At 36.4% G+C, this 121,896-nt stretch overlaps 2 protein-coding genes across 2 annotated transcripts; one reads left to right on the top strand and one right to left on the bottom strand.

Annotated features, from left to right (window-relative positions):
* Positions 1–12,480: 12,480 nt before the first annotated feature.
* VPS13A (vacuolar protein sorting 13 homolog A) lies at positions 12,481–113,576 on the top strand. The gene is made up of 72 exons (XM_065745550.1): positions 12,481–12,623; positions 19,135–19,178; positions 20,120–20,162; positions 20,995–21,090; positions 21,338–21,439; positions 21,980–22,089; positions 22,374–22,433; positions 23,565–23,624; positions 23,847–23,927; positions 24,377–24,434; positions 32,367–32,494; positions 32,711–32,817; positions 33,538–33,709; positions 34,055–34,117; positions 37,277–37,412; positions 38,135–38,229; positions 39,036–39,178; positions 41,585–41,786; positions 41,876–41,990; positions 43,601–43,737; positions 44,243–44,375; positions 45,174–45,291; positions 48,247–48,385; positions 49,185–49,263; positions 50,404–50,576; positions 51,710–51,866; positions 52,122–52,201; positions 52,429–52,488; positions 52,568–52,724; positions 54,501–54,617; positions 54,721–54,824; positions 55,218–55,385; positions 55,957–56,264; positions 56,978–57,125; positions 57,934–58,084; positions 59,292–59,416; positions 60,252–60,421; positions 61,386–61,606; positions 62,724–62,956; positions 64,856–64,948; positions 65,088–65,444; positions 66,216–66,317; positions 66,763–66,921; positions 67,174–67,435; positions 68,345–68,505; positions 68,917–69,020; positions 70,226–70,523; positions 71,623–72,018; positions 72,640–72,744; positions 72,843–72,989; positions 76,860–76,988; positions 77,633–77,766; positions 79,765–79,894; positions 83,136–83,371; positions 85,183–85,336; positions 86,136–86,282; positions 86,807–86,888; positions 88,197–88,266; positions 88,742–88,847; positions 90,463–90,576; positions 91,589–91,734; positions 91,856–91,937; positions 92,542–92,655; positions 93,037–93,112; positions 93,214–93,377; positions 93,705–93,750; positions 93,955–94,078; positions 96,975–97,089; positions 105,588–105,673; positions 106,215–106,338; positions 107,402–107,476; positions 113,317–113,576. Exons 1-72 carry the CDS (start codon positions 12,524–12,526, stop codon positions 113,365–113,367), a joined length of 9,582 nt encoding a protein of 3,193 aa, XP_065601622.1. The 5' UTR covers positions 12,481–12,523; the 3' UTR covers positions 113,368–113,576.
* Positions 113,577–117,737: 4,161 nt separating this feature from the next.
* LOC136054282 (guanine nucleotide-binding protein subunit alpha-14-like) lies at positions 117,738–120,550 on the bottom strand. Its single transcript, XM_065745472.1, is given in 4 exon segments — positions 117,738–117,786; positions 117,788–117,915; positions 118,631–118,788; positions 120,385–120,550. Coding segments are annotated over 4 exon segments (501 nt in total).
* Positions 120,551–121,896: the final 1,346 nt, after the last annotated feature.

Raw genomic sequence — 121,896 nt, forward strand, 5'->3', positions numbered from 1 at the left:
AAGTTTAAGAAAGTTCTGGATCTAAGTCTTGATGATATGGGGCGCACTTGATTTTAGAAACTGAAAGTCAAACTTAATGTAGTATTAGGAGAAGTAGGAGGTGGAATCAGAAGAATTCTAAACCACCTTCTGAGACGCAAACAATCAGAAATTCAGCAAAGGTACAGAATTCAGCACAAGACCCTAGAGGTTTAAAACATCAAAACACATATAAGCTAATTCTGAAAGTGAACAAGGACTTTCTAAACATTTCTAAAAGAGGTCAACTATAGACATATGATCATGCTAATGCTTCAATAATCCAAACTGCACGCATGATGCCATACCACAATTTATGAGACTATAATTTCTTCAGCATGGTGGTAACTGCAGACTTGCCCTGCTCAGTTTGAAAATATCATTTTCCATAAATCATTTATTTTTTCTGGTTTTGGTTGAGACAGATTTAAGTTTTCTTCATTGTAGCTGCTATTGTGCTATGTTTTGTACTCAGGATGAAAATAAGGCTGACAACACACCAGTGTTTTAGTTGTTACTGAGCTATCCTTACATAGCACCATGGACTTTTCAGCTTCTTGTGCTGACTTGTTGACAAGGAGGCCAAGGATACTCAGGGAGCTGAAAAGGAATTAGAACCAGGATAGCTGACTTAAATGTACCAGAGGCATATCATATACTGAAACTGGGGAATGTTGGCCAAAGGAGATGCCTCTTCTGGGGGACTGGCTGGGCATGAGTCAGCATCAGAGCTATGAGCAATTGCATTGTTCTTCCCTGCCCTCTCCTCTCTAGTTCTTAATTGCATTTCAACTCCCTCTAAAATTTTACTTACACATTGATTTCATTAAAAATATGATACTCAGGAGTAGTCTGGCACACCAACTGCTTTGAACTAAATGAAATTTCAAATCTAGTATAGAAGGTAGAAGTAGGAACAAGTGAAAAACCACAAAATGTTTTTGCATTTCTTTTGAATTTTTCTCCTTCCAAGATACAGTCTACGACATAATGAACTTCAGGAACATGATCCTTAGTGCATTTCAGCTAAAATTTAGATGAGTTTCAAGTCTCCTTATCGTGATGCTTTACCAAAGCAAAAATACACATTAAATGACAGACACTTTCAGGATTTCTGGAGGTATAAAAAGGCCAAAACTGAGTTTTCCTTCAGAAAGGGCGTATTGCGAGGGTAGTGAACTGTTTTTGGAAAATGACTTTAGTAAAGAAACAAATGATAACAAAAAATAGAGAAACAAATGCACGCTTTGTTTATTTTCATTCAAGCTGCAAATCTGAGTTGAGACTCGTGTTTCTCTAAAATCTGCTTATTCAGAAGAGAACACACTATAACCTAGGATCCAATATAAATCGTTTTGTCTACAGTTTTCATAACTAAATAAAAAGCTAAATGCTGCATTTCTGGAGAGATAAATCAGATCTTAAGAGAAAGAATAGTGATTTATGCTAGCAAAAGCTTCACTTTTCAGGCAGTGAGTGGTTTCAGCTCATTATCAAGCAGTGAGGAACAAAGGTCAGACAATATGCACATGTAGACTTTGCACTCGGAAGGTGGGCGGATATCGATGTTTTCATTTTTCACTGTATTTCCCATATAACCCTTCTATTTCTTATCAGTGATGATTGGCTTCAGCCCTCCCAGAGCATTGCTGGGAACAAGTTTTCAGCTGACTCTGAATAAGAATTTGCTCCAGTGTGTTTCCCATATATAAACGTATACACGCATAAAAATGTAACATAAATAAAAAATAACAAAATAAAAAAGTGCTGCATTCTGCACCTATAATGAGGCAACCCTGGCTATAGGGAAAGAGCAGGAGATGAGATGCTAGAGAACAAACCACAAAAAAAGGAAGTTCTGGATAACAGCAAGTTGAAAATGAGTCAGTAATGTGCCCTGACAGCCAAAAGGGACACCACATCCTAATGTTCATCAGGCTCAGGATCTGAAGGAATGACATGGAGCTGTGTCAGGGGAGGGTCAGGTGAGGGTTAGGAAAAGGTTCTTCAGCAGAGGACAGTGGTCATGGCCTCAAGCTGACAGAGTTCAATGAGCACTTGGACCATACACTCAGATATAGGTTCTGATTTTTGATTTGTTCTGTGTGGAGCCAGGAGTCAGGCTTGATGATCCATGAGGGCCTCTTCCTATTTGGGATATTCTATGAATCTGTAATACTGTGACAATGATGAAAGTAATCATTTCATTAGACTACACAAAGTAGGTGTTTTAAAATGAATTGAATGCCCGCATCACGTGGCTTTTAACTACAGGTATCTGTCACTTCCTTGAACTGGAATACAACTGCTGGTATGACCTTTTCCTATAAGGAAGCTCATACAGGAAACTATTGTATCCTAAACTGCCATTTGAGCCGCAGAGTCCAAGTATCTCCTTTTAGAATTGAAGAGTGGGTAACAGTGCACAAATACCATGGAAACAGAAGCTCTAGTCCTTCCCGTGGGTCTAAACTTCAGAACAGCAGGGGTAGCCATGTCTGAGCAATACTTTAAAGAACTGCTTTCCAGGGCTTCCCCACAGAACCTTTCCAAAGATTACAGTATCACTAAGTTTTTATAGGGGAGACAAATGTGGCATTAGTTGCTTGGATTTCCACAACTTATTCCCGGTTGTCAACATCAGCTTCCTTACACTGTGGACAGAGATAAACATAGTAAGAATGTCTTAGAGTTCATCAGCAAGTTCTGTTTTGCCTTCTATTGTATTTACAGATATTAGCTATATGAGGAGATCACACTGAGTTGCTTTACTTCAGTAAAGAACATATACACTTGTTACTAGAGGATTGCTGTGCTGCCAAGGATGCTTTCAAAAGGTCAGTTCTGCCTGAAATACAACTGCCTTTGTATTGTAAGAATTTATACTCACCCTTTGATTTTCATTTAAAATACTTAAAATACCTTCAAATCATTATAGTTAATTATTTGCTGAACATACTCTGCTAGAAAGTGCACGTTCCTGTAAATCGAAATGCAGAGAAATCTGCAAACATCCACCAGATGGTGCTGCCACCGTCATTTGACAGGGAATGCTGCTGAACTTTGCATGTCCTTTAAACTACTAGCTAAATTGATTCTTGCAGTCTTGTGAAGCGTCAAGTTACAAACTCAGAGGTTTCATTACAGTTAAGGCTTCTTAATTGTACCTGAGACTGCTGTAGTGTGGTTTGATGAATAAAGACTATTATAAGTATACATTCTGGCTTCAAAATATTTCTTTTGTTAACACAATCCTATCAGCTGTTAAGAGCCGCATGAGAACTGTAAAAAATAAAAATACTGTAAAACAATTCTAGCAATGCATTCTTTATGAGAAGAAGTCATATTTCCCTTCTGGCTAACTGATATTAATGAGAAAACACTCATTCACACAGGGACCTTCAGATCACATTCATTTCTCTCATTCCTCTTCCTACTTTCTCCTACACCAAAAACATATACAGACATGCATTTACCAGACTAGACCATCTTACAGGCTGAATCTGACTGCTACCACTACCACTAACCTTCTGCAGTGCATCAGTACAGTTGCAACAGTAAGACTATTTATTTTTATTTTTACCAAGGTTCAGAAGTGCAATTGAAATGTAAATCACAGAACTGTAGGGGTTGGAAGGGACCTCTAGAGATCATGGAGTCCAACCCCCTGCCAAAGCAGCTCCCTAGCCCAGGTTGCACAGGTAGGCGTCCAGGCGGGTCTGGAATGTCTCCAGAGAAGGAGACTCCACCGCCTCTCTGTGCAGCTGTGCCACTGCTCCGTCACTGCACTGGGAAGAAGTTCCCATGCACATTTGTGCAGAACTTCCTATGCATCAGTTTGTGGCCATTTCCCCTCATCCTATTGCCATACACTGCTGAGAAGAGTCCAGCCTTGTCCCTTTGCCTCCTGCTCCTTAGATATTTATAGAACTGTTGCTATTATTGAAAAGTATAAGGGTTTTGTCTGCCTGAAATTGCAATCCATAGACGTGGAGGGTTTTTGTTTGCTTGTCTTCTAAAAAATGAATGCCTATAGGACTTCTCCATATCATCTTACTGGCTTCTCAGATCTTTTTCTCTAAACTTGCTGTCAAAAGAGGATCCCATAATGTTGGACATAAGCAGGTGCTCATAACTAGCTAAGCATATAGCACAATTCTGTATCTAACCTATGTTTAGAGCTCATTTACTTTTTACGCAGCTAGAAATGCAAGTGATAAACTATGTGCTTATCAAAAAGCCTGTAATTGTAGGAAATATATCTGGGTTTAATTCTAACAAAGGATCTGAAATGAAGCAAACCTTGGTCAACTAGAAACAGCAGTGATCTACTTTGCTTCTCAGTCTCAAAGGCAAGATGGTACTCTCAGTCCACTGGCTTTAATTGAAAACTGAGCTTTATTTGTGATGCTTTGTGTTGTCTGACAAGAACTTCCATGAGTCTAGAGAAAGACAAGGAAGCAAAACAAAATATGTTCACTATATATATGCTACATTATAAATTGATCCTGCCAACAGTGCCACATTACTATTTCCAGCTGGTAAGACAAATCTGTACTACTTTGTAGATGCAAATATAGTATTTTCAATTCTATTTTTCCTTCTAAGTAATGCTGCTTTTCAGTGCTTATGAGTGATTTAGTGATGTTTAAATGAAAAGCAAACATTTGAAATCTGCTGTAAACTGCACTTATTTATATCAAAAGAGTACATGTAATTTTAAGTGTAGCACTTCACTATCTCTTTTAATCAACTATAAGATCTTCCAGTATGGCAAATACTTTAGAGAAACATCTCAACTATTCCTTTTTAGATTGCACTTTCATTTACTACATTTTCTGCTGATTTCGTAGTATTTGTGCTGCCTGCTTCAAATACATTCAGTGGAAATAAAACCAGAACTCTTAACAGTATTTCTCCTGATTTTTCACGACAATTTTCTGTACAACATTTCTAAACAGGTTTCTATCAACACTGATAATCCTTCAGAAAATTATGTAGAGCATTAAAATCAATCAAGCAAATACTGCAATAAGCCCATCTAATGAAATTAAAAAAAATTCAACAGTAGTGGAAATCCATAGGACAGAAGATCTAAATTGCAAAGGGATATCCTGAGTTCAGAGATGTCCCAAAGTCTTTAATCCTCCAAAACTATCAAGATCAGTGAATATTTTAAGAATCTGGCCAGCATCTCTAACACCTACAGAAATGTCCTCCATAACTTTGAAAAACATTCAAGTCTCACTTGCTGGTAACAAAAAAAAATGCATAATAAATAATAGTAATCAATAAAATAAAATATATAGCAACAATTATTAAAAATACCACTAACTTATTACACTGCCAAAATAAAACCAGGAAAACATCAGCTTAAGTAGAAAAACACTAATTCAATCACACGAGTTAAGTACACAGCAAAGCCCTAAACACAGTATTTCTGAATTCCCGGGACACTTGCAAAGGAATCTTCAGTTCCACACAGATTTTGCAACCGCCATTACAACTCAAAAAGAAGAAACTTCAAAGTAAATGCATAGAAAATCTGTTCTGAACAATGACGTGCATACATGTCATTAAGTTCACATGAAATAGGTAAGAACTATGACACATTCTCACATGAAAGTGCCGCCCATTATGGGAAGAATATGTCACACTGTTCTGCTTTTGATGAATTCAGCTTCAGATTTCTCACTGATTAAATTTATTAGCCAGCATAACTCCACAATGACATCCAAGACTACTTGGCAAAACAAATGTGTGTCTTCTACAGAAAAATGCTTATCTACCATCAGCAGCTGAATATCTATTAAAATATTGAGGTTCATGCCTTATGCTGTTTTCTACTCCAGATTTCATATAGTGTAAGAATGTACTGGAAAAAGAGAATTCGATGCAGTTTGACAAAAAGCATTTTAATGCCAGCTGCTGCATTGAGAGCAAAACACATTAATTTCATCATGCCTCTGATCCCATTTCCATAAGTCTCAGAGAAATTCCAAAAGCAGTGAAACGTGGCTACTAAAACCAGCAAAATTCTTATTTTTAATGAGATTTTTTTTAATCTCACGATCTAATGGTTTTGATACTTAAAGATCTTAATAAAGGAACTACAATGAAAATTGACATATGTTTGGGCAAATTCTTAGGCAAATTCCTCTCTTAGAATTAATCTACTGCTACAATTTTAAGTGATAAATCTACTACAGACTCTTCCCCGGGCAAAATTACAGGACATGGTTTGCAAAATAGTTATTGTAAGGTAATGCTATCAGTTAGTGAGACTAAGGACAAGTAAAGAACTTAAAAAGGACTTCAGACATTAGCATTTGAAAATAACATCTGAAATAGAAATATTTACATACATGAATTATTATTTCAAGTATTACAGTCTTAAATCTGATTAAGATAAATATTGTATGTTGTATGTAATGCACCTTCAGATTATGTTATCAGATATCTATATGATTCATAACTGACTTCAGAAATGTCTATAGGTGAAGCAGAAAGCTCAATGCTCTTGCTTTCTAATACAGGTATATGAGTTCTGTTAGTGCAAATAGTGAAGTATTGTCCTTACACTTTCATTTAGGATGACTTCACCTAAAAGCCTCCACATACGTACCTCTTATTCATACAGATCTACAGTAAAAGAGAGACAGATTGTGGGTAGAATATATTTCAGCTAAGCTAGCATCCTTGGCATTACAGACTAAATTCATACATTATACATTCATACATTCTCCACTTTGACATATATTTGCTCTTCAGTTAAGGCAGGAACCTCCTGCTTGTTGTTTTCTCTTCTGTTAACCATTCACATGAAGGGCCAGATCTTTATGGTTATTTAGACATCAGGAAAATAGATATTAGACTGTAGAGCTGTGAGCAAACAGTAATTTCTGCCAGCAAACATCAGCAAGAGGAAGCAGTTGCCATTTATCAGGGAGAAAGGGGCAGTTCACATTAGGGACCTGCTGAATAAAACCTCAAGGGTCACTCCAATTAGAAGAATGCGTTTAGAAGCCTACTGGAATTTGAAGGTTTCTGTTTCACCAAAGCACCAGAACATTTATTTGAAGGAAGAATGTATTTATTCCCTAGTCTGTTCATAAAACTGCAAGAACTAGGTTTAAAATTAAGATAAAATGTGTTACTGCCAAGCAGCCCCCAGAGATTTTACAGCATGCAATGCTTAGAAGGGAAATTCAGGAGTGATTTCAACTCTTGAGTTTCAAAGAATTTAAGCAATTTGTACATCTTCTTCAGTACTATGCATTTATTAATGTAAGATTACTACACTTTTCAGTATTCACTATATTGCTGCTTGCATAATTGAAGTAGGCTAGGATACATATACATTTCACCTTGTCCTGAGGGAAACAGTTGTGCAAACAGACTGTTGCTGCACCATGATTCAGCTGATTCTGAAGAGATTAAAATTACAGAGCTCTGAGAGATTCAGAAACAAGACATCTCTGCAGTGAGAGGCTGTACTGCAGTTATGTGTGTGTTCTAAAATAATTCATGAATTTTGACATTCCTGTACAATTAATGGAATTCTGGTTTGGGGATAGAGTGAAGTTCACAGTCCATCCTGTTTTACTCACTACCCTTCTTGTTTCTTTGAACGTAAGCCATTTACAAAGTGCTGACATCAATATGGAAGAGACAGCATTTAACATTTTGCCCTAATGAAGATGAAAATAAATGGAATGATGTCAGAATACTTGAATAACATGACTTCACTTGATCCTGGAAGATAGAAGTTTTTGATAAAGACAAAAACAAATATCTCCCACCATCTTCTGCCCAAAGATTTACTTGCCTGAACTGTGGCATGGGATTGAGAAGGCTGTCAGTAGCAGTTTTGTAGCAAAGCCAGCACAGTATCTTGCAAGTGACCTGTCATTCTGGCAGGCCCGTGGGATGTTGAGTCACTTCCGTAGAACCTTGAGTAGAGTTAATGCAGCACTCAACAGAAAGCTCTCCTCCTGTGGATAGCTGCATAAAGAGGCCGCACAAAGAAGGCTGCAACCTCCAGGCACAACTTGAACCAGGAACCTGGTTGATAAAACTCATCCAGTTTTGCTGAGGGAGATAAGTGCTATCACAGTATCAGCTATTTTAATCATTAATTTGGAAAACAAAACAAAACAAAAGATTGTTAATGGATTTAGATGGGCCTGAAGAAAGATAGATAACACTAGATCAAGTGAAAAAAAATTTTGTCCATTTTTCTGTGTTTGTGCCATGTACACAGATAGGGCACTGAGATGTCATGGAAACCATGAGAATTTTTGGTTCATTTGATGAAAGAAGTAGTCACTAGTTACTCAGATGTACATCTTCCACTAATCTTCATACTTGTTTCCCTGCACTTCAGTACCTGTTGGTGCTATGAGCTGTGGCTCATGAAGAAGGGTGAGAGGAAAATAGATCAAATCTCCTTGCCCTGGAAAATCTGCAATTGTTACTGATTTTGGATATATTAGAGTAACCACTCTGAATAATATATTTATCCATGGCCTTCTACATTAGACTTACCACTTCATCAATAGTAAGCAATTTTTTCAGTAGAGCTGACTGCTGCCAAGATTTGCCAGTATCTTGTGCAGGAGAAAGATCTGTCATACAAAAACAAAATAAAAAAAATACTGCAGTTACAAAATGAAAATTTTACCTTTAGGTCCCTTCCAATTCAACTATGCTGTGATTCTAAGAGTCGTGTTGGAGTTCATATTGGAGCATCTTATGGAGATGTTCTTCCCTCATGAACAGCTGATTGCAGTAGAGGGAAAAACATATAAAATTTTAAACTGGAAGAGAGGAGATTTAAGTTAGACATTAGGAATTAATTTTTTTACTCAGAAGGTGGTGAGGCACTGGCACCAGCTGCCCAAAGAAGCTGTGGGTACACCGTCCCTGGAGGCATTCAAGGCTAGGTTAGATGGGATCCTAAGCAGCACGAGCTGGTGGTTGGCAACCCTCTCTGTGGCAGGGGGATGGAAGTAGATGATCTTTAAGGTTTCCTCCAAAATAAACTGTCCTATGATATGTCCTATGAATACAAAATGCCACTCAACCTAAGACACCTCTGTTTTCCTAACTTAAAAATGTCCACAGCAGAATATTAAAAAAAAAAGAAAAGATGCTTTACCTGTACCTATGTAGCTGCAGATTGATGAAAGAAAATTAATTTGGAAAACTATCTGCCAGAAGGAAATAGGATACATGAGGATATGTGCTGCCAAAGCTCAGCTTTGGGAGAGTAAGTTGACAGGAGTAAAGTGTTTTTAACAGTCAGCTCTCCCACAGCTGAATATGAAAACATATGGATTAGTCATAAAATAGGAAGTGCCTACGTTCATGCTTTTTCAAGAGACCTCTTACAAAAAATTTTTGTGTTTTTATGTAATCTATCTACAGAAAGACTGCTGCATAAGTGTTCTTGGGTACAGTTACATTTAGTGTACCCACCTTCCTGATCACATTTTGGTTTTCCTACTGAAATGTTTGTTTTTGCTGTTGCTACCTCTCAAGGAAAGAAAGTGCTAACCTCAAGAACTGTAACTGCAGAGACTGCAATTTCTTCAAACAATACATAATGTATTTTGAAGGAAACTAAGTGCCAGTAGAACAGCATGATTTTTTAATTGCCTCTTTACTTCTTTCAATCTCCCTCTCATGCCTTGTGTTGATGAACAAATTAAAACAAAGAAGAAACAGCAATGTCCATAACAAAAGTGTGCTTCCTTAAATGAAGGTTCATAAAGAATTCCGCGTGTCAGTCAAACATGACATTACAAAGGCAGCAGTGGCTAAGCACCTAAACACACGCTACAGTCAAGAAATATGATATGTAGAACTCATGTTACTATATGAAGGAATGAAAGTGTATCATTTCTGGCAGTCTTTTGGTATTTTAAACAGAAGTTTCAGTGACACTGACACAAACACAGTTTCCTTCATAACATCTATCTGAAAAAAATTAAAAGGAATTTGTTTTCAGAACTAAAGAAAAAATGTTATTTAGTGCTAGTACACACTAAAACAGATAACTGAACTTCAAAGAATAACAGACTGCAACTAAATCAAGATATTAAAATTAAATTTTATTGAAATGTTTGGGTCTAGTTTAAAAGCAGCAAATAACATCACTGAATTCTTATGAAGTTCCTATTAAATATTTGAACATATGATATTTATGGCCTGTCTACCATTTTGCCATGACTCCTTGCTTTATTGCTTGTCGATCAATGTTCTATAAGTCTTTCTTTCTACAAATCTACCTACAATTTGCATCAAATTACTTTTTTTTTTTAAGTTTTAAATATTTATTACAAGTTTCTTATCACAAAAGCTTCATAGGCACATGGAAAAATGAATCTTTAACTCACTGCTTATTCTTTGTTCTGCAAAAAGTAAATCACAGGATCGCAGGAAGGCTAAGGCTGGAAGGGACTTTTCAGGTCATCTAGTTAAATGAAATAGTGTTCATTTTGAACATAACAAAACTTCTGAAATATATGTATAGCAATATTTAATTCACTTTTGGTAGGCAAAGAGAAAGCACAGCAACATTCTCTTTCTTCCTTGCACGTCACATGAGAATTAGAGACCAGCAACTGCTGCCTAAAGACAATGGCAAGAAAACAGATCACACTGAACAAACATGCCACAGCTGACACTGTTTCAGAACATTTTATCTTTCAAAAATATTAGTAAGCATGTTTCACAGTTGCTTACATTGTTGCATTTCACTTTAACCAATTGCTGATGAGTGTCATTATTGACATAGGTCAGGGAGAAAAACATTTCTGAATTTTCTTTGTCACCATGGTATTTTCAGTAAGCTGACCTTGGCTGGCTGTAAGATGCTCACCCTGCTACTCTCTCTTTACCTTTCCTCAACCAGACAGGTGGAGAAAATAAGGTGAAAGAGCTCCAAGATTGAGTTAAAGGCCGGGACATGAACCACCAATTAGCCTCATAGGCAAAACAGATTCAACTTGGAGAAGCTTAATTAAAAAATAAAATAGGACACTGAGAAACCAAGCTATGACCTTTCCTCACTCCTCCCTTCTTCCAGCCTCAACCTCAACTGTCTGCTTCGTGCTCTGACTCTCCCATTGCAAGAAGTATGGGTACTTAAAGCTGTGGTTGGTCCATTAATATTTCATCTCTGCCACACCTTCCTCACACTCTTCCTCCACTCAAGTACATGGCTCTTCAATAAACCCGTCCAGCATGAGTCCTTTCCATGGGCTACCATTCATGACAGCAGGCTGCTCCATCAAAGGTCTCCACAGGCTGCCTGGGGGGCTCCTGCAGGACCCTCCATGGACTGTACCTCCTTTATGCCTCACCCACTGCCGCCAAGAGGCCCCTTTTATATCTGCATGTGGAGATTAGCTTAGTGTGCCACCCATAGGCTGCAGGGTACAGCCTCTCCTGGGCTGCAGGCAGCTGCTGCTCTGTGCCTGGAGCTCCTCCTTCTACACTGATCTTCTGGGCTGTGTGGCTGTTCACTCACATTTATGTACTTACCATTCTCTTTTTTAAACATATCACAGAGGTACTACCAGAGTTGCTGATGGGTTCGACCTCAGCCAGCAGCAGGTCTGACTGTTGCCCAGAGATGGCTTTGCCTCATACAGGAGCACCTGGTCCCTTCTCACAAAGGATCCCCTGCTGCCAAAACCCAATACAACATGCTACAAAAAACTCAAGGGTTTATCTCACTCATAAATCATGATTATTTAATTTTAAGCTTAATTATTGCAACTCCATGAGAAAGCTGGAGAAAAACTATATCCTTCCATTCAATAAATGCACAGAGGTAGGTTGGCACAGCAGAACTCGTGCTGAAGGCCTCGGGAGGCATTCTCTGAGGGTGGCTGTGACCCAGTTTCCGAGCGCCATTGAGCAGATCCCAGCCCAGCAGGCTGCAAAGAGCCAGATTCTGGAGATGCATCTGAAATTCAACCAGGTTTAGTCACGCTGCTAATAATAGCCCAGCCACCGCAAAGGGCAGAGAGGTGCAGTAACTTCAATCCCTGCCTCGCCTGAAGAAAAATGGAGCTCATTACAGAAGCAAGTATGTGCCTACGTACTAAAAATTCTGACAGCTACAACGTTTGAGCTCATAGGACAACGTACTTAGCTTCTTAAAGAACACGACAGCTAGCCAACTTGACACCTCTACATTTCCGCTAGAAATCCCACACACGCTTCCCGAGAGCCGAAGGGCCCCACTACCCCACAATGAACCTTGAAAAACAGCCCGCCCAAACCCACCTGGGCAGAGCGCCGGAGAGAGACCCCGTCCCCTCCCCCCCCAGCCCAGTGCGCCTGCGCGCGGCTCGGAGGCGTACGGAACGCGAGCAGCAGGTGGGCGTGGCGAGAGGGAACCGCCCCTCGGGTGGTGGCGCGGGGCGGGGCGGGGCCGGGCCGTGACTGGGCCGCGCCCGGGCGGAGGGCGAGGAAGCGGCGGGGGTTCAGGATGGTGTTTGAATCGCTGGTGGTGGACGTCCTGAACCGCTTCCTCGGCGACTACGTGGTGAACCTAGACAGCTCCCAGCTCAAGCTGGGCATCTGGGGAGGTACGGGCCGCCGCGCTGCGCTCCGCCGGCCCTTCACGTGCTCGGGCTTCAGCGGCGTGGAATGATCGCCGAGGAGCCGGGGGTGGTTGGGTAGGGAGGCGGTGGCGGCGGGGACGCGCCGCGCGGGCGGGAGCGAGAGGCGCCCGGCGGGGAGCGGCTCCGGCGGTGTGCGCCGCCGCCGCCGCATCGTGTCCGTGCGCGGCCAGAGCCGGGCGCGGAGCGGGGGCCCGGAGCAGCGGCCGTGCTCCATTGCTGGCGCTGAGGCGGCGGAGCAGCGGCGTGCCCCGCGCGGTGCTCCGCCTGCCGCGCTGCGAGAAGGCGGCGGCCTCTGTGCGCTGGGGTAAGTACGCACGGAAGAAGGAAGACGCCCACAAATGACAGGTGCGTGTGCGGGCACCCCTGAGTCAGCTGTGAATGTGCGTTCCAGGTTCCTGCAGCACCCGCAAAAGCAAGCGGAGCTGAAGAGTTTTGTACGTTTGCTGGTATGAAGCACCCCTAGTTTTTTCCTTTCACATAATTCCATTGTAAGGCCTTTACATACATGTTTCAGATTCTGGAGGCTTCTCTTGGAGCTTTTTGCCTCTTGGCCGTTTTTATTTTACTCTTCTGTTATCTGCAATGTTTTTATTATTTGGTTTCCATGCCATCAGGTACTCAAGGCTCTGTAAACTTCAGACTCGGTGTGGAGCCTTAAAATTGCACCAGCACACATAACTGTTGCAGAGCAAGGACTGTCCTCAGTCTGTGTCATTAAGGCTGAATGTAGCATACTTGTTGATAGTGCTTTCTTGGAAAGGACTGACTTATTGCATATTTTGGCAGAAATGTGGCACACTGACTGTTGAACTGAAGTTTTTCAGTTATCGTACATGCTATTCACAGAAGGCAGGAACAGTGCCTATTGTAAAATACAGATCATTCTGTAAAAGTTTTGCACTATGGTTATACGTCACAAATAAAACTTGTTTTTCTAGCTCTGTACATGAGTGGTGGTTTGTCCTGACAGCTCATGCTTCTATGGGGCAGCTCTTAGTAGGCTGGGTGCATAATTACCTATGGTTTATATATTGGCTGTGTGTGAGAACAGATATGTGATACCTCCTGTTCTGAGATGCCTAGAGAACTGCTGTGTAACATCTTAGATGAATCATCTGAAGAATGTTGTTTTGTAGTCTGCCAAGGATGAATGCATGTGCAACTTCCCCCGTGCTGTGTGGCTTGTTCTTCTGCATTTTTTTTTTTTTTTTTAACTCCTGGGAGCTTGGAGGACCTAGAAGGTACATTCATGCGACTAAAATGCAGCAGCTATTAGTAACGGTAGCAGATTTTTTTTTATGGCTGTCTTTGACTAATAGATTCTTAAATACATAGATCCTTATGAAGTTTGCTGTTAATTTTATTGTGTTTCTTATAATTGAAGTTGTGGAACTAGATTTTACTTTTTCTTTAATAGAAAAAACAGCATTTTTTCTCTTCAGATTTTGTATAAAGCTAGTACATTTGCAGGCTTTTCTGCTTGCTATGAAAGTGCTTTAGTTCCCTCTTGCTGGGAGTATATGCCATGTGCCTTTTGGATGCTGTGGCACTGCATGTATTAATTTATTAAATCTTAAAAGCTCTGTATTTTCTGGACTGAGAGATGAAATACCCACAGTGTAAGTACCTTCCCCTTAAGGTGCTGTGGTGAAAGAGTTATGTCACTGTGTATGTTATAGCTAGCTTTTTACATTAAGATTGGTAATGTTCTGTTGGTAGACTCTGAACATGTACATGCACTTCCCTCTGCTGTGAATTTGAAAGCTTTATTAGTGATCTTAAGGAACACACTTAACATTCATTTTCATTTTGCATAATGAGAGAAGTGAGGATGTCATTGAAATTCAATTTGTGTCACAAAGTTGGATGATGATGCTGCTTCTACCAATGCACAAGTACATGGTAGTAACTAGAAATGCTTTAAAATGTTTTCCTTTGCTCAGCAAAAAAATCTCATATTGAAGGGAAAAAATCCCAAGTATCTTGAAATCTAAGGTGAGATGCACAAAAGCAGACTCATGGCTGAAAGAATTGCAAGAATTCAGTGTCTTGAAATATAAAAGGCAATTCTGGAAGGAGAGTGAAGGACAAGCTGTATAAATTGAACATGTAAGGGCAACTCTGGAAAGGCAAAGGCGTAGAAAAAGGTATAATAGGAAAAGCCAGTGGATCCCTTGAGAAAATAATTCCTTAAGAATGGTAGAATAAGGTGTTACGTGCTGTGCTTGGCTGCCACCAAGGAAAGTTATGTAATGGATGGTTCTGGGAAAACCAGCAGTATAAGCCTTGTCTTGTTTCTGGTCTGCACTTAGCAAAGTGTCACTTAGGCAAGCTCTTTTTTCAGCTTTCTTAGAAGAACAGGTTAGATGAATATCTCAGGTTATTTGAATATCTGGTGTTTCTTACTGGGACAGCTGTATCAGCCTACTGACAGAGGCAGATATTTGACACAAGTTTAAGAGCTCTCAAGTACATCTTATCCATTTTTTCTGTCAGTTATAGCAGGTGTGGTCTTTGCATATTGGTAAAGTCATCTGGACTCTCTGAGGGACACCTCAGTAGTTTCTTCTGCCTTTTGTGATCAGTTTTGCAATAGATGTCAGTATAGAAGGTGTCTGGCGGACACTCAAAGCCTCGAAGACTTCCAGGTTGTATCTGGAAGGTATGCTTAAATACAACTAATTAGCAGGACAAGTGAGAAATAACTGACAAGGCAGCTGTTAGTAATAAGTGATCAAAGTGTTTCATAAGCCATGCTCATATCAGTAATATGATAGTCTTGGTAAAAAGTAGAAATTCTGTTAAAGTATGAGCAGGACAGTCTGTAATGGATCAGATATCAGCAGAGATATTTTAAGTTCCTGATGTCTGCCATCTTTGATATCTCTTCCAGTCATCTGTCTCACCTCTGTCCCTTAATTACAAGAACAGTAGAGACGTTAGAGTTCATAGGTTAAATGAACAGGATTTTTATGAGGATCAATTTCCTTTTCCTGCTGTAGCTTTTATTGTGATAGATAACAAAATTTCAGTTATATCTCCTTGATTAAGTGGTTTACTAAATATTACACTAATATTATTAGCTTCTGAGATTAGAGCATGAATGTTCATAAAAATTCATTATTTTGGCAAATGTATGATTTTGTTGAATTAGTTTTGATGTCCAGAGATCACTGGAGCTAAGAATTTGCTTTTTAAATAGGCCTAGTAAATCGTAAACTATAGGTACTTGAATATTTTAGCTTCTACTATTGTTTTTTTTTTTTTTGTAATCCTGCATATTTAACCAGAGGTATTTTTACAATGCCAACTATTTGTATTTACAGTTTTAAAGATTGCTTAGGTAGAAAGTTTTTAACCTATCTTTTTGTCTAGATGTACTATTATGTTCAATATAATCAGCAGAGAAACATCCAACTGCTTCCCAATGGAAAACAAACCAAATCCAAGAACAGCAAAAGCAAACCCTGAATTTTGATGCATTTTGTAATCTTCTCAGTTAAAATCCATTGGCTGTTCTCCAAGGCAGTAAAATTCAGAAGCTGTGTTATGTCCACACTGAAGTTTTGTTCTTATTGTTCACAACTTACGTGTTTGAGAGTAGCTGTTTAAAAAAATTAGTACTGCAATGGCAGAATACAATACGGTTGCTCTTGCATTTGTGTTCATTCCCTCCCAAGTGAAACAGTGGGGTGTGATAGAGTCCAAATTTTGGCAATGAGAGAGTACCATTGTGGTTGATCACCCTGTTTCAAAACTTGAGTGTTGAAATTGGGTGCCAGCTGAGGTCTGGCACCTGGGAAATAGTTCAGGTTTACTTTGTATCTTCTTCACACTGTCTGTAAAGCAAGCAAAGGCGGTGACAGAGCCTTTATTTGAGGTAGAGGCTCTACAGAAAGAGGTATTAGAGATAAGGGGAATGAACTCACCCCTCCCGGCGGCCGTTTAGTTAAGGAACGCAGCCGCCCCTCGGTCGAACACTGGCGCACCGGAAGGAAGGAAGGGAGCCGGGGGGGAGGGGCAACCCGCGCGGGCTCTGAGCGTATCTGTGCTTCCGGAAGCACCACAGAGAGGGAGAGAGGGAGAGAGGGAGAGCGGGAGGGCGGGAGGGAGGGTGGACCTGGGCTTCTCCGGGCGGGTCACCCAGATGCTCATTCACTGCTTCAGGCTGTGACCAGGCAATCCCACTGCAACTGCCAAATACAGAAAAAGGAAATGTTTCCTAAGTGTATAAAACAGAGTGCTTTAGTAGCCTTCTATGTACTGCGGGAAGTCGTCGTCGTCTTCTTCTTCTTCTTCTTCTTCTTTTTTTTTTTTAAGTAGCGATATTTCAGTAAATGTTTTGGAAATTTACATTACAATTGAAATTTTCATAGTTTCACTAATTTATCCTAATTATTTCAATTAAAATGTTAGAACTTAAGAATCACAAAATTGTACATGTAGAGAAAAATAGTGAAGAATAATTTACTTGGCTTCCCCATCCCAACTCTTTGTTTAGAATTGTTAAAAATAAATTCCAAACAATATTGATGCTGTGTTTGTTCTCTGCCAGTATGATGGGCTCATGCAAAATGAGCTATAGCTTGCCTTGTGAAAAACTATTTTATAAGAACTTGGCATGATAATCATTGCGTGCTTTGCAGTGATTTGTTTTCAGAAGCATTAGGGCTTTCATGTTATTGCAGCTTAAGGTACTGTGTCTCAGCTGAAGATGCATAATGCACTCAAGCTGTTTCTAAAGACAACTTAATGTTTACTTAGCTCATAGTAAAAGTGAAAGAAACTAAACCCATTTAAATTATTTTATGTGTCATGTAGTCTTAGAGTTTGCTGATAGACATGCCTCAACTGGGAGGTAAAAATCTAGGCTACGGTAATTAGATCACAAACAAGAACCTTTACACTGTACACAACAGAATTACTTACCATGAATACAAACAGTGATGCCTTCTTGGAGAAGGAAAATGAATGTTTTGTTTTTGTTTTGTTTCCTCTTAGATAATGACATTTCCGTTACTGAGTGTTAAAACAATCTGTGCTGCATGAGTTTTGACAGGAAATAAATTTAGTGTATATTACTGACCCCAGAAGTAAATAAAGGCTGTTGTCTTGTCATTATCTGCAATGACTGTAAAAAGCTGTCATAGTTACTAGATGGGCTATGGAGTACTGCTGGAAATACTTCCTTACTGCCACTGGGTCTATATCGTAGTGTTAAAAAGCAGAGCCAACAGCTCAAAACCACCCTCCTGCATAAAGTATCTCTTTCGATAGGCTAATAGTGGCATGTATCAAATGTATGAAATTCTACCAGAAAATCCTATCTATTTATTCTGATTACTCTGATAACCACATTAAATAATAAAAAACTTAGTATTTTGTAAGTACCTCAGCATGGTTGCATTATTTCACCTGGAAATCTCTACAAGAGCAGTTCAGTGACTGGAATCAGTTCCAAGGAGTCCACTTTTCATATTAAGAATCTTGTTTCCCCAAATTGGTGGTACTTTGAGTAGTTGTCTAAAGCTATAATCACTGTGTAACTGCACAAATATTACAGTAGTTGAAGGTCCTATCTCCTGATATGTTTAGCCATTCTTAACTTGTGTGTCCAAAAGGAAAAATATTATTTGGTCAGTCAAATCTTATTTGCTGTCTCAAGCTGTATTCCCTTCAGGTTTGTAGTCTGCTTATTGTTTTCTGAATCTCATATATACTTCTGTTTGGTGATATCATCTGTTCCATGTGTATGTGTTAGGAATATACAACTGATCAGAAGGTAACAATTGCAGATATTCCATCTTTCTCATAGAATTTGCATCAAACTGTATCAAACAAGATTTTGCTTCAAACTGTACATGCTTTCAAAAGATGAATTTCCTGCATCTTTCTGATACTCCACTGTGATGTCAAGTTCCTGATGTTGAGTATGTTTAAAAACAGATTCTACAGTTAGAATTTTCTGTGTTTACAGGATACTGAAGTTATTCTTGTCTTATGACATTCAAAAATTGGATGTACTGCAGTGCTTCCTGTGAACTGTCATAAAACTGTAAAAGCAACTTGCAAATCTAAGATCTTTACAGGGAAAAGAAGATTCAGCATAAGGATAAAAGTGTAACATGGCTTTACACAAGCCTTGAAGCAGATGGTTGAGGAAAAAGAAGCAACTTTTTAATTTCAAATAGGTCCTTACAAAATGCAACAGTCATAGAATCATTAAGGCTGAAAAAAACCCTCTAAAATCCTCTCCATTGAGTTACTTTGAGAAATCTTGGGTGCTTTTCCATGGACATGGAAGATCCTTAAGCAGATTTCAGAGAGAGATTGCTTTGTAGTGGGAATGGACAGTGCATTCTTAATAATCTTCTGCGGATATTTGATTTATGGGTTGTGGATGTCTTCCACAGCTAAGACTTGTGTGCACTACTATGACTTTGTAGTTTTACCTATTGGCTCTTTTTGCTTTTAGGAGCTGTAGCGCTGAAGAATCTTGAAATAAAAGAAAATGCACTGGTAAGACAATGAAAGCAAAGGCAAAACTGTTGCAGAAAAATTATTATAGGACGCTTTTTGGTTGTTATTTTTCCTGATTCTTATTTTAGGATGTACAGCCATGTATACAAAAATTCTGGGTTTTTTTTGTTTGTTATTTTAGTACTGGTGTTATCTAAAGAGTTTGTGATTAACTAAGACGAATATATCAAAGAATCATAGAATGGCCTGGGTTGAAAAGAAACTTGAAGATCATCTAGTTTCAATCCCCCTGCTGTGCACGGGGTTGCCAGCCACTAGAGCAGGCTGCCCAGAGCCACATCCAGCCTTGTCTTGAATGCCTTCAGGGATGGGGCATCTACAACCTTCCTGGGCTGCCTGTTCCAGTGCGTCATTGCCCTCAGAGTGAATAACTTCCTTCTAACATCTAGCCTAAATCTCCTGTCTTATTTTAAAACCATTCTCCCTCATCCTATCACTGTCAACCCATATGAACAGTCGTTCCCCATATTATTTTTTACACTCCCTACAAGTATTGGAAGACTGCAGTGAGGTCTCCCCAGAGCCTTCTGTTCTCCAAGCTAAAATATATGCATAATATTGGCTTCAATTAGCATATTTTGCAAAAAAAAAATAAAAATCCCTCTCATACAGGAATGTGTTTAAATAAAAGAGAAAGCTGGAAGAGTTTTTTTTTCTGTAGGATATGGGGGTAGAAATTTACTCTGGGGAATGTGTTTAGCCTGGCTTGGTTTGACAGTCTAAATCAGCAACACATTGTTTGCACATTCAGTATATTCAAAAATCTTGCTTTTATTTATTTATTTATTTGGTGTGTGGGTTTTTTTTTTCCCCCAGTGGTTTAGTGGTATATTTGTTAATAAGCTTATCATTGTCTTCTCTTCATATTTGACAATAACATTTCACAAGTTGCTGAAATATTCTAAACCACTTTGTTTCAGAGTCAGCTGGATGTGCCATTTAAAGTTAAAGCAGGGCATATTGGTAAGTTACGTTTTGTAATGTATTCATGCAGGAATTACTAAACACTGTTTTTTTTTGCAAGGGGCTTTAGGCATTGTAAGCAAGTAGCTTTCTTGATTTTTTTTTTTTTTGTCTTTTGAATATTCTGGGTTTGTTTTTTGTTGTTGTTCTGATTTTTTTTTTTAAAGCAACTTGTTTCCTTGAAGTGAAATGTAACATTAAAATGTATGAAGCCTTGTTTAGTTATATCAGTATTAATGATAAAAGAACACACTGTAGCAAATATGAGTTGAGTAGAAAATGGATCTTGTCTGTTGTATCAGCAAGATTCATCTCTTATTTCACCACCTCCTTCCCTTAGTCTTTTCCCTGTTATGAAATATTTTCTCACTCCTAGTTGATTGCCTTTTAAAAGTTCATCATTTTTTAAAGTGAACTAGGTCAAAAGCCATACTGTTTCCCTTATACTTCCTCTGGAAATAATTTTTGTGTGTGTGACGAACTTCATATTTTATTCACTTATATGAGGAATGAGGGGCACTGTTACATCAGCATCATCAGCTTACAGACATGCATGCGCTATTGTTTTGAAGAGTGAATATAATTCAAAAGAATAAGGACAGGAACTTCAGACTTACATGTTTGCCTCATGCGGAAGACTTGAATGTTTGTTTGTGTGCTACTTAAAACAGACAACCCAAAGGAAGCCTGCCTCAGATGCACTGCTTTTTCTGTTCATTAATGTAATTATTTAGAGCTTCTGTGGTTAATGTCACTTATCTTTCTAATACTTTTTTTTTCTCTAATCATCTGTTTGACTGTATAGCTCACTATTTTTCTTTTGTGCTTGTAGGTCAACTTAACCTACAGATTCCATGGCAAAACCTTTACACTCAACCTGTTGAGGCAGTTCTTGATGGAGTTTATTTGCTTATTGTGCCCACAGCCAGTAAGTTATATAGAGGAAAAAGTGAGGGTGGATGGGATTTCAGAAGTCTCTGTAAGTGGTTGATGTTGCTTTTATGAGCTTTATTTCTAGTAGATACTCCTACCAAATCAAACTAGGTAAATGTCAGTGGAACGTTCTTCAGCAGTTTAGATTTAATCAACTAATTTTTTATTACTGTAGAATTATTAATAAAATATGAGAAAAAAACATGTTTTTTGTATCTCATATTTTAATATTGTGCATTTAGGCATAAAATATGATGCTGAAAAAGAGGCCAGGCAGCTCTTGGAAGCAAGGCAAAGGGAACTGCAAAGGATAGAGGAAGCAAAGCAGAAAATAGCTGATCAAGGTAAGAGTGGGAACAGCTAAATAAAGGATTGCTTTTTCATTTTTAATCCAAAAGCATGTTGAATTTCTCAGTATTATAGATTTTTTGTTTTGTCATGATATTTAAACTACAGGTATAGATCTTTATTTTCCTATAAAAATGTATGAGTTTGCAGGTTTGTCCTAATTAGTGTTTGACTTGGCTGTTGAGTATTTTGTATGAAATAGTGTTCATCTTTCGATATCAGATACTGTCTTGAAATTTGAGTGTGTAGGTAGCAAGGATGCTGCAAAATGTTCGTCCTGGAAATACGAGGTTGTTGTCGTTTTATACTTATATAGTTTTGAATCACTTGGATCCAATCACAGACTGAAACTTCGTAGGCTGAGGATATAAATGTTACAGTCATATTGAAAATGTTATTAAGAAATGAGAGTACAGCATAATAGAAAATTTAAGTATTGATCAAATGAATGTTGTGTTGTTTTTTATTCTGGTTTAGTTCTAAAAAATCTTAAATGTGAGCAGAATAGTATTATTTTTTTTTATATTTTTACTTAGATAAAGTAAAAGAAGAGAAACAAGACAGTTTTGTAGAAAAACTAGTCACTCAGGTCATCAAAAATCTTCAAGTGAAAATTTCTAACATCCATGTTCGCTATGAGGACGATGTAAGTGATTTTGTCTATTATAAGATATGGGGATGTGAACAACAATATTAAATTAGGACTTTGCCTGATATATATATTTTTTTCCCCCGTCATTTTGTATGTTGACAGAATCTTACAAAAGTTTTTAAAGTTTTATGGTCTTAAAGTAAAAAATGAAAACCTTGTACCAAGGCATGAAGATATAATATGTTTATGTGTATTTACTGTTATCAGTTTATTTCCAAGTCTAAATTTTAAGCATAAGATGATCTGACGATCTTTTGGCATTTTCCTCACTTTATTAGATCACAAATCGGAGTAACCCGTTGTCATTTGGGATTTCACTTCAGAACCTAAGTTTGCAGGTAATTTTATTTTTCATCTAAAAAGCATGTTGATATATAGATTAAGTTGGTGTATATGATATAGGTTATATTGATGTATTAGTTAAGTTTTTCTATCTGGTAACATATATTGTCTAATGGAAGGATTCCTGTAATTATAGCCTAAGCAAAAATGGTAACTTTGTTTTATCAAATCAAGCACAAATATTGGAGTGGGAATGTTGCTGTTAAAGATAAAATGCTGGCTTCTAAACGGAGCTCTGGGATGAAACTTCTATTCTGCCTTTTCAATTTGTGGTTGCAAAGAATCAGACTTATCTGAATTTGTGGTATTCGTAATCTATGAACTTTTTATTGAAATTGACATGAACCCCAAAGAAAGAAATGAAAAAACAAAAAATGACATCTTGTTTCAAATTGTAGTTGAGTTCTTTAATCCACAAGCTCCAGTTCATGGTATGATAGTAGCTATTTTGGACTGTATGTATTCATTCTGTAAGAGTAGCTAGGAGAAGCAGTATACTGAATAGCTCTGGCTTTGTACCTTTTGTTGCATAATTAAAAATTATAAAGAAGTGGTATTTAAGTAAATTCTGCTTTCTTGAATCAATTACTTGTCACATCAGTTCTTTTTCCTATCAGATTCAGAAACAGGAATAGCCCTTTTCTAACCTCTTCCCACAAACAATTTTTAATAATGAAGAAAAACCTGGTACTCTTACTACATTACTATTGAAGTACTTGTCACATTAGCCTTAAAAAATTAACACCAGCAGAAAGGACTTAAGTCAGGCTTGAACTAAGCTGCTACTTCCAGAACTACAGAATAAGTCCTAGTCCATTTTTGTTTCCTTTGAAAGTGCTTATCTTTAAATTATATTGATGTAAAGGAAAACAGTTGGAATGCTTTGGTTCCTATATGTAGCCTGCCAGTCACTGTTTGTATACATATGTGTTTTCTCAGTAAGGTACTCTGATGAAGTTTCTGATTAAGAAAGGCCTGGTAGTCCAAAATCAGAAGATGGTGTTGCTCTAATTTCAGTGGGTTTAATTATGATGATCATTCTGTTTGTTCTACTTGTTTATTTCAGTAGTGATAAAATGAGGGCATTTAGTAAACGAAAGAATAACTTTAATTAATTTTCATTTCAGACCTCAGATAAAAATTGGAATCCATGTCTACACGATGAATCTGCCAAGTTGTTCTATAAGGTACAGTATAATCTGTATACCAAAGAAAGAACTAGTATATTACAAACTTGGTATTTTCAATTCATTCTACAGTAAGAAGATATGACAGTGTAACTTAAAAGTACAAAAATATGCATGGTGCAGTGAACAGTCTGAATATTATTACTAATCCGGACTTTGTGAAGTCCAGATTCCATTTAAAATTTCTGAATTTATTAATATTTGTATTCTGTTTATTTTCAGCTTGTACGACTGGATAACCTTTTTGCTTACTGGAATGTAAAATCCGAGATGTTCTATCGTTATGGCTATAATGAATCATTGGTAAGTAAAGAAGGACTTCAGGTGTCTGCTATTCTAGTTCATACTGTGAAGCACTGAGCATGCTCCACTTTCAGTTCTGCACTCATTTGTGTCAGTATCGTCAGTAAATATCTTGTTAGTAGCTGACACATCAGGAAAAATACTAAGCATTAAGCTTTTTATGCGATGAAAATCCAACAGCTGTCTGAAAAACTTTGGGGGAAACAAAGTCATTTACTGATTAGGAAAATATTCACAATAGATGGTCATTTCACTGCTCAGTGATTTAGTAGCTAGAAACAGTAGTCCTCTAATATATCCATTTAGTTATGTTTTAAAAAAATATTATTTTAAATTGTATTGTGTTTCAGAGGCATTATCTCAAATATATCAAACTGTCAATCTTTTTTATTTTCAAAAGCTTTTAATGAAATAGAAGGGCAATATTTTTACTTTTTTCACCATTGCAGGTTAGCTTGAAACAGGGAGTTGCCTGCCACAATGTGATTCCAGTTGGTTATGATTTTGGTAAGTGTTATCTAAGTGTTAAATATTACAGATTGAAATAAAATCATATGTATAAATCATTTTTATTTTTAGCACTTTTCAGAGGTTGCTGCTTTTTTATACAGTGTATTGTTCTTTTGTAGGAATAGCTGTCTCTGTGATACTGCATGTTTTATGATATCTGTACCCTTAAAAAGATTTTGATTAAAGTCATGATTTTTTTCTAATCCAGTGTCATCAATACTTATTCACATATGTTGATTGTTCTTTATTCTAAGAACTAATAATGTGTGCATCTTGTAAATTATGTAAATCAGGTTGGTTTGAATTATCTGTGGTTTTGAGATTGTTTCACATACCACATGGGAAGTATACCTACTTTTTTTTGTTTTTTCTTAAGGTGAAAACAGTACTTACAAAACTGAAGCATCAGGGTTTTTTTTGTTTTTTGTTTTTAGTACTACCCAGTCATAAGTTGCACTGTTATCAGGGTTGCTTACTTTAGTCCAGACATCTCATTTGCTCCACTCTGACATGGTTTTATGATTTTTGGTACTGGTATTCCACATCATAACATCATGTAGTGCATTTAGAGTTAAAGAGTTAATGTTCCAGCTCTGTGGACCATCGATAGTTCCAGGTGCGCCTGTCTCAGAAGAGAAGAAGAACTCCATTCCCCAAAGGACTTTGCGATGCTTTGCGTTCTTACGTGTTTACGCTCAGAGGGAAAGATAAAAACTGTCTGCAGTCACGGGACTCTCTTCCCTTCGGGACCGAGCTCAGCAGTGGGTGTTTGTTGCAGCCGTCCACCTTCAGCGTTAGCGTAAGGCCTTTGGTTTATTGGACACTCTCTCTCTTGCTCATTTTATTTGATTCATTTGCCTCAATTCCAATTATATTATATTATATTGTGTTATTTTCCTTTCTGATATCTTATTTAGTAAATTAGCTTTCCTCCTCAGATCGTTGCCACTGTTTTGTTCCTGGGCCCATCTCCCTTCTCCTTTTTCCCTTTTCCCCCTTCCCCGGGGTGTGGGCCTGTGGGTCCCCTGCCTCAATTGTCACGGTACTGGGTCGAACTGTCCCGCAAACCGCTGACAATTTTGGCGCCCAATGTGGGGCACGACTAGCTGCCTTAGCCGGGCAGAGACATACTTTTAGAGTGAATCTCTGTCTTTTGTTAGGAAGCTTATCTGTACTGCAGCTCCTGTACGGCAAAACACGACCTTGAAGTCCAGGCGTACTGCCAGTTCTCCTGGAATATTTGTAAACTTTTCGGGTGCTGCCAGCTTGTTTGAGTAAAAGAAAAAAAAATGTTTTTACCGTTTCTGTTAAAACTGCCCTTACAGGGATTGTATTTCATTGCTTTTTCCCTTTTAATGCTCAAAATGTACTGGAACTTGGTTAAGCTTTCCAGTCTGATCTATGGAGCCTGGTCCCTATATGACAAACTAAAAGCAGTGATGGTGGCATCTACCAGATACCTGGGCACCCCGGCTAATGTAACAAACCATACCATGTTAACAAACCAAACAATATTTGAATGGGTGTCCAGTTTCTCCTCTCAGTTCCTTATGAATTTTCAAGATTACAGCTTAGGGACTATGTTAGCATTTGGGATATTAGTCCTCCTGAATGTACTCTCTTTAATAGGATTTTACATTGCATGGAGGAAGCTTTTCCCAGAAACAGAGAATGCTGAATGGCAGGGAAAGTGGAGAGTTTTAGGAAAGAAATTAGAAGCATGGGGACCTCCGGTGCCATGGGTTTTTACTCCTGAGCACTTGCAGGATCCTGAGGAGCTAGGCCTGTATCTGAGTAATGGGTGTTGCAGCTCAGAAAGATCTGAGGTGGAACAGCTTTTCTGGGGCTTGGCTTATGCTTACCGAGGCATATATACTGTGCTGGATTGAGAGTGTGTCCAAACTGAGGCTCAGACCAAAGAGGAAAACCTCCCGGGCACATCTGACCATCCAGAGAAAGCACTGGTATCAAAGTCAGTTGCCCCCTGGTGGAAGGCCAGAAATGGAAACATGTGTCCTCACGCCTAGAACGCAAAGAAGAGGTGGCGAAAGAAGAGGAAGATACAGGCGAGGGGGGGTCCTCAACACCACCACCACCAAGAAAGGCAACAAAGGAAAGTGAGAGGCATGGACATAGTGATGATGAGGATGATGAGAGAGTCAAAGTTACCACGTTTCGTCGACCCATGAAAATGTCTGAGATCCAAGGCTCAAGAAAGGAGTTTATTCGACGTCTGGATGAGAGTATTGTCACTTGGTTGCTTCGGTGTTGGGACAACGGGGCCAACAGTGTGTCCCTCGACAGTAATGAAGCTTGCCAACTAGGAAACATTGCCCGTGACCCAGCTGTCGACAGAGGGATCAGCAGGTATATGGATGGAATCGCCAGCCTCTGGCAATGAATGTTAGTAGCTGTGAGGGAAAGATATCCCTACAAGAGTGACCTGGCACCTAAAGTGAAAAGATGGAAAACTATTGAGGAAGGCATCCAGTATTTGAGAGAAACAGCTGTGGCGGAAATGCTGTATGATCCCACGTTTGATCCTGAAGATCGGGACCATGATCCAGAGAAAGTAAGGAGTACACCCAAAATATGTCAGAAGCTTTCAAAAACAGCACCAGAAAGGTACGCCGGTACACTAGTGACAACGTTCAACAGATATGAGGACCAAGACAGAAAACCCCCAGTTTTTGAACTGATTCTTACACTTCAAAACTTTGAACAAAAATTTCCGCCATCACACGCTTCCATTTCAGCCATATCAAGGTTAGAAGGACAGATGGAAGACGTGTTAGAGAAAGCATCCCGACTGATTGATGGGGTTGAAAAGATTGCAGCTTTCAGAAGCAAACGCCGTCCTGCTCGAGCAAATGACAGCACTAACTTCATGTCACGCGCGGCTCTGTGGAGTTACTTATGTGAAAATGGAGAAGATATGAAGGAATGGCATCAAAAACCCACCCCTGCACTGCGAGCACGGGTGAGAGAATTACAACACAGACCAACGACCAGTGAAGTTGTTCCTGTCACTACAGGTAACCAATAGAGGGGCCCTGCCCTCAGCCAGAGGAGGGAGAGGGATAATAGAGTGTATTGGACTGTGTGGATTCGGTGGCCTGGCACATCAGAACCACAAAAATATGAGGCACTGGTGGATACTGGTGCACAGTGTACTCTAATGCCTTCGAGTTATAAAGGGATAGAGCTGATCTATATCTCTGGAGTGACTGGGGGCTCTCAGGAATTGTCTGTGTTGGAGGCAGAAATAAGCCTCACTGGTAAAGACTGGCAGAAGCATCCTATAGTGACCGGACAGGGGGCTCCATGCATACTCGGTATAGACTATCTCAGAAGGGGGCACTTTAAGGATCCCAAGGGGTACCGATGGGCTTTTGGAATAGCTGCTGTGGACACAGACAACATTAAGCAGCTATCTGTTTTACCTGGCCTGTCAGAAGATCCGTCTGTTGTGGGGTTGTTACAAGTGGAGGAGCAGCAGGTACCAATTGCTACAAAAACGGTGCACAGACAGCAGTGCCGCACCAACAGGGATTCCTTGCTCCCCATTCATAACTTGATCCGTCAGCTAGAGAGCCAGGGAGTTATCAGCAAAACTCACTCACCTTTTAACAGCCCCATATGGCCGGTGCGTAAAGCCAGTGGAGAATGGAGGCTGACGGTAGATTACCGTGGCCTGAATGAAGTCACACCCCCACTGAGTGCTGCTGTACCGGACATGTTACAACTCCAGTACGAACTGGAGTCAAAAGCAGCCAAGTGGTATGCCACCATTGACATTGCTAATGCCTTCTTTTCAATTCCTCTGGCCATAGAATGCAGGCCACAGTTTGCCTTCACCTGGAGGGGCGTTCAGTACACTTGGAACCATTTGCCCCAGGGGTGGAAGCACAGCCCAACCATTTGCCATGGGTTGATCCAAACTGCATTGGAGCAGGGTGGTGCTCCTGAGCATCTGCAATACATTGATGACATTGTTGTATGGGGCAATACAGCAGAGGAAGTCTTTGAGAAAGGAGAGCAGATTATCCAAATTCTCCTACAAGCTGGCTTTGCTATCAAGCGAAGCAAAGTGAAAGGGCCTGCACAGGAAATTCAGTTCCTAGGTATAAAGTGGCAAGATGGACGTCGTCACATCCCAACAGATGTGATTGACAAAATTACTGCCATGTCTCCACCCACCAGTAAGACAGAAACCCAAGCTTTTCTGGGTGTAGTGGGCTTTTGGAGAATGCATGTTCCAAACTACAGTCTCATTGTGAGCCCTCTCTATTGGGTGACGCGGAAGAAGAATGATTTTGTGTGGGGCCCTGAGCAGCAGCAGGCTTTTGAACAAATTAAGCAGGAGATAGCCCGTGCCGTGGCCCTGGGGCCAGTGCGGACGGGACAGGATGTTCCAGCTGAGCTGGATGTTCAAAGGAACAGCTCCCTCTACCCATCATGCTACTGATGCCACTTGGAGTAAGTGGACTGCACTGATTACACAGCAAGCTCGGATGGGGAACCTCAACCGTCCAGGAATCCTGGAGGTGATCATGGACTGGCCTGAAGGTAAAACGTTTGGAACAACGCCAGCTGAGGAGGTGTCACATGCTAAAGAAGCCCCACCATATAATGAACTACCAGACAATGAAAAGAGATACGCCCTGTTCACAGATGGATCGTGTTGCATTGTGGGTAAGCACCGCAGATGGAAATCTGCTGTGTGGAGCCCCACACGACGAGTTACAGAGGCCACTGAAGGAGAAGGAGAATCAAGTCAATTTGCAGAGGTAAAGGCTGTCCAGCTGGCCTTAGATATTGCTGAACGAGAAAGGTGGCCAGTGCTTTATCTTTACACTGACTCATGGATAGTGGCAAATGCTTTATGGGGGTGGTTACAGCAGTGGGAACAAAATGGTTGGCAACAGAGAGGTAAACCTATTTGGGCTGCTGAACTGTGGAAAAACATTGCTGCCCGAATAAAGAATATGGTTGTAAAGGTGCGCCATGTAGATGCTCATGTTCCTAAGAGCCGGGCAACTGAAGAACAGCAAAATAACCATCAGGTAGATCGAGCTGCCACAGTTAAGGTGGCTCAAGTAGACTTGGACTGGCAACACAAAAGTGAATTATTTATAGCTCGGTGGTCCCATGAGACCTTGGGCCATCAAGGAAGAGATGCAACATATAAGTGGGCTAGAGACCAAGGGGTGGACTTAACTATGGATGCTATTGCACAGGTTATCCATGACTGTGACACATGCGCCACAATTAAACAGGCCAAGAGGATGAAACCTCTTTGGGAGGAAGGGCAATGGCAAAAGTATAAATATGGGGAGGCGTGGCAGGTTGATTATATCACCTTACCACGATCTCGCAGTGGTAAGCATTATGTGCTCACCATGGTAGAGGCAACTACTGGGTGGCTTGAAACATACGCAGTACCCCATGCTACCGCCCGGAACACCATCTTAGGGCTCGAGAAACAAGTCCTATGGCGACGCGGCATTCCAGAGAGAATTGAGTCAGATAATGGAACTCATTTCAAAAATTCTCTTGTAAATACTTGGGCCAAAGATCATGGCATCGAGTGGATTTATCATATCCCCTATCATGCACCAGCTTCTGGTAAAATTGAAAGGTACAATGGGTTGTTAAAAACAATGTTGAAAGCAATGGGTGGTGGAACATTTAAGCACTGGGAGAAGAATTTGTCAGAAGCCACCTGGTTGGTCAACACCAGAGAATCCATCAATCGCGATGGTCCTGCCCAATCCAGCTTTCTACCTACTGTAGAAGGAGATAAAGTTCCTGTAGTACATGTGAAGAACATGTTGGGAAAACCGGTTTGGGTTCTTCCAGCTTCTGGAGAGGGCAAACCTCTCCGTGGAACTGTTTTTGCTCAGGGACCTGGGTCTACCTGGTGGGTGATGCAGAAGAATGGGGATGTTCAATGTGTACCACAAGGGAATTTGATGTGGGGAGAGCGCCCTCAGTAATTCTATTACTATGTATATATGTATATAGCTATGTTGTATGTGTTTGTATTTAGTGCTTGTTAATCATTGTTTCTTTATGTATATATATATATTAAGCATGATGTAATGATGTTGAATAAGGGGTGGAATGTCATGGTTTTATGATTTTTGGTACTGGTATTCCACATCATAACATCATGTAGTGCATTTAGAGTTAAAGAGTTAATGTTCCAGCTCTGTGGACCATCGATAGTTCCAGGTGCGCCTGTCTCAGAAGAGAAGAAGAACTCCATTCCCCAAAGGACTTTGCGATGCTTTGCGTTCTTACGTGTTTACGCTCAGAGGGAAAGATAAAAACTGTCTGCAGTCACAGGACTCTCTTCCCTTCGGGACCGAGCTCGGCAGTGGGTGTTTGTTGCAGCTGTCCGCCTTCAGCGTTAGCGTAAGGCCTTCGGTTTATCGGACACTCTCTCTCTTGCTCATTTTATTTGATTCATTTGCCTCAATTCCAATTATATTATATTATATTATATTGTGTTATTTTCCTTTCTGATATCTTATTTAGTAAATTAGCTTTCCTCCTCAGATCGTTGCCGCTGTTTTGTTCCTGGGCCCATCTCCCTTCTCCTTTTCCCTTTTCCCCCTTCCCCTTCCCCGGGGTGTGGGCCCGTGGGTCCCCTGCCTCAATTGTCACGGTACCGGGTCGAACTGTCCCACAAACCGCTGACACACTCAAACGTGGAACAAGTATTTTTCACACTTTTTTATTTTTCACGTGCTTATATAATAAGTTTTCACAGAACAGAACAAGTTTTGAAATGTTTTACAGTTTATAGCTTTGACTTTCTTTATAAGGAAACGGGTGTAAATATCATTTGTTATCTAAGTCCTTACATAGAAGTTGAAAAGGATGCAAAATTCCGAGATTTGGGATTTGCACTCTTAAAATTCATCAGTACTGATAGAAACACAGATATTTTAAGTTGTGGCAAATGAAAGTTCTGACTGTTGGAGAGCAAGTCTAGACTGAGACCTTGATAGGAAGGTAATAAGTGAGAAGTCTGTCATTTGGACTGTGTAATACCAACAGATAGAAAGGAGGGAAAAAGAAATGTGTCAAACTGGACACAGGGAGAAAATGAATACAGAATTTACTGCAAATTATGTAGAATAAAGGTATAAACTTCACAAAGAATAATGAGCTTAAAATGAAACCAAGTTAAATAGTTGTAAACATTGCATCATCTCGCAAAAATATTTTCCACGTTTATGAACCTGTTAGTGAATTCAGAATATTTTTTATGTAGATGATGTATCAGAATTGCTATTAGTAAATGGAATTTCATTTTATAAGGATATGAACTATGTGATTTCAAGTAATATTGTTGGGATTGTTTTACTGAAATAGATGATAAAACTGAACCAAACATGGCTTCTGAAGGCTCTAGTGAATTCTTGATATTACCAAACTGAGAAATATCTGTTTTGTGAATTAATTTCAATGTATGACATGCTTTGCTTTATTTAGTATCCATGTTGATTTTTTGTCCATGATTATATGATTTAGAAATGTAGAATATTTATTTTTAGAAGTGAGTATAACTTATCAGAGTCTAATGCATCAGTAACAAAATACACACATTCAAAAAACCCATAACAAACAACATTGTTCTCTTTCCTATTACATTTTTGACAAGTCCGTGTTAATATATAGTCCTGAGACATGGAGGCAAAATGTTTTATGGGTCATATCATCAGAATGAAACTGTAAGACTGAATACACCTTTTACTGCATTTTAAGCTGCACTAATCAAGTTTGTGTTCTGAAGTCTAGCATTTTCCAAGGAATGACCTAGTGTAATTTGATAGGCATTATGTACTATTTATGGGAATCTTAGATATTAATGTCCTTTTTTTTTTTTTTTTCCTTATATCAAAATCTGTTTTTTAGTATTCCGCCCAATTTCTGCTGAGGCCAAACTTCTTATGAATCCTCGATCTGACATTGATTTCTCAACTCCAAAAATGGATTTAGATATAAATATAAAGGACATAGCTGTTGAATTCAATAAGCCACAGGTATCTTTTTTTTTTTTAATTATATACAGTAGTAAGAAGGTTGGTTTGCAAGCATAATAAGTAGTAGTCTGAAATTTTATAATAAATATAAAAATTGTTTCTTAGTGCTGCTTTTCTTTGCAAATTATTCTGTCTTTAAGGAAAGAGAAATGTTTTACACTGTTTGCAGAAAAACAGTTAACGCTCAAGTTGAACATTTTTTGTTTGTTCTTTTAGTACTTCAGTGTTATGGAGCTTCTTGAATCTATTGATATGATGACTCGAAATTTGCCATATAGGAAGTACAGACCTGATGTTCCGTTGCACAACAATGCCAAGATATGGTAGGCCTCCTCATACTTGAGAAACAACTTGTTAGTTATTCACTCATTTGAAATATCTATCCAGAAATCATATCTTATTTAAGAAAATTAGAACACACTTCCTTGTAAAACTAAGTCATGTGTTTTGATTTTTCTTTGCTTTAATTTTTCTTAAGATATTAGTATTTAAACAAACAAACAAACAAAACACAAGAGAAAAACTGATGTCCTTGTACTAAAGATGAGGATACAGTATTTGAAAGTTTGTATTTACTGTCTTGAAGGTTGTTATCAGAAACTTAAATTTGATAACGTTTTAGTATTTTAATTCTATTTTTATCAAAGAAATGCTGTTAGTGCTGTTATGTGTTAGGTACTATTATAAGAACATAGCTATTATCTGAAAAATAGGCTAATGTTGTATATACAGATGACTAAGATTTTATTTCTTTTCAGAAGTTTCCTCACAGTTGTTTGTTTGTGCCTTTGCATGCACAAATATGTTATTGGGCACTTCTTCCAGGCAACTGGTTAAGTTTAGGAAATAGCACCTATTAGCTATAGCACATATTACCTAATAGCTTTGGCTGGAAAAAATTGAAGTCCATTAAACCAAAGTGTAGTGTAAAATGAGATTTCATGCGTTCGCAGCTAGTTATATAATAAGTGGTAGTCTGCATAGCTGTAGGCATCTTTTCTATATGCCAATAGAAATGTCAGTTACACTTCATTTGTTCTTAGGTGGAAATACGTTATTTATGGCATCCTTGAAGTAAATGTTCAACGTAAGCTCCAAATGTGGTCATGGGAACATATTCGGCATCATAGGAATCAAGTGAAGAACTATAAGGAGTTGTACAGAACAAAGATAATATCAAAAAAACCTAATGAGGAAATCTTAAAGTCTTTGGAGGTCAGCCATTTTCTGCCAACATCTTAATCTTTTGTTGAACATAAATGCTTATGTGTTCGTAAGTACTAATTTGGAGTATAAATATTCAGCAGCCTGACTTGCAATTTCATCAGTACTGTGAGTAGTATGAATAAACATACTAGGTAATTTTAAATCAGTAATTGCAGTGAAATAAAATATAAACTGCAGTGCTTTTCTTCTCTAGGTTCATTTTGCTTTTTGAACTTGAGGAAATTACTTGAGCTCTTTGGAAGGAGTAGTTTGTTGTCACTTCCTTTAAGACTGTGAGCAGTGAAATCTTACCAAATGAAACTGACAAAAAATAATTTCTCTCTTCTGCTTTAGGAATTTGAAAAGGTCCTGGATATTTTTAACATCACACTTGCAAGACAGCAAGCAGAAGTTGAGGTAAAATTTCATCATTTAATTAAATCCAAGAACATCAGCAACATGAGTTTGTGCATAACTTGAGGCAGATGCATCTTAGTTCTGGTGTTTGAATTATTCTTCATACAGTTTTTATTCTACTTGTGTTTCACATTTGTTATTATAATACGCAGTTTCAACCTGCAATTAAGCAGAAATTAGTTTATGTATAGCTTCTTTAGGATGACTGATTGGGAGTAAATTTATTCCCACTATTCACAAGGAAGATCTACTGTGTGATTTGATTAATAAAGCAAGCGGCAAGTGGTTATGCCCATAGATTGAAATTTTTCAGGCTTTTTTTTTTTCCTCAAACAGTATAGGCTTGGTTAGTTTTGTTCCTTTCCTTCCTAGTACCCTATTAATGTAGTCTGGACACTAGTGTGTTTACATTTCATTACTATTTTCTAATATTATTTCAAATCTATCTAGTGAAAAAAAGAAAAATTAAAATAGGTGGTTACAATGAAGTAAAATAATGCGATTTCGTAAGTAAGAAGGACAATGTTAACAAACTGGTATAACTATGTTAGAATTCTCCTTAGTTCTCAGCATAATGTATGAGTGTTATTCCAGGAGACTAACGTGAAATCTGCATAGTTTTCGTGAAAACAATGGAAGGGTCTTTGGTCCATTAATATTCTTCTTCTAGTCACAATGATTATGAAGTTTAGAATGGTTGATAGTGAAACGTAACTAGCTGCAGTCAGTTGTTAACACATTGCCTGAGTTGAACATTTTGAAATGTTTGTTTTGTGGAGTACTTGAAGTGCAGTGTGAAAGCAATTGTAGCAGTAATAACGTATTGGTAAAACATACTCAGAAAAGGAACCTATGAGTGTGACTTTTAATTTTTTTTTCCTTACAGTCATCCGTGTATAAGTCCGTATTTAAGTGCATGTATAAACACTGTTCATACTTAAAGAGAAAAGGATGACATGCTCATGTTCCTCCTCTTCAGCTGAACTGGAGTGCAAATTTGTTTCATTTTAATTCTCATTTAATTTTTTCCTTTTTTTTTTTTTATTTTTTTTTAAATCTTGCGCCATGGAATCTTTCTTTCGTTTTTATTTCTTTCCTCCCAGCTCTGGTGAGATGAGGAGGATCCTGGTAAATTTTCACTCTTTGTTGTTCCGTTTTTCCCTTCTGACTTAATTTGCTACTTATTTTCTCTAGCATATATATATATAATCTTTACAAAATGTTATGTCATCCTACATTCCTATAATCATCATTATCTTCCAGTCCTGAGCTTTTAAGACAAGTTTCTGCAGTGCTTAGATGAAGGTTTCAAGCAAATTAATTTTTACTGATTGGAGAACCATCTTGAAAGACAGAATAGAATAGTTCAGTTGGAAGAAACTTTTGAAGATCATCCAGACTGATGCCTAACTAACTTTCTGGAGTAAATTCCAAATATTAAGTATCACGTTACAGTGATTCTAAGTTGTGTCTTATCTCTGTTGATCTGCCAGAAGCCTTCTGTATTTATTATTAGGTGATACCTCACTAAACAGTCTCAAAAAGGATATTGCAAGAGGGCAATCTACTACTAGATTTTTATTGGGGACAGGTAGCTTTAAGACTACCAGGAACTTACAGGAATATCCTTCAAATATCAGCTGAGTAAAATTAGATAAAAGAAAACCTATTATTTGTTAAGCTTTCATGTGTTTCTTTGTTTCTTTTTTCTTCTGTTGTGTAAGCACATCTCAATTGAATTTCAAGGCCTTGCTTTTTGTTTTCAGATCTTGAATTCAAGCTTCCAGGACACAATTTTTTGAACTATCTGATCTTCTTGGAACTTGGTAGCAATAACTTTTAATCCAAACCTTTACCTACTCCTTAATCTCCATCACTGTACATCTCAGTACCAAAACTCAATTTTAGTGAGCCAAGCATCAACTCCTGGTATCAGAATAGCTTGAGAAACTGTTATCCCTTAAATCTGGGGAAAATTTATAGATGATTCCTTGAACTCAGAATAGAGGCTGATGTTCCTTTTCTCTCCCTTTCTTTCAATCAGAAAATGTACCTTGCAAAGTAATCCTTCTGTAGACTCCACTGATTTCTAGGCCACTGTAAATGAGGCAGAGGGAAAATGGAGCAGGATTTCATCAGAAAGGGTGAACTTTCTATCATACAAAAATGTTTTTTAATCCTTGCACAACTAGTTTTCCTCAATTCTGTTTACAGTCTTTCTTACCTTGGTCTGCAGTGCCAGCTGCAGCTTCTGATACATCAAGAATGACAGTTGTCCTTCAACTCGTAATTCTTAAGTGTCTTAAAAACCCCTTATCTTGGAGGTTTAACAGCTCTATTTTAAAGCTTTGTCCATTTTTTTCACGAACCACTTGCTTTCTAACAACTGCTTGTTAATTGATATCTTTTATAAAAAGAACACTGGATGATTTTTTTCAAAGTCTTTGAAAACTTGTGTGCTTCAGATGACGTTTTGAATCATTTGTCTGAAGTAAATCAGTAATACCAGTTCAGAGGACTTTATGGATTTATGGTGAGACGTGCTCTCCACTGACATTTGATGGAAAGATGTGGCAAGCCCTGTTTGTCAGAGATATCTTGAGTTTTTTGAGCGCTGAGAAGAATTGCTGTCTCACTGACTGTCGATATCATATTCACTAACATCTTTCAAGTCAAGGGTCAAGTCTTGGATTTATGTTCTCTACATAATATCCATTATGTAAATACAGGAACTATTTCCTATATTTCTCAATGTAAATACCTTACTACTAAAATGACAAAATGATGTTGGACAAAAGTTTTACATCCGTTTTGGGAAAAAAACAAAAAACAAAAACCTGTATGATTTTAAAATTTAGCCTATGCTAAATTTACCCTGTGTGTGTATTTTTAAGGACTCTGTTAAGGGCATTGTTTTAATGCAGAGCAGTACATCAAGTTGTGGCATGGTATTTTTGTTTTTGTTTTTTGTTTTTTTGAGAAGGGAGTGGGGACGTGAGGGGTGAAAACTAGGTAGTAAGTCTACAAAGGAAACCTTTATTGTGTAAAAATTGGTTAACTTGTATCAACAAAGAGATCATGCAAAAGTAGTTGACCGTTATTTAAGAGAGAAGAAAGAAGCATGAGGATAATTAACTTCTATGTATTTGTTCATTTCAGGCAACTAAATCTGGATGCAAAATATACAAACCAGGAACAAAACAAGACAGTGAAAGTTCTGGTGGCTGGTTTAGTTGGATATGGGACTGGTCAAGTGGAGATAAAAATGAACAGAAACAAGAAGTAAAGGCTTCAAGTATGTTCATTTACTGGTGTTTTTTTCTACTATTGAGACCTAGTTGTTAGAATAAGAGGTCCTTAAAAACAGAATTTGAGATTTTTTTTAACCTTTGGGCTATTAGTTGTCTGGCATTTACAGTTTCCCTCAGACTTTTTTTTTTGCTGATGTAATTGTTAACTGCATGTTCTAGAGATATCTTACAGTTCTTTCTGTAGGACTTCCTGAACTGGCCTTTATTTCTGCTTTCTTCTTTCCCAGTTTTAGCAGTTGTCTGCACAGTGTACTGTGTATGGGGATTTGAAGAAAGTGCTAGAAAAACAGTGTCAGTTAATGGAATGTAAGCAATTTTACTTCCATTATTTTTGTAATTTTGCTATTTCATGCAGTGTCTTAGAGTATGACTGTCTTAAATATGAGGCATCTGGTAAACGTTCTAGAGCACAGAAATTGTGCCAAAAAACATGTTTTCATTGTTAGCAAGCTAGGAAATAAAGTAGTTCAGAATAAATATGTAACTTTGTTTTAAAGCACAATGTAGATGACTTAAGACTTTGCTATAAGCCTAATTTATCTGCTTTCAATGCTTTTTACTCAAAAGTGTATCTTAGAATGGCTTAGGTTGCAAGGGACCTTAAAAATCATCTAGTTCCACCCCCCTGCCATGGTCTGGGTAGTGTGTAACAGTATTTGCATTTTACTGATACTTATACTGTGTTTAACCTATTACAATGCAACAGGTCTTGAAGTTCTTATGACAAGTGAAGAGAAAGCTAAACTTTATGCAGCAATTGGATATAGTGAAACAGCTGTGGATCCAACACTTCCAAAATCAGTAAGTCATAAATTATTATGTTATAAAGCAATTTATAATCTTATACTGGAAGCCAGAATGTAAAGGTGATCGAGAATTGCTTTTAAAATTACATGAAACTTTGTCTCTATATTTGAGTAATGTCATGTTGCTTTTAAATTTTGTTACTCTTACCTTTGATTAGAACAGAATATCCTTGCATATAATATTAAGAGTAATGAAAATGCTTGCTTGGAATATTCTGGAAAAGTTCCAAATGAAATACTGTCTAATTAAGCTAGAATAAACTCACATAAGTAGCATACATATTGTTCAAATTACAAAATATTTCATATGTCCTCTTACAATATTCAGAAACTTTTAAGGAAAATGGGCTAAGTGCTTAAGTGGACTCTTAAACATTAGTGAGAGTAGATGGAGTAGATGAGTAGATAATGTTAGAGATCATAGAAGAAACATAGTGGGGAAAAGGAGCATCTTTAAACCATTCAAAGTAGTCAAGTCCTTCTTCATTTGAGGTACCTTGCATACAGTGGACTGCCTTACAGCTTCTTTAAAATTGCTTTTTCTCAAAATGCATCTGCACTGAAGTCAAAGATTTTTAAGCACAGTCTGTGTTTGTTCTATCCTTGCATTTCCATAGTGACTGTTTGGGAATTACTTTTGTACAGCAAGTGTACAAAAGGCTGTTTATAATACTAGAGAAATAGTTTAGAATTGTTATTTTTCACATTAATCTCTTCATAAACTGTATTGAAAATTGTATGCATATTTAATATATTTGCTATTATTTGCTATTATAATCATTGCTTTTTCTGCTCATTTAGTATGAAGCGATGAAATTGTCTGTAAATTTAAAAAGCATGTCAATATCAATAAGAGAAAACAACCAAACTCCTGAGTTGGTAAAATCTTCTTTAAATGAATTGAGTACAGTATTTACGCAACGACCAGGTGCACAAGCAATAAGGTAAACTTTCTGTTGTGCTGGTTTTACTTCTTGTATAGTGCTGATGATAGCTAGTAGGCATTTTGAAACTATAACTGTTTTTAATTTCTTTCTTGTTTTCAGTAGTGTAGTTTGAGGCCAGCATCATCCCACAAACAATGAACAAAGTGTGAACTTTTGTATCTTCAGTATTTGTGCCAACACACATTTTCCTCTTTTTTTTCCCTGCCTTTCATTGTTATATACAAACAATCCTATTACTTTTTCTTCTTTGATAAATGTCTCACGCATTTTGATATTTAATCTGAACAAAGTCAGAATTATTTATATGGAGATCCTTACTAATTTGATCTCCTGTATATTCTATTGTTTTCTGTGTTTTTTAGGATTTCATATATTCCTTTGATGTTGTCCCTCACAGCATTCTTCTTGACAGATTATCCAGTTGTAAGAAAATGTTCTTAACTGTGTGCTGAACTGTGTTATGGTAGAGCTCAGAGTTGTAGTAAATAGGGCTAGATCTGGCAGGTTTATGCTCACCAGTGGTGTTACGTAGTGCTCAGCTTAAGTCTTGATAAATGTTTTTAGCAGTGATCAAAATGGACAGGAGTGCATCCTTGGCAAGTCTGCTGATTATACTGATCTGAGAGGTGCTGTTGATTTCCTGAAGAGAGGCCTTACAGAGGGATCTAGTTATACTGGGGAATTTGGCAGTGGCATGAAGCTGAGTTCAGGAAAATGCCAGGTTACGTACCTGGGATGGTGTAATACCAGACATGGATGCAGACTAGAAGATGAGAGACTGGAAAACAGCCCTTCAGAAAAGGATATGGAAATTCCGTTGAGAGCAGGCTCAACAATGAGCCAGCATCATTCACTGTCAGCTAACAGAGCAAATTGTATGTTAGGATGCACTACGCACAGCATAGCCAATCAGTCAGAGGAGGTGATTCTCCTGCTACATTTAGTGCTGATGCAGACTCACCTTGAGTATTGCATCCTTGTCTCTTTAATACCATCACATAAAAATAATGTTAGTGACCCTGAATGCCTCTGGAGGAGGGCAGCAAAGCTGATGAAATGCATGTCTTACAAGAAGAGGCTGAAAACAGTTGAATTGTCTAGTCTGAAGGAAAGGAGTCTGAGTGTTGACCTCTTTGCACTCTGTAATTTCTTACAGAATCTGAATGGAAAGGGTGGTGCAAATTTCTTATCCCCACAACAGAGCATATAAAGCTGTTCAAGAGAAAGTTCAGACTGGATGTTAGGAAACATTTATTTACTGTGAGGTTAGTCGAACACTGGAACAGGTTTCCTAGCAGAGTGGTTGATGGCCCATAGCTGTCTGTGTTCAAGAGGCATTTAGGCAATGCCCTCAGTAATATGCTGTAACTTTTAGTAATTGTTTAAGTGGCCTGGCAGTTGGACTTGATAATCTCTGTAAGTCTTTTCCAAATTGAACTATTCTGTTTTAGCTGGCTGAAGAGTTATTGGATTTTTCAATATGTAGGTTCAATATCTAGGTTTGCGGAAGTAAACTGTAACTTAAGATTTTACCTTGTTTGTGTTCTCACAGTAGAGAATGAAAGGCCATGATAAATGAAGTATTTTAATTTCAGATATGTTAATTAAACAAAAAATCTAGGGAAGGATAGCATTCCCGTTTTAAACTTTGCCTACTTTGCTTTGGAGCTTATTAATAGGACCTACATAAGATACTAAGATACTCTTGATTTTGCTGAATTTTATGAAATTTTAAAACCTTTTTCTTGCAGCTTTTGTGTTTGATTTGTAAGAATGTTGTTATCTTGAAAAAAGGGAGGAAATATTACAATTCTACAGGGAAACATGTTTCTATAAGAGTTTGGAAATAGTCACCTTCATCAAATAGCTATAAAAAGGTGGAAGAGTGAGTGGAAAAAAACAAAATCCCAAATCTAGAAAGTACTTCTCCAGGTGATCTATGAGTAATGAAGCCATTAACTTCATTCTTTTTCTTTCATTTCTCTACACTAGAACCCTTCCCTCCTTCATCAGCATCTGTTTCTTAAGTGTAAACACGTGCCATCTAATTATCAATCCAACAGAATTTCCATTTACATCTTTCTTCCCTGACCTGACACTTGTCTTCATGAAAAATATGAGATGTATTTTTGGATCCCATTCCTTATTTACTCTTTGGTGTTTAACAGATACAAAAGCTAGTGAAATGAGAAACAGGTGTCAGATGGGTATGTATGTTATATCCTTAGACTAAGATATTTATATCTGAGCTATTTAAATCTGGCTTATTGGTTGTGGGTGTTTTTATTTTTTTTTTCCTTTTAGCTCATTCCTCCAACTGTTATCTAATTGGACATATATTGATGGATATTACAATATTACATGTGAAAATGCTGCTTACTTTTATTTTTTTATTTTTTTCAGATTTGAAACCAAAATAACCTCACTTGAAGTTACAGGCATGTCTCAAGAAAACTGTACACCCTGTCTACTGTCTTCTCGAACAGTCTATTCAGACAGTAGTACCTCACTCTTAAGCATAATGTTTGAGACTAATCCTTTGGATGAGGGGGCAGATCAAAGACTTAGAATAGAATCACAGCCACTGGAAATTATATATGATGCAGTAAGTAAATGCTTAAATAAGCTAATGTATCTTGAAAAATCTACCTAATAGACAATTTTCAATGTATTATTGTTGCTTTATTTTAACAGAGAACAATTAACAGCTTAGTGGATTTCTTCAGGCCCCCAAAGGATGTTCATTTAGAGCAACTGACATCTGCAACTCTGATGAAGCTTGAAGAGTTTCGTGAAAAAACATCAACAGGCAAGTACTGCATTCTGTTCTGATTTGATACTGACCAATGTTAGATTCTTTTAAGTGTAAATATATATATTTTTCCATATGAAGATGCCTTGACCCACATCATAGATTTCCAACAGAACACCTAAATAGGTGGAAAATTTTTATCTCATTGCAAAGAATTTGTTCTAAGAATTGAACAGTTTTACTTCTGTACAACTTTCTTTGTAAAATATGCTCCACACCCTGACATTATATTTAATATTTATATTACTGAACGACATGCAGAATTGAAAAAAAGTTTGTAATTTTCAGCTTCTCTCTTTTCTGTGAGTACATAAACACCCTTACTTGTGTCATATTCTTAAAAAGCCAATATGGAGGTACAGGTCCTTCTAGAGAAACTCTGAAGTTCTTTTCCAAGTTGTTACTTTTCCACACATTTTCTTCAGTCCTACATCAGTGTTGATTTTTATCTGGATTGGTTGAAATCATGTCAAGTAAACAATATTAATCTGTCTTTTAGTTACTCAGCATTAAAGCCCTTCCTGTAGTTTCATCTTTATTTTTGATTTCTGAAGGTCTTATTCACCGTTCTCATACCCATATTGAAATATGCTTTTGAAACTAACACTGAGATATGTGGAATAAACTTGTTTGAATAAAGGTATTTGAAGCTCTTTAGATCAGAGGCATGTACCACTCAGTGTCCGCCTCTTTCTGTGGATGGGAGAGGATGCACAGGGAAGTTTTCACATAAAAATTATCTTAAAGGAAAAATGCTTGAATTTTACATCACTTAAGTGTGTAATATATTAATATTAAATTGTAACCTTTTAAAATATGGATAATCAGTGATAATAAATTGTAAAAAAACAAAAACAAAAAACTCAAGCACATTATATTTTACAGGAGTCATTTTTGTAAATCTGGTGTCAGTAATGACACTGAGCATCAATTTTATCTATATTCATTATTTCTTTTATGACTGAATAGTATGTGGTAGCAGTTCTTAATTAACCAACTTACCGTTGGGAGAATCATTATGCTTGTCTTTCTTAAGAGAAACTTCTCCAGTAGTACTGAAGATACTGATGTCATAGGCCATTTCTGAGATTATTTGAATAAAAATTCACTTAGATGCAATATGCTTGGCTACTCATTACCACTGAACTCTTAATTCTGTTATGCTTCTGTTGTAAATTAGGCATAGCATAACTTCAGAAATGTGTCCCCATCAAAAACTCTTCACCAGAGTATTTTGTTGCTTATAGTAGTCCAAAAGCTTGCTCCACTCAAAAATGAAAAGCTTAATGAAAATCTCCAAAAACATGCTGCATGTAGCTTGTAAAGTCTAGGCTTGTGATCAGAAAACTACAAGAAAAAAGATTGATTTGCAGAATACTGTACTGTAAGGGACTATGCTAATCTCAGAGGTAGATAATTGATTCCTCTTTGGATGAGAAAACAATTTTATCACAAATATTCAGACAGTTGCATAATTTTGAACACAATTTTTGCAGGACCTTTTACTTGCCATTCTTCAGGTTGTGGAGATGTTGTCAGCAGAATTAGTGTAAACTTCAGTATTTGTATTTGTATTTACTAACTGTATTTTTTTCTTTTTTTTTTAGGTTTGTTGTATGTTATTGAGACCCAGAAAGTTCTTGATCTCAAAATTAACCTCATGGCTTCATACATCATTGTTCCACAGAAGGGATTCTATGATTGTACTTCTAATCTACTCCTTTTGGATCTTGGTAGTCTTAAGGTATGTATTTAGCTAATGAAGTAATTTACCAGATGTTTGATTTTTTTCTGTGACTTCAGTTTCTTGAATTTGTATTTTACTGTACTCACTAAGTAAATGTTCCTCTTTCAGTTACATATTTGATATTTATTTAAAACTGCTTTCTAGTCAAGGCAAATTATTGAACTCCTTGGAATATATTTTACATATTGAAAAGTCAGCAGTTATTCCACTGATCATAAAGTGTTTGACACCTAATACTCTGGGGTACAACTTACTTATTAATTATTCCTTCCATGCAAAATAGGATAGAAACTTCATAGAGGTTAATTTTCTTTCTTTCTTTCCTTCCGTCTTTGATGAGGAAATGATGTTAATACTTTTTTTTTCTTGTGCTATTTTTAGGACTCTGTGTTCATGTAAATAAGAACTTAAATTTAATCTTATATTGTGGTTGGATCAAGTATTTCTAGAAGTAGTGCTTTGAATATTTTGATAATGATTTTTTTTTGTGTCTATTTTTAAGATGGAAAGCAAAAGTCGTTCTGATATATCAGGACTTAAGGTTGGACAAAGCACTATTGAGGATATAATGTCAAGAGCTTATGACAGTTTTGATGTCCAACTCACGAGTATACAACTGCTCTACAGCAAACATGGCAAGTATTAGTAAAAGAAAATTTTCCTTAATAGTAGTTGATGTGCCTTTTATATTTTAAACTAAAGCAATTAAAAATCTTTGGGATATTCCTCTTTTAAACTTTAAACTTTTAAACCCATGTCCTAAGAAAATGTTGTGACTTCTAGGTCTTAGACTTCAACCTAATTAATGAACTTATACTAACCCCCCTAAGTTTTAAATACTCTAAGGTGACTTATTTGTTTTAGTGGATAGTAAATATGTACTTCTGCTCTTATTCCAAGTGTGTAATTAATTCATTTGTGGTATATTTCTTCAGTGCCTCATCCTTGCTTCCCTCTACATTATAAGAGGGATCTGTGAGTAGTTGTAGGTTTGATTATTGTGTAAGGGTAAAGAAAGTATCAGAGTCTTTTTCTGAGGGAAACTTCTATTAGTCATTTAGGAACTGACAGTATAGAATGAGTCAGAACTAGAGAAATCTAAAGCATTTAATTCTTAGCCCTCTGGATCCAGAAAGGAATCTAAAGCTTGAACTTTGAGTACAATGTATGTTAAGAATTAGGCCCTTAGAAGTCTGCACCATTGTTTGAGTAGGTGCTTTGATGTGAATAGTGGAAATCATTAAGTACTCTTGTGTGTCTGAAGTCATCATTCTTTGTAATATACATATATTGAAGAGATGTAAAAAAGACTATGTAACCTGATTTTTTTACAGTGTTTATTAAGTAATATTAGATCCTTTGATTCTATAAAATATGTAAGGAGAAGAAATTTATTTGAATACTTAAATTACAGAATTTCTTTGCTCTTCTAGATGAAAACTGGCAGGAGGCTCGTAAGCTGAAATACTCATCTCAACATATCTTGCAGCCTTTGGATGTAAAAGTGGAATTTGGTAGGGCTATGGTTGTCACTGATGCAAGAATGCCCAAGTATGTCTTTTTCCTATTTTCAAATTTTACAGTAAATTAAATTTTTTAGGAGGGAAAAAAGAAAATCAAGTGTATAGTTCTAAGTCTTGTGCTGTTTTACATGTGAATCTAATAAGTAAGATACATTTATTGAGAAAAGTAGAGAATAAATCCGCAAAGTTTCCAGATACAAATGAGGTAGAATGATAATATAACTATACAGCAAAAATTTTATTACACATACTAATACTTTTTCTAATAAAGTCTGTCTTTCTGATGGCCACATTTCAGTCCTCATTAAAAAAATACTTAGGGGGAAAAAACTTACAGTGACTTTCTTATAAATATCACAAAATAGTTTTAAAGTTAAAATGCTGTCATATACCTTTACTTTCATTTAGATTATTTAAGTTTATGTGCTGGAGAGCACTTCTCAAGAGAACTTTTCTTAAAGTATTGACTGTGTATTTAGCACACACACACACACACACACACAAAAAAAAGAAATTGCTTCCTGAAGATATACTCAAAATATGTAGGTTACAAACTTGATGTTTAAGACCAGTCAGTCAAAGGGGCAAATATTTACTTTTTCTTTTGGAATAAGTTTTTTCACTAATGTTAAAAATAATTTTTGACATGCTCATGCAGCAACACCGTAATGAATTTCAAGATAATTTATTATTTTTTCAGTCATTAATAAGAATTAATACCTTCTGCTACATCAAACTAGCTTATGCTCACTTCATTCTTATGCCTTTTAGAAATTCAGTTTTGGTTAGGCTCTAAATAGCATAAAAATAGTCATAGGCAATTGCAAATTTTTTTTAACAAAGTTAAGAAGTAAACTGTGAAAGAAAGGAAATGTGAAGGATGTAGGATTTGCTTACTCAGGAAAAAAAAACATACCTCAGAAGTGCTGTGTATTGTGAACACAGAGCATTGATTTTTATGGTACTATGGTGCCATCTCCTGGAAAGCTGAGGGACTAGTTTCTGAAATTTGATGCTGGACAAGATTAGATAACATATTCTTTCCCTCCTTACTTTTTTTCTGCTTGGTGGAGAAGGTGCAGTAAGGGAAACAAAAAGGATAGAAAACAAGCTTGAGATCTTATTTCTATGGTCATGTAATAAACTGTTGTTTTAATGTAAGTTTGTAATTGGGTTATAATGTTATAAAGTACATTAAAAAGCACCTGCTTAGTGAGAGTCATATTGTATTACCACCTGTGTAACTGTCACGACTAGCAGATGCTTCTTTTGGCTGCTTATCTCTGGTAAAGGTCATTCTGTAAAATTTTCCCTAATTATTTCTGTACTCTGTAATCTCCGTAATATGGTCACATGAAAATGTGGTTTCTATCCATGTCTAGAAATACGAAAATTTTGCTTTTGCTGTTGAAGGAATGCAATTTGGAGATCAGTTAGTGCTTCTTTCTGACTGCCTATTTTATCTACAACTGTTTGTCTGCAATAAGCTTATACCACAGTGAGCTACTTACCATAATTACCTTCTGAATCATCACCAAGATCAAAAAGTCAGTCTAGCATATTGGTACCATGAGTATCAATAATGACTGACTTTTCTTTTTTTTCATTTTGAGCTTAGTTCAGATTCCAGATGGATTCTGTAGATTGTTACAATCATCTAGGGTCACCTACCAGTCCTGGAATGACTGACACAGCAGCTTTTTACTCAACTGTGGAAATTTTCCCTTATTTAAGGGCTTGCTGATGCTGCTTGTTTCCTGAAGCTTTAGAAAAGCTCCTTTTAAAAACATAACAATGAACTCAAATTACTTTCTGTATATCCTATTATGGTTGCAAGATAAGCTTTTACAATTGGTTATACATTTCACAATCATTTAGAATTATAAATGTTTTATTTTTTGTTGATTTTAAACTCACTATTCAAACACATCAGTACTACATTACTTTCAGAGCAACCAATGCTTCCTGTTTCTTTCCATGGAAACTACAACAGATACGAAGAGCACAAAAATACTATCTGATAGAGCAAATTCTCAGGAATGTAACTATTTTTCAACATGACTATGTGTTTTCACCATCAATGAACAAGATCCTGCATGCTGCTGCTCTCACAAATGACTGCATCAGTGGAAGTGACCCACTGTTTCACAGCTGTTTTGACAGAGTTATTGCTCAGAAAATGTTGTTCATGTCCAATTTTCTCGTTGTTCACAACCACTATTTGGTCTCCATTAATATTCACGAAATACTGATGAATGTCAGTGGGTGCTATTCTTACATATGAAGGAATTCAAATGCACACCTTTGTTTCATACACACTTCCATGTCAGGTACCATTTTGTCAGGCTACCCCTCTGTAACTACCCTCTTGTTGTGTGGCAACAAAATGTTACAGAATATTGATCATTAAGTTCAACCTCTACTGCCGTTCCACCAGCCACTAGTGATAGGATGAGAGGTAATGGCCTCAAGTTGTGCCACAGAAGATGTAGATTAGACATTAGGAAAAATTTATTCTTGGAGTGGTAATGGATTGGAACGGTCTGCCTAAGGAGGTCATGCAGTCACTGTCCCTGGAGGTAGTTGTGGTGCATAGGGCTATAATTTAGTTGGCATGGTGGTGGTCATTGAACTAGATGATCTTAGTGGTAATTTTCAACATTAGTGATTCTATGATTCTATGAACTGTATGAATAAGCATAAACAGTAACTAGTGATAAAGATAACATTCATTTAGCTGGATGAATGAGCTGAACATTATTTGCAGCCCTCATCTGGGAGACATTGTATCAGGTGGAAATATAACTTCTAAATATTTGTTAATCAAGCATCTCCTGTGCGTGCAACAGAAGTTAAATATGTGTTGTTTTTTTTTACAGATAAGTGAAGTTTGATCAGGTCAGATAGCTTATATTTCAAAAGAAAATAAATATGAAATTTCAGTTAAATACTTCTAAGATATTAATGATGATTTGTCTAACAGGTTCAAGCTGTCTGGACAGCTGCCTTTACTTTCTGTCCAAATATCAGACCAAAAGCTGAAAAGTATCTTGGAGCTAGTTGATAGCATTCCTAAAGCAGAAAGTACTCCTGCTGCCAGCACTCCTCCAAAAATAACTGAGGTAAGGTTTTTAAAAATTATTTCATTGATATTAATTGGAAAGATAAATTCCTACAGTTATCAAACAAGCAGAATGCATTGTAGTATTGCAGACCTTGGGTTCAGATGTTTTGTTTAGGGAAAGAAATAGCTGTAACTTTGTAATTTTAAAAGGTTTACATATTATATGAACTGGACAGCAGTTTAATTTTAAAACAAAAATTAAGAAGTAACACCTACCAGTGGGTAACACCACTTAATGAATGTGCCTGCTTAATGAAACTCTCATCTCTCACTGCTTCAGTTTAGCTGACTTCACAGTTTCTCACAGCCTCTTTTTGTTTAGTTAACGCACTTGAGTTAGGGTCAGTTCTGTCTTGTTTTTTGTAAAGCTTAGAAACATGGAGTTAATTCTGTCCCTAGTTCCTCTTTCCCTTTGGAATCGATGTATGTATGTATGCATTTATTTATTTATTTTTGAGTCAAAGAACTGCCACGAGTGTCTCTTTCCTGACTTGTCATAGGTGTCTTGTTTTTGTTTATCTTATGATCTATGAGACTTGATGTTTGAATCTCTTCTCTTTGTTTTCAGATATAATTTTTCTGCAGCTATTCTAATGTGTAAAACCCACTGATTCTACCTTATTTAATCCTTATTCTTTCCCATCCTTTTAATTATTAATAACATTTTATTGCATTGTGTTGCATTTGAAGTAAGACTAATTTCTTTAAGTTGTAAAGTTTCTACACAGTAGCATATGTGCATGTAAAGCATAAGTAAAGAATTCAAGCAAAAACTGTTACAGTGTCTCTCACTTCAGGCTGCAATATCCCCTGTTCTCTCCGTGCCACATTTGTCCCAGCTTCCTGTTTTGGATCTTCATTCATTTGCAGAGTCAGGTAATAAAGTTTATTTTCAAGTCTGATTTAATGAACAGGTCAAATTAAGTTTTTAAGTTCATATACACTTCCATGTTACATAGCATTTTGTCAGTCTGCCCCTCTGCTGCCATCTGTTGCACAGCAACAGAATGTAATGGGATATTGGCAGGAAGATTCAACCTGCCAACATCCACTTCTGACATGTTCTAACAAGGTAGGATAGGAGGCATTACTTTTGGATCTGCCGTTGTAGTTTGCAAACACTGGTAAAATCATCAATTAAGCAAATTGTTTCTGCTGTGATGTAATTTCTTTAAATTCAAACACTGTACAGTATGTGTACAGATATGAAAGGTCTTGATATATTTCCTGTGGAAGTTTTTTTAAGTGTCCAAAAATAAAGTGCCTCAATTCTTAAAATCAGAATGTGATGAGAGTGAATACTACAACAGTTAATTTGATAAAGCAATAACCAGCTTTGAAATGAGTCAGGTTTGGTTTTAATGTTATGCTATGAGTACATCTTTATGATCATTTTTAATGAGTCATATTTTTACTGCCTTCTCCTCAGATTCCAGGGCATTTTTAAAGTGTAGAAGATATATCTACAAGTCCTCAGTTGATTTTTGTCAAAAGAAAGATACTTGTTCCTCAGGTGCCTTTAACTTCACTAATTATGGTTTCTAGGTGAAATGAAAAAGCTTTATGAGTCCATGATTGTAATTTGCCATTGTAATACTTCCCTCATGATGTCAAATGGATTAAAGGTTTAGTAGTTCTTATTTCTCTCAAACTGCATGAAACCAGTACTCATTTCAGGAGAGGGCATATTAATCTTCTTGTGCACACTGAAGACACTGTGCAACACTGCGCTCTTTCGCATATCCAGTACTGAGAGAATGGAGGCAAAAGTGTTAGCTGATGAGAGCTTGTTGGTGATTTATGATGATTACATAGTGGGAGCTGTAGATTTTGTAAAAAACTGTGGAGGCAGGAACTGATGCAATTATAGAAACAGACTTGTCTGGTTGCTTAGTGACAAGTAAGTGGTCTTCCCATACTTAAACACCTTAATATTTATAGAGACAGACATAAAAATCCTAGGTCATAGTGGTTATCTAAAAGACTTATGTAACACTGTTATCAATTAATCTTTAGAATCAGAAGAAGAATTTTTTGATGCTCTAAGCAGTCCTGTGGAAGATGTGCCATTTTTTGAAGCTCCGTCTGGTACTCTCAAACGAGCTAGCAGCACAAGACGAAAGAAACTAACTAAACAAGAATCTTTGAAAAATATGACAGAACTCCAGCTAAGGTTTGAAGTAGCTGAGGTAAAGTAATAATTTTCTCAAAAGCACACATGAACTGTATCTCTTCCCCTGTGCTGTATTCATGAATTCCTCTTTGCAGCAGTATTGAATCCTTGTTTCTTGCTGAAACTGTTCTGGAGCACTCAGTTTTGTTTTCTTTGTCTTTGTCTGCACTGTCTTGACTTATTAAATTGAGATTCCGATTAATTTTATCATTGAATTTCCTTTTCCTAACCATTGGTGGGAGGTGTGGAGAGATGCAGAATTATTCTCTATGCAGTTCTTTGGAGATACTTTGATGTCTCTTGACATCTCTTTTCTCAAAATACTGCTGTGGTCACTGGTATAACCTAATTAAAGTTTTGTCTCATACAAGCACCCTATTTTTACTCTCTAATTTTTCTTAGTTTATGTTGAACTCCTATCTAAACTAACAAATTCACTGTGATGTGCTGTGCTTTATGTATTCTCACAGTTCCAGTCTTGAAGAGAGTATTTTACCTAAATGACTATGTCAATTGGTCTAATAAAGAGATATGTCCTTACCACAAACATTGTTTCTTAGACTGTCTTGGCTATGACAGTGTTATTGCTGCTGTACAATTAAGCCATAAAGTCAGTTAATTTTACAAATTCTGTTTTAGACTAAGGTTTACAGAAAGGCTTCAGCATAACTAGCATGTTGTCTTACGCACTACGTTTATAAAAATAAAAAAAAAATTGAAGATTAGTATCTTTCTCATGACAATAAGATTTTCGTTAAGAGCTAGTCTAAAATAATGTATTTCATTCTTCACTGCCAGAAACTCTAGCATTTCATAATTTCTTAATACCAACAACAGTCTGTTAAGAATCACCTACCTCTCCTTTTGTTGGCTTTACTGTTTTAAATTGTCAGGTTTGGTTCCAATTCTATATGAGAATGTTATATGGAAAGGAAGACCATGTGTCTTTATATTATATGTATGCATGTTTGGAGATTATCTAAAAGTAGCAGCAAACTGTATCAGCAGTTTTATTTCTTGACCTCTATCTTTTTCAGCTTATTTGCTGTCTAAAGTTTAATGTTTGATATGCCTTAATCAGTAAAATGTATGTAAATGTATGATAGTAATTGGATAATTCCCTGACTTTTTTTTCCATATTTTTTGTAGGTCTTAATAAAATTATGCCGTCTTACTGACAATACTGAGACACCAGTACTGCAGCTTGAAGTTGTAGGGTTAGGCACTGAACTTAAATTAAGAACATTTGACATGACTGCAAGTGCTTTCCTGCATGAAGTTTGTCTACTGTGTCCAGAGTATATGGGTAAGTGTTTAGGTACTGATCAAAAAATGATTTCTACATAGCTGACACTGTGAATGTGTCTTTAGAAAGCCTGGGGGACATGATTTTGTCAGCTGAGTAAGATTCACTTCCTAAATTAAATATAAGAGGGGAAAAAAATGAAAAGAATAATTTCATTAATAATTTGGTATATTTGAGTGAGTAGAAGATTTCTAGAGAACTTACCAACCTCTTTTCTTTAGGAAAAAAGTAATACATGTTTTTCTCTTTTATAAGATGATAACGACAGACCAGTTTACTTAGTTACTACTTTGGATAATGTAGAAGATGATCTTTTGACTCTGGAGTACATAAAGGTGGGAAAACAGCAGTCTTCTCTTTTGAGTTATAAGTAAATTACAGACTACAGTATTTCTAATACATGTTTTTTTCTTACTTATTCACTTCTTAATATATTGAGTGTTCTGTGCATAAATCATTCTAGTCCCTAAGCAGATTAACTTACATGTCATAAGCTGCAAATTGAAATTTGAAAACCTCTCCCAGTTGTTTCATCTGTTTATCTATATGTTTGTCTGAACAGGCTGATATTAATGGACCAGAATTGAGGACTGCCTATCACAATGTTCTACAGAAAATAAAGGTATGATATCCTTTTTAGAATGTATTATTCCTGTTCTGTGGACAGGAGTATTTTGGATAAATGTAACTTATTCTTTCAGGTAAACTTTTCATCTCTTGATGTTCATTTGCATACTGAGACTCTCTTGAATGCTGTTAACTATCTGAACAGTCTTCTACCCAAACAAGAAACTAAAGCTACAGAAGAGCCGGTCCATGAAAAAACAGAGGATAAAAAGGATGTTCTTAAAAAATTAAGTAAGTTTATTTATTCTTCCTCAGGTCTTTTTGATGCTTTTTCTTCCCTCATTTAAGCAAGGAAGAAATCAGACATATTTTCTATTCTCTAAGCTTGTCAGTAACTTTGGAAATGGGAGATTTTGTTTTAAGATATGTATTCACAGCTTTTTCTAATTTTGATGGTGATAAGAAGCTATTAATATGTTACAGAGTAGAAAGAGTATAATGTTTCTTGGCTGAAAGAGTACAGTGGAGGGAAGATGTAAATTAATTCATCAGTGAGCCCAGATAGATTCTTTAGCTGTTTACATTTCCTGAGAAGGAGGCATTACTAAGTGTATTTCTTGAGTGTCTTCAAGTTCACTTTACTGTGAAAACCTGTACTGAATAGTAGTTAATTGATAATCATTATATTCCCAATTATCTTCTGACATATAATAAGAAAAGTATTTTTGCATTGCAACGTTGCACATAAAAGGTTCTTACAAAAAGGAAATAAACAACTCAGTGAGTTAGAAAAATATAGCATGAAAATGAAAACTTTTTCTCATTAATGTGTTAAGTGTATTCTAGACAACTTTATGCTTCTCAGTAATTTCCTATCATAAAAATATTTAAACTTACTTGCTGATTTAAAATTTTTGCTGTGAGTTGCTCTTAATATAATCCACTTATATCAGTTGCTGAGACTGAGATGGTACCCACATTTGGAAAATAAAAGGCAATCTTTTGGGTGCCCAGCGTTTCTTGGAATTTGCATAATTATTTCCCATATGCACTGAAATGAAATCATTTTTGTTGTTTAAGCATTATGGAAGGAGTGATAATTATGATCTCTGGCAAAACAAGATATTAGCATAACAAGGAAAATAAGGTTGGTAGTCTTTATTTTTTTGAGGGATGCAGGCAAAGATGAAAGAGACTACTTTCCTTAGGAGAGATGAAAGTTCAAGGAGTGGAAAGTGAGGAAAAACATTAAAAAAATAAATAGTATCTGTCAGGTGATGATATAGTGATAGTTTCACCAACTGGTGAAGACATTTAATTTTTCATGTAATTCTGTGATGGTGTTTTGTAGGACTTCATTGAACGATACAACAGGTATAAAAGATGGAAAATTGTTAGGTGTAAATAAAAAAAAAATTCTTCCATTTAGCTACATTTTTTATTAATTGTGTGAGATTAATTCATGATGTAATTTCAGTTATGCCAAGATATGCTTGGATACAAGGTACATTGTGTATACAAAGAGTTCTGTGAATTTAGAAAGTGCTGTTCTGTGACTTACTGAGCTGTGAACAGAAGATACAGCACTTTTCTACCTTAGAACAATACTGCTATACAAGCAAATACTGAATTGCTTGTAGTTTTATACCATTATTGGAGGCAAAAGATTAAATCATTTTCCATATAGAGATCTTTCTGTACAGGTCCTGTAGTTCAACTGCTTGGTCACTCCAGAACTGAACTAAAGTTAATGCATATTACTGAAGTCATTGTCTCTTGAACAGGCATGGGACACTAACCACCTCTCTAAGAAGTCCCTTCTGGTGTTTCCCCTTCCTTATGGTAAAGATGTTAGCAGACATTACTAAAATCTGAAAAAACTTGTAAGGAACAGCAACGAAGTAGTTTTTCATAGCTTTCTATTCTTTCTAGTGTGTGTGTTGTATGTTTTCCCAGCAATGCAGACTTCGTAGTCTTTGGAAAATGGATATTAAATTTTACATCTCTTCCTCTTCCTTGAAGAACTGCTTTCTTTCATTCATTCATTCATTTATTTATTTCTTACAGCATCAAAAAAATCTAAGCATGAAGATGTTATTGACCTCAATATTTGGGCGGATTTATCCTGTTTACGTGTCTTTATTAGAGAGAAAAAACACAGAATTGCTGAAATTCACATTGAAGGTAGGAACAAAATTTTAATCACAGACGTATAAAACTCCATAACTGCAAGAGTCTGTATATTTAATACAATGTTATTTATTCATTCATTCATTCATTCATTTAGGTCTGGATAGCCAAGTGATCATGAAAAAAACAGCAACAGAAATGACTGCAAAACTAAAAAACATTGTTATTGTGGATTCCGATGAGATGGCACTGTATAACAAGGTATACGTTGGCTTGTATCATTGATATCTGACTGTTTACAAATGCAGAATTGAAATTTGTGAAACTTTATTTAGTTTTAAATGTTCCCAATGAACATAAATAGTTTTGTTTTCTACGTGTAAGCTTATTAGTCTCACCAGCCAGTAAATTCTACACCAAAATTGATTTTTTGGAACTGATTAATCAGTATGTTCAATCAATAGAATTAATTCATAATCAGACTCTAAACTAATATTTTTAGGTATTTCAGAGTCTTTTTTGTTGTTTTTTTCCATTTATTATTAGAAAATTTAAATTAAAAATGTCTTGAATATGTGAGGAGCTATGATTTTATTAATTTGTGCTCTCTAGCATAAGTTTTTACACTGGAAATGCTCTATTTTTCTTCCTCAGGCTCTTTACATCACAGGAAAAGAAGTCTTTAACTTCAAAATGATATCGTACGTAAATGCTACAGATGGAATTGCTTACACAAATATGGACGTTGTTGACAGTCGTGTCTACCTAACTGTTGGTTGTATTCAAGTAGTTTTTGTCAACAAATTCTTTTCTTCGCTTTTGGTATGTTATATTTTCCATTTGCTATTTGTTAGCGTACAAATGCCATTGTCAAGCTAGAGAATGATAAAGCATGCCACATGGGAGCTATCTACTTCCCACTTTTGGGGAGTGTATGACTAAGCAACAATATTGCTAGTATTGTTAGGCTTCTATTTCATTAAGTGATATAGCAACTTCTAGATATACATACTGTTCAGTGTTGTATAATTTTGGAATATAAGTATTAAACCATGAAAAATAATTCCTGTTCCGTAAACTCTGTCAAGTAAATATATCTTTTTAACTCCAAAAAAGTAAATAAAATATTCACACAGGTCTAGTTGCAAGGTAATTGCTGTTGCCATCTGATTTACCAAATAATTAATATGGAAAATTATTTTGATATAGGCATATTTAATTGTATTTTTGAAGGATAATTTTGAAGTTATCCTAGAAAGGAATTCAGAAAAAACTGTAGTAAAAACGTATCTTAACAAGGTTTGCTATTTTAAATACTATGATTTTGTATTTGTTTAAAATACTGTGATTAAAATACTATTATAAAACTCCCAATTTCTGTATTTTTTTCCAGGCTTTCATAAATAACTTTCAAGCTGCCAAGGAAGCTCTTACTGAGGCAACAGTGCAAGCAGCAGAGAAAGCAGCTACAGGTGTGAAAGAGCTAGCAGAGCGTAGTTCTCGTTTGGCACTAGATATCAATATTAAAGCACCTGTTGTGATAGTTCCACAGTCAGCAGTTTCTGCAAATGTTTTGGTGGCTGATCTTGGTCTAATCACTGTAAAGAACCGATTCTTTATTGCTAAAACAAAGACTCGATATAATCTACCACCTGTTGTTGACTCTATGACGGTGAAGTTGAGTGAACTGAAGTTATACAGGTAATGTAGTGTAAAGATTTTTAAAATTAATGTAATTTTCAGTTGAATTTTCTGTTGAAGAGCTTTGAGAAGTTACTAAAATGATTAATGATAGGCTGTTGCTGAACACACTATTACCTTGAAATATAGCATCAAATAGTAAGGGTTTTGTAAAAAGTTAGAAATGATGATTTGGGAGAAATAGTGATCTACACATTGAATAATGGACTTATAAATTATTCACTGTGTGAGACAGGTTAAACCTTTTTGTAAATGACTGTTTTGATGCTGTTGGATTTTTTTAAGCTGTACTTATCAGGAAAGAAATTAGGTCAGATGGGTGTAATAAATAAATAAATAGAAAATGAGTCTTAACACAGATGATGAAGAGTAGGAAAGGAAGAGAAAGGAGATTTCCAAAAAGTAATACCAAGTAATTTCCAAAGTTTAAGAGAGAATGAACTTAAGTGCAGAGCTGTGAGGAGGTCATAACATGTAAGGAGTTAGTATGCTATGTACCTGGAGATATGCCTAAAGTCTCCCCTCTGCCAAGAAAGGATGTTTAATTGGTGACGTAAAGTTTTACCTAGAAATACTTGGAGTAGTGCACTCAACTATTTTAAGACCAGTTTGCAGTACTCCTAAATAAGATGAAGAAAAGGCAGAGATGTGTGTTTGCTGAAACGTGTAAATATAGTGTGTCAGTGCTGATAGAATTTTGTTTCTCTTCACAGGTCATGCTATGAGCAGAATTCTTTGCAAACTGAAGTACAGCTGCTGCAACCACTCAATCTGGAAGTATCTGTTGAAAGAAATTTAGCTGCTGCATGGTATAATGAAGTTCCTGATATTGAAATATCTGGACGGCTCAAACCTATGAATGTAAGCTGTTAGTTTTGTAAAACAGCTGCTGAAGTATCTATGGAAAATGATTTTTTTCCTGTCCAGTAAAGCCTATGTTCCTAGGTTATTATTTGGTGTAAAGGCACATAGGTAGAACGTGGATTTCATCATTTCGTATGGAGAAAGGAAGAGAATAGCTTTTTGTTCTAAGAAGTGTAACCTGTGATGCTTCAGGCAGAGTTTGTGCTATGGATTGCTATTGCCAGTTAAAAAATTGAATATGCTTTTATGGCCTCGATTTACATGTCTGTTTCCATCTTTAAAGGATGGAAAAACTTGGATTTATTAGTCTTTTTGTTAATCAAAGCTTAATTAAAGCTTAATCGGCAAGCTTAAATATGAGCTAGAGAACATGCTTATTCAGATTGAGCATCATAAGATATAAAACATGTCAGTTGTAGGAAGAAACCAATTTGCTCTATTTTAAAATAGAACTAGTAACTTACTGTAAAGTACCTTGTGACTGAATACATTTAACAGTTTGGAGCAACTGTAGTTCAAACTGTATTGCTGTCTTCTAATGTTTAATTTCTAAGTCATAGCTTTGCAAAAAAATTAGCAGAAATAAATGAATAATTTATGAACAACTTTCAATTTCTAGAATTTACATTAAGGAATTAAGTGGATTTGAGAAATATTTTACTTGGTTCTTTAGTCTCCAAAGCAGTGACTATTTAGATAAACTTGTTTTATTTATTTCTTTAAAATTTAGATTTGAGTTATCAAAAGCTTAATGAACAGAGATGTTCTGAGTTTAATACCTATATATATATGATTTCTTTTTAAGCTAATTCTCAGTCAAGAGGACATTACAACAATACTGAGGACACTAAATGAAAATATAGGTGAAAGCTCAGGTGCATCACCACCTTTACAAGAACTGAAAGATACAACTAGTCATTGTAGTGATATCCGCAGTACTTCAGAGCACTCTGCAGGTAATTTTTATACAATCAAGTGCTGCTTAGCATTTTTACTTATTTCTTTCAACTTATTATTTCTGTTGGATTTACCTTTATAAAAACGTGCTAGATTCAGTTGTTTTTAACAGAATGCCTTTATTATCTTGGCATTATATTTTTAAATATACCCTGCCTCTAGGATCAACGAGGCTACTTTAGTAAGTCTTGTAGGATAATGTACTGCGTAAGGACTGTCTTACTCTTCTGACAGTAATGCAGTGAGCACTTTAAATTTGGATTTGGTAGCATCTCAGCTTGGGGAAGTTGTTCTATTAGTCTTTTTCTCTGTATCCTAATTCTGTTGCCAGTAGTATTTTTAAACTGTATGTCTTTTCATAATTATAGAACAGAACAGCAATAGTTCAGTTAGAAGAGACCTATAAAGACTGTCTAGTCCAACTGCCTGGCTACTTCAGGGATAATCAAAAGTTAAAGCATATTATTCAGTGTGTTGTCCAAAAGCCTCTTGAACACTGACAGCCATGGGGCCATCAACCACCTTGCTAGGAAACCTGTTTCAGTGTTTGACCTCACCCACAGCAAATATATGTTCCCTAATATCCACTCTGAACCTACTCTATTACAGATTTGGTGCATCTTCTCACAGTACGTGCCTTTCAGTCTTATTACCAGATTTCTTGCTCATCTCTGGAGGCCTTCAAATAACTTAACATCCTATATATATTGTAGGGCCCAAACCCACACACAATACTCAGTGAGTCCGCACCAGTGGTAAATTTAGCAGGAGAATGGCCTCTTTTGACTGGGTGGCTACGTTGTGTGTAGTACATCCCAAAATGCTGTTTGCCCTCTGAGCTGCAGTGGCAGACTGATGATTAATGTTGAGCCTAGTGATGGCATTGCTACAGTTGTCCCTGTTGAGTAGGTGTAACTGACCATAAACTGTTCAGCACATACTCAAAAACAGAGCTAATAGGGTTCAGAAATTGTATTCTGTGGAATACTTGTGAACATGAAAGAGTATACGATTAAGGGATGTTTTGGAAAGCATAAAAAAGAATATTTTATGTTCTCAAATATGTGTGATTTGCCAGCACTAATTGGATTGGGTTTAATTGAAATGGAGTTGTATGTGGAAGAATAGCTGTAATCTCTTCTAGTCATTTGTGAGGATGCTGTCAGCTGTTCCTCAGTATTAAAGTGTTCTTCTGATTTCTGAAAGGTGTAACTGTTGTGACATCAGCTGTGGTGGAAATGCATTCACCTGTGAAAATAAAAACAACACTGAAACTGGATTTCAGATTTGACTCTTTGACATTAGTGTTATATAATTCAAATTCAAAACAGGTAAGTGTAATTTTGGTTACAGGGAACAAGAAATATTTTTGAGGACATACAGAGTCCTGTAAAGTAATAACAGTAGTATTTTACCGTATCTGCAGAGAGTATTACTACTGCTGGTAATAAAGCAACATGCAAATAACAAACTATTATTTTATTTAGTTTTATTAATTAATTACATTATTTTTAATCTACTGTCAGGTTAGAGAATAACAGATCATAGTACATCAAATCTGGAAGCTTGAAAGACAATTTTGGGGGAAAAAAAGTGGAGGGATGCCGGCTTTCTTTCAGTTATACATACATGTGGGAACATATAAGTGAAATTATGGAGAGAGTCGTTTAGAATTTGTATTGTAGTGAGAATGCCTATGTCCTCTTCTTGGTTTAAATGTACAGATGCAAATGTCTGACTAGAAGTTTGTTAGTAATTTATTATAAGCTTATAGTATGTTGCATTGGAGTTTGAGGATTTCTCCCATATCTGCTATACAATGTGTAGTTGCATAGGACAAAACTTAATTTCTCACATTTGGCATTTTTGCATTTACTTTGTATTTTTAAACCTAAAATGTCAAATCACCCAATATTGTATATGACAGTTCTACTTTCTCTTAAACCATCTCCCTTTCTTTAAAGTAATCTTGCTCTAGCAATCTGGTAGAAAAGTTAAGCTTTGTTTTATGTGGAGCTTTCTCAGTATATTACTGATTTTTGTTCTCTATTGAATTATTAGTGAGTTTATTTAAATATTAGAGTTTTTACCAGATGAATAAACTAGTGTGTAATTTCCATTTCCTGTAAGCAAACATACAAATGTATTTTTCTTCCTTTTAAACAGGGTACAAATTTGGATCAGAGAGATGATCTTTTGAAGCTTGCAGAGTTTAAGTTGGTGTTGATGTCAGCTGCTGTGAAAATGTTATCAGATGGCTCAATGAATGCTTCAGTCAAGTTAGCAAACTGTACATTAGATGATAAAAGACAGGCAATCCACAAGGCTACACCAAGGTCGGTGTTTCAACAGAATTTACTATTTAACTTGAGTTTGCCAGAGAGTTGCAAGTATTTGTGTGATCTGCATCTAGTGTTCTGCTAAAATGGCAGGTTTTTTTATAAGAGTAGTCCTTAAAGTCTATGCTGCTGTTACTGAATACATGACAAGACTTGTGTCCTTTTTGCAATTTTTTCCTCATGTTGTTTGTGAGAGACCAATATTAATGCTATAAACAAAATTTAAATATGAAGTAGCTAGATGCAGGTGGAAACAACTTCTACTTTCATCTTCAATAACACAGTGGGGTAATAATATTAAGATTACTTAATAAAGTGTAACAAGTAAATTGTAACACTTTCAAATATAGACCGAATCACAGAATTGTAAGGGTTGGAAGGGACCTCTAGAAATCATTGAGTCTAACTCCCTGGCCAAAGCAGGTTCCCTAGACCAGGTTGCACAGGCTGAAGTGCAGATAGGTCTTGAACATCCTCAGAGAATGGGACTCCTCAACCTCTCTGGACAGCCTGTGCCAGTGTTCTGTCACCCTCAGTGTGAAGAAGTTCCCATGCACATTTGTGTAGAATTTCCTATGCATCAGTTTATGGCCATTTCTCCTCGTCTGAGTCTTCTTTTTTCAAGGGTGGACAGACCCAGGTTTCTCAGCCTTTCTGCATAAGGGAGATGTTCCATGCCTTTTATCAAAAGTAATTGTGATGGGTTTTTTTTCATTTTGATCTGTTGAATTATAAGCATCTTTAATTTCCAGTACATAGGAGTCCTGTCAGTTTTGAAATTTTGTAGAATTTATGTTGATGTTAATTGGATTACTCTTTTAAAACATTGATTATGCTGTAAAGTTTTCACTATTTTTTTTACTAAAGTTTTGCAGCTGAAGTGAGTATCTAGAGTATTTTTCAGTTATTTGTGGCTGTTTTTCTTACTGTTTCATTGAATGCTGCCTTCACGGTCTTTCAGGATGGTGGAAATGAAGCATGGATTTGAAAAGAAAGTTATGATGGACATAAGTTATAAGCAGGGGAGAGATGGCACTGTTCTTGACATGATTGTTCAAGAGATATACCTTTGTGCAAGCATGGAATTTCTACTTACAGTTGCGGATATATTTCTAAAAGCTAATGCAGAAAGTGCTGCTGCACAGAGAAATCTCAGACAGTCCTTACCTTTAAAAGAGCAAGGTATGTGCTGGAAATAGTGTAGAAAATTTAATTTAAATATGCAGTGAGTTTCAGTATTTATAATACTCTTAAAAATTGTAATACTCTTTTCATGATATTTCCTTTGTTTATATACACAGAACAGCTTTTTCTTAACCATTAGTGTTTTCAGTCATTTCTGTGAATTGAAGAAATTGGCTCATGTCCTTCACTCTTTATTTCTGAGTGAAGCTCTGTCTTCCCAGACAAAAGGAACAACTTAAAAATGTATTGTTACAATGAAATAAAATGAAAATGATTGTTAGATATGGCAGTCCCTAGATTTGTTTGGTTGACTTAGAAGTTTCAGTGAATGGTTAAATTCAGTCCAGCGAATACCTTGGAATATTGTTATTTCATTTGTCCATTGATTTGCTCATCTCCCTGCATCTTGAAAAAGATTTCTATCTTGAGTGACCAATTTAGAGTCCAGCACCGGAAAGAGTGTATCTGACATTAGAAATAATCATTAGAGAATCAGAGCTGGAAATGGGAGTTTTATGCTTCTGTGCCATGTGAATATTCGGAATCTTCAAAGCTAATCCCCATTGGTTTTATTTTCCTGTACCATAAACATCTAAGTTGAGTCCACCTCAGCTTGGGCTGCTGTGATTACTTAGTAGATGGTCAAAATCTAAACAAATCAAGAAATATTGCCTGAAAGTATACTTGGCATCACAAATGACATACTGAGTTTTAGCTAACTCCACATTACTGTGCAATATAAGAATGTGTTTTTTGCTTCTCTACAGAGTAGAAAATGTGTGGCATTTTTATAAGTTCATATAATAGCTGGCTGATGTGTAGATATTTAGTAAAGCTGTTGAATTTGCCAGTTTCATAGGCAAGAGCAGCAGTTACGCCATTAGTATTTTCCTTTTAACAAAGAGCTTTATGGAGTCTTTTGTTCTATCTGAAAGTAGTTATAGCTTTAGAGGTTTTATATCTAGAAACAAATCAAAAACAGGAATCTACGTGCCTTCTGATGCCAGCCTTGGTAGATCTCCCCATTTAAGTCTCTAAATGTTAAAAATGAAGAAATGTGAGTAATGACTGTCTAAGCTTTGAACAATTGACCTAACTGAATTTATTTTTGAAGCACCTCTGCAGCCTGGATCTACAATGGAAATGAACATTATTGTTAAAAATCCAGAAATTGTGTTTGTGGCTGATTTAACAAGAAGCGATGCTCCTGCTTTGGTGGTTACAACACAGTGTGAGGTCTTCATTAAAAATAGCCCTGAAAGATACAGCATGACAGCTGCTGTTAAAGAGATACAAGTGAAAGCATGCCCATTTCTTCCAGAAAAAAGAAAAGGGAATGTGACTACGGTGAGTTTAAAAACATCCAGTTTGTATTTAAAAGACTCTGCTGTCAATGGCTTATGGGCTGGTTCGGCCCAGTTCCGTGACGGTTGGTGTGGCAGGGGACCCATGGACCCACAACCCGGGAAAGGGGAAGGGAAAAAGGGGAAAGGGAGATGGGCCTAGAACCAAAACAGTGGCAACGATCTGAGGAGGAAAGCTAATTTACTAAATAAGATATCAGAAAGCAAAACAACACAATATAATACAATATAATTGGGATTGAGGCTAATAAATGAAATAAAATGAGCAAGAGAGAGTGTCCGATAAACCGAAGGCCTTACGCTAACGCTGAAGGCGGACGGCAGCGAGCACCCACTGCTGAGTCCATCCCAAAGGGAAGAGAGTGTCCTGTGACCGCAGACAGTTTTTATCTTTCCCTCTGAGCGTAAACACGTAAAAATACAAAGCATCACACAGTCCTCTGGGGAATGTAGTTCTTCTCTTCTGAGACAGGTACACCCAGAATTATTGATGATCCACAGCACTGGAGCATTAACTCTTTAACTCTTAATGCACTACACGATGTTATGATGTGGAATACCAATACCAAAAATCATAAAACCATGACAACTGCATAACTTATTCTACTAGAATGAATGTTATTTCTGAAGTTTTCTATTAAGTATACATTAATAAAATCCTGTGTTTGGGTTAGATTGTTGTTTTTGTTCTGTTTTGTGTGTTAGGCCAAAAATATTCTATCTTAATGTGTAGCTCTGAAGTTTTGTTCAATAATGAGGTCAAAATTAAGATCGCAGAGGGTTAAAACTTTATTAAATTCTTACATCTCTTGTAAGCCAAATAACTAGTAGTTTATAAGAATACACTATGTTAGATGCTATGTATTCAGTTTGGAATTTCTGTCTGAAACTTTCTGTTAAACAACTATGTAATTATATAGCGAGGACTCACAAACAGAATGGAAAATATTTATTATGAGTCATCAACCGTAAGCTGTTCATAAAATTATCAGAGATCTAGAGATTCAAATTACATTCCACTGACTTTATTTGAGAAAGGAAACATCTAACATTGTTTTATGAAGATCATAGAGTTTCTGGAGATTGCCTTAACTTTGGGGTCATGTGTAATTATTTATTTTTTTTAGTTCTGATAAATAGATTTCACCACATCTCAGAAGACTAGCCCCTGCTTTTAGAGTAGTGCAGTATAATGAGATTCTTTCCCTTCATCTCTCACATTTACCTTAGTTTAACGAAAAATATACTATTTTCATTTCTTGTACCACAAAAAAAGGAAATGATGATTTTGAGCAACGGATTTTGAGCAATGGGTAAAATAATAATGTGAATAAAAAGTGTTAGATCAAAATAGCTTGGTAAAACTGATTCAGGGTATTTCGATGCTATCAGCATATGATGTGGACAGCGATGCTGGGGAAGATCACAAAGGTAGCTTTCCTGGAAATTTCTGTTTTTCAAAGACTTAGGTAGAAGAATTGGGAGTAAATTTTGCTGTCAGTTCAGTATAAGCAGAATCTAACTACATCTTCCTGCTTCATTAATCAGATAGGGTTGTGAGTTTGGTTAACATTGATAAGTGGGAGTATGCAAGGACTGATAATAAAGTCTAGCTGGAACTGATTGTGATTGTAAAAGTGATTTATTTATTTGGTATGTTGTTACTTTGTCAGTAACTGACAAGTCTGATTCTCCTTGAAAGTCACAAACATGGTGATGCATGTAGTAGTTGGAGGCATCTGCAGATTTTACCTAAATAATGGTGTTACTGCAGTGGGGCACATTCTGCTGTTGATGATATTTGGTACTTCAATGAGGTGATACTGCTGATGCTTGATTTTTTTTTTTTTTTCTCAACATGTATCTTTTACTCTTTGTGTAGGTGTTACAGCCTTGTGACTTCTTCTTTGAAATGAAACAGTCTGGTAATAATCCGCAGTCAGCTGATCTAATGATTAAATCTCTAACAGTAAAAGTAGGTAGAATTTTATCATGTCTTTTCTTTACTTCTTCCTTCTTGGATGACTTTGAAGTTACTTATGTGTTATGTCTCTTTAAAAAGATAAAAACTGAAAATCAGGAATGACTGAAATGGTAAAAACTTTTATTTGCAGGTTTCACCAATAATCATAAATACAGTGATAACTATTACGTCCGCCCTTTATCAAACTGCAGAATCAACAGAAGAAGAAATTAGTCAAATTCCTCCAGGCTTGTGGAATATGAAAGATTTAAAAGATCTAAAATTGTGGTTTCTTGAAGAGTCAAATGAAAGTGAAGACACAAATCCAACTACTGAACTGGTGCCCACCGGACAGTTATTGAAAATGAGCATAGAATCTGTTGTTCTTACACTTGAAGCTGGGGTTGGGCACCGAACTGTACCAATGCTCTTGGCCAAGTCCTCATTTATTGGTGAAGTAAAAAACTGGAGTACACTCATCAACCTACATTCTTGGCTTGAGCTAGAGGTGAGGAGCTCTAGGCAAGGAAAGAATTTTTAATATATTGTACTATATAGAAAATAAAAAAATGATGTGTATATTTGATGATTAACTCTTGAAGATGCCTGTTGTAGGAGCAGGACAGGAATGAGGTGCTAAGACAGAAAGTGGAAAATCCAGTGCATTAGATTTACTGTATTAATGGCAGTGATTGAGGTTATACAGTCTCATATTTCTCATATTTATACATATTTATGCTCTATATATCTTCCTAATGTCTATTGTGACAGTATTAAGTTTTGAAGAACGAACACCCTAAAACTCATGGACAGTGTTAAATGAAGTTATATATTAATGAGAATATATTGTCCCTACTTTCAAATATTATGTGGTATCAGTATCATACATAAGTCTTCTAAACTGGCTCATATTTGGAAATAAGTAATGTAAAATTTAATAGATCTTGTATGTAGATTCTTATTTTGTGTTGCTTTAGGCTTTCAATACTTGGAATTTAAACTAAAACAACATTTTAAGTGATAGAGCTGATATAACTTCTTTGGAAAGAGATCTTATAGTAGGGGCTTAGATGTGTCATTTATTTTATTATGCATTTTCTTCATCTTACGATGGGAGCTAACTGAAAGTCCAATCTGATAATGTCCTTTTTTATTATTATTATTCTGAAAAGATTAATACATCTGTAAACTGGAAATCTAATTTCTTTAAAATATATGTAGATCTTTCCTTATTCTAAGTAGTGTGTAATTTCCTAACGGACATTTGCATTTCCCATAGGTACACTATTTTAATGAGATGTTTGGAGTGTGGGAACCTTTACTTGAGCCACTAGAAATAGAGAAGACTGACTTATTTAAACCATGGATTCTTGAAATCAAGGTATGTTTTCCAAAGCTCAACTTCGAAAAATCTTTCATTTAAATTCTTTCTCTTTGGGAAAACAAACAAACAAAAACAAGCAAACAAAAAAAAACACAAAAACAAGCAATTGTAACTGCACCTTTCTGAGTACTGAGACTACTTAAATCTTGTCTCAAAGTAGGTATATGTATTTTTAAGGAAGAATGATAAAAAGTAATGTATTTAGCACAATTATTGGAACTTTATTCACCTCTGAAATCTATCCTCTGCCTATTCCCTTCTTTAATTCTTTCATTTTCTTTTTTAAATTTGAAAACAAAAATATAAATAGAATAGGAATGTCAGTACAGGGCATGGAAGGGAGAAGAGGAGAGGAAAAAAGTAATCATGAGATTAAACTTCCTCTACAGAAAAAACTGATCTGATAAGAATTCTTAAAAAATAAAATTAAATCTTCTTACAGATGAAGAAGAAAGCTAAAAAAGTGTTGGTTGAATCCGATGCAGAAGAAGAAAACTACAAAGTTCCAGACTATAAAACAGTAATAAGTATTTCCTCAAAAGACCAGCTGAATATTACGTTATCCAAATGTGGGCTACAGATGTTGAGTAATTTGGGAACGGTAAGCTAGGTTACTTACGTGTACACTGCCAGACTTATGTTAACTAAATATATGTACAAATTCTCTTGTTGAAGCCTTATTCGTATATTTATGTGTCAACGGTTTCTGGGCTCGTTCAGCCCAGTTCCGCGACTATTGGTGTGGGGGACCCATGGAGCATTAACTCTTTAATTCTCAATGCACTACATGATGTGGAATACCAATACCAAAAATCATAAAACCATGACATTATTCTGTATCTTTAATTTCTAGGCATTTGCTGAAGCAGCTAGTCAAACTTCTGATATCTTCAAAAAAGACCGAGCACCATTTGTACTAATAAATTCTCTAGGACTTGCCATCACTGTCTTGCCTAGTGATTCTTTCAGTGTCCTGAATGTTGAATTTGGAGCAAAAATATTTAACTTAAAAGATGGAGATACTTTAAATATGGAATATGTCAGAACCAAAAGTGAGAGTGAGCAGTTCACAGCAATGACAACCCTGAGTAGTAAAAGATTTTATATTCAAATCTGTAAGTTCCAAAATTTATGAATTTTCATTTTTTGTAAATATTTTGTGATTCTCCTTGTATTTGTTATGTGATCCTCTGGTGTTTATTGACATGAACCTATTTTTTCTTTGGACTATAGATACATGCTAGTGTTTGAAATCCTTCCTTGGCCTTAGCTGAAAGTTTCACACATCTTTCTTGTTAATTTCTGTAGAATGTACTTTCTATTATTATGATTTATTATATTACTAATCTTTATTTCATAATTTTTTTTGCAATTACTTTTTTGTTTATATTCCCAGTTTAGTACATAATTAAGATGTCCTATTTTAAGGATTTAACAGTACTGAGGGCTGTGTGTGTGTGTGTATATATATATATGTTCAGAGAAGTATCCTTAAGGGAAAAGCTGTCAAGAAAAAACATTTTAAGTAATTTAAAGATAGTTATAGCTAAACTGTAGCTATTTTTAATGGTTTATGAGTGAACTGTGTATGTTGGTTTGTTATATTTGATTGACAGTTTTTCAAGACTGATTTATCCATCAATTTGTCACCATATTATTTATTTACAGTTGAATTATGTTTTGCAATATATACATGCAGTACCTTATTAATAAGCCATTATGTTTTGTAAATCTTTATTTGTTGGTGCTGATACTGTTAGCAGAGGCAAAAGCTGCAGTGTATTTAAGTTACAGATTGGTTTATTCCTCTTCCTATGTGGAGAAGAAAGGAATAATCTTTCCTGTTTGGTCTTACCACAGGGTTGTCATTTAGACTTGAAGGAGTAATGGTACTTTCTCATCTGCTTTAATTTTTTTTTTCAGATTGAATACTGTAGAAAATACTCTTGAACACACCTTTCTCTTTTTAAAAGGCATCTTAATCCTCCTTCTGATTGTTTCATTTCTGACCTTGTAAATTCTAGGTCCACATAATCATTCCACTGTTGAGAAGATTCCATTGACCAAAGTGGGTCGATGTATTTACAAAGTAAGGCATGAGGAGTCAGGTGTTGAAAGGTCCATTGTCTGCCAAATTGATACTGTTGAAGGAAGCAAGATGATAACTATTCGTTCTCCTGTCCAGGTATATATCCAGGATGCATCCCTGCATTGTACTTCCATTTACTTTTTAGGTTTTTTTTATGAATGTATATGATCTTGTAGTCCATAAAGAATCATTTAAAAAAAGGAAATAAATTGTTTACAGACTGATCTCAACAATTCATGTAACTTTGTTACTGTATATTATAAGGTAGTTTAGAAGACATTTTCAAAGCAACAGAAATACTGGATGTGAGGGAGTTGGAGATCAGATAACAAAACAACATTGTTCAAGCAGGTTTTCTGTTATTAGAGAGTCCTTAAAAATTGACTTTGAATGGGAAATGGGTAAGATTTATAGTGAGAAAGTACTTATTCTGTTCTCTGTTGGGCTCAAAGAGTTTGTATTACTGGGCTTTCCTTATGTATCTTGCTGGATTTGTATTTTGTATAGATAAGGAATCATTTTTCAATCCCATTCAATATTTTTGATGAAGGAAGATGTCTAGGGACTGCATCACCAGAGAATGAATTCAACATACCATTGTCCTCATACAGGTACTTTATTAGATTATACTTCTACCCAATAGTATGCTTATACACTGCTGATTTTTGTATGCAAATAACTTTGTTAAAAAACAAAAGTCTTTTTCCCTTTGCTACCTAATATCTATACACAAAAAGGCATTTTTCTTTAATGGAATGATGTTTAGTTATGTATTACAGCTGCTCTTTTTCTCTCATTTTATTTTATTTTTTAAGAGGTATGGAAATATAACTGGATGTAATAAACTTAAACTCCAACACTGTTGTAGAATAGGACTCGTCAATTTTGGAAAGACTTGGCTTACAGTATAGCTATGCTATCAACATCTGAAAGCTAACACCCAGTTGAAATTGCAGTGTGTACAATCTAGCTAAGCATTTACTAACTTGTAGGCAGATGTTTGTTTTGACAGTTTTTGAGACTTATTCCTTCTGTTTTCACCTAAACATCCCTCCAGTGTTTGTTTTCTTGTTTTTTCTTTTAATGATAATAGCCATGTACTGTCAAGTATTACTGTATATAACTTTCTTCGTGCTAAAGTTTGCAAAGCAGCCACAGAAGTTGTAGAATGCTTCCATGTTAGGACAGCAGTCCTGTTTCAATTACATTTTTATTTGAGTAAGTTACAGTGTACTGAAGGTGATCTTATTTTCATTAATGTTTTTATCTTATAAGAAGAATTACCAACTTTGTGATTCCTTGCATGGATACATGGTGAGTTTCTTTAGACAGTTGTACAATGTTAACTGACAGAAGTCTTCAGTCAAGAGTAGCTGACTTGGTTAAAGCAGTTGCCTTAAATAAGCCAGGAAAACAAATAGTCTATAAATCTGTTGCCTTTATCTGACTAGAAAGAAATACAATTCCTGCAGGTCTGTAACAAGAGTTGGGTAGTTTATTCAGATCTTTTCCTTGGAAAAGGAATATAGCAGTTCCTGTATGTGAATCCAGTGGCATCTTCATAACAACCGCCATCATGTTTTTGAGTAACGTATGCGATGGTGTGAAGCAGAAAACTACAACTGTTAAGATTCACCAGGAACCTTTGCCACCTAATCTGCCTTAACTTTCTTACTCAAATGAGACAAAGGCAGGCAATGAGTTACTGTTAGAAATCTTCAAAAATCCAAATACTAGAATGTTACTATTACATCTACTTTTTATAATTAAAATATTCAATCTCATACTGAGTGTTTAAAAATGCTTTCATTTACAGATCAATACTGAGTTTGCTACCTGTAGCAAATGAAAATGGAGTGGATGGAGAATATGATATGTGTGAAGGAATTACTTTTGATGAAATTATGAAAAACATTGACAGCCTTTTACAAAGGAAATGCCAGTCTGTGAAGTTGACTAACCACTCACTTATCATCAATATTGTTACAGTAAAAGACACACTGACATCTTCATTATGTTCAGATGATCAGTGGGATTTTCCATATGTTGTTCATTTATGGCCTTCTGTTCTTCTTCACAATCTTCTTCCTTATCACATAACTTACTCTATAGAGGTAAGTTTTTGTGATGTTGACTGCTTTTGCTATAAAAGCTGATTTGAAAGTTGAAGTATGTGTTTAAGTAAACTGCTTCTATTACAGTTTTTATGAAGCAGGCTTTACAGATATCATGGGGAAATCTGTATTTATAGAAATGAAGTGACACCAGAATGGGGGGAAATAATGTTTTTAATAATAAATACTAACTCATACTTAAGATACAAAGGCAAAGATAAAATTATGGTTTGTAAGCTTGATCCTGTGGGGGAGTTACTTTCTGTTTTCCATTTGTATCTTGATCCTAACTAAGCAGTGTAGTCTTTCCTGTGGATTATGACTGCCTCAAGCAATATAAATAGGTTATCCTACATGGCATTTTCTGTGCTTTTGCAAACTGTCATTAATAGTACCATGCTTAGGAGTTGTCCCATTGCTCCCTTTTTACTAAGTTTTTGATTGAATTTCAGCATTAGTGTACATTTATTCCAAATGAATGAAGTCCCCTTTGTCTGTCAGTGGGCCTTTGAAAGATGAGCACCAGCTACTCTGAGTTAAAACACCTAAAACATGTACAGTGTCATCACTTGTTTCTCAGCACTAAATGTTTTAGTCTGTGGATGTGCCTAGACTATGTCCCACTGCTTACTCATACAGTTAGAATAATGTAAATGTAGATAAGGGACACTGAAATGTTTTTTTCTCAGATGATCTTAGTGATTAATATTTGGACTCAGGTAGAACAGTCTAGACATAACATTTTATCATAAATGCATGATTGCTAGAGCTAGGGATTGTGATCTCTGCCATGTGCTTGGAATTAACAGTTTATTTTTTGTATCTCTTCTACGAATCTAATGAAATAAATTCTGAGTTGAGGAAATCTCATTGTATTTGAATCTGGTGACAAATTTGTTGCATTAGATGCTAATGACAATACTTTTTTTTTAAATAAGATATGTTATTAAGATAGATATCTAATAATGTAACACAGTTAAATAATGCAATAAATGTTTTACTATTTTGTTCAGATAACTTGTGTCTTGAGTTTTAAAAACGCCTAGAAATATATTATATTGATACTGATACAGGTTTTGACTGTCGCTTGTTTTTAAAGGGAGACGGGAACAAATTTGACACTCTGCAAGATGGATGTTCAGCCCAGATTCATAATGCAGTCTTGGATCAAACAAAACTAGATTTACAGTTGCTTAATTATCTTGATCAAAACTGGAAAAGCGAGTACCATATAAAAAGTAACTTACCAGATATCAGCTTCACAACATTTTACTGCATCACAGAGTTGGATAAGACTGAACTGGACATTGCTGTCCACGTGACATACACAACTGGGCAGATGATTGTAGCAATTCACAGCCCATACTGGATGGTAAACAAAACTGGTCGCATGTTGCAATATAAAGCTGACGGTATTCACCGCAAGCATCCTCCAGACTGCAAAAAGCCACTACTGTTTTCCTTCCAACCCAAAAACTTCCTCCAAAATAACAAGGTATTACAGTTAGTAAAATCTGATAGCTCTGTACTTTATACTTCTGTGTCTTGCTGTCTGTGGTTTTCTTTTTACTTTTTACACTTTCATGTACTGTAAAAAGCATGAAAGCATATCTGTGCCTCTGTCTAAAGATGGACTACTTTAAATAATACAGTGTACTGTCAGATATGCTTGGTGAAATATATCAAAGATATCCCTAAGAAAGACATGCTCATCTTTTATCAGGAATAAAAATCACTGAGCCTGAGAAAGAAACAGCCCTTTATCACATTTAAGCTGCATCAATAAAATTCCTTGTTCTAAGTAATACTTTGAAGTTGTTTAAGAATGTTAAGCTGTGGTACTTGAAAAGTGAATACTTGCAGTTGTCGTTGTTAGATTCTTAGTTGTTAGTAAGCTATGGTTTAATTGCAGTTTACCATTTGACTTTGCTGAGTGATTTTTAATGCTCCCTACTTCTGACTGAGGAATGAGTCAGTACTGGTGATTGTTGTGTCTTATACATAGAAATACTAATGTTTTCAGTATGCGCTTTATATGTATACGTGTATACTCCATATGTCATTCCAGAGGTCAGTGTCTGTAAACCGAAAATTAATACAAGCTGTTTCTTCGTAGGTTCAACTTATGGTAACTGATAGTGAGTTGTCTGATCAGTTTTCCCTGGACACTGTTGGAAGTCATGGTTCGGTGAAATGCAAGAGTCATAAAAAAGATTATCTAGTATGTGAAGTTTGTCTTTTGTATTCACTACTTTCAAGGACTGTAAAAGAAGTCAGAGCAGAACTGTGTCTAACAGTGTTTTTCTATTCACTGTGCAGGTCGGTGTCACCATAAACAACAGCAGTTTTAATATTACTAGAATTGTAACTTTCACTCCATTTTTTATGATCTCAAATAGAAGCAAATACACTTTGGAAGTAGCCGAGGAAGGCAAAGAAAAGTGGATACCAATTGTTTTGCAACAGGTAAACTTAAAAAAGAAACCCTTTCCAGTCTTTTCTTTGAGGAAAAAAAAATGGTTAAAACATTGATAGGAAATGAAAAGACATACGCAGTTTTCTATGACATTGTCTGGATGCACTGCTTTTTAAAGTTACCTGTGTTCTGTTACCTTTTCTCAGAGTTAATTTTGGACATTTTGTAGACCTGGTTTACACTCATAAGGGGAATGGTTTCTCTGTTACTTGCATCATAAGTAGTGGTATGAGGAAAAAGAGCTTTCTGTTACTGTATTATATTTCTCCATATGGCACTGAAACTTCTGTTACATTTTTTCGGTGATAAGTGGTTTCACTGACCTGGTGCTTGCATCAAGTGGGACATCTAGGACAAGCAGAAATGGCACCTTTTGTGCTGACGAAGCATTCTGTTCATGCAACTTCGCTTTTAACACTGCAACATCCCTGTGTCTGATACAGTTATTTTTTTTCTGTGCCTTGAGTTCTATGTGTGTGTTTTTAGTTCAGTTCATCTCAATTTTCACACTGTGAATTTTCTTCAGAATGTATAGGAGAAAGAAAGAATTTGGAGGTAATGTTGAAGTTCAGTTTGGAGTAACGTGAATGCTGAAAGCACGTACTTTCCCTCTTCTCCAATGGATTTTAAAAGGAGCATATCCAGAATAGAGACAAGTTTGCTAACATTTTACCTCATATCTCAGCTTACTTCACTTCCCTGCAGTGCTCCTCATTTTCCTTTGTTCACTTTTGTCCATTTAATTTCTTCCTTCTGCTTCTCAATTGATCCATTCTTTCTTAATGATAGGTTACCTTCTCAGGAAAAAAGCAATTCTTGTTTGTAGTCCATCTAGTCTTGGACATGTGTCCTGTCTGGAAAGGAGTTATCTGTCAAACTTCGATTTCTATTTTTGAGAAAAATCTATTGCTCTTCAAATGTTGCAATAGGAAGGAGCTGGTAGATTTTGAGTGGTATGGTACAAAATGGCTTGCCAGGGACAGACAGTTCTTTAAACTAAATATAGTCCAAGCTGACCAGAATATACCCTTAGAAAAATGAAGGAAACTGTTGACCATAACTGTACTTGAGATTGCTGCTAGATATAATACTGTAGAATCATTTGAGTTGGAAGGAACCCTAAAATGTCATCTAGTCCAATTCCTCTACAATGAATTGGTGACATGTAACACATGAATCAGGTTGCTCAGAGTCCTGTACAGCTTGACCTTGAGTATTTCCAGATATGGAATGTCCACATCTCTGGGCCCAATCTGTTCCAAGTCTCTCACTGCCCTTATTGTAAAACATTTCATCCTTGTATCCAATCTAAATCTCCCTCTTTTAGTTTGAAACCATTTCCCCTAGTCTTTTCACAACAGATCCTGCAAAAAAGTCAGTCTACTTCTTTCTTATATCTCACCTTTAGATATGAAAAGCTGCTCTCAGGTCTCTTTGGAGACTTCTCCAGGTTGAACAGTGTCAGCTCTTTCAGCAGCTTGTTTTAGGGGAGGTGTTCTGTATCTTGGATCCTTGGAGGGCCACTGGACATGGTCCAACAGGTCCACGTCTCTCCTATACTGAAGACCCAACATCTGGACAGGGTACTCCAGGAGAGGTCTCTCCAGCACAGAGTAGAGGGTCAGGATCACCTCCCTCAATCTTCTGACTACTCTTCCTTGAATATGGTTGGTCTTCCAGGCTGTGAGGGTACATTGTAGGCGTATGTCTAGCTTACCATCCACAAGTACCCTGAAGTCCTTTTCAATAGACATGTTCTCAATCCTTACATCCTTCAGCTTGTACTGATAGTTAGACTTGCCACAACTCACATGCAGGACCTTGCACTTGGCTTTGTTGGACCTCATGAGGTTCACCTGTGTCAAATGCTAGAGCCTATCTAGGTCTCTCTGAGTGGCATCCTGTCTTCCTGTTGTGTCAGCCACACCACACAGCTTGGTGTCATCTGCAAACTTGACGAGGGTGCACTTGATCCCACTGTCCATTCCAGAGTGCAGATCCAAGTACTGGCTGATCCCTGAGGGACACCACTTGTTGCTGATTTCCATCTGGACATTGAGCCACTGACCACCACTCCCTGGGTACAATCTCATAGTCAGTTCCTTGTCCATTTCATCTGCCCATCAAATCCCTATCTTTCCAGTCTGTAGAGAAAGATGTTATGAGGAACAATGCCAAAGGCCTTGCTGAAGTCAGACAAACAGATGACATCAGTAGTGCTTCCCATGTTCACTGACACAGTTATGCCAGAATAAAAAGTCAGATTAGTGTTACTACTGCAGAGTGGAGATGGAAGTATAGAATAGAATATACCAAGTTGGAAGGGACAATAAACAATTATAATCAAATCCAACTTACAGCTCCACATAGTACTACTAAAAAAACTAGATCATATGTCTGAGGGCATTGTCCAAGCATGTTCTGAACTCTAGGAAACCTGTTCCACTACCTGACATTCCACTGGTGAATATTTTTCTAATACCAAATCTGACAAATGGTGTGGCAACTTTGGAAATAGCACCGTTCTGTGCCTAAAGCACTAGACTGTTGCAAAAAAAAAAAAAAAAAAAAAAAAAAAAAAAAGTATTTCCATTCTCTGTGGTTGCCTCTGTTACTTTTTTAGCTAAACTTTTCCTACTTGTTTTAGTTTTTATTTGAAACTTTCCTTTATTCTTGACTGATTCTTTCCTCTGAGGTCTCCTATGCTCCTGTGTTGAGACTTGCTTGCTATATTGTATATTACACAATTTGTTTCCTTTGGTGTTGGGTATAGATAATACCTTCAGTCTTGCTGTTTAACTATATTTTTTTCCTTTGTCTTCCTGCTTCCTGTGGTGTGAGAAACAATGGGAAAGGGAACTTAGTGGCATGGTAAGTTGGTGAACTAGTATTTCACCATTGATGATTTTATTCTAGGATTCAAATATAATTGAATTTTTTATCTGATTTTCTCAATCAGTATTGGAATGAGATGAATCTGCGGTTTTGAATGCTACAGGTGGACAGTGTGGCATATAGGAAAAATGGTGCATCTAGACATTCACTGACTTATTCTGATCTTTTCATTCTGAGCACAGAGCCATTGTGTACTTTAAAAGAAAGCTGTGAGTGCTTGCTGATGTGGTTGAGACTTACGAATAATCATAACTTGTTCTTTTTGCAGAAGTCTTTTAATCAGCAGCAGACTTTTCATTATAATTAAAACTTTTTTCTTTACTAACTCCCTGTCTTATCTACTTATATTAACTAAAACTATTTATTATTGATTTTTATTTCAGTTATGGATGAAAATAGCAGAGTGTACCCTCTGTTTTAGTTGCCTAAGGCTCATGTTTTATTTCTGTTTTATATACACATGCTTATATGTGACTCTGTGTGTGTATTATATATCTTACAAAAGAGCAGCTAGTGTGCCAATGTTCAGTTTACTCAAGTTATGTAGCAGTATATTTATGCAAGTGTCTTCTGTCATTGATTATCATTATACAGTTTTTTGTAATTAATTTATACTTATTTAATAAGAGAACTTTTAATGAAAAAATGTGATTTTGTGCATATTTCTAATATTTTTTAACAAGCAAGACCACTTTGGTTTTTTAGCTCTGCTCTACTTTATACTTGGGATTTCAAATATATTATCCATTTCGTGTCTGAATTTTATTCTATCCATTTGATTTCTGAATCAGTTTATTGTGTTCAGGTAAGCAATTAATTTCAGGTGTTGTAACAGCTTCTGATCCAATTCTAGTACAAGTTTGAGTGAAATTTTAGGAATTAACATTGGGCTGAAGTGGAGTGCCATTTAATAGTTAGTTTGTCTTCTCATTTACTTCAAAATATCTGATTTCTTTCTTTAACAGTGTATTCCATTTTGGCCTGAAAATGATGCCAACAAACTGCTTGTTAGAGTTGAAAATTCTAATCTCCCACCAAAGAAGATAAATTTTGATAAGCAAGAAAACTGTCTGTTACTGAATTTAGACAACAAGGTAAATGGTTACCTTTGAAAATTACATAAAAGCATAAATACATGTCCCATTTCCATTCTGCAAAGTTGACTACTCAATTCAGTATTACAAAAGCTTAGCTGGAAAAAAAATCATATATATACCTGTGTATCTGTATATGTGTATATGTTCACGCAGATATATGTAGATGTTTCATTATAAGTGCTCCCCTTTTGAAGCTAAAAGATTTTGTCAGAGTTCTCTAGTTAAGGCTGGGAAGTGTTTACATTAGTTATAAAGTGATGCTGCTACTTTGAAAAGTAACTTTGACACAATTGAATTTACATATAGCCTTATCTAGCAACAATTTTAAAATATTTGGATGTTCTTAGTAGAGTATTTTGAGGGATATTATTGCATAGGAGTGGTTCTAAGAAGATTGTGCTACCAATAGCCTAAACTTTGGGATTATAGAAATGCTTCGTAGTTTTAGTTACTGAATGCAATGCTTGTTCTCTAATAACGCTATGATTAGGAATATACTTAATAGGCATCCTAAAACAGATTGTTTGTTTTGTTGTTTGATGGTTTCATGTTATAGAAGTTTCAGAAATATTTAAGTTACATTAGCTTTGTTAGAAAATAATTCTGTTGTTATTTACTACGTAATTTTTTATACCTGTTAGCTTGGAGGGATTACAGTGGATGTCAATTTGACTGAACATTCTACAGTGATTACCTTTTCTGATTACCATGATGGAGCAGCACCATTTCTGTTAATAAACCATACTGAAGAAGAAATTATTGAGTATGGACAAAGGTATGTAAGGCAGTTTTTTACTGTGTTATGTCTGCAAGTAGGTATGCCAATTGTTATTTCACGTATTATAACTATGTCTGCTTAGTAGTACGTAAGCAACTGTTGTCGCAGTTTAATTTCTGTGGTGATAATAGTTCAGACTAGATTTTTATTATGCATGTATACATTAAATATGCATGGAACTGTTTTAATGCTGCACCTTAAGCCTTTTAGCCTTTCATTGCAGGCTTGTAAGTCTGTCATGGTTTTATGATTTTTGGTACTGGTATGTACATGCATACATTGCATACATGTACTAAATTGCATGCAGAACTAAAATAGACATGTCAACATTCCTTGTTTAATAATGGAGAAAATAAACGAGTGCTATGCAGAGATGCATTTAGGTGATGCATTACAGAATGCTTTCATCTTCCTACACAGGAATATGGTTTTACAGTTATATGAACAGTCTATTAAAGTTTATGTGGAGTTCTGTGACCAAAAATTCTCATTTTATTTCAACTACCTAAGGTAGAATAATGGAGGAGAAAAGCCTGTTTCTTAAAAATTGAATATCTACTTTTGTCAAAACACCTAAAAATCTTCTGTTTTATAAATGGAGCATAAATATAAATAATAATGTTATGTAGCCCAAAGTACTTGCTTCTAGAAGTAATTAAGCTTTTTTGTGAGCTAAAGAAGCAACTGTCCCATTTCTTAAGAATTTTACGTCCTTGCCCCTTGCATTCCCTTACAACTGTGTTGGGGCAAAGGATGTATTTAGCTGTTCTGGAACTATTGTTGTGTCTACATCAGAGGATAAGTAGTGGTTGAGCTGGAAACGTAGTTAGATTTCAGACTTCTCCTCTGCTGTCAAGTTTAGTTAAGATTTAGCAAAAATAATGAGCTAAAAAGTTACAAAAAAGGAAGGCATAGACTGAAAAACAGGTAGTTATGGAAGAATTATTAAAGCAGATTGAGTATCTGCAGTCACTGGAAATATATCTTGATTTCGTCTCAACACCTGCTGTAACAATGTTTGAAATCAAGGGGGAAGGTCATTAAAAACCTGAATTCTTATTTTTACTTTTTTTCCACATAAAGTATCTTTCATGGATTGTTACAGAATAATACCACGTCTGCCACTTCTGTGACTCAATGCTGATAGTAGGTTAGATGGACTGGTGCTCTGCTGCACCACTGAAGTGCAGCTGTACTGCTTCTGTTTTGAGACTGGAATGCTTCATAATAGTTAATGTGCTGATAATTACAGTGCTGAGAAGTGCAAGAATTGTTACATCACTCTTGGCCTAGATCTTTCTAAAGGCCAAACTTGCTCTTTCAGAAAATTAGACTGCTGTTTAAAGATTTTTACTTCAAATGGCTGCTGCTGAAGTAAAGCCTACAACTGAATTCTCATTTTCACGTGAGGAATATAGTAAAGTATTCACTTTGGTTTTAATCTGTAAAGATCAGTCATCTTATCAGTGGGATTTTGCGCATTCCCAGTGTTAGTTTAATGCATATATATGTAACTTCTGTAATGAGCTTTACACGATAGAATCCTTACAGAGACAAGAAAGCTGCAGATGAGAAACTTGCCTGTTAAACTGTGTAAGGGGAATAGTATTTAAAATTGGCTTGCCTGGAAATACCCATTATAACCAGGTACAAAGAATTATTTTCCCTTCAGCAAATAATATAGGGGAAGGCTTTCCTAAACAAATGGTTCAGAACAATTTTTTAGACAGCAGACGTTCTAAATTTTCTTATCAGTCTGTCTACTTTTCTGTACTTAATCATGCTCTGTCACAAGTGGGAAAGAAAACGATTCTTAAAAATCTGGTGGAGATACTTTAGTAAGTATTAATATGTATTTTTGTAATTTAAATAGTGATTTTATTATTGTGCTGAGTATGTTTTTGGTGGGTTTTTTTGTCTGCTTATTGTTGTTTTCAGTTTTCGGTTTCATTACTTGAAAAAGTGAATATTCTTGCTTGTTCCATTTTGTTCTAGTTCCCTCCGTGAATTAGAAGGCTGTCTTCCACCAAACAAGGCAGTGCTATATACTTGGGCAGACCCAGCAGGATCTAGAAAATTGACATGGAAATGTGGAAAAAGAACAGAGGAAATTACACCAAAAGAAGTATGTAGACCTGCTTTTAATGCTATTTACTCTTCTGTGTACACTTTTTGTTGTTGTTATTACATCATTTAATAGGCATTATTCTGACCCAAGTACTCTACAGAGGAAATTCTCACAAATCATGGTAAAGGAGAATGTTCCATAGTTTCACATTCAAAAGCCAGGAATATTTATTTTCATAGTGATGCTTATACTGATAGTACTTGTATGCATGTTTTTATTATTCATACATAGAATCTGCTAGAAAAAAGAGGGACTGTGGTTTTCTTGAGGTTTTTCTATGCAAAATGAGAATAATAGCTAGGTTTGCATAATGACATAATGTTTTACAGTGTTTGCAGTGCTGGTAAGATTTTTACCTTCAGAACAAGAACTTTGTATTCTTGTAGACCTAATTAAATTCTGGGATAGCTGATGTGGGAGTAATCTCATTTTGAATCAAGACTGTTGTTTTGCCTATCATATTGCATCTCCTACTGCATTTTAGTCTACTCCTAGAGGAATAGTTCAATCAAAAAAAAAATTGTGTTGATTTAGATATGCATGAGAATGTGCTGATTTGTATTACTATGACATAGTGATCTTAGAATCACTAGGTATTGAAGCTAATAAACTTCCAGTGTAACTGCTAAATAATGATATTCCTTGATGCTGTCCTACTTCAAAAGGAAACTTGAAGATTTTTTTTTTATTAATCACCTTCTTAGTAAGATTTTGATTCTTTAACAAAGCGAAGGTAGATAAAGTGTTTTAGACATTTTGAGTTTTTCTCCTATGAGTTCACAGAATCACAGGATGATGTAGGTTCATAGGGACCTTACTCACACACTTATCCCTGACAACCAATAGGTCAGGTTGCCTGAGGCTCCATTCAACCTGGCATGGGCTTGTTACCAAAGTGTGCAGGACCCAGCACTTGGTCTTGTTGAAGCTCATGCAATTGGCCTAAGTCCATTGATCTAGCCTGTCCAGATCCTTCTATAGGGCTCAAGCCCAAGTAGACTGTATTTACAGCCCTTCCCTCATCCACTGGGCAGGTCATCTGACTATAGAAAGAGATGAAGTAGATGAAGCAGGACCTACCTTTCTTGAACCCATGTTTACTAGTCCTGATCCTCTGGGTGTCCCACACATGCTGTGAGATTCCACTCAATTTGATCTGCTTCATAACCTTTCCCAAAACGGAGGTCAGGATGACAGGCCTGTAGTTCCCTGAATCCTCCTTGCAGCCCTTCTTTTAGCTTGGTGCATCTGCAGTTGTCTAGGACCTCCCTAGCACCTCTGACCATCCCAGGACTGCTGATAAATGATGGAAAGTGGTTTACTAAATTTGAACCAGCTCCAGCAGTATCCACAGGTGGTCCTCCGTCTGGTCTGATGGACTAGAGACAGTCCAGGTAGGTTACCAGTTTGTTCCTTCTGAACTGTTGGGAATTTATTCTGCTCCTAACTGGTCTTCCAGCTCAGGGTGCAGCATACCCTCAGGGTAACTGGTTTGACTATTAAAGATGGAAATAAAGAAGGGATTAAGAATCTCCATCTTTTCCTCATCCTCAGTGGTAATGTTCCCTGCATCATCCAGTAAAGTGTGCAGATTCTCCTTGACCTACCTCTTGTTGTTAATATATTTGTAAAAAGATTTTTGTTTTTAACAGTAGTGGCCAGATGACATTTTCTCTCGACATTTGTTTTTCTCATTTTCAGTCTATATCCTAGCAACAAAATTACAGCCTTCCCAAGTTGCCAGTCCTTTATTCCAAATTTCATAAACTCTTTTTTTTCCCTGGTGTGTCAGCAGAAGTTTCTTGCTCAGCCAGGCTGCTCTTTCTTCCCAGTGGCTCATCTTGCAGCACGGAGGGCATCCTGTTCCTTTGTATTTAAAATTTCCTTTCTGATGAATGACCAGCCTTCCTAGACCTCTTTGTTGTTCAGGACGCACTTCCAAGAGATTCTCTGAACAAAAGTCTACCCTCTGGAAGTCCAAGATTGTAATTCTGCTGACCTCCCCTCCTTTCTTCACCAGGAATAGGGAAGTCAATCATTTTTGTGGTCACTCTGCCCAATACAGCTTCTGACCAGCATGTGTCCTGTGTCTAACCTGTATCTCCCCTCTTTTAGTTTGAGGCTTGTCCTATCAATATCAGACTGCATGAAAAGTCAGTCTCCTGCCTGCTTATAGGCTCCCTTTGAGTACTGGAAAAATACATTGAGCCTCCCTGGATCCTGCCTATCTCCAGACTGAAGAAGTCTCTCAGGATTTCTTTGTAGAAGAAGTGCTCCAGCCTTCTGATCCTTTTTGTGATCCTCTTCTGGATCTAGACCAACAGCTCCTTGTCTTTCTTGTGCTGGAGTCCCCCAATTTGGATGCAGCTCTACAAGTGGGGCCTCATGAATGCAGACTAGTGTGGGACAATTACCTTCTTCTCCTTGCTGTCCACCCTTCTTTTGACACAGTCCAGAATGCAGGTGGCCTTCTGGGCTGCAAACACATTGAGTTTTCTATCTACCAGAACCTCTAACTCCTTCTTCACAGAGGTGTTCTATTTTCTAAGTATTTTCCTCAATAAAGAGCCAAGTTAACTTTTTCAGCTGTTTGTGAAGGATCTGATGGACACCTGGAGGTATCTGCAGACAGCAGAATTTTCCTTTGTGATGACTGTGTGGTAGTAAAAGCTGATGCAAAATATGTTAAAGTTGTTTTTTTATTAAATCGGTGAATAAAGCATTGAACAGCTTTATGTAGTTTCAGAAGTAGGGAAGTATTTTAAAATGGTTGCAGTTATTTCCATAAAAATGTAATGTGTCATTATCTAGGCAAACGCTATACTTTTTTTTTTTTCAAGGGCACATCAGATAAAATAGAAGTGTTTTTCAGGTCTTGCTTTTGTAACATTAGTGAATTTCAGTGGGTAGGATAGTGCTAGGGATTTTTGCCATTTAGCTAACTTCTATTGAGGAATAGAAGAACAGTAACTGTTGTGTTTGTTTGTAATGGGGATTAGCGTACATATAATACTGTAATAAGTAAGGACTATATAGGCAAGATTCAAGCATAACAGTAACAACTCTGTGTTTGCCAGAGCACATGTGAGAATGACTGCAATAAAACTTTGTAATTAAAAACTTATTTTCCTGTACCTTTTAAAATGGTCTCCTATTTTTGTTCGTATTCTTGTTGTTAAGGATTGCATTTGCTTGTTGATGAATAGAGTTGTAAAAACCTTTCCTCTCTTGTTTGTAGGACAAAGTAGATGTACTCAGCCTGGACTGTAGAAAGGTGATCTATTTAGTGTCATTTTTTGAAGGTTTGCAACATATTGTCCTGTTCACTGAAGATAAGAATGTATTTAAATTGGCTTATGAAAGTGTACAGGCAGAACTAGCAGAACAAGAAATTATTCTGTCTCTACAAGATGTTGGAATTTCGTTGGTTAATAATTATACAAGGCAGGAGGTGTCCTACATAGGAATTACAAGGTAATATATATATTAAAAAAATATTTCTTGTTTGTTTGTTTTCAGTGGAATGAGAGAATCTGCATGAGAGGATTTAGAACTGAATTCTTATATTTTCTTGTTCTAATGAGAAGTGTTTTCACTATGTTTTATATTAATGCATATACTTCATGTGCTTGTATATGTATGTTTTTGCAGCATATGAGTGTGACTGTGTGGCAAAATTCCCTGTATGTTAAATTTCCTGTTTATGTAGTTTGAGGAGCGCTGAGTTTGGGGAAGTAATATATGAAGGTAGTTGTTTCAGTGGATTTTTCTGTCTTTGCTAAAGGAATGTGTTGTTGATCCTTTTTGACTTTTTTTTTTCCCCCCTCTTAACTTATTCTTTGTACTGCACTGCAAAACAAGCAGAAAGTTGAAGTACGTGTGTACATCACATAATCTACTTTATCATTCACGAGTGTGATGAGTAAGATTTTCTTCAATTGGGAAACTGAGCTCAGATGACTATCTAGACAGTGGAAATAGCCATTTTAAAAGTGATAGCTAAATGCCCACATTCAAAGTAAATATTTCACTGAATCAGTGTTTTTAGGAACTGGTCGATCATAGTCAGAAGTCTAGCAATGCTTACAGATGGTACTATTTTGTTATTGTTTTGTTGATATCAGACTCTTGAAAGCAGTTCCTGAGGATATACGATAAATCCTTGGTTACAGTGGAAGAAAATATATACACAAATGCAGACACACGCACACAAGCACACAAACATAGTTATTTGGAATTTTTCCTTTTGTAAATGACTTGCAAAAAGATTGCAGTAGACAGTCTGTATCTAATTAGGAGGAACATTTGGAAAAAGAAAACAAACTTAACAACAACAAAAAAACAACCCTAGAAAACAAACTAAGAGCTGTTTCAGTTATTTTATCCTTTTCTTTAAGATCACCTTTTTCTTTTTAAGATTGTTCTGTTACTGATGTATCTGAACACTAATGTAGAAAAAAAGAAACTGGATTATAGGGAGCTGTGTCTGATCACCTGTGTGTGTATGAGCTATTATAACTTGTGGAGAGAAAAATTATCTTCCACTTGGCTAATAGTTCTTACTTTGTGTCCTATATCATGTATTCCATTTGATTTTAAGGTGAAATCAGATACAAGATCTTCTCACAGAAGCAGAAGAACTAAGCAGAAAAGCAGAAAATACTCTAGCATCTTTCAAGATGATAAATTATGTTGTTTCATTGATAATAAACATCAGAATGGAAAATAACTGATTTTGGATACCATAAAAAGAAAAACATACACACAAAAACAACAGCAGCAACAACAACAAAAAACACTAAGGGATCAAGTCAGTAAAGGAACCACATAAACTGAAATTCTCTAGTGATTTAGGCAGATAAAGTGAATAAGCTATCAAAAATAAGTGCCAATTTGAGACATTTCCTGTAGACTTGAGTAACTTTCAAATTCTAGTAAATTCAGCCATGCCAAAAGGTACAGAGCAGTGTATGTGGAATCCTTTATTTGGTTTGTACAATTACGGATATCTGTGCCATTGAAAATGGGCTTCTTGACAAAGTTTTCTTACACGTCCAACTTCAGTTAAGATAACTTTCTTTTAACTTCTCTTGAGTTACATCAGAAACAGTGGCTTCCACTTAGTATCAAGAATGCAGTGGGTGATTTGAGTTATTTTTATTTTAGTAGTAGTGCTATATGATGTGGTTTCGCATTACATGGAAGTTACCTATTAAAACCCATAGTTAGGTATGTAAAATTTGTGTTGAACTAACTATTTTCTCTTGGTCCTTTGTTTTTCAAAGTTCTGACGTGGTCTGGGAGATGAAACCCAAGAAGAAGTCTAGATGGAAACCAATGAGTGTTAAGCAAACAGATAAGTTAGAACAAGAGTTCAAAGAATACAGTGAGCTCACTCCATCAGAAAATAAGACTGTTGAGTTGGAACCAAATATTTTGGTAATACTGATCATTCTGTAAATTTATTTTTTATGGTTGCACACAGGAAAAAGATAATTTATTATATTGCAGTCTTTGGAAAACAATGAAAACTAGATTATTAGTTTACACAATCATTTAAAATTTCATCTCTATTTCTGCCTAGAATAAAACCTTTATGGCTATCTAGAAAAAAAAATCCTTTAACACTTGAAAGCGTACTGTAGGCCTGATTTTGCTAGCCTCTAATTTTGAAAATGAACTGTAATGTTTTTTCAGGTCATGGGACTAAATATGCACAAAGCTACAATATGTTAATCTGTTACAGTAAGAGGCAGGAAAGGATGCTAGTTTGAGACTGGGAGATTATTTTAACACAGAGACTTGTATTTTAGGTGTCTGTGATTTCTCACAGTCACACAAAATTCAGCTGTGTCATTCAACCACATAAATATTAAAAACTATACCTAAAATAATTATGGGAAGAAATAACATGTTATGCTCTGAATGCTGCTGTTCTTCTCTGTAGATAAGTATCACAATCTCATTAGAACCGTGTAGCAGTTAAATGAATGTAGTATAGGTAAATTAGTTTTTAGCTCGGTCATAGACCTCTGGAAAACTGTACAAAAAAGCTAAAAAATCCCTAGATGATGAAGCATACAGATTTTTTATGTTGTTTTGCCTTAGTTGTAATTTATTTAAAAAGTTTTTACTGTTTTCATTTAAATGTTAATGAAAATTGTTAATTTAAAGTATATTATTAAAAGCCCTCTTTTATGTTAGGTAGAATAACAACTTTTTCTTAATGTTGCAATAGGTGTGTTTAACTCCTACTGGAAATGACATGAAGATTCAACAACCCAATGAGATTCCTATCAGAAGGAATTATCTGCCAGCTTTGAAAGTGGAGTACAGTTCGTCGGCACATCAGAAATCTTTCAGAATTCAAATTTACAGGATACAAGTAAGTTTCTTGTGTCAAGTTGGATATATTTTCAGATCTGTCTGGATTTTTCATGTTTTCAGTGGCTTCAACATCAGTGTTTCTCAGCCATTAAAACAAAGTACTGCTTAAATGCTTCTGGGAAAAAGAAGTCACCCATGACGAAGCAAAGCAGTTGCTGTTCATCTTCTGTGCTTTCTTTTGTGGCTTTTATTTACAGTCAACTCAGATTTAGATATTATAGGCTATTTTTAGCAAAATATATGTTCATTCTTTTTAATAAATAAATCCTTTGCAACATTCTGGGGGGGCTGCTTATGAACACCAACTGGAAGAACCTTTTCTAGCTTTTCTACATTATTTGATTGGGATTGTTTCATTTTGTTAGTAGAAATATTTTGAACAATTCTGGTGTCTTCTTCTGCTTTTTAATTGGTGAGTTACAAACATTACCTGTAGCATTCCTTGTGTTTGTCCTACTTGTGAAGTATTTCACTACTGAAAATTTAATGTACTGCACCTTGTCCTGTCCTTACCCCCATTAGATACAAAACCAGATTCCTGGAGCCATATTTCCCTTTGTGTTCTATCCTACTAAACCTCCAAAGTCCATCACCTTGGATTCAGGTTTGTTGTTCAAGTTTAACTTAATCTTTACTTCTGATAACTTACTTTCAAGAAAGTGAACCATGCCACTTTTATCATCTGAAGACTCTGGATGTTTACTGACTATAAAGAATCCAGATACAACTGTTACAGACAGGCAACTCTTGGTTTAGTTGGCTTTCTCTGCAAAGAAAATACAGAGAAAGCCATCTAAAGTTAACAATCACAGTAATAGCATGAACGTACTTCATTCATTGGTACAGTGTCTTTTGAAAGTACATCTTTCTTACACACTAATATAGTGTTCTTGGAGATCATAAGGTGTTAGTTAGATTTGTATTGAGCTTTCAGTTGTTGCATTGAGACCAAATCTAAAGCTAAGCGCTTACTATCTTTGAAAAGAAGCTTCAAACTAATGCTAGGCCTGGTGATAGTGAATCTGTTAAACACTTTTTGTATTAATCACATTTGGATTTTTTTTTAGGGGGCAGGGAGGATTCTTAAGACTCACTTTTCATCTCAAGTTACCCAGTTTTTCCCCATGGCCCCAAATTGTTCATAGTAATCAAGTTGATTAAAAAGCATATTTTCTTATTTGTTTGCGTGTAGTGGTTGAGCCAGTGACCTAGTTAACGTAACAAAAATAATGAGAAAAGAAACATAAATCAATGCTAGACTAATCTCAGAATCACTAAGTGAAGCACCATATAGCAGTTACTTAGCAAATTGTATTTTCTGTGTTTCATTTCCAGCTTCTCCATGGTATGGAGCATAGTCCTCCAACTCTGTATACTATGTGATGAGCTGCAGTTTTCCATTAACTCACTTAGGGCAAAGTCATCTGGGATATTAGAGTAATGACAGAAGAGTTTCTGAGATGATACAGAAATGACTGCCTGCAAGTCTGTGCAGAAGGCTATTGAAATATCAGTTAATTATCCTAAATAAAGTCAAATTTAAGCTACAGCTCGTAAATCTGAGGATCTTTTTAATTTATAATTTTGTATAATTGGTTGAAAAGTTTATTCCATGGATAGGGAAATTGTGCGTCTCAGATTATATTAGCATTAATTTACTTTTAAATAAAAATTATACATTTTTGGAGACAACTGAAATAGAACTTTGATATTCCATTTCATCCTTGTCTTCCTATGACTTTCTGTTCCTGCTCTTTTCCATGATATGTTTCCCATTCACATCTATTATATAATCCCACTCCATAAGATTGAAAAATCCTGAACATTTATGACATTTTCATGTTAAAAATGGCAGGATATGTCTATCACATAAAGATTTCTGCTTATCTCTTTTTATTTTACAACTCCATAGAACCGAAACCATTCACTGATGTCAGTATTGTTATGAGAACTGCAGGACATTCGCAAATATCTCATATTAAGTAAGTATTTTTACATGTTCCATCTCTGTGCCATTTATTATGTTTAATCAAGTTTTAAAAGTTAAAATCCATGTCGAGTCAAGGTAATTTTACCTCAGGTAATTTTAACCAGATCTGAGCAGTAACGAGAGGCGAAAACTGTCCACCATATTTCCTCATTTAAATGCAGAATAAACAAGGAATTTCAGTGATACTTTTAAAGTAGTTTTTTAGTCTTTCTTAGTAGTTTGGAAAAAATTGCTGTCTACACTATTAAATGTTGCTACTTTATTAAAATAATTCTGGTTACTGAGAATTTGTCTTATACTAGCACAAGAAACATTTTGACTACTGATGACAAATATGTCCAAAAAAAAAATTGTCTTAATTTAATAAGCAACAAAAGTAGATGTTTCAGTGTTATAGTTCACCTCACTTATAATACTTGAAAAAAAAAAACTAACAATTTAATAATACTCTTTTCTTTCATGTGTAGGTACTTCAAGGTCCTGATTCAGGAGATGGATCTCAGATTAGACCTTGGCTTTCTGAATGCACTGGTTGAATTTTTTACACAGGCTGATGTACTGGATGTCCAACAGGTAGAATCCTTCTGTTGTTCACAGATGAATAGATATAAAATTTGTAGTCATTCAACTTGCATGTAAAAACAGAACCAAAACAGGAAAAAAAAAAAAAACAGAACAACAACGAACACCAAAAAAGTCATGTTCTGTGTTTATGTTAATGGTCTGGTTTTGTGTCTGGAACTAATATAACGCTTTTTCCTGGGACACAGAGTAAAATTTTTTTGTCTGCATGTTGCACAAGAAGGATTTCTAGTGCTTTCTGAAAAGCTGAAGGAAGAGAAATGAATAATCGTACAAGGAGAATGCAAGAATTTTATTCATAGGAAGAGTAGAAAAAACTTTTAATTTTATGAAGCTTAAGGTGGTTTGCTTGGATAGTAATAAAACTTGAGATAGCAACAGCAGAGTCTTGTTAGATTGTTCTTGTGTTTTATACTCTTTGATGCAGATGCCTTATGCCTTCTTTGACACAGTCTTCAGTAGTAAGATGAATTGCTCACTGGGCACACAGCCCCTTGCTCTAGAAGATAGGAATGGGGAACAGAGTAGGCCCTGCATATTCTATGATGAGAGAGTTTTGGACCTGCTCCAAGATCTGAATGCTCACAAGTCCATGGGGCCAGATGGACTGCACCCTAGAGGGCTAGAGAGTTGGCAGATGTGGTTACCAAGCCACTCTCCATCATCTATCAACAGTCCTGGCTAACTGGACTGGGTTTGTCCCAGAGGACTGGAGACTGGCAAAGGTGAAGCCCATCTTCAGAAAGGGCCAGTAAGATGATCCTGGTAGGTACAAACCTATCAGTCTCTCCTCAGTGCAGGGGAAGGTTATGGAACAGTTAATATCAGGGGCCATCATGGATCAACTAAAAGTCAACCAGGGTATCCGGCCCTTGTCAGCATGAGTTCATGAATGGTAGATAGAAGCTGTTTGACAAAGGGACCTTGGTGTGCTGGTGGACAATTGGCTGGATATGAGCCAGCAGTGTGCCCAGGTGGCCAAGAAGGCCAATGGCATCCTGGCCTGTATCAGGAATGGTGTGGTGGTGAGCAGGACTAGGGAAGTAATCCTCCCCCTGTACTTGGCACTGGTGAAGTCCCACCTGAAGTACTGTGTACATTTGTGGGCACCTCAGTACAGAAGGACATTGAGATACTGTAGCAAGTGCAAACAAGGGCAACAAGACTTGTGAAGGGTCTGGAGAATATGTCCTGTAAGGAGTGACTGAAGGCACTGGGGTTGTTTATTCTACTGCTCTCTTTAAATAGGTGAAAAGTGATTGCAGTGAGTGTGGGGTTGGTTTTTTCTCACAGGTGACAAAGGGAAATGGCCTCAAGTTAAACCAGAGAGGTTTAGGTTGTATGTAAGGAAAAACTTTACAGAAAGAGTTGTTAAGCCTTGGAAAGGGCTCCCCAGGGATGTGGTTGAGTCACCATCCCAGAGTGTGTTTAAATTTGTTTTGGATGTGGTGATCAGGGGCATGGTTTAGCAGTGAGCTGTTAGAGTTAGGGTTATACGATCAGGTTGTGGTTGGATTTGATTATCTTGAAGGTATTTTCCAACTGTGCAATTCTATGATTTTATTATTCTACATTTTAAAATAATATTCTGAAAATGCATCCATAGATGGAACTTTTCAAAAAGGATGTAGAATCTCTTCAGGAAGAACTGATGAGTGTGTCATCCATGGATACATCACAAATCAGCTTGTATGAATACTTCCATATCTCTCCAATTAAGGTATAACTCTTCATATTATTGTCTGTGCTTGTGGTCTAATTAAATGATTTTTTTTGTCTCCTGTAGAGTAGTAGATAATGTAGAGTGAGTAAATAGGGAGGCAACAAGAATCAAAATAAAAACATTGTGGAAAAATGATTTTACTGTTAATACTGATTTATTTGTGATATACGTTTATGAAACTCTTCATAAATATTATACTATTCATTATTTTCTTCCCATTCAAAAATTTCTTCATATGCAGTAATTCTTTTGCATTATTTATCTTTGCAAAATTACTGTGTTCATGTGTGCACAGTGTGCTGTGAATTGGGAAACAACATCATTTCTGAGGAAAAATAAAAAATAAAAGTACTTGTGCAAAGAAAAATCAACATATATTTGAAGTGAGCTATAGTTAAACTTTGTTATTCCATAAACTGGATATTGTATGGTTTTCAGAGAACCCAGAGGCATGTAACCTCTTTTTGTCTGATTTTGAGAGCTTCAAAGAGTTCCCGTACAGCCCTTCCTGCAAATTTTCTGAATGTTTCTGTTTTAAGAATGTCACTTTGATTTCTGTGAAACAAATATTTTGATTAGTTCAGGTCTGCACTGTTTTTTTTGCTGTACACATGTTTCAGTTCTTATATGAGTAATTATTTGTCTACCTACTTGGGCATCATGCAATGTTGTCGTTTTCTGTCCACTTTGATATTCTGTATTAATTATGGAGACTTTTTAATTTTTTAATTTTATTTTTTTTTAAATAGACAATAAGTTATAGCTAAAAGATTGTGGAGACCTCATCTGAAAACATGGAGAAGTATTTTTGAGTTTTTGTTTCCTTAAAGGCAGTTCCAGTTATTCATGCTAGATTTAAATTTCATTGTTTTTTATGATAGCCTTAAAGAGTATATGCATGTTCTGTAGTATGAAGTCTGATTTCAGTCAGGATTAGAAGTGCCATACAGAATATGGCAGTTCTGATAAACATTCATGTTATTTCCCAATCTTTCTTCTTATCGTTTAGTTACACTTAAGCTTTTCACTCAGTACTGGTGGTGAAGATAGTAACAAAGAAGAAAGAAAGAAAGAATTGATACCACTTCAGTCCTTGAATCTCCTTCTGAAGAGCATAGGTGCCACCCTCACAGATGTACAAGATGTTGTTTTTAAGTAGGTTCAAAATATCATTATAACGACTAATTCTAAAGAACAATTCTATATTATTAATCAATGTGTGTATATGTATGTTATGTCTGAATAATACGGTCTTTTTAAAAATCTTTTTTAATAGGTTGGCATTCTTTCAACTCAACTATCACTTCTGTACTACACAACAGCTCCAATCGGCAGTGATAAAGCATTATTCAAAACAGGTTGGAATAAGTAAATTTTGATGTTTCGGTAAATTTCTGTTTTCAAAGTGTTACTGTTTGTTTTGGTAATATGAAAATCTTAACTAATTGCAGCCATATATGTTTATAGTTAGTTTAAATACGTAAGAAACATAAAAACCTATTACTCATTTGTTGGATCCTATTGTCTTTACTAAGGCAACTAAGTTATGTTACTAAACTATGACTGTAAATGTGACTAAATTATAACTTACCATAATAAAAGTATTGTGCATAACAAAACAACTTCCAGAAATCAGTAGTGGAAGCAAACATAGTGCAGCTCTCGTATACCTCCGTTTTGCAGTCATAGTGTACAAAATTATCTCAGCATACACACACAACCAGATTTTGACCAATATTTCAAGGTCTCGACTATTTGTGAAATAATTGCAATCAGTGGAGTCATTTGACTGATTTTAAAGTTTTTCTCATTGTGCAACCATTTTTAAAATGACTGTACTTTTCAAATGCTGAGTCCTTCATATTAAATTAGTCCTCTGTTTTTTTTCAGTAAACTGTTATGCGTTAATGCTTTTAGTATATTTTCTGAAATACTTTTACTGAATATCTATTTTTGTTTTAGGCTATTAAACAAATGTATGTTCTTATTCTTGGCCTTGATGTCTTGGGGAATCCATTTGGATTCATAAGAGGCTTGTCTGAAGGAGTAGAAGCGTTTTTCTATGAACCTTATCAGGTAAAAATCTCTTCAAGCTTTTTGTGAAATCTTGCAAAAACTGCTAGATATTAGTATACCCAATTTTTCAATATAATTTATAACTTCTGTAGTTCCAAGGACATATTTAGAATTGAAAAAATTAAAGTGAAAGTGATACTCAAGTGAAAAGTTGAACTCAAGTGACACAAAAACAAGTTATTTCCCTTAATTTACAATGTCTGTTTCTTATGGTACTTACTGTAAAGTAATGTGACTTTAATAAACTTAACAGAGAATTCCATCTGCTTTCTGTTAAATATATACAAATTATAATAAAAACATAAAAATATAAGTATATATACTATAAAAAAACTTAACACAAATAGCAACCTTCTTTTTTTTTTTTTTTCCCTGCCTCAGGGAGCCATCCAGGGTCCTGAAGAATTTATAGAAGGAATGGCACTAGGACTTAAAGCCCTAGTAGGGGGAGCCGTTGGTAGGTTTCAGCCTTATCATAGTAGCATGCTCATTAGTCAGCAACGTAGGTATTCATAAGTTGCAGTGGAATTTTACTTAAACTGTTTTATTTTATAATAGGTGGATTAGCTGGTGCTGCTTCAAGAATCACTGGTGCTATGGCAAAAGGCGTAGCTGCAATAACAATGGATGAGGATTATCAGCAAAAAAGGAGAGAAGCCATGAATAAACAGCCCACTGGTCTGAGGGAGGGTATCACTCGTGGAGGAAAAGGATTAGTTTCTGTAAGAAAAAAAGAATATAAAAAGTTTAATGAGTTTTATAGAGGTAAAAATAACAAATGTAGAGTTTTCTATAGAGTTGTTCCACTTCAATTTTGGTTTGCCAGTATATGACCATAATTGACTGATAGTTTTAAAGAAAAATATATGAGAATTAACAAGGATGTTGGAATGGTGAAACAAGTGTCTCTAATCTGAATAACTTGCAGTGTATTTTAGAATACTCTAACACATAATTTGTAATTATTCACAAAAAAAATGTAATAAGTAAAATGTTAGAAAAATATAATGTGGAAACATTTGACACAACATTCTCATTTCTTTTGGTAGGGTTTTGTCAGTGGCATAACAGGAATAGTTACAAAACCAATAAGAGGTAAGTTAGGTCTTCTAATGCATTAAATGTTCACCTGATTCAAATTCTTGATATTTGATGGAATTTTACATTTATCAGGACTTCTCATTTAAATGTGGAGATGACTGTAGTTGCATATCAAATAAGAGCAAATGTAATTACAAATAATATTGTAAGATGGTCTTTTTTTTTTTCTTAACAATTTGCTGCACTTACTACTTTCAGGAGCTCAGAAAGAAGGAGCAGCTGGTTTTTTCAAAGGTGTTGGAAAAGGCTTAGTGGGAGCAGTAGCTAGACCTACTGGAGGAATCATAGACATGGCAAGCAGCACATTTCAGGGTATTAAAAAGTAAGTAAAATTAATATGAATCATGTCATGGTGTAAGTCAGAATGATGGGGTATGTTGATTCTTGAGGTTGATATGAACTTTGTGTCAACATTTCTTCAAAAACTTTAAAATTAATGTAGATGATATGGGGAAAAAAAAAATCAATCTTACCCATGGATAAAGGAAATCCACAGCTTCTCTGGGCAACCTTTTCCCATCCCTCACCCATTCCAATCTAAATCTCCTCAACTGCAGTTTAAGATGGTAGTACTGAAAAGCCAGTCTTGCCACGACCTTCTCATCTCTAGGCTGAACAAGCACAGCTTCCTCAGACTGTTTTTGTAGGTAGGACAGATGCTCTAACCCTCTGATCACTTCTTGGAAAAGGTCCAGAGGAGGCCACAGAACTCTATGCATTTATTTGACTGGTGCACAGATCTAAACATAGTACTGCAAATGGAGCCTTATAAGATCGGACTAGAGGGTTACAATCACCTTCAACCTGCTAGCCACCCCTTTTTTGATGCAGTTTAGGATACAGTTGAGAACTCTGACAGAATTGTTTTTTGAATAATATGATAATCTCACACCCTTAATCATAGAGTCATAGAATGGCTTGAGTTGGAAGAGACCTCAGGGATCATCAAGTTCCAACCACCCTGCTACAGACAGAGTTGCCATCTGCTACGTCAAGTACTTGATCAGATTGCCCAGGGTCCCTTCCCATCCCAACCTGACACCTCTGGGTATGGGGCAACCACAACCTCTTTGAGCAACCTGTTCCAGCACCTCACCACTCAGTATAAAATTGACATCTAACCTAAATTTCCCTTCCTTTACTTCAAAACCATTCCCCCTTGTCCTATCACTATCAACCCATGTAAAAAGATAATTTCCTTCATGTTTATAAACTCCCTTTAAGTATTGAAAGGCTGCAATGAGGTCTCCCTACATCATTCTTTTTTCTGAATTGAATAAGGCCAGTTCCTTAAGCCTTCATGGAAGGGGTGCTCCAGGCTTTGGATCACATTTCTGGCCTTCCTCTGGACACTCTTCAAAAGCTATACATCTTTCCTGTGTTGGAACCCCCACCCCTGGACTCAGTACTCCAGCTGAGGCCTCACAAGGGCTTATTAGAGAGGGTTAATCTGCTGACCACCGCTTTTCTGATGGAACCCAGAATAAGTTTTTTATCCACCAGAACTCCCAAGTCCTTCTCGGAAGAGCTACTGTCAAGGACTTCTCCCAGTTTGTATACATATCTGAGATTACCTTGACCTAAGTACAAAACCTTGCACTTTTTGTTGAACCTCATTAGGTTCACAAGGGACATCCTTTTTAAGTTTATCATGAACGGGTTTATGATAACAAGGAGAATACGTTTTGAGAGGCTTTTCATAAATCCTGCTGAGAACAGTTGTTAATTGCTCTTTTCTCAGTGAACTATCCCATTTTTGGTATATGTAGTTGTCCGTGTCTTGTGTATTTCACCCTTTAAACTGTAGCAGAAAAATTCAGAAAAGGAAGTAAATGGTGGGTAGAAGGAATCAAAAAATAAAAGGTGAACTGAGAGGAGTATGTATGCATTGTCCAAGCATCTAGGGATGAAATCTAGGGAAAGAAAAGCCCAAATGGAGTTGATTATGGGCTGGATAGGAGGCATTAATGTGGATAAAAGCCATGCTGAATGGCCTAGACGGTAGTGGTCAGTGATGCAGTCTAGTTGGAGGCCAGCAATGAATAAAGGTACTTTGGGGTCTATTACAGGGTGCAGTCACATTTAACATCTCCATTAATGATCTGTATGATAGGACTGAGTGCATCCACAGTAAATTTAGATGCCACAAAATTGGGGTGAATGGCTGACTGATCAGAGAGTCCTCAGTAGGCTGGAGAAGCTGGCTGACAGGAACCTCCCGAAGTTCAGCAAGAGTGGGAAGTCTTGCACCATGAGAGAAACAGTCTCAGGCACCAACACATGCTAGGCCATTCAGATAGAAGGTAGCTTTGGGGGAAATGCCCTGGGAGTCCAAGTGGATTCCAAGTTGAATGTGAGTTAGCAAGGTGCTTTTGCAACAAGAGAGGCTAATGGCATCTTGAGCTGCGTTAAGAAAAGTTTTGCCTGCAGGTCAAGGACATGATTCTTTCCTCAATTGAGGAGACCATGCCTGAAGTGCTGTGTCTGCTTCTTGGCTGCTTACTACAAGTGATTCATGTAGAGAATCCAGCAAAGGGCCACAAAGATGATTTAGAAGCTGGAATGTTTCTCCGCTGAGGCAAGGCTGATGGAGCTAGGATTGTTCAGCCTGAAATAGAGAAGGATCAATAACTATAAATACCAGAAAGGAGGGTACCAAGAAGACAGGACATGTCTCTTTTCAGTGGTGTCCAGTGACAGGATAAAATCTGCAATGACCACAAACTGGAACATAGGATATTCTGTCTGACATCAGGAGATATTTCTTTGCTGTGTAGGAAATTGAGTGCTTACATAGGTTGGTCAGAGATGTTGTGGAGTGTCCATTCTTGGAGATCTCCAAAAGCTGCCTGGCCATGATCCTGGACACTCTGCTCTTGAGTGTCCCTACTTGAGCATGAGGGTTGACTACATGACTTCCACAGTTCCTTTCCAGCCTCAGCTGTTCTCTATTTAACTATTGCAGTTGTGTTCTGCTCTGTCCAATTTCATGTTCTAAAAGTCATTCTCTGAAGTAGATTGCAGTAACTAGAAACCTTATAATTATTTCATAGAGTGGTTACTTTCTATTCACGTGCCCAGTGCCTATACAGACAGCAAAAGCTGCTGTACCAGTACTTGAATTTATTTTATATTCAAAATATTGTAAAGACTTTGATAAATATTATAGCTAAGTACCTATACTGATATGTAACCTAAATTTGCTCATTTATTGTCAGAGTTGCAGATTCATCAGAAGATGTGATAAGCCTACGCCCACCTCGCTTCTTTGGTGAAGATGGTGTTATTAGACCTTACAGATTAAGAGATGGAACTGGAAGTCAAATGTTACAGGTGAAGAAATGACATAAAATTTAATATGTTGATCTAAGTGTTTTGTAGAATTACCCTTAAAAAAATTAATAACAATTCCTGCCACTCCTTAACCTAGTAATTCGGCAGTCAAGAAAGTTCCATGTAATTTCATAGGTTTATGACCACTTAGGTGACTTAATTTCCATGATGTAATTTTTGAAGAAGACATAATCATTTATACCAATGTATCTTTAGAGGTTTGTTAAAAGTACAGATTAATTTAAAAGAAGGAAATATTTTGTATGTATGATTTAATAGCTTGTCCTAATTTTTTATTTTTGATAAATAGTGGTGATAAATACAAAATATGTTTTTCGATAACTTTGTAGTACAAATTCTGAATGGTGACATTTTCATCACAGTTTTATATGAAATAACAAATTGAATATACTTATTAAATATACTTGAAATATCTGCGTTTATGTCACTCTGTAGCCATTAAAAAATGTAAACAATTTTGGAGTGAAATACTATTTTCATGAGGAACATACTGAGCAATGGTTTGGAAAGTTATTCTTTCATTCAGATACCACTGAAGCAAATTTAAACCAGATACAAAAGTGAAAATAATTTCGATTATTATACAGCATACAAAGTTTATATTTTTTCCCTGTGCTATAAATAAAATAGCATTGTAAAAATGCTTGCATGTAAGTAATACGGAAATATTTAGAAATTGCATTAATGGAAACTGGAGATGTAAGCATCTCCAATGCCTAGTACATATGAATATATATTTTATTTTCAATACCTTTATTTTTAAATAATATTAAATATTAACCTTACCACCTATATGTACAAATCTTGGTGAAGTCAGAGAGAAATAAACTGTAGGGAGATTTAGATAAGAATCAAGTAGTCTTTGGAGAAGAGTTTTAGATTTTGAGAATTAACTGAGAGCAGTGAATAGAAGCATTAACTTAAGTATAGTGTAGTTGAAAGCTACCACTGAGGAACAGTATAAGGTTATTAATGTTCCTCTTCTTTTTGTTTAACATTAAAACGAATGCTAAGAGGCTAACAGATTCAGCTCTAACATGGGCATTATCAAGACATTGCACTATTTTTACTTTTTCTTAATCTCTTTTATTTGTTTGTATTTCATCTTTTCTAAGGAAATTTTAGGGAATTCTGCAATGTCATATGTAATTCCAGTTTTTCTCTGTTGTATTGTTGAGTCCACTACTTCCACCTTTCATTATCTAACTAATAAGTGCATAAGTATTAAGCTTGTCATATTTTGCAATGCCAGCCACCATTTGAAAGTAATGAAAATTTTAAAATTACTGTATTTCATGTTATGATTTAATACTGACAATTCTGTGGCATAGAATATATGTTTAATATCTTAATCTTATTGCTATTCAAGTGTACCAGAGCTTTTGGTTCTAGAAATACCCCTCTGTTTTGCATGAGACTCAGTGTTGCATCCCCCCCTATATGCAACAGTTTGGGTAGCATAATGTTTTGTTACAAGGAAAAAGAGTAGTAACCTCATCCCTTTTACTTTTTTTTTTTTTTTTGTATATAGGTCTACATTCACAGTGTAGTTACTGTGTGGTAATGTTTTCAGCAGCATGTCAGGTTAGGTCTGAATAAAACTTCTTTTAGTGCTTGTAAATGCTGACCAAAATGAAGCGAATATAGGAAGCAATTCAACATGCTTGTACTTTTCTCTGTCACTTCAGAATTACTGTCTTATTATTTTGCTTAAATTACAAAAAATTCAGTCAAACAAATCATTCTAAACTAATACTTCTGCTTTCTTCTTCTCTTGTCATGCTTTCAGAAAAGACAGGCCTACAGAGAGTGGACTAAGACTCACAATAGTAGTGATGATGATTCTGACAGTTAGGATAATATGTACTGTAATAGGTGGCCTTTGTCATATTCTTTTTATTATTCAATATTAAATGTTGTTGCTACAATTCCACTGAGCAATCAGAGTTGACTGGTACTAACTTCTAAAACTGTGCAAAAATTTAAATTAAAAAAAAAGGAGGTAGGGGGAAACACGAAGTGTATGATAATGAGTTCTATACAAAGTGGCCAATATATATATAACAAATCCACATATAGAAATTTTTATTGTTATATATAACTGGATATTAGGTGAAAATTATGCTGAAAGATATAACCATGTAGTAATACCATGACTTAGCTTTTGTTTGTTTCTACTGTATGTATTAAATGTTTTTGCATTTTCCAATTTTTTTTTATAACTTGGTAGAGGGCCATAAATGTGTTTAGTAATACTTCATTGAATTGTACAGTCAGTATTATAGTACTGTTTGTTTAATAGTCTTTTTCATATTTCAAAAGTATTTTGTCTGCTTTTCTTCTTAACAATAAACACATCTAAACTATATCTAAAATGGATTCATCTGTTCTGTTCCAACATCACTGTTTATGTTTCCTGAAACTAGATTGTGTCAAAACACTAGCTGTGAAAGTATTCAAAAGCAAAAAGCTTTATTTTTAAAGGGACATTTAACATAAACCTTCATACTTTCATTCATCATCTGTTTTACCATAACTCTTAAATACTTAAGTTTGTCATTTGGAAAACTTAGATGTATGAAATATAAGGGTTTGGTTAGATATTTTAAATTGTAATCTTGAGTGATTTGGTTATAAATTTATATTCCCTTCATAGCAACACTAATAAAAAGGGAAAAGCCCTATGTAAAATCAATGGTAGCTTCAGAAAATGCCTGTTCTTTTATAAGGCTCTGTGTGGTAAAGCATACATAAGAAAGTAAATATTTAAAAAGATTATTTAGCTAAATGTGGACAAACACTACGTAACAATACTGAACAATGATTTTATATGGTAAAAACTAAAGAATAGTGTTACTTCTTTCTCTAGGATTATTCTATTCTGAATACACTGGAAGGCTTTTTCTTTTTTCTGTGTGTGATTTGATGTTCAAATTGTGCTTTTGTGTTGAATTTTTAAGATGCCTTACAACAATTATTATAAATCTGTAAGTACCGTCATGAGAAAGAACTCTTCAGATAAACTTGAAGAATTTGAATCAATCAAAAGAGCTTCTGTGATGACTTCAAATTAATCAAATGCTGTCTTCTGTTTCAATATCTGTTGTCTTTCGCTCATCAAAACTCTGATGGAAGAGTGATTGAAACCTTTATGTGTATTTATTCTGGCTGTGTGCCTTTAAAAGCTGCTGATTCTTTCACAGGGAGCCAAGGAATACATTTACCTGTAATCTCCTTAATAAAAGAAGGGGAAACACAATTTGAAAGTTTTCTTCTATATTAGGCTACTGATGCTTAAGATCACTACCTATATTGTATAGCTATTTAGTCTGTAATAGTAGCATCACAGAGTTATGAAGTAATAGATTAAAGACTGTGTTACTGGCTGGAACACTGTTGGAAGGCTTTGGAATTTTCAGTTATTAGTGGGTATCACAGATATGAATGCTTGAAGAATCATGGAAATTATCTTCAATCCTAAAAAAAGACATGTCATGACAAAAAAATTTAGGACATTTGTAGATTTAAATTTCTGGAAAGGTTACTGATTACTTGTAATAACTTTACTGGAATTTAGTAACTTAGATACATTATCTGAAGTTTTATTTTTCCTTTTTGGCTTTTTAGGGCTCTTTCTTTTATTCTCTATAATTACAAAATTTTTAAAAGCAAGTATTTTGTAGTTTTTTCTATCTTAAGCATTGTGTGTATTGTATATATATGTATAACTATACTATATACTATATATGTATCTATTGGAAAAGTACATAATTTGGATTTTGAACAGCAAAAAAAATCACCTGTTGGAATTACATTTCCCTATTCTGAACCCATATCCTTGGGTGGGGATGGAAGGAGTGTTTGCACAGATTGCTCCTTTCTTGGAGATCTCCAAGAGTCACCTGTCCCACTGCCTCTGGGTGTCCCTGTCTGAGGAGTTGAACCCGATAGATCCAGAGGTGTTTACCAACCATAGCCATTCTGTGAATCTAAATTCCAGTACAGTTGTTGAAGACTCCAGGAACTACATGCTGTTCATTCAACTAAATCTGCCAAATTTTCTTCTGTAAGCTGCAGAAAAATCTGATGATTCAGCCTTTCCTGCATGTTTAATTTTTTTTACTCTTTTAGTGACTTGTGTAGCTGTAACTTCAGTTTGTCTGCTTCCTGCTTGCTGAGGTGAAGATCTGGCTGTGCTCTGTCTTTGATGTTGTTCAGTACATCATTTTTGATCTTCTGTCTGTGTTTTTTCAACTGAAGATCTGTAGACTTAAGTCACTACAGATAAATATCAGAACATTTCTGGAATCATTTAAATGACTTGTTAGTAGTCATTGACAGAACGTGAAGAGTTCTGCCAGAAATCACTGATTTTTGCCCTTCTGCAAATAATGCTGAAAGAAGGGCTTCTCTCATGCCTGTATTCATTATTTATTAACATTTCCACCATGAAATCAGTGTTTGGGATTTTTGTAGTTGTTGTTTGTTTTTTGTTTTTTTTATTGTTATAATCTCTCTCATGAAGTGATAATTTGTGAGAACTTTCCTACAGTGCTATGAAAGGGCTGTTCCACTAATGATGCCACTATAAAGCTTAAAGAGATGCTAATCCTCTAGATCAATGTCTCAATACTTTATCCTAATACAACGTTAAAAATAAATATGTGTTCAGCTTTCAGTCCTGTGTGCCTTTCCGGTCATGAAGCAAGTTTCAGATCAGGTAGCAGTATGTTTAAATGCATTGTTCAAACCCTTACATCTTAGTATTCAAATGTCAGTCTGACAAAAAGAACAGCCAAGGAGTGGCCAAGGAGCCAAGAAAGTGCTGTACTCTTTTGTTCTCTTTCCTTCAAGTCTCTTGGGCTTAAGATCACATCAAATATAAAAATCCATATCCATTATTACATTGGTACGCTAAAACTGAGGTTTTATTTCTTAAATTTATAGGAAGAAATACTTCCCAAGGTTTAAAATAACTTTTTCTTTCTTTTCCCTACATTGTCTTGAATCTTACTAGGCATCTGTTATCTTGCATGTTATTTAGTTTTCCCTTAGTTGAGTAGCAGCTGTCATTTCCTTCCTTCCTAGGAAAGCCTGTTGTGTCTAGATTAAAGAGAAACCTCACTGCCTATATGTACAAAGCTAGAATATAACCATGTAATCACTACCCATTGCCAGCTAGAATGGTTGTATGTACTTACAAGCTGTTTGAGACTGAAGCTAATATCAGGTCTTTAAGAATAATGTGAAAGCTTGTGTGACTTAGTTCTATTTTAGCTTGTGATTGAAGTATATGAATGTGCTTCATATGTATATATGCAGTACATGTGGTGAAACTTGGAAGTGTCATAAGCAAAGTATACTACCACCTTGTTAGCTGTCAGAAAATGCAGAAAACTTCAGTGTTTTTCCCTTTTTCTCTGCTGAACCAGTCAAGAGCTTCAGATGCTACATACTGAAGGACTTTGGTTGTATTGGCAGAAAGCAGTAAAAACATCTGGATGCAGTCATCAGAGTGAACTCATAGACTGGCACGGTTTCTCTGTTCAGGGCAGTGCTAAGACATTCTGCCAGTCTACTTAGGCAAATTAAATTTCTGTTGAGAAGGAAAAATTCCTGAAAGAAAGATACTGTCCTGATTTCCGTTTGTCCTGCCTTAGGTTGAAATGTTAACCTTGACCAAATATTTATCTTGACTTTAAGAGAAACTCAGCGAGCTCTGGGTTCAGCATGCCTAAATGAAATCTTGAATTTTACAGGTTATGGATCCTGGACAAAAGCCTTAGCTTTTTTTTTTTTCTTCAAATGTTTTGTGTCTAATTAATTTCATTCATCGTAGCTCACATGATGCTATGTTTTGGATGTGTGACCAAAACAGTGTTGATAATACAGTGATGTTTTAATTCTTCCTGACCTGTGCTTGCAGTGTCTAAGCCTTCTCAATTTCTTATGTTGTCCCACCACAGAATGCACAAGAGGCTGAGAGGGAGCACAGCCAAGTCAGCTGACCCAAACTGACCGAAGAGAGATTGCGTACCATAATACATTGTACTTAAGAATGAAGGCTGGTAGAAATAAAGGAAAGGAAAGGATGTTAAGGCAACTGTCTTCCATCTACCTAAGATTTCTATTGGCTTCCCTAGAATTGCTGCTATACTCAGTACAATGAGGAAATGGACTGGCCTAGTAAAAAAGGTTGACCTGAACATCAATAGAAAATGATAACATAGGTTTAACTACTTTTTAAGTACTAAGGCTTTACACTGTTTTTTACAAACTTAATTCAGTTGAGAAGTTCAAAAATTATTTCAAATATTCCAACTTTTGTTTCACAGGTACCCACATGCTGTTAGTACTTTTTGGTAGAACTATAACCAGAATTAGCATACATTTTAAATTTTGTTCCCCTACTTAAGATTTTTTTTTCCATTTCTAATTTAATCAAAGGCCTCTGTGCTTGCTTTCCAGTGAGTTAAGGACATGTACTGTGGTTTGGAGTCTTTCCAAACACAGAGGTGCCACTTCTAGACACTGGACATATTTGCATAACCCTGCACAGATGATCAAATTTACCATTAGTTTGTTACAGAGATACCTAATTATCTGTATTACAGGTAATTGTTTTCTGAAGAGTAGATTTATGCTTTTATTGCTGTGCTTTTATAGATGCTGGAGTGACCTTTTTCAACTGTTTCATGTCATTTCCACGTGAAGTCAATGAATCAGAACACTCAGATTATTAAATATATATATTTAAAATATTTAGTTTATTTAATATTTATAAAGGGTAGAAAATAATCTACCCTAAGTAACCATAGGCATTGGTACAGATGCATTTTTTGTATTTGTACAACACTTGTCCTGTGTTAATTTCCCAATTAACATTTGCTGGCTGCAAAACTTTAGAACACAGATAATGGGTGTTTATGATCTTTGACACAGATGACAATGAGTAGTAGTTTCATCTCAATTCAGCTATCCTGAAAGCTTTGTGCACCACATCCTAACAATATTTCTGTGCTGAATGAGTCACTTCTTTGTGAATTTTAGCAGAATGAAGTTGTTTCCGTGGAACTGTCAGGACATATGTATAACAGCCTTGTAGGATTTCAACCTCTATGGTGCTTGTACTGCATTTACATAACTCGCAATTCTTAGAACACTATCAGTAAACTGAATGAGTTACAGTGGAGCAACGTGACTCGTCAAAAAATGCCTAGCAAAGTAGTGAAAAGACAAAGAGGTAACTTGGTTCTCATTAGTCCAATTCAAGCCTTACTCCAATGCTATTCAAAAGTTAAGAAAGTTACTCTTGTTTTGTTGCAAGAGAAAGACTAGAGATCCTGTCCATTATTATGAGAATAAACTTTTCTTGTATTTCAATAAAGAAAGAATCAGGGTCTTTGAGGGAAGACATCATTTTTAGAAAACTGGCGAAGTGGAGTTATCTGTGCTGTCAGATTTCCAGTCTTAGTGTAGACATAGTTAAGTGTCTTAATCATTTGACGCTGGTAAAGAATACTAAGTGTTCCTGACACTTTAGCTACTGTGATAGGTAACCTATATGTTTTCAGTATGTTTACCGTTGGCTGTTTGTTGAATCATATTTGCTTATACTAATCTGTTTTTACATCCAGTATGACAGATGAGAAGCAGACAGGCAGTTAGGGATGCTGTTGCTTCTAAATAAGATGCACCAATTTTAATGCGATCACTACTCTGATAAGTAATTGCCTGGGAAATCAGAAATCCCTTGGTTACCAAGTCATGTTAAAATTACAGAGCCTCTGTTTTTTTTTTGTTTGTTTGTTTTGTTTTGTTTTTTAAACGTAAATCTGCTGTCACTGAATTTTAAATTCATTGTCTAGTAAGGAAACATTCAGCTACAATATTTACAGCAATTGTGTTAGGTTTTTTTTGTGTTTGTTTTTAAAGTTAAGCAGGTTCAGGGGGAAATGAAAGAGCGGATGAAAGTTGTAGCATTACCTCAAATGCATCTGTAAGTTTCACTGTAGGTATGGCAAGTAGGATTTTGTGGAGAGTTAAGTATGGATTGAACCCAAGGTTAATAACTCCAGTGTTTTGAATTTCACTCTTCATAAAAATTTAAAGAACAGTGCTCTTAAGTGTATTTTAACTATACTCATTTCTTGTGCTATCTTTGATTTTTATGAGTGGAGGTTCAGAATGTGCTAAAAATACGTAGCAATTACATTGTTCCTTGCCAGTTCTTGTTAGGATTGATTTCTGTTGGCATGGTTGCATTTCTAAGGACTGAATAATTCTGCATATTGTAGGTACTGCCATCACAGATGTATTAACCATATTCGCAGTTATGGAAGAAGCCTTTTATTTAGAAGTATGTGGTATAAGCTGTTACAACTTATTCTTCTGGGACATAATACATTTTAAACAAATAATGAGCACATTAATTTATACTTGCATGTTCAAAGCTGTAAAAAATTTATTTCTTTTAGACAATTGAAAATGGAAGATTTGCAAAACTCAGATATATTGCACACGCTATGGTCAACAGTACAGACCTGTTAATGGTGACAAAGAGGTAAGCTGTCTTGACTATGAGTACTAAAGAAATAAACCTCTATCATCAAAAATCTGGGTGCCTTAATAATTCTTAGTAACTCTACTTTGTCATTATGTACATGGATACAGTACTGCACAGGGTATGCTTAGTGTGATTTTTGTTAATCAGTTTTTCTGTAGCTGAGCAAAATTTATAATAAATGTGATTAGGCTGAGGTCAGTGGAATTGTGGGATTCTCTTAGAAGTTAGTGTAAGGAAGGAAAACGCATAATATAGGGGCAGAGACTCAACTATGTTTAATGGTAAAGTATTGAGCATTCTTCATAAATTAAAAGTCTGTTACTTTTTGTAGAAACACAGCTAGAAATACTATTATTGTTTTTTATGAATCTATTTTAAATGAGTGTTCAAAATTCAGACTTTCAGAAACCATGCTGTATATCTACTTAGACAAGAAACATTTCAAAACAAAAATCAGTAGATTTAGAGTTAACTTGATAAATTCAGATATTTTTTACATTATTTTTTTAATTATGACTTTCCTTTCTTTATTGCCTAGTGGTGTCTTATTTGTGACAAAAGGGACATTTGGACAGTTGACGTGTGAGTGGCAGTACACTTACGATGAATTCACTAAAGAACCATTCATTGTTGATGGGAGGAGGTTACGCATTGAAGCAAAGGTATGATAAGCTGATCATGTTTTGTTTTCTATTAGTGTTTGTTTATAAAACTGATTTCTTCTTCTCTCCCCTAGTTGAGGTGTCATTAGAGAAGGGAGTTTAAATGTGTCATTGGCAGCCCTTAGATTACAGTTTTCTGGCTATTTTAAGCAGAATGCTGACTTGTTTGCAGCTGAAATTGTTCCCTCAGTCTTGGAAATGTTCTGCTGACACGTGTGTTTGCCTAATATTTCTAAATTTCATACATTTCATTAAAACAAACAAAACTGCTTTATTTCTCTGGTAAACTGGCAATGGACAATAAGAGATTCAAGCTTTGATAACTGAACCAGAGTCAACATTCCTTATAAAAAATAGTCCCTTGAATTTTTTCTGAGATGGTAAATGAAATTTGAATCAGTGAACTTACCTGACAGATTTTTTTTTCTGCTTTCATTAAGTTTCACATGTGTAATCATACATCTTGGTTGCAAGGACCATCTTGACAGTGTGCCTGCAATGCTTACACTGATATTTTGTTTCTACTGGAGGGCTTAAAAGGCAGAGCCATCTAACTGCAAAGTCCAATGAGAATTCTTTGTTTCCACAGCAGTCATTTCAGAGTCCATTTACATGCCTGCAGTATGCTTTTTAATTGAAATCTGTGGCTGAAACTGCATTTTTTTTCAAAGCTCTACTTTTGTTCTTTTTCTGAAGTCAAAAGTTGCTGTGAAGGCAAAAGAACCTGCATAAACAAGGAGATGTTACAAAAGGAAGGAAAAATGAATGCTCACCCATCTCCGAAGATCTAGGTTTGCAGGGAAAGAACTCCAGGTGGAGGAAGCTCCAGCAAGATGAAGTGGCATTCAGCCTTTAAATGAGGTCACACAGGTGAATTGCCTTCACCTGTGCTTCCAGGGCTGACCAGGTTTTTCCTTCAAGTGCTCAATCAATGGTTCAGGCTGTGACTCAGCAGTCTCCATACAACATTTAATCTCAATTCCCTCTCTTTTCATTTGAAGCCATTTCTTCTTGTCCTATTAATTTTGAAAGAACTGATTATTATTATTATTATTTTTTAAAGGAACGGGTCAAGTCTGTCTTCCATGCCAAAGAATTTGGAAAAATTATTAACTTTAAAAGTCCAGAAGATGCAAAGGTAAAATCAAAATATTGTCACAATTACCCTTTGTTACATTTGGCTTAAAAAGTGAAAAGACTATTCTTGTGTGTTGAAAAGAGCATGTTTCTTATTATACTTAAATTCTCATCACTCCTATAATAGAAATCATCTCCATGTTGTCTCTTATGAACATTTGTGTAATTACTTGATTGTTGAGTAGATGCAGAAACAAATTTCTGGGAATGTAGGTGAGAGGTTTGTGGTTGTGTTTCTTTTTACTTATGAGTGAATTGAAGTGTTTCAGTAAAAACAACATTGCTCCAAAGTGTGAAGGGGATTCTGTAGTCTATTCAGTACAAATTACATGAGACTGCTCTGTTTCCACTCAACCTTTTCACAGATGGAAATGGCAATGATCTATTCCTTACTGAATTTCAGAAATACTTGCTCCATATACCAAACTTTTCCTACTTAAATCTTGGAAATTACAACTGTTTGTTAAACAGCTCATTTAACAATATTGCTAACAAAAGTAAACAATCAAGAGTATAAGGTAAAATACTACATTTTGATAGAATATTATTTCTGAACTTCTCCCTAGAGCTTAAGAATAAGCAAATATCCTAGAAGAAAATAAAGTAGTTTATTTGATACATCACATTATCATTACTGAAGACATTCTACGTGATCTCTTCATTTTGATGACATTAGTTTTATCTGCAAGAGTGGTTCAGGTCTGCTACCAGAACTACGTAGCAGCAGGTTTGCTTGAGCTCTGTCTCATTTCTGTTGTTGTGAATAGCTATTTTCACAGGCAATAAATTAATTTTGCATATGTATACACCATAGGGTATGGATATGAAGCATTCTGTGAAAGTTGCATCTGTTCAACCGTTTAAGTCGCTTTTATTTTCACAAGGGTAACTTTTACAACCACATCTCACAGAATCACAGAGTTGTAGGGGTTGGAAGGGACCTCTAGAGATCACTGAGTCCACCCCCCCTGCCAAAGCAGCTCCCTAGCCCAGGTTGCACAGGTAGGCATCCAGGGGGGTCTGTAACATCTCCAGAGAAGGAGACTCCACCACCTCTATGTGCAGCCTGTGCCAGTGCTCCGTCACTGCACTGGGAATAAGTTTCCACACACATTTGTGTGGAACTTCCTATGCATCAGTTTGTGGCCATTTCCCCTTGTCCTGTCACCACACACTGCTGAGAAGAGGGCATCCTTTTCCCTTTGCCTCCCGCTCCGTAGATATTTCTAGACATGAATCAGATCCCCTCTGAATCTTTTTTCAAGGCTGAACAGACCCAGTTCTCTCAGCTTTTCCTCACAAGGGAGGTGTTCATCGCCCTTTATCATCTTTGTGGCCCTCTGGTGGACTCTTTCCTTGAAATCCCTGTCTTTTTTGTACCAGGGATCCCAGAACTGGACACAATACTCCAAGTGAGGCCTCACCAGGGCAGAATGAAGGGGGAGGATCACCTCTCTCAACCTGCTGGCCACACTCTTTTTAATGCACCTCAGGATCTCACTGGCTTTCTTGGCCACCAGGGCACACTGCTGGCTTATAGCCAACCTGTCATCCACCAGGACACCTAGACCCCTCTCCTCAGAGCTTCTCTCCAGCAGGTCATCCCCCAACCTGTACCAATGCGTGCAGTTGTTTCTTCCTATGTGCAAGACTACACTTGCTCTTGTTAAACCTCATCCTGTTCCTGTGTGTCCAACATTCCAGCCTGTCCAGGTCTTACTGAATGGCAGCACAGCCTTCTGGCTTGTCAGCCATTCCTCCCAGATTCGTATCAGCAAACTGGCTGAGGATGGACTCTATCCTCTCATCAAGGTCATTGATAAAGATGTTGAACAGGACCAGACCCCCACCGACACCTGAGGAACACCGCTAAGTACAGGCCTCCAACTGGACTCTGGGCCGCTGATCACAACCCTCTGAGCTCTGCCAGTCAGCCAGTTCTCAACCCACCTCACCATCCGCTCATCTATTCCACACTTTCTAGGGACGGAGGTGAGGCTGACTGGCCTGTAGTTCCCTGGATCCTCCTTCTTGCCCTTTTTGAAGACTGGAGTGACACTGTCTATCCTCCAGTCTTTAGGCACCTCTCCCATTCTCCAAGACATCTCAAAGATGATAGAGGCATGATGATGATAGGGGTAGTTCAGCAATCACCTCTGCCAACTCCCTCAGCACACATGAATGCATCCCATTGGGGCCCATGGATTTATGTTTGTTGATGTTGCCTCGAGTATCTGAGTGATACCTTCATCAGAAAGCATCACAGATACTGTCAAGGTCATGGAAGGCCCCATGCTGAACTGAGACCCAGGAATCTGTGTGGGAGGGGAGTCCCAGCTGTGCCTCACTAAACCTGAAACAATACAAAAAACTAAATGAGTACATCGTATTGTGTGTAATTAAGTCTTAAGCAAGGAGAAGGAAGCTGCAAAAGCTGTGTGTACTTAAAAAAAAAAATAAATTAGATTTGCCTTTTTTAGGAAGACCCATGTACTTCATGAAACCAACAGGAATGCAAGTATCATCATTAGATAGACTTGGTATGGATGGTGATTCTATCTTAGTGAAGGGATATTTAACAGAGTCATCAAATATTACTGTCAAAGTCCTGGGGGCTGTTATGGAAAGAAGGGAAGATCTTTGGGAGTGAGCCTATGGTCACTTCTACAAATGTTACACTTATGCTCAATATATAGAGAAGAAACTGAGGCAAGCCTTTTAAAAATGGTAAAAATGAAATTGATGCTTTTCTCAGTAAAGGGTATGAGATCTCTTCAGTGACACTGCTTCATGAACTTGCTTTCTTTGTCTGTCTAGTGGACTCTGCAAGTTCGTTCTGCATCTCTGAGAATTGTGTTACTGGTATAGAGGTGGTACATGGAACAGCCAAGTCTTCTCTGACACCTTTAGCATGCCACAAAACCACAGTGGGGCTGTGGTGGAAGAGGGGGCACTCTCAAGAACAGTGACATAGAGCCTGATTCTGTGACAGAACTTTATATTGGCTTGCCTTCTTTGGAAACATGAAATGGTGGAGTTTGCTATTCTTGGTGATGTCAAGAGGGTGACTAGCAAAACTGCTACCTTGGACTTCTGGAGGGTAGACTTAGACCTGTTCAGGATGCTTGTTGCAAGGGTCCCTTGGGACTTGCTCCTGAGGGGTAAAGGGGTCCAGGAAGCCTGGATGCACCTCAAGATGGAAATCTTAAAGGCACAGGAGCAGGCTGTCCCGGAGTCTCGTAAATCGAGCCAGAGGGGAAAAAGACCAGTGTGGATGAACCAGGAACTTTTGTTGAGACTCTGAGAGGAGAGTCTATGTCCTCTGGAAGATGGGACAGGCTACTTGGGGAGACTACAGAGAAGTTGCCAAGAATTGCAGGCAGAAAGTTAGAAATGCAAAAGCCCAGCTTGAACTTAGACTACTGCTGCAAAGGAGAACAGAAAATCCTTTTACAAATATATTAACAGCAAGAGAAGAACTAAAGAGCATTTCTGTCCTTTACTTGATGTGGCAGGGAATGTAACCATAGAGGATAAGGAAAAGACTGAGGTTCTCAATGCCTTCTTCACATCTGTCTTTAATAGACAGAGCAGTTATCCTCAGGGTACTTCCCCGGACCTGGAAGTCCGGGACGGGGCGCATAATGCACCCCCTGTGATCCAAGCAGAGACAGTCAGAGACCTGCTCCTCCATCTGAACTGCCACAAGTCCATGGGGCCAGATGGGATCCACCCAAGGGTGCTGAAGGAGCTGGCAGAAGTGATTGCCAAGCCGCTTTCTACCATCTATCAGCATTCCTGGTTATTTGGAGAGGTCCCACAAGATTGGAGGCTTGCCGATGTGACTCCCATCTACAAGAAAGGCCGTAAGGAAGACCCAAGGAACTACAGGCCTGTCAGCCTGACCTCGGTATCAGGGAAAGTTATGGAGCAGATGATCTTGAGGGAGATCACACGGCACATCCATGGCAACAAGGGGATCAGACCCAGCCAGCACGGGTTCACAAAGGGCAGGTCGTGCTTGTCCAACCTTATCTCCTTCTATGACTGGGTGACCAGACAGGTAGATGAGGGAAAGGCTGTTGATGTAGTCTACCTGGACTTCAGCAAGGCCTTTGACACAGTCTCCCACAGTATTCTCCTAAGGAAACTGGCAGCCCGTGGTGTGGACAGGTTCACTCTTCTCTGGGTGGAGAACTGGCTGGAGGGCCGTGCCCAGAGGGTAGTGGTGAATGGAGTTAAGCCCAGCTGGCATCCTGTTACGAGTGGTGTCCCCCAAGGGTCGGTACTGGGGCCCATCTTGTTTAATATCTTTATTGATGACCTAGACGAGGGGATTGAGTGTACCCTCAGTAAGTTTGCAGATGACACCAAGTTGGGAGGATGTGTCAAACTGCCTGCGGGTAGGGAGGCCCTTCAGAGGGATCTGGATAGGCGGAATAGCTGAGCTGAGCAAAATGGGATGAGGTTCAATAAGACCAAGTGCTGGGCCTGCACTTTGGCCACAATAACCCCATGTAATGCTATAGGCTTGGGGCAGAATGGCTTGAAGAATGTAGAGAGGAAAAGGACCTGGGGGTGTTGGCTGATGCTCGGCTTAACATGAGCCGGCAGTGTGCCCAGGTGGCCAAGAAGGCCAATGGCATCCTGGCCTGTATTAGAAATAGTGTAGCCAGCCGGAGCAGGGAGGTGATCATCCCCCTGTACTCAGCTCTGGTACGGCCGCGCCTCGAGTACTGTGTTCAGTTTTGGGCCCCTCACTACAAGAAGGACATTGAGGCCCTGGAGCGTGTTCAGAGAAGGGCAACAAAACTGGTGAGGGGTCTGGAGCACAAGTCTTATGAGGAGCAGCTGAGGGAGCTGGGATTGTTTAGTCTGGAGAAGAGGAGGCTCAGAGGAGACCTTATTGCACTCTACCACTTCCTGAAGGGGGGTTGTGGTGAGGAGGGGGTGGGCCTCTTCTCCCTGATAAATAACGACAGGATGAGAGGGAATGGCCACAAGTTGCACCGGGGAAGATTTAGATTAGATTTGAGGAACAATTTTTTCTCTGAAAGAGTGGTCAGGCACTGGAATGGCCTGCCTAGGGAGGTGGTTGAGGCACCATCCCTAGTGCTGTTCAAGAAGCGTTTAGATGAGGTGCTAAGGGATTTGATTTAGTAGTTTAGTGGGTAGGGATGGTGATAGGAGGATGGTTGGACTAGATGATCTTGTAGGTCCTTTCCAACCTAATGCATCTATGAATCTATGAAAGCATTACATAGCTACTTTTTTTAAAGCTGATCAATCTCACTGTGTAAAATTTCACCTTATACCCTAGCTTTCCATTCACTGTCTTTTCTTTTTTTTTAGTGTCTCTGGAACTTATTTCTCTTCCATATTCAGCAAATATATGAATACTCTTGAAAAGAAACTGAATATTGTTGAGGAAAGCTTCTTTCAAAATACATGTATTATCACGTCTGCAACCTATTCATGTCCACTGCCTTGTTCTTGTTGCTTTTAGCCTCTAGCCTCTCATATGAGACTCATCTAGTGTTGTAGACTAATGCCGAGAATTAATAATAGCCTACATGTAATAATGATGTCACTTTTTTTTTTAATTAAAAAAAAAACAACAACCATCAACATAAGCAAATCAATTAACTGTGATATTCAATGGCACCATGTCAGACAATGCCATCTTACTCATGTGAAAAAGTCAGGGGTTTATCATCTACAACAGAAACATGTTTAAACTTGGGAAGAGAGCAAATAGTGAAGTGTCTGTCATTCTAACCAAATTTTCTGTATGCCTTTTACCAAGGATACATTTTAATTTTTTTCTGTTCCTCTACACAGTGGATCCTTTCTAAATTGGAAGAAGTGAGAGAGAATCGGCCAAAATCATAATGAATAGATGGAGAAACACCAGGAGATGAGGAGTACCGAGCGGCTACCTTCTAACTCCATTTGAACAAGCAGAACTAGTTGCATATCAGCAACATTTTATAAGTAAAGAAATAGAAAAAGGAGGGAGAGAGCTGATGAAATTAATCGTCACAGCAATCTATGGATGTATCATAAAAATAAAAAAAGCTATTATTAAGTTAAAAAAAATCAAAACCACAAACCTATAGTGATGAAATTTTTTTGCCAAGTTTCAACTTTTTTTTTTAAATACAATTTATATGGATTTGTTTTACCATGAATTTTGGCAATGAAACTGAAATCTGGACTAGTTCTTACAATTCTATTCAAAACAAGTAATTTGCTTTTGATTGTGAAAATCAATATCAAGTGTCTTTCTGTATTTTCTTACAACTTGAACCTGTGTTGAAATTCAAATTTCTTTTGAAGGAAGCATTAATTTGTCACTGTCTTAAAGCTCAAATCCTATGGAATCACCAGAAAACTCTAACTTACTTTATCACAGAAGGGACTACTTAGTTACCAAGTATTATTTCTTTTGTAAACGAATAGACCGAGTCACAATGAATTTTCATTACAGTATCACTTTTAGTGTACTTTTTTATAACCTACTCAAGGAAATGTTGCACCTTTTATCATTGTTAAGAGAAAATATAACAGTTTACAGAAACTTATAATGGGGATAATTAATATATGTCTGCACTATAAATTTAAGCTTGTTATTCTAAATAAAAGTCATGGCAGATTTGCAACTGAAGAAGGAAGATTTGAAGTTATAAGGTCATTGTTGCATACCAAAAATATTTGCCGTGGATATTGTGTGTTAAGCAAGTGACTAATAAAGTAAGATTTCTATTAAACAACAAATACAGTATTTCATAGTTACTTTTTTCAACTCTTCTTGCCAATGGAACTCTTGTTTCTTACCTAGGCAGCAGAACTTATGTAGGTAGAGCCAGAAGGTGTGTGATGCTGCCTACTTAGTCATAGTATTGCTGAATGACTGATTACAGCAGTTAATAAAAAAGTACAGGGAGCAATACAGTGTTACATGAAGGCTTTCATAAGTTCCCATTATCAAAGCCTTCAGAATTAATGCTGTATACAGTATGTACTTCCAAAATATTCTTTCCTAACAATTGTTTGGAATGTTTATATGTGTGAGATTGTATACTTCCTGCACTGCTGGTGGTGCTCAAGAGATCCAAGTTGTTGCATTATTGTAAAATCTAAAATGATGAGCATGCTGACCTGCAATTGCAGCTTTTTAGTTTACTCAAGTCTTGAGTTAGATGTTGAGTTACCATTTAGTTTATTACAAAACACCTATTTTACTGTACTTTTTTCCAAAAATTGTGAAGTGAATTCTGTGCTATGAGAATGTTTACTCCACTTGTTTGTACAACAAACACACACCAAGACCATTAACTCAGGTTATAGTCATGCCAAAATAATACTTTGCCTTAGATAAATATTGTCACTAGTTGACAAAACATCTTTTATTTTGTTTTGTTTCATTTTAATATATGAGTCATAGGTGGGACAGTTCAGTTAATAGCCACATCGTGATCTTCATTCTTTGATACTTTTAGTTATCTCTCTTTCTCTCTCTCTCATATTCCTTCCTGATAACTCTTGCAAGCAAGCACATGGTACATTCCCATCTGTTTATCTCTTTAATTTATTCTAAATATTCCTCTTTGCAGAGGCTCTGTTTCAGTGTTTCATCTCTAGTTCTTAGCATGGTTGTCTTTATTTTGCTCACAAACTGCTGTTTCTGAAGTTGCATCTGGTTCTTCAGTGGTATTTGAACAATTTATTCATTAAAGCTTAAGGAGTCATACTAGATGTGCATGTCTGTGGTCAAGCTCATGCTTTGGAAAAGATAACAACACCCCAATATATTCAGCTTTGCTATAAAGTATAAATTATTCTGAGCTCCTGAGCTAATGGAAAGCTTTAAGAAGAGAATTAGAACCCTCAAAGTGTGCTGGTTCAGTCAGCATCCAGAATATATAAAATTCAAATTCCCCACTTCCCTTCTTGTCTCAGCATGTGATAATGTGGTTTTCTATCGCTCCATTTTTCTACTTAGTTAATTTTTGTCTTTTTCATTATGCTTCTCTATACATTCATGAGTGAATTTTGCCGTTTTTCAGTAGACTTTCATTTCTCTTTGTAAACCAATTTGGGTAAAGGAGAAAGGTACCAGTTATGTTACTTTGTAGTTCACTGGATTGCGTTTTGCAAGTTATTTGAGATGTCCATTCTTGTGTGCCTAATTCATCTCTCAAAATGTTTGCTTCTTTTTTTCTTTTTTTTTTCAAGAATCTAGAACAGATGTATTATTTTTTAATGAATATTTATGTGCAAATATACATGGGAATATCATAAACAAATAAATATTCAGCATTTGAGTCTTATCCACTGTAGTGCCTAAAAGAATACCATGGCCTTTGATTTTTTCTATTCTAGACAAATGTTACACCAACACCTAGTTCCTTTCAAAATGTCACCCCGATTTTTGGTAGTATTTTCTTACTGGTTTAATTACCTCTCTGGCAGGAGTGACCAAATATAGAATCAAAGATGGTGACAAACAGTGCTTCAAGGTGCAGGTGTCTGATTATGCAGTGTTCTAAAATCTCACAGTCTAGTAAATGCTTGTACCTGTTTTTGTTCAGCTGCATGCGTTTCCAGAGCATGACTTCTTTTCGGTTTCCACAACCCAACCTCTTCTCCACCTTCAATAAAGTAAAATGAACTTTGAGTGGAAAGTGATTACTGTTTGTTTCTTTGTTTGCTTTCTTATACACTGCATTAATGGTTTGGGGGCAGGGAGGATGGGATGGGATGTTGTTTGTTTGTTAGCGCCCTTAAAAATGCTTTAAAATGTTGCTTGCAAAGTGCTAAAGAAGAGCTTGTACTGATGTATCCTTCAAAATGAGAACTCATTGCTGTGCTTGTACTCCAGCAAAACCCAACTCCTGGATTCCAGGCATCTGAAGGTACTCTTCATATAGACAGCAAACTTTGACTCAGGTACAGAGCTGCTGAGAGTCTTAAGTAGAATTTTTTTTCCAGAATTTTACATGATCAAGTAGTTCAAATGGTTGGACGTTTTATGTGCTATCCTCCATTAAATCTGCTGCCCTAGAAGAAGTTAGCATGTTTGTCCTCTTTTGTTCTCACAACTGGAAGTTTAGAAGTAATGTGAAACTTCAGTATCTATGGATTTCAAGACAAGAAATGCTTTTGCCTTTTCTAATTTTTGTTTATTTATTTATTTTGAAGAACAGAGATTAGTGCAGCACAAGGTCTTGCACCGAGTTACTGGTTTTGAGGTAGAGTTACAGATAACACAGTGGGCATGCAGAAGAGAACACTCAATATACTTGCTGTTCTATGCTGTAATGTCTCTTTTTTACTTCCACTTGGTCCTTTCTAGTTTGGTGAGGAGTGCTTTTTTTCCTTTACCACCCCACTCCAGAGTGCACTGCACTTTACAGTCAATGCTGATTGTTGACATTTAGCAGTATGAGCAAAACTTTAAAGCACTTTAAGAACATCTTCCTACTGCTTGTTGCAATGCTAAAGGAAGGACAAACAAACTAGATGTTAAAGGCTGTTTTCTCCTTAAGAGCCAAGAAGAGCTCTGGACGTACTTTACTGTACTATTGACAAAAGGGACCTCTATTATTTAATTTTTTAATATCATTAGATGCCTTTTATGGACAGGGAAAGGTCAAGGTGTGCTTTTCACAGGATTAAGCTCTGAGAGCTCTTAATCTGGCTGAATACACAGAAACATGCTGAAAGACTTCTGTTTTTCTGTGCTGTATATAAATTGCTATTTCATGCTGATATTAAAAAGCACTGCTGTAATACTTCTTTGAAAAGTCGCAGTTTAATTCATTTATATATAAGAGGATCTCAGTGCATCTTTGGAGCAGAACAAGTGTTAATATCAGGAGGTTCTACTAAAACAAGCCCTTTATGAGTGTTCCTGGGTTAGCTAATTATGTGTCAGTGACTGCCGTAGGGTTTTGCGATGGGGAAAAATGTTTTCAAGATGGCTGGAGTTGGCCTGCCTAGTGTCTTTAGACATTGTTTGTATGAGTTTTTGGCCAGATGAATGAAAACTGATTGAGCTATTAGTGGTGCTGCTGTCATTAATTGCGAAGTTCGTTGAATGGGAGAAGATCAGGTGAAGGATAGAAATCTCTAGAGGATAGGGTTTGCTTCTCTCTAATCCGTGGAAAACTACCTGAGTTTAAAAGACATCTCTTTTCAGTCAACACAGACTGTGCTGTCAACAAATCACACCTTACTGATGCAGACATATTTTAAATTTAAACCAGATGGAACTATTTCAGGTTTAGTTGCAGGATTGTGTCCTTGAGCAGCAGAGATGAAACAAATATTTTCTGTGTTTGTGACACAAGTGAAGTGGGAGTAGATGACCTTCCCCTTGTAAGGATTCTGATCCTGATACAGTCTCCTGCAGCTTTGGCATCTTAAGTCCTGTTTGAATACATAATTGGTGTTTTTAAGCAGCTACAAACTACACATCAGGAAGGAAACACATGGTGGTATTGAACAGGCTAATTGCATATTTAAATGGGAACTAGCTACAGATACACTTCATCTTTTTTTTTTTTTGGGGGGGGGTGGGTGGGTTGGGGATGCTTTTTTTCAGTCATACATTAATGGGGCAGTAGCTACTGCTTTCCAAAATGTGTGGAGCATGCTTTTTTAACAGTAAACCTTAGAGTTCTAAGTAATTCATTATAATTCTATATACAAAGGATATTACCCAGTGTACTTTGATTATTTGCTGCAATGCTGGAGTATCTCAAGCACCATGAGAGAAGTTTTATACAACACAAACATAGTAAACAGGACCCTTTTTAGCCACCATAACTAGTAAACTAAACAGTACTGTATTAAATTATGGAATTCACCAGTGATTATTTTCTTCATTCTTTTGAATAATTTAAGGTGGAAAGTGCTTCTGTTAACTTAATAATGATAGTGCTATTAAATTGTTAAAAGAATGGCTGCAAGATACGTCATTCTTCAGTGGTCCAGTTAAAAAATAAATTAAAAATAAAGGACAGAAGGACAGAGTGGGAAAGCATAGATATGAAATACACGTTTCTACTTTCCATTCTCCATTCAGTGAGCAAAATCTAGCTGATTTATATATATGACTTACCTTTGTCAGCATAGTCGGGGATGAATGCTTACCTGTCTATTCTGAAAAGTAACTAATTGGAAAGGAATAAATGATTTTCACTTCTAGAAAGTCTCTTTTATTTAAAAACAAAATGACTGGAGAATTCAGAAACCATGGATACATAATGATGATTTTAAATAAGGCCTGTGTTCTTTCATTTGTTTCTACAACAAAAATTAATATAAAGTTACAACCCTCTAAAATGCAGCGTGTGCAAATTCTTAACCAGAGATCATTAAGGCGACTTTTAAAGGCTTGTTGGTTTAATTTGTGTGTACATATACTACTTCTATTATGCGAAACTGAAATGCACTAGTTGAATTGCTGTTTGTGTTTTATATCCTTTTATTTACTGGCTTTTGGATCACATCTGTGAATGGCATGATGGGACAAGAAATCAAGTTAAGCCTTGATTATAAAAGTTATCTGAGGTTCTGTGTGCATTAATCAATAAGCAGCCTATGGAAGCCTCTTCTCAATGAAAAACTCAGCTGACCTCACCAGTGGGAAGTGGTCTGATCTCTCATGTTACTGATCTCTTATCTGGTGAGAGCAGCAAGACCAGAGCAAAAGGCATGGAACAGCATCAGAGCATGGTCAGGTTGAGTTGGGGTGGAGGTGGTGGGCATGGGGCAGGCCTTTCAGGGCAGTGGTTATAGTCCCAAACTGTCAGAGTTCATGGGGTGTTTGGCAGTGCTCCTTGATACAGGGTTTGAATTTTGGGTGGTTCTGTACAGAACCATTAGTTGGACTCAGTGATCCTTGTAGGTCCCCCTCCAGCTTGGGCTATTCTATGATTCACTTCAATATTCAAGAGAGGGAGAAAGGAAGACCTGGAGAATTGCAGATCAGTGAGCCTCACATCCACACTTGGGAAGACTGTGGAGCAGATCCTCCAGGAAGAAATGTTAAGGTCTATGTGAGATGTGGAGGTGATATGAAACGGCCAGCACGGCTCATCAAAGGTAGATTGTGCCTGACCAGTCTGGTGGCTTTCTTTGTTGGAGTGACTGCATCGGTGGACAAAGGCTGTGTGAGGCCCTTGACATAGTCTTGCACTGAATCTTTATTTCTAAATTGGAGAGATAAGGATTTGAAGGCTACGCTATACAATGGATAAAAAACAGTTTAGGTGGTCATAGCCAGAGGGCTGCTGTCAGCGGTTCTGTGTGCAGGTGGAAGTCAGTCAAGAGTGCTGCCCCCAAGGATCTGTCTTGGGAATGGAGCTCTTAAATATCTTTATCAGTGATGCAGACAGTGGGATTGAGTGCCCGTTCCACCCATGTGCTTTTCCCTTTTTACATACTATTTTGTTCTTTGAATTGGTCCCTGCAACATCTGGCCTCTGATGATGATGGCATTCTAGAACAGACAGCATGACTCGTGTTTTTTGACCTTGAAAAGGAGATGAACTTCAATTTACTTTGTTTTCAATCTCCTTAATTCATGCACAGATTTATTCTGAAGTGTCACAGAGTTTAACAAAGAATGATGATTAAAGGAATTTTACTTGTTTAGAGAGACTGCTGATGCTCATTTTCATACATCCTGAGACATGCCAAAATCATTTTAAGATCGTGTTTTATGTTGAGGTAGATTCCACTTTTTTCATGCAGGCTGCTAGTTTAATATAACTTCGTGACTGCTTGATGAACTTCCCAGTGTAGTTCCATTGTGTGCAAATAATAATATGAAAGATGTATAAATGCTGCCTTAAAAATCTCACTCTTCCTATACATAACTTAGATAGATATACCCACTCTTTACCTCATTCTGCCAATGCTTGATCATGTGTTCACTTAATGACACGAAGAATATGGTGGAAGTAGCACTTTCAAAACCATGAATCAATTTCCTTCTTTCCAACCTTTGGCCATCTACATCCACCATCCTATTAACAAGAAATGCAGTCAACATATTAGTCATTTTCATAAGATACTTTAAATAATACACTAGGAGACCTTGTAATAGCTTGCCTACCTGAAATATACTTGAACCATGGAGAGTGTTTATTGGAGTTGTTCTGTTTAATATTTCAATTTGTTTCATTTGCCAGAGTCCCTGCACTTCAATATATGCGTATATTGTTGGTGTTTTTAAAAAGGTGAATCTAAACATGGACTGTTTTGCTTCTCCCCTGACTCCAATATTCCTTCAGTTCCTCCACAGAAACAGTGTAGTCACATCTCCTAACTCAACAGTCAAAACTGTCACAAATATATTGCTTCTGCATCAAACTCCTTGCAGACAGTCTAGATAAAATCTGAGGGACTTACTTTATTTAACTGTTTCCTAGGATACTCAGTTTGGGAAGGTAGTAACTGTTAGCTCAAAAGAGAATTGAAGTATATTCTGAGACAAGTATTAACATCTTATTAAAGTGCCTTTCCTCTGCATCCCCCCCATTCCAGACTTTATAATTAAATAAATAGGTCAGAATACACAGTAATTGGGCCGTTTGAATTTAATAACTTTTTTTCTTGTAGAGTATGTTTAAAAATATTTGTTTTGAAATAGTTTCTATTGAGAAAAATTTGGAGATAAATCCAATCAGCAAAGTACTGAAAATATGTACCAAACCAACTGAAAACAAAAGGTGAAAGAACTTAGCAGTGAGGTTTTAGCAACTACTTTCATGCCAGTAAGATAACTGAAAAATTAAATAGTCAACAAAAATAAGATAAATGCACTCTCATAATTTAATCATACAGATTCAAAACAGGAGTACTAATCAGCAGTACAGAAAATTTCCCACAAAAGCAAATGAACAGAAATTCAATTGTGTGTGGCATAAGAACAATTACTGCTGGCATAAAAATATGAAAAGTTTTACTTACTTGACACTGACATATGTGATTCAGACAGAACAGTACAAATAAAAAGTGTTTGAATATTCTATAGACAATCATCTTATGCCCCAGATGATGAACTTTATTTGTGTAATCTTTGCTACTACTTCAAAGTAATCATGATAATTAAGGTTTGAAAACACACATCAATCCTTGCTGTAATGTTTATCAACACTCTTTCCATCCCCTGGCCCCTCATCTGTGATGCTAATATTGCACACAAATGTGAAAGGTTGCTGGACAGAATTCAGAATAATAGCTGATGGAAAGTATTGCATACATGAATACATCAACATAATATATTCTTATGTAAAAAATTATGCATTTTGTTTCCCTTCTGTCCATACCACCATTCTTAACTTAGCCCTCCTTAGCTGCTCAATGATCGTGCACTTTTCATATACAGCTGGGATTAACTTCTAG

This window comes from Cyrtonyx montezumae, unplaced genomic scaffold (genome assembly GCF_038088225.1).
Source record: "Cyrtonyx montezumae isolate F1298 unplaced genomic scaffold, pur_monq_1.0 scaffold_36, whole genome shotgun sequence".
Taxonomy (NCBI): Eukaryota; Metazoa; Chordata; class Aves; order Galliformes; family Odontophoridae; genus Cyrtonyx; species Cyrtonyx montezumae.

Coding starts and splice junctions, on each gene's coding strand:
- VPS13A (XM_065745550.1), top strand. CDS start 12,524: ATGGTGTTTGAATCGCTGGTGGTGGACGTCCTGAACCGCTTCCTCGGC. Junction 32,818..33,537: donor CACAACAATGCCAAGATATG/GTAGGCCTCCTC, acceptor ATTTGTTCTTAG/GTGGAAATACGTTATTTATG. Junction 34,118..37,276: donor GACAGCAAGCAGAAGTTGAG/GTAAAATTTCAT, acceptor TGTTCATTTCAG/GCAACTAAATCTGGATGCAA.